The sequence below is a fragment of the Leptidea sinapis genome, chromosome 14, assembly GCF_905404315.1.
Source record: "Leptidea sinapis chromosome 14, ilLepSina1.1, whole genome shotgun sequence".
NCBI classification, from domain to species: domain Eukaryota; kingdom Metazoa; phylum Arthropoda; class Insecta; order Lepidoptera; family Pieridae; genus Leptidea; species Leptidea sinapis.
In genome coordinates, this window is record NC_066278.1 from 5270873 (window position 1) to 5395075 (window position 124203).

Below are 124203 nucleotides of genomic sequence, written 5' to 3' on the forward strand. Positions count from 1 at the left end.
ACTAGCTGACCCGACAAACGTTGTTCTGTACATAATAAATAAAATACTGTTTTTTATGAATTTGTCAATAATATTTCATAACGTTAAGAATTATTTCGTAAAATGTGCTCCCTGTTGTTGTAATGAAATTGTTTCACAGCAGAACTGTCTAACCGCGCTTCATTAAATTCTCACATAGAAGATATGTCCATACAAAACAAATATTGGAAATAAAAATAATCATGTGTCTCAAATCGAAATAAAAACTATTCCATCTCTCAAGTTGGACTAAACTGCACCCCATGAATCCCCATTAAAATCCATTCAATAGCTTAGGAGTTCACTGGAACCAAACATCAGGACACTGGATTTATATAGTTATACTAGCTGGCTTGACAGACGTTGTTCTGTACATAATAAATAAAATACTGTTTTTTTTAAAAACTATCCTATCTCTCACGTTGGACTGAACTGCACGCCATGAAGTAATCCCCATTAAAATCCGTTCATTCGTTTAGGAGTCCATCGCGGACAAACAAAGTGTCACGTAATTTATATATATTAAGATAGTAAGCTTGGCGATTTATAGGTATCTCGAATACATCTCGAATAAAATGTGTTACTACATATAACTTGTGACAAAAAATCATAAGAAAAACAAAGTAGTTTATTAAAGCACACTCTATATTCATAACGCCTCAACGACACTATCGCAATATCTCCCCTGTAGATGCATCCGAAAAGAAATGTATCAGAAAATATATAAAAGATACTTTGATTAAGGCGTGTTAAAATTATTGCTACTGGATGTGACATCTTTTTATTTTTCATTTGACACTGCACACGTGACTCCAGATGTGACATTTAATGTGACAACCACGGACGAGTAAAAAAAAAGAACTCCGTGTCACCTTACATATCAGTGAGGCACCAAAACAAGCCGGTAAACGTGTAAATACATAGCCCCACGCATACACTTACACTAATACAAGCCGATCGGCCGCCATTATGAGATTTGCCATCGTCTGTGACAGATCAGTTTGCGTCGCAATAAAATATTTTAAAAAATGCCGTCGTGCGTTGTGAATAAGTCTAAAAACAATACGATAAAAGTATTTGTGGATATATTATAAGGGAGAAAAAATTATGTAACTGGTGTATTCCGTAACCGCACACACACTAGCATAACGGTGCTTTACTCGCTAATATCACGGCGTGGAGTCGTCCGTATTTTTTTATTCGTCCGTGCTCAAAACATTAATTATAGATTAAAGGATTGCCTATTAAAAAAACTATAGCAGCTTTGGTAATATGAATCTGCAAAGTTATATTTATTCGTTTTAAGTCGTACAACATTTTACTGTTGTTAATAAAATTTATATCTATATTTAATTTATAAGTATTGACGTATTAATAACTAATTATTAGTATTAATTGTAACCTATTTGGTTTTTTAGATGCTAAGTTGACCTAGTTTGTACATCAGTCATATGTGATATGATACATAAACAAAAAAAAATTAACTGTGTATAATGTTCGTCTGCAGTAGTAATATTTTTCTACCTTAAAGCTGAAGTGCCTTTATACCGGTGTGTAGTCATATCTCTTCACACGCCTGTTTTACGGCCGTTCCCAATATACTTTCTACAAATAGAGATAAATTACTACCTTCTACTGTCAGTAATTAGCTGTCAATAATCTGAAGCTGTCCCAATATACCCGATAAGTCATTCTTATCGCCAGTTCAAAGTTGCAATTACCACACAAACTTCTATCCCTGGTAAGATATACGTCGTCCCATTGACAGACAGCATGTACGGATAAGATGGGTTACCGTTGATAAGTTTATCTCAAGTATGCCATAACCGGAATATTAGGAATGGCCGTTAGTAAAGCAAAACTCTGATAAAAGAGACTTTTTAGACATTTAAACGAAACATTTTAAGCTAATTATAAAAGAGGAGGACAAATGGGTTACCAGATATTAAGTGACACCATATTCTCCGGCAGCACCAAAGGAATCTTATGAGCTCGAACGTTGCCCGACTGTTCAGAAAGACTACGAGTTTTTTTTTCCGAGTTTTTTTTTCTATCATACATTTAAGTGGTTTATATTAAGGATTAGTATTGTATACAACGATAGCTTCCTATTTTATAAATAAGATAATTAAAAGAAAATTGTATCCTTCTCACATCTGCAATATTTTTCTTCGGAATATTTAAATTCTGGCTCTCAATGAGTGGTTCTAAATCTAATCCTGAATAATAATTTGTATTTTTATAAATGATTATTTGTAGCATTTTGTATTGCTAAATGGGGCTAAATGAAATTAATGGTTCTATCGAATGCAGCATACTTATTGACAATAACTACATTGGTATTGTCATATCCAGTAAACATAGCTCACTGGCAACAGTATGTGCGGGCGAGCGTGTGATCTTTGTAAGGGATATGGGATTTTTCAAAGATATAAGTCGGTCTGACTTGTCCAGAAGGGTCGCAGGGAGTTACTCTATAAGGAAAACATCAATATTTTATTATGTTTATAATGATACGAGTAAAAATACAACGCAAACAGAAGATCTTCTAGCAACTATTTTACCATGAACTGTATTTTTGATATACTTTCAAAGAATTGTAGTTTTATACGTTATGTAGCTCTCGATGAAACGTTTATCAGTAAAATATGGATATTGCTAAAATGGTTCTTAATCTTAAAACATATTAAGTAATATTTAATAATACTATTTCTTTCATCGATATTCATACGTAACTATCTGCGTGTGGAGTAACGGGTTGTCGGTTCGATCTCCGGTGGGGATATTCCACGTCTTGCTATAATTTAATTTAGAATATTACAGGTGATCTGAGTGTTTATTAAATAAACTCAAACGTGCGTGACACGGAACAACCATCAGGAGAGGGATATATCCTGCTAAGTGAATATATTTCATTAGATACATTTTTGTTAGCTGAAAGCTGTCTGTTAAGTGCTCTTGTATTTACAATCTTGTGATAATAATAGACCAAAATCTCGTACATTTCACTGATATATGATATATTTTATGTATATTTATTCTTATTCTGTTGTATTGTCTAGCAAAGGCAAGACTAAAAACTAAAAGTTATAATATATTAATATTATAACGCTGGACTTGAAAATTGGTTCGATTTGGTCTATTGTCAATTGGTTTTATCTTGGAAATCTATCATTTATGTACCAATTAAGAAACTATTGTTTTATTATGAGGATATTCCAGATTCATTCTGTTTTTTATGAATCCAGTTCTACATCTCATATACCTAATAAGTAATCCATTTTTAACAGAAGTATCTACTGAATGCTATACGAGTAACTTTATGTTTACGTTTTATGCGAAAGTTTCAATTGATAACTGTTCTCTACCATGAAAGGATTGTTGCTAGGCACAATTATTATTTTTAAAGTAAGGCATAGCTTTGCAAAGTTGCAATAACAGAGCATACGACATAACAATAACACTCCGACTATAACATCGCGAATAGTAATCATTTACACACCGAGCACGTATATCGTATACCACTAAACGATATTTTTTACGACACTGTTGTCGTTTGCACTCATCGCGCACGATATTGGCTTCGTACTTCAAATGTTACGTGACAATTGTACTAAGGTGCTAATGGCTAAAGGCTAAGAGGAAACTGGAGCTGAACTTTACACTAAGATATAGAAGGGTTTTGCATATTAATCAGTTAAATGTTCGAATAGGTGCGAGACAGATGGCGCCACTTTCAATGTTTAGCTTGGTTGACCACAGAAGATTTTTGTAACTTACACCAAAGAGGATATAGGTACTTCGTAATAAGAGGCGGGATTGCCAAAGTAAAAATTGAAATTGAGTTTAGTATGATTGATATAAGTTTGAAATAATAGTAATTACAGTATGCCGATTAGCGACGAAGCACTAATCGGCATACTGTAAACCGGGTGAGTTTGTAAGCGAACAATTGCTTCTAACGTAGTGGATTTCGGCTATCTCCGTTTTTACCAACATTATAGCTATCATCTGTCAATCTATCAATGGCTGCACGTTTCATACAATCGAGTGAATCGCTTTTTTCTTAGAGAGTTTCGCTAGCTAACCAACCTGGTGAGAAAAGAGGATTAATATGGCAAAAAAAAATGCAATTTCTTTTCACCAATCCTTCTTCTCGGGAGGCTCCTTTGCACAGGATGCCGATTAGATTATGCGGACCACAACGGCGCCTATTTCGGCCGTGAAGCAGTAATGTGTAGGCATTATTGTGTTTCGGTCAGAAGGGCACCGTAGCTAATCAAACTATTGGGCTAATGAATGAACTTTGTACTTTTGGTTTGTTTAAAAGTAATTTGAATTTGTTTCATAATGAAAACAATTCCTTATACAATAACGTAATTTTTTTTCCAATATAATTATTGAGTATGGAGCTGGACCGACTTAAGGACTTTAAATTTAAAAATATTGCGTCAATGCTTAGTTATAAATATAATCAAGTATTCAAAACTGATTTTTTTTTTCATTTAACTTACTTAGACTTCATAAACCTAAGTTTTTATTTGAAGTTTTAAAAATATATCAATTTTTGTTTAATGTCCTATGGATGCTTCTTAAGTTGATACATGATCCAACTAAGTAGCATTTTCGGGTTTGATAACTTAGTTGATCCGTTGACAGAACGGTCAGTCGCTGGATTTCCAGAAGATTTTATGGGACGCGTATATAACTAGATCATACTTTGAACATATCGGCGTCTCTGCTCCTCACGGCTCAGTAGTCTGATTAAGAGCATCAAATGTCCATGCGTTGATAGTTGGTACAGAAGGCATCACAACTACCACAATACAGTAATTGAACAGGACTTTGACATCATACTAGAGCGCACGAATCGGCGCACGCACACATACACATGATTTACACGACCGCTAAGCAATCTTGGTTATACAAAACTATTCAGTACCACGCCCTACGCCGCTGAGACGTGTCGCTGTCCGAGTTAAATAAGCCGCGATTAATTTGATAACCAATCAGATTGTGTTACTTCCACATCACCTCTCCACTTAGCTTCGCTGGAAATGGATCCAGCGGAGAGGAAAGGGGAAGTCTCATTTGTCTATAAAATTTTGAGGACTGGGCTCGCGCGCCCTTTTCCCCGCTGCCTTCCCCCAGAGCATTGCTATAAGCACAGCTCACATCTCCTCTCCGGTCTGATGGAAATAACCTGACAGCATCGCAGCTTAGCTCCTCTCGTCTCCTCTCCGCTTGGTGTAAACTGGGCCTAACATTCCACCCAGGTGTAAGGTATAAACATGGAGCCCACTGAGTTACGCTACTGTACTATTACTGTATTGTGCCTCTACATGCCGTGTCCCTTTAGTTAAATGTTGTAGTACATATATTTGATACAAATACAGTCCTCCTTTAGTTTCCCTTGGAATACATAAAGTATCACCTTAAAACAAAAGTAAGCCCAGTAAGGCATAACGTAAAGCTTCTGCCAATAATCCGACGTCAGGGGAAAAAATAGCCATAGTAAAAACTCCTATCCGTACCTAATAACCCGAGAATATTATCAGAGTCGTTGGGTCATAACCCGAAATTGGTTTCGGGGTCCGTAAGTCCCCAGTTTTATATGTCGCATTATGAAGGCCGTCAAACGAATTCACGTAGAAAATCGAATCTATATACGTTGATGTTACTCCGTCCTGGCTGACTTCAGATAATAAAATAATATACTTCTTTTTACGGCGATGCCTTTTTTGCTAACGCTACTTTCCTGTTTATATGACACAAGTTATAATAACATCCGAATATTTAATTAAATTGATATAAAAACTTGTATCAATTATTGTTCATTTATATTAATTTCTTATATGCTAGTATAGTAGTAACATGCTCAGAAGAGTAAGATTTTTTGGTTGGTAGCCTATTAAAACTTTACTATGATATTTTCATCTACTTAAGACATTTAAGGCTGGCAACAAGAGAGTGGGAGTGGTGGCTGTCTGTTGATTTAAGTAAATGCCAGCGCTTGGTTTTCCAGTGGCTCCATTGAGACACGTTGCCTAGTTGTACTTCGTACAATCATAGCTCCTCTGATCCCCACGGGCAAATTATGTCGACACCAAACGGCACAAAGATTTAAGACTCACTACAACCATAATATATTTCTGCTGTTTGATGTTTGTCGGCGCTAGATTAAGCGTTCTCTATTTAAATTAAACGCAGCTGTTATTGCATGTATACATGGGGCTAATTGAAAAAACCCCGCGGATTACCTATGAGAAAATTCGAGGACTGTTGGGGATTAGTATGAGCCAAATTCAGAAAATTTTACACGCAGAATTGAAATTTCGGAAACTTTGTTGTCGTTGGATCCCTCATGAACTGACAGCGCAGCAGAAGCGGGCTCGCATGGAATGGTGCTCACAGTTGCTAATGAAGTACAACCACGGACATTCTAATGCTGTTTATGTCATTGTCACAGGAGACGAAACGTGGATTTATTGTTTTCAACCCAAAAAAAACAGCAATCTTGTGAATGGGTGTTTGAAAATGAGAACAGACTAACAAAAGTGAGGCAGGCGAGAGACGTTGGTAAAAAAATGATCGCATTGTTTTCTCAGCTACGGGTCCCATCTGCACAATTCCACTTAAAGATGAAAAGAGTGTTAATGTCGAGTGGTATTCTACCATTTGTTTACCCAGGGTATTAAAAAAAGTTCGCGAAAGTCGACCAAAAAGCCGCGTTCTCCTACATCATGACAAAGTCATTTTAATTCATTTTCAGCTTCCGAAATAGTACAACTCGTCACCCATCCTGCACATAACCCCGACCTAGCACCCTGTGATTTCTGTATTTTCCCTATAATCAAAAATTGATTATAGGGAAAGATAATAAGAATTATAAGATTTGTTTTGTTTGAATAATTAAATATCAAAAATTTGATGAGAGGTTTCACATTCACCAATTCCGAAGAGTGTTAGCGTGTACGTAGAAAACATGCCTTCAGATCCATGAGAAAAAGTTTCAAATGTAAAGGAGTAGGTATATTTTGAAAAGCAATAAACATAATATGTAGTTTTTTAAGTTACGTAAAACTTTTAGTCTGACCTACGTACAACCGAATAAAAGCTCCCAAAAGTTGACACAAAGTAAATGTTACGAGACCAGAAACGTAACACTTAATTTCGAGAAACTTCGTCATTTAGAGGCGGCACGCACGGAATAAAGCAGAAATCTAAAAACAAAACGTATAAAGTGCCATAAAAGGTTCTTTGTGCCGCCGCAAAAATCTCAGGGATGGAAATAATCGGGTATTTTACATAAGAAAATGATATATTATTCAAAATGTACACTCGAGTACCTCGCTGCTAGTACCTACTTATCGACAATAATGCTGGCTCTACGCTCTGCTTGTAGAAATAGGTAAATGAAATTTCTCTTTTAGTATTTTTTAAATATTTAAGCTTAATCTCAAAACTGTTATCTACATTGATTGGAATCTAATAAGCTAACTTAATCTAGAGACAAAAGTATTTCCGAATTTCTATTTGTTTTTGGTATTACAAATAGTTGTTTAATTAATAAAGCAGAAAAATTTAAGAGGATTTTTTCAGAAATGATTTAAGAAAATATAAAACTACGCTTAGTACTTTTTACTTCTTCCTAATTTCAAAATAGTTTAGAAGTTATAGTTAAATTAAAACTTTCAATTTATAGTGTAATTTTTCTTATAGAAACATAGGTATACTTTAAAAGGAAAACGATTTAATTCGTGAAAAGAGTTTGCTGTAATGAAAATGAAATAATATGCATCTCCTCCCACTTCTTTCTTCACGCGAAAAATACTTTTAATTATGTTTAAAATATATTTATTTGTTCCAACAAAAAAAACCTTATTATTATATTTACAATACTACCTATGAATTCATTAAATTTTAATTTGTCCGGTCCAGTGCAGTGAAGATTGTACAAAATTTTATCAAGAAGAAATAAACTGGTAATTCTTACCACTTTATTGGTGAATGATGAATGAATTATCATGGAAGTTCAAGATTTTATTTTTAGTAATTAAAGTATTGTCAATAATACGAAATATTCCTTTCAAACATTCTAATAAGTCAATAAAATTATTTTGGAAAAAAATTAGGCATCAAAATATCTCTTTCTTTCGAGAAAACTATTTTAAGTATTTTTTTTTAGTTATTTTTTAATTTTTAATATTTAAATGATATAAAATACAATATTTGAATGACTTATCTTGTAATAGTGATAATTGATATATATATTAGTAACAGTCTTAAATAGGTGTCTCAATAATAATATTATTGGATCGTAATATCCTTTGTGTGTAGAAAAAGTAAGTACTTTTCATTTCTTTTGTCGTGTATGTAGATTATGGAAGATTTCACCTCACAGCTCTTCGCAAATAAAAATAGAGGCAGTAAGGCGAGCCCGGCAAATCCTTCGCTCACCAGCGCCCTATTATGATATTTTCCTGAATCACTCTTTATACAGTAGGCGCGGCGCTCACCGAACAAACGCTCCGTATCCAGTATCCAGAATATTAATATTTATACTTAGATAATTTATACGTGTGGATAGAGCTTCTTGCTTCTAGACAATCGACGATTTACGACTTTAGTGTGCGTGGCAACGAACGTCTTATACTAGCAACTTGTATGTCTCTTTAGGTTAGTGGGCGTGCATAATAGAGGTTCATTCTTCGGTGCATTCACAGCTGTCACAGTCTATACGTATAAATGTTGTAAGTATTTATGTAAATAACCTGGCCGGATACCTACTTGAAACGCTTTGCATATAGATTTCATTTAGTTTTTTTCTTATTTTTATTATAAAATAGAAACAGTTTGAAAGTACTTATCTTTAGTATGTAGGGTTATTTTAATGAGGTATTGTGGTGGTGTGATTTTTTCGTTCTTATTTTCACTTTTATGTTCACATATTTGTAATCTGTGGTACGTTGTTAAAATTATTAAGTATTCTACCCAAAATAGTTTCAATACAACAAAAAATAAATCAAACACAATAAACCAATAAGTGATAATATTTCCAGCAATGATTAAATTCACAACACGTTGGTTGAAAGGAAAGACACTATACCTACCTATGCCTTACCTTTAAATAAAACCATGCTAAGAATAAATCAATTTGGATTTATCTAGACCCTTCTAGCAAGGGATTTAAATAAAATTGATTGAAACTGCGTTCAAATTTATTTTTAATGGAAGAGGACGACAAACTAGCGTCCGTCTCACCTGGTGATCACCCACCACAGTCAACATTCTCTTGCAACACCAGAGGAATCACAGGAGCGTTGCTGGCCTTCTATGTGTACGCGCTTTTTTTGAAGGTACTCTATATCAAAAGAGCTGTCTGGCTAACGGGCTCATATTTTTTGTTTCTCTTGGAATCCTCAGTATCTTCTGCGAGTTTAAAACATGTCATGGATAGATATATAATTATTACTAAATAATAATAGGGTAAAACTCTAATATAATATGGTTCTATCAAATTACCTACTTTATAATATAATATCATACATACCTAAGTTAATTAAAAATAATAACATAATATCACATCAAGAAAAGAATTTACTCAATATGCGACCACCCTTATTCAGGTGGATTCACCGTGGTTTCGAATCAGTACGTCCCCCCTTTAAGCCTGGAAGTAGATTTGGACATTATATGTGAATTCGGATTGATAACGTTGATAAATCTTTTAAATATAAAATATTATAATATAATTTCTTACATATTATATTAACTTTCTTTACTTGCTTAAAAATTTATTTCCCTCTATCACTCTAAGTGATCACTGCCGATTGTAATTCATAGGAATGACAGGACAGAAGCGTTGCTTATCTTTTAGAAAGGTGTACGCGTTTTTTGAAGCTCCCCATGTTGTATATTTTTTTTTTATGAAAATAAGGGACGAGACCATCAGGACGTTCAGCTGATGGTAAGTGATACGCCTTGCTCATTACAATGCAGTGCCACTCAGGATTCTTGAAAACCCCTAAAATTCTGTGCGGCATTACAATTGCGCTCGTCACCTTGAGACATCAGATGTTAAGTCTCATTTGCCCAGTAATTTCACTAGCTACGGCACCCTTCATACAGAAGCACAATAACTGGAAGATCTCGCTAAAAAATATCCTGGAAACACAATGAAAGGTTTTCCTTTCCTGTGCAAAGGAGCTTCCCACTGGTTTAAGAATGAAAAGTCATCAAAAACCAGTGGGAAGGTCCTTTGCGCAGGATGACGATTAGATTATGGGTTCCCAACGGCGCCTGTTTCTGCCGTGAACCAGTAATGTGTAAGTATTATTGTGTTTCGGTCTGAAGGGTGCCGTAGCTAGTGAAATTACTGGGCAAATGAGACTTAACATCTTATGTCTGTAATAGCTAATAAAATGCTCGCATAATGCCTTAATTTTATTTACAGTATGTGTGGATTGATTGTACTTTAAGTATGTACTCAATAACTACAACTATATTTTTACTTATTAATTTACATTTCTTTTGACTTACTCGTGTAACTCATTTAGTAATTGACGTGCGTTTATTTTGTTGCATCACTTTGCATATATTGTAATTGAAATGATTTGTAAGTTTAATTGAAAATAAGAACCTGTAATACCATTCTGTTTTGAAAAGAGCAACCTTAGAGTTTCTTGCTCGTTCTTCTCTAAGGAATCTGCCCGCCGAACGCGCTGTATGAAAAAATTACATATTTCAAGTGTAATGCAATTTACCTACAAATTTGATTTGATTAATGTGATTTATAAATGAAACCCCAGAACCATACAAGGACGTAGCTATAACGTCATGTAATAAAAGTTTATATTGAACACTTACAAGAGTAATGTGGGCTGTATGAAATATTTATAAGTATTTTCATAATTCAACAGACAGGGTCAAACGACACATTTTATTTGCTCATCTCGTTTATCATTCACGGTGACATTTGGTCGAGCGATACACTCAGTTAGGTGATACACCTGCGACATGTATGTAACTTTTACAGTGTAACTTACACTGTAAACATATACATGAGAATTCATTGTTAAAATTAGTTAATTTTACAAGTTTGTAATAAATTTTCGTTAAATGACTCACCAAATGAAAGCTTTTGTATTTCTGTCTGCATATTCTTCTATAAATCAAGGAGGTATTTGCTTTCTTTTATGAAAATAAGTGACGAGACGAGCAGGACGTTCAGCTGACGATAATTGGTACGCCCTGCCCATTACAACGCAGTGCCGCTCAGGATTCTTGAAAAACCCAAAAATTCTGAGTGTACTACATTTGCTCTGATCAGCTTAAGACAGAAGATGTTAAGTCTCATTTTCCCAGTAATTTCACTAGCTACAGCCCATTCAGACCGAAACACAATAATGCTTACACATTACTGCTTCACCGCAGAAATAGACGGCGTTGTGGTACCCATAATTTAGCCGGCATCCTGTGCAAAGGAGCCTCCCACTGGTATGGAAGAGTAGCACAAACGGGTCACCTGATGTTAAGTGATCACTGTCGCTCACATGCTCTTGTTTTGCAACAATTGTATATCCCACTCAAAATACACTCAACTAAACCACCACCGCCCACGTTTTCTTGCAACACCAGAGGAATCACCGGAGCGTTGCCGGCACTTTATAAAAGTGTACGCGCTGTTTTTGAAGATACCCATCTCGTATCCCTGACCTCTTCAGACCCAACCACATTCTAGCGCTTTACAAAGCGCAGGTCCGGCCACATATGGAGTATTGTTGTTATCTCAGGTCTGGCGCATCTCAGTATCAGCTCGAACCATTTGACCACGTGCAATGCAGAGCTGCTCGAAATGTCGAGGATCCAATACTGTGTGAACCACCACTTGACGTTGCGTAGGGACGTCGCTTCTTTGTGTGGAACACTTCCCATGATAAATGTAGCAGACATTTATCATGGGAAGTGTTCCGAATAGCTGTTTGATCTGGTTCCTTTCGATCGATTAGAATCAGGCAATTATTTGAATTACTTCTCCTACTACGATATTTAAAGTACTTCTCCTCCATGTGGCATGTAATGTAGCTGTAGTACAAATAATGCCTACTTTCGAGCTAAATATGTTGTCGGAAAGCGTATCATTTTAACTGCATAGTTAACACGCGACAAATGTTAAATATTTATTATAGTGTACGAATATTATTAACATTACAATGTCACTTAAATTGTACACGCTTGTCCTAATTCTGAGGGACAAATGACCAAATTTCCGGTAAATCTTTAGACCTGCTAGTTTACATCGGGTGGGAAATTGCCATATTGTAGACGTTATCTTCCTTATATCTGGCGTTACAAATGTGTGACGTCACGGAACTAACCGTTACTTATCTTGTACGAAAACTGTTAGGGCTGGCAGTTTCGAGTTAATTAATTACAACAATGTAATATAACATATAAAAAGACTACCCACCAAAGCGAAATGAAATTTTATTTGCAAGAAACATTGTACATAAGATGTTAACATAATATTATTGATAATCCAATATGTTTCGTCAATTGACATGCAAAATATGTTATACTGAAACATGTCGGATGTCACAATGCTATCATTTATACATATTTATAAAATTAAAATTTAAGTATATTACTGAGCTGTTTCACTTGACTTACACTGCGAAAACCACAGTAGCCACACACGCCACTAAGTAAAGATATCATCATCACATTCTGGATGTGTGGCAGTTTTCAAGGCACTTCTTCGATGCGCAACCAAACTTTGAAAGGAAAATTTGCAGGACGATTTTGCACAATGGCTAATTTTCTATACCGCTGCTAAGTGATTCCTCGGCTGATGAAAAGAGTGTAGGCGGCGGTGATCTGTAAGATCGTTTGTTGTCTTTATCCATAAAAAGTTATACAACAAAATCCATCGCTCCCGTGTTTAACTTTATAATGACCATAATTCCAATGCATTAAATGTATTGAAAAAAAATGCTCAGTGAGAACAGCCCACAGCAGTTTTGTATTTATATATAAATAAATTTATTTATACACCGGACCACCACAAAGTCATTTTAAAGTAATATCCCTCAAATAACTAAACAGAATAACCCAACAATGATTATTTTCCCTCGGCTCGTGTATATCAAACTATATGAAAACCTGATTTATCAAATCCTTATTCAGCTCCACCTTAAAATATTCAGTAAGCATCATTCTATAGACCCAAATTGATCTCTTAAATCTCACCTATTTCATCTGCACAGATCAATCCATATTCAGTTTAACCCTAAAATATTCATTCAAAATCATCATGTTGACCCGACTTGATCTCTTTATTCTCACCTTTTTTATCTCCGCACGTACCATCATTTGACCGAACATGATCCATATTTAATCTTACCCTAACTGTTTCAGGTTAGGGCAAATTAACAAAACAAATTTCGACATTTCTACCCCGGATGACCCCGCAGCATCCCATTACGTTTTCATTCATACCGGAATCAACTTGACCAAACTGGCTTGTGTTGATACAGATTTGATCTTACCCTATTTGTATTTTCTATTCATCTTTGACATCAGATCATTTAAATATCAAAAGAATCGAAATTGGTTGCCTGAATGGGTGGTTGACTCAATTGGTTAATAATGATCTCTGTTTTGTGACGTTATATCAATCACCATCCGAAGAATACAAGAAAAAATTAATATATAATATTGTTTTATTGTTTCATCATAAATCGATAATTATACATCATAAAAATGATTAATAAATATATTTAAGCTTGTACCAATGAAGTTGTTTCGTATGGTACCCCCCACGCAATGACAATTTTATTACTACAAATTTTCAGACTTTTATTATAGCCGGGAACGACAAACTTTAGAATTTTTACTCGCGAATTTTTCCGAACCAGGGTTGGCGTTTTTACTAATGATTGTCTCGTCCGCGTTAGCTCGACGTTATGTTGTTTTAGAAGTCTCGAGTCTAAAAAAGCCCTCAGCTAGTGTTTCCTCGGGACGTAACCTTTAATCTATATCAGTGTTTTTGAATCTTATTTATTTCGCGACCCCAATACAGGTTAAAAATTCTGGAGACCCCCTTGTCAGTCAGATAAACAATTTATAATTTTATTTAGAAAACAAAAATATCAAGAGCTGGCAAAGGAAGCTCTAAAATTATTAGTACCTTTCGCCACTTCATACCTCTGTGAATTGACATTATTTTCAATTGTGGGCATTGAATTTAAATAGAGAAATAGACTTCAATTACAAAATGATTTGTTGCATTTCATAAACAGAACCACGATTTGAGAAAATTTTTGAAAATTTAACAAGCTCATCCTTCTTACACGAATGGGTGGTAGATTTTGACGTTCAATAAGTGCCGGATGCCGGCTAGATTATGGGTACCACAACGGCGCCTATTTCTGCCGTGAAGCAGTAATGTGTAAGCATTACTGTGTTTCGGTCTGAAGGGCGCCGTAGCTAGTGAAATTACTGGGTAAATGAGACTTAACATCTTAGTCCCAAGGTGACGAGCGCAATTGTGGTGCCGCTCAGAATTTTTGAGTTTTTCAAGAATCCTGAGCGGCACTGCATTGTAATGGGCAGGGCGTATCAATTACCATCAGCTGAACGTCCTGCTCGTCTCGTCCCTTATTATCATAAAAAAAAAAAAAAGTGATTATAAATCCTATTTTGAATAAAAATATTTGAATTTGAATTTGTGTTTTTACTGTAGTCTATCTTGCCTTTTTACTTCTGCCAGCAACGCCCCGAGTATGGCTTCGAAAGCCTTTATTTAACTATTAGTTTAAAATTTAAATAATACATTATTGAAAATTTATTTAAACTGACAGCCCTAATATATGAAAGCATGTTACAGTTAAACGCGCCATATGTACATTTCAGGCAGTGACCAAACACCGCCGCTTCAGTGTTGGAAACCCGGACGATGGATATAGTGCACAAGAAATGGCATAGAGGTGACGTATTTCATATATTTAATCTGTTTATCCGAACGGATTTTAGTAAAGTTTAAGTTTCTCTTATCTTTTCTTCTCTTATAGACCCCATTTTTTTTCAAACTAGTGATTTGATAGATAAGAAAATAATAAAAGCAAACAAGAAATATTTTATAAGGAATCAAAAAAAAACTTTTTTTGATTTATTTTTTGTTTGAGCTTTTAACTACTTAAAAAAGCTATTTAATATTGTTCAATCCATAATTTTATTCACTTGTGTCAGAAGCATACTGAAGAAAAATTATTTTCAGAACCACGCATTTCATCATTTAATGCCACCCCCTTTTTTTCAAACTAGTGATTTGATAGATAAGAAAATAATAAAAGCAAACAAAAAATATTTTATAAGGAATCAATAAAAAAATACTTAAATGATTTATTTTTTATTTGAGCTTTCAACTACTTAAAAAAGCATTTAATATTGTTCAAACCATAATTTTATTCACTTGTGTCAGAAGCATACTGAAGAAAAATTATTTTCAGAACCACGCATTTAATCATTAAATGCCACCCCCTTTTTTTCACGACGTATTGTCGTATACTTTATTGCATACTATTGCCTTTGTTTTAATATGTAAAATATAATACCTAAAAGTACTTATGAATTTTAAATATAATTTTGTCTACGAGTCCGACTCCAAGAGTTTTCTGTTCGCTGTATCTAAAGTACGTTGTCCGCACATTAAGCAAGCTGATCCTGTACCCGGGACCGGACTAATGTGTCCGACATTTAATTATTCACACATATCTAAGTGTTTTAATATTATTATTTACTTGTGGTGACACAGCTGGTATTAACTAAAATATGGTTTAGCATCTAATGGAATCTTGTATATATCTGGTTATAGATTTACTTATGCTAACATAACAATATGTTATGTTTTTAAAATGATAACCTTCACTTCTGGGATTAATTACACAAATCAAACTGAAATCATATTTTATGAACTATGCGAGACTCGAACACGCGACCTCTCGCGTTCCGTGCGAGCGCTCTTTCCAACTGAGCCAACCGTTCGAGTGACGTATCGTTTATAAATTCTTGTATGCATTGTTCAATGATGAAACCACAACCTGAGAGTTTATTTGCTGACATAATCAAGGAAAACCACTCGAAATCGTTCATTTTAAATAAGTACTTTTGTAAACATTTTCTAAATTTCCCATATATGAGATAATAACTTTGTTTTATGAAAGAGGAGGACAAACGAGCATACATATGGATCACTTTATAGTATATGACGTCATCACCGCGGCCCAGCGTCAGTTGAAGACAAGTCATAAAAGTAGAAAGTACGGTTAACCCTTCTCAGGACTTCATAATAAATTGTCTTAAAAATTTATGCAGTAAATTGACCTTCATCCATTTTCGCTGCATTACTTAACTACTGAGGTACCTTGATCAAACCTTTTTGTAAAAATAATAATACTAATATTACTTTATATTAAGGCATGTTTACTTTTATACTTGTCTTAACTTATAACACAGTTGTTTGCTTAGTATTAAATATACGACAAGTTAGTGAAACTAACTTTATGTACCTTTACTTACTACTTATGATTATAAGTTATAACAGTCCTTACTGAGGAAAGGACAAAGGGTTGAAATCTGTTGGGTATCAGTTGAAACAGCCGTCCCTTAAAGTTTGAAGCCGTGACGAGAGATATTCTATAGCTTATGAGACCCTAGTACCTTCCCTGAAGACTTAGAAATGCTGAGCGTTACTTATGTTTCCACAAGATTGATTTCAAATAAAACAGGCTTAGTTGGAGTCACAAAATAATTCGCAATGACATACCATAAAATTAAATTCTTTATTTTTTATTATTGAAGTGAAAACTCTTTTAGCATCTTTGTGATTTGAACGTCGATGAAACAAAAAGCGAGACAAATGAGACAGACACTTATATAAATTCATAAGATTTGACGTGGGAAAGAGATAGGAAGCATTATACAGAGTTTTGGTACCAGGCGATCAAAGTTGAAGAAGAGTTTGTCTTATGTATGACGCGAGTGTACCTTAATAATTATTAAATTCTAATTCTAATGCGCACGACGTATTAACATAGACACCAGCAGAACCTAAATATGGTAGCGGTGATAGTAATGTCTTTCCGTAATGATTATATGATATTGTAATTGGAACCGTAATGGATTCGTCATGTCTGTCTGTCTCTCCGTTCGTATGTCACAGCCACTTTTTTCCGTAACTATAACAACTATACTGTTGAAACTTGGTAAGTAGATGTATTCCGTGAACCGCATTAACATTTTCAAACAAAAATTGAACAAAAAAAAATTTTTTTGGGGATAAAAATACTTAGAACTGAAACTCAAAATTTTTTTTACATCAACCCCATACGTGTGGGGAATCTATGAATAGATCTTCAAGTAAAAATGATAATAAGGTTTCTGATATCATTTTTTTCTAAACTGAATTGTTTACGCGAGAGACACTTCCAAAGTGGTAAAATGTGTGTGACTTATAAATAAGAGAACGATAAAATTAATAAAAATATATGATGTACATGCAAACTTCCAACAAAAATTGGTTGGAACGAGATCTAAGTAAGTAAGTAACGTAAGTAGATTTTTTTAATACGTCATAAATCGTAATAGTTATTTATGCAACTGTTGTGTATTAAGGGGTATTAAAACACGAATGTGGATTTATATAATATATATATGGATATATATAATAGTAACACATGAGTGTTTTAATACCTAATTGTCAACAGTTGCATATAAGACTTTATCTACACCCATAATATGAATCCTCTAAAAGATTCTGAAACAGTTAGCCTACTGCTAACACTAAAATACCAGTAGTACCTAGTAGTAACCTAATATCATTCATTACTGATTATATACATATAAACTAAGTATTGAAACAATTATTGTTTATTTTAGTAGTAATTTACATTAATTACAATTACATTACAATAATTAAAATTCACTCGAATATTATGTTCTTTTGCAACGTTTAAAATAAATCACTCATTTTTTGTAAACAAAACAATAAAAATATCGAAAAAAAAATGGCGGGGATTCGAATAACCTACTTTTTTTTACGGCGCGTGACGTTCTGGTAGTGTGGAACGCGTGTAAACGAAAATATTCTTTTTTTGAAATTCATACAGATACCACGCATCGAGCAATAAGAATGTGGCTGTCTGTTGAAACTCTTTGCGCATGAAGGGATCGAAAAAAAAACATAGGAGTGCTGTTATGAAATTCAGTACAACATTACAACACTCGTTTGGATGATGTAATGGTTATTAGAACATTGGGTGTTTTAATGTTGGCAATAAGCTAACTGTTTCAGAATCTTTAATAGAGGATTTAAAGTATGGGTGTAGATAAAGCAATTTACCTTTCATTCAATCAACTCTTACATGAAAAAGAACATATTATTATGAATTGTTGCTACCGAAACCCTTAATGGGCGAGTCCGACTCGCACTTGGCCGCTTTTTAAAACTGTTATTAGTAATTAATTTTTTCAACAATTTAAATAATGTTTTTCTTTTTCTAGTACTGTATCAGGATGTAGAACTATGTATAACTTGGGTAAGAGCGATTTTACTACTCATGTGTAGCTATTAGGCCCTCAGCTTCGTCTCGTGCATCAAATGCCTCTTGGTCGTTTGACAAACAAAAACATTTGCTACGCCTATATGTAGTGTTGCATTTATTAATGTTTTATGAAGAATAAACAATATAATTATACTTGTTATACAAAAACAAATCTTGTGCATAATAATATCAAAGTTTTGAAATAAATTATGACCACAATTTGCCAATTCTAGTCAAATTCTTTTTCAATGACACGAGAAGCGAGAATACACCCTAATAAGTTCATAAGGGTGCATACAGCTAAACATATCACACACACAAACACGTATTCATACAATAGAATAAGCCAATGGTCAAGCGGTCAGTGAATCGTGTTGAGAAGCAAATACGATCTACAATCGGTAAGAGAGAGAGAAAACTACTGACCAATGACAAAATAGCATTGATACGTTGGACACTATTGATGGAATAAACCAAAATAGAATTACAATTGAGTGTGTTTTGGTGCTGAGATGGGGCGGTTCTGGTGATTTGAATAGTTATTTAATCTTCATAATATTTTCTTATAATAAAACAGCTATAAATTAGCTATAAAACCTTATTAAATATCCTACTAGCTGACGCAGCAAACGTTGTATTGCCGATATTAAAATCGCGATACAAAAGTAACTGTTGATCGTAGATGGGTGAAAATTTGAAGTTGTATTTTTTAATGCTGACTCATAATCAAACAAAATTAAAAAAAAATTGCGCGTGGACCACCCTTTAACATTTAGGGGGATGAAAAATAGATGTTGCCCGATTCTCAGACCTACCCAATATGCACTCAGAATTTCATGAGAATCGGTCTAGCCGCTTCGAAGGAGTTTAACTACAAACACCGCGACATGAGAATTTTATGTATTAGATTAATACTACATTTACAATAAATCAAATAGGTCGTTTGCTTTCTTTTTATTACGTGGAATTTCGCCTCCAATTGTTGACTTCAACTTCAAGACATGTCTTAATTATATAAATAATTGTGTGTATGTATAATTTCCAGACACTCACAGAGTAGTTAGTACATACAATATTAATTGGTGTATGTAACTATGAAATAAAAAAAATACGTTTAAAAAAACCGACTTCAAAAACTAAAAACTATAAAATAACTTAATAAAAATTAATTTAATACACATCTTATGCAGAACTTTACCTTTAATATTAATAAAATACTATTATTCGTATGTGTTACATATGAATAGGTTTTCAGTCGGTGCCAAGCCAAATGTATCTAACAGTAGTACTGTTATAATATCTATTCCGCATCGAATTAAAGAAGAATTACTTAAATCGGATAATAAATCTCAGGGTTATCGGTGTACATGACTAAAAAAATACCGATCGAATTAAGAACCTCCTCCTTTTGAAGTCGGTTAGATACAATTATTTTATATGTCTGGATTCGTTAATTAGGTACAAAGAAAAGGACTTCTTAATGTTCCAATCTTTATTTATAGTATAGAAAAGTGATCATTACGTACAACTTCTAAGTATTAGTTAGTTACAAGTAGATTTATTGTTGTTATAAAAATGAATAACAGGGAATCAATATTTTATTTTAATTTAACTTTTTTTATTTGTTTAGCTGAATATGCATACTTAGACTTGAAAGTAAAAGGAAATTAAAACTTAATTATGAGCAGCTCTATATATATCCCTTTAGAAGTTTGAAAACCCAACCTGAATTTATTAAGCCGGACCCTAGAAAGGTTTGCCGTATGCAGATAAGGGATTTATTTAGCGGAAAGGTCCGCTGCGTATTAGCGCTAAAGCGGGTTCGGGTGACGATGACCAGGATTGGGGCACAATTTATCGGCGGATTTGCCTTTCGCCTTGATTTATTCGCCCTCACTGAATGAATCTGGGTCTACGTGATAATGTAGCTTTTTCGGGATACCTCCGGAGGAGTTTGTGGTGAATAGGTGAATCTTAAATCTTAATCATGACAACTATATTACTCTTAGAGCTTAGGAAGTAAACGAAAAAGTACTTTATACTGGGCATGTATCAATACATATAAATGAAAAGCTTAAAAACGCTAAATTAATTGCTTTTATTATATGTATATTATTTTTACACGGTTTGTCAATATCTGTGCTTCTTGTATCCAAGAATTACGATAGTACCTACATGTGGAATGTTTAGGACCTGAAAACCGCTTTAGTACACAAGTCCAATTCACATTTGGCCAGTTTGAATATTATCAATTTAGCACAAAACACGATTACGAAAAAAATCTCGATAGATTTATTTTTTGAAAAATAGTCTTTTTTATTTGAATTGTTTATATTATAATAAAACTATGATAGCTATAAACCCAAAACTTATTTTATTCGATAGGTTATTAGTATTTATAAGTTTTCACTGTGGGATTTATCAATACGCTTTATGAATTATTTTATATTATTTTTTTTCGTAATAAACCAAACGCGAGGCCTTAGTTGCATGCACGCTCAAGCCAGCAGTACGCCCGTGACCACTGTCAAGGAAGGTACTTTGTTCGTGTCTCTCGGGCTCACATTACGTAAGATTTTAGCAAACAAGTACAAAGCGGGAATCATAGTAAATAAATAATGATGATGCGACAACGTATTTGTTGAAATATATAGGTAAATGTAAGTCGGAAAGTACTACAATAAAATTAACGTAATATTATTTTGAATATTATGCCACGCGGGATTTTTGTATATATGTACTTTAGGGATGTTAGATAAATCCAAGATGACCGCCGCCCAAAATTATGATTTCAGCAATATGTATATCGTGTCCGAGGTTCTCGAGGGTGCAGATAACGATTTTGTGATCATTTTTGAAATCCAAGATGGCCGCCGCACAAAATTATGATTTCAGTAATATGGATATCGTGTTCGAGGTTCTCGAGGGTGCAGAGAACGATTTTGGGATCATTTTTGAAATCCAAGATGGCCGCCGCACAAAATTATGATTTCAGCAATATGGATATCGTGTCCGAGGTTCTCGAGGTTGCAGATAACGATTTTGTGATCATTTTTGAAATCCAAGATGGCCGCCGCACAAAATTATGATTTCAGCAATGTGGATATCGTGTCCTAGGTTCTCGAGGGTGCAGAGAACGATTTTGTGATCATTTTTGAAATCCAAGATGGCCGTCGCACAAAATTATGATTTCAGCAATATGGATATCGTGTCCGAGGTTCTCGAGGGTGCAGAGAACGATTCTGTGATCATTTTGAATTCAAAGATGGCCTCCGCACAAAATTATGATTTGAGCAATATGGATACCGTATCCGAGGTTCTCGAGGGTGTCGAGGACGAATTTTGAGCGGTGGCCATCTTGGATTCCAAAAATGATCCCAAAATCGTTCTCTGCACCTTCGAGAACCGCGGCACGATACCCATATTGTTGAAATCATATTTTTGCGCAGCGGCCAACTTGGATTTCAAAAATGATTTCAAATTCGTTCTCTGCACCCTCGAGAATCTTGGACACGATACCCATATTGTTGAAATCATATTTTTGCGCAGCGGCCAACTTGGATTTCACAAATGATACTAAATTCGTTCTCTGCACCCTCGAGAACCTCGGATACGATACCCATATTGTTGAAATCATAATTTTGCGCGGCGGCCATCTTAGATTACAAAAATGATCCCAAATTAGTTCTCTGCACCTTCGAGAATCTCGGATACGATATCCATAATGTTGAAATCATAATTTTGCGCGTAATATAACATTTCCTGCTCATGTGTATGTTAGTGAACTCCTCCTAACACTCCTCGAAGACACAGAAAGTTTCATTAGAATCGGTTCAGCTGTCTAGGAGGAGTTTAGTGACATACACACGCACACAAGAAATATATGTAAAGATATGTATATAAAAATGATTAAAAAATCTGTTAAATAATACAAGAAACTAATGAACCTACTTAGACCAAGCTTAAAACAAAAATATTAGGTATATCTAATATATAAAATTCTCATGTCGCGGTGTTTGTAGTTAAACTCCTTCGAAACGGCTTGACCGATTCTCATGAAATTTTGAGTGCATATGGGGTAGGTCTGAGAATCGGAGAACATCTATTTTTGATCCCCCTAAATGTTAAGGGTGGTCCACGCCATTTTTTTTAAATTTATTTGATTATGAGTCAGCGTTAAAAAATACATACTACTTCAAATATTCACACATCTACGATCAACAGTTACTTTTGTATCGCGATTTTAATATCGGCAATACAAAGTTTGCTGGGTCAGCAGTTAAATGTAAATAAGAAGTTCATGTTATATTTTTTATGTTCCTATATGTAGGTGCATCGCAGTGTTTTTCAACTACAACAACTAGTAAAGAAATTCAAGTTAAGGCGAGGTTTTCCCAACACTTTAGGTAAAAATTGCGCGAACGTTAGATTCGATAGGTACGCATGGACACGGGCGTCGGGCATGGCTGAGAACGAACCGAGCGATGCGGGTCAACGACCGCCGACCCAGAATGAACCGCGTAATATTTTTTTAAACTTACAGTTGTGCTAGAGTACGGAATTACTGAGATAATATTTTTTATGCATTTTTGAAGTAAATCTTTTTTATCGACGTATGAGAGAAATATTATATTACGCGAAAAATTATGATTTCAACATTATGGATATCGTATCCGAGATTCTCGAAGGTGCAGAGAACTAATTTGGGATCATTTTTGAAATCCAAGATGGCCGCCGCGCAAAATTATGATTTCAACAATATGGGTATCGTGTCCAAGATTCTCGAGGGTGCAGAGAACGATTCTGTGATCATTTTTGAATTCAAAGATGGCCTCCGCACAAAATTATGATTTGAGCAATATGGATACCGTATCCGAGGTTCTAGAGGGTTTCGAGGACGAATTTTGAGCGGTGGCCACCTTGGATTCCAAAAATGATCCCACCGATTTTGATGATTTTTATTTTTGATTGATTATTTCCAGTGAATTTGAGATTGGCTTAGCCTCTCAATTCCGTCCATATAATATAATTCTCCTGCTCATGTTAACTATAAAATAATGAATAAAAACCTCTTCCCTGTTTTCTGCAGCAAGTCTGTTTTTTTTATTTATTAATTAAATGGATCATCAACATAAGAAACAGTAGTTACAGTGCATTGCATAAATTATAAAATCTAAATTTTCCAACAATTAAAGGTAATCATGATTACAGCATGATTTGTGTTACAAAACTTATGAGTAAGGAGAAATCTATTCTGTGAATGCTATATTCCGATCAATTTATTACTTAAGATTACCTAAGTATTATATTCTGAGGCTGTAGATATGTCACCTTTTATGAGCTTTATTTTAATGTTGTTAATACTATCAAAATTAATGTCAATATTTGGACTATTCTTTGTATAGTCATGTTTCGCTTGTAGTCTTCAGATGGTGATTGATATAAATTCACAAAAGAGAGATCATTTAAAAAATGATTTTTAACCGACTTCAACACTTTAACCGACTTTAATACTTTATGATTTAAAAATTTTAACAAAAAAACAACCGACTTCAAAAACACTATTTCAGAACAATAGATAATAGATAAGATAATATGCAGTAAAAAGTATAAGAATAATTGCATACTTTTATACAATCTAATTATTGAACCTAATTCTAGTTACGATTAATGTAATTTTTGGAGTCGTAATAAAGTATTTAATTATTGCAAACTGATATAATATGGGTAATATAATATACTTTAGGTACTCTCTAAAACACAATCTATTGTAGCTAACCCTTGCGAAACCTAAATTGGTGCCGAGATATTGGTTTTCAGCGGACGTAGGCCAAAAACGAGTAACGAAGCATCGGCCAGGGACGGTAAATGGCGCCAATTACGCGTCGGCCCCTACGTGATGCGATTTGAAATAGCTGAAACTGGGACTAGAGAAATTTTGTATGGATTCAAATGAAATAAATTTGTCATTTTACTGAAAAACTAACTTTGTACATACTTATAGTAAAATTACGTATAAATAAATTAAATACTGCACGAGCTTATTGCACTTATATCATTAATACGCAACTATAGAAATCAATAAGAAATAGTAGATCATATATTATCTCAATAATATAATCGTTGTTACTGTGTTCGTCTATGTTCGTGTGTTACTTAAAATCAGCAGCATTTTAGTGGATCACACATTTTTTCATTTACAGCGCCATCTGTTATGCGTCATGCTTACTCAAAAGCAACATCGACCAATTCAACATGATGTTGCTACTTGACACTAGATGACATTAACGGAACTTACGAATGGAATGGAATTGGAGCAATAGTTTAATTGCAGTTTTTCAAACTAAGCTAAAATACTATTAAAACTACGGTAATAATTATAACATTTGAGAAATTGCTGCAAACATTCACTATTTATCGTGTATTTCTGTATATTTAACTACTACTTTTAAGCTATAAGCTATAATAATTTATACGTCTAGATAGAGTATCTTGCTGTTAACAACCGATAAAAACAGGCTATATTAATTTTGTGTGCGTGACAAGCTTCGTCTTACAACCGCAATTTGTATGACACCGTGTTAGTGTGCGTGAATTGCACAATATAGAGGTTAGTTCTAAATTTATTTTTTTCGACGTTTTCACAGCTGTCATAGGCTATCTAGACGTATAAATGATCTAACATGCGATGTATGATGTATTTCCATAGAATAATGCATAAAATATTCGAATACAAGGACTTCTGAAGTATACATTAGAGTACACCACTACAATTTTTTTCTAAAAACTATTAATTGTTTGCTCGTTTAACAGAATAAAGCGTATTAAATCAGAAGTCGTATCCACAAGTTGCTCTACACACAAAACTCGGACGATACTATCCGAGTTCCGACCCAAAAGTTGGTTATCAAAGTGTATACACATGTAGATGGACGAGACACGTGCGTTTTACGGCTAACACACTATCGTGTGCGGGTAATCTCCCCGCCTTTTTATACTCTATTGAGATTTCTGTTTTACATGACATTGTTTCTAATAAATAGATTGAGGTAGTATTTTCTTTGATTAATCCGAGTGTTACACATTTAAATAAAACAGTAAAAGATCTGTCTACAGCAAATAGCACCTCCGAGGCAACAAATACCAGTGGGAGGCCTCTTTGCACAGGATGCCGGCTAGATTATGGGTACCACAACGGCGCCTATTTCTACCGTGAAGTAGTAATGTGTAAACATTACTGTATTTCGGTCAGAAGGGCGCCGTAGCTAGTGAAATTACTGGGCAAATGAGACATAACATATTATGTCTCAAGGTGACGAGCGCAATTGTAGTGCCGCTTTTCGAGGTTTTTGAAAAATCCTGAGCAGTTTTGCATTGTTATGAGCAGGGCATATCAATTACCATCAACCCATCTGTACAGCACGAAGATGTAATTAATATCGGCTGGATAAATAATATAAAGTTAATTCCAAAACCAATATGACATTATTACGTGCATCTGGTATACCTATTGCAGATGTGGATAAGACCATATAAGAGAAGTAAAAAACTTCATTAAGGCGAGCTTAATATTCCAAAATACAACACTTTGCTCAATTGGTGAGTCCCCTTACTCGAGTCGAGCCTAAATAAGTGTTTAGTCTAGCAGGACGTTCACACCGAAACACAATAATGCCTACACATTACTGCCTCAGGGCGCGTACACATAGAACATCCGTTTTACAGGATCCTTTTTAACTGATCCGTCGTTACTGGAGGTAATATTCACACAGCATTTACAGGACCGATTTTAACAGATCCGACGCTACTGGACTTTCGTTCTTCAGTGTATCGCCTACTTTCTACGAGAATGGACGTTGTCGTGTTGTATTGGTACTATCGTCGTCTGCGGCGGAGGAAGCCCCGGCGTTATTGGATACATCCACTATTAAGGCAAAGATTTTGTCGTGGTGCTGTTGTGCGTCAGCTGAAAGAAGACGAATCTAAATTTTTTACTTATTTCCGAATGACGACGTCTACTTTTGATGACCTTCTTAAACGATTAGAAAAGGATTTAAAAAAGAAAGACACAAACTGGAGGAAAAGCTTGTGCCCTGAAGTAAAACTAGCGATATTTTTAAGGTAAGAACTTTAATTTTTGTTATTATCAATTAAAATTTAAAATGACAAAAAGGTTTACAAAAATGAAGATTTATTTCAAAACATAGACAGATCTGGCAAGTCTGACTCCTGGCTGAATGTAGATTCTACTGATGGCGAACCTTCTACTGATGGTGTAGAGTCAAGATGATGTGGCCTACTAAAATAACCTTGGGTGTGGTAGTGAGGAGTGCTAGAACTTTGTGAATATGGAGGCCACTCGTAGTTTGACTGACCATATCTTCTACTTTTAATATTTTGTAAAAGGTTTATCACTCCAGACTGAAATTCTAAAATTTGATCGCCATTAAGTGAAGCCAGTTGCGGCAAAATACCTTTGAAGAACGATAAATTGGGATCTTCAAACTCATTTTTACTTTTTTTTAACTGATCATTCATGTATTCAATCATTTTGGCGTCTACTTCATTCACATTTCTTTTGATTGCCTTGCGTTGCGGCGGGGCTAAATTTTGTCTTTCCTTTTGTCTGTCACTACCACTTTGTTCCGTAATCTGATCAGGTTCATCTTCGTTGTCTTTATTACTTTCTACTGTTTCCGTGATGTTGTCATTAGCAGGGACGTTCTCGTGTGTATCACCTGGGGTGACAACTTTTTTCAAAAATAACATTTGATTGTGATATTTGTAAGGCTTGGTATTTGAGGCAGCAGCTCCAGATTTCTTCAATTTCTTTTTCTCACTCAATGTTCGTATCCAGGCATCTCTAGTCGAATTCCATTTTTTTATAACATATTTTCCTGAAGCAAGTAAATAATAATATAAGATGGTTGTCAATAGCTTAGTAAGTGAAAGGCGAATAAGAAGGTAGAATAGACTTGTCAGTAATTAATTACCATATTGGTCAGTGGATAAGTCAAATTGACAGTGCAAGAACTAATCGGTCAGTAAATAATGGGAAGCAAAAAAGTATTACTAATGTTTAAATCAATTTATTTTAATTAGGTAATTTTATAATTTAGTTCAGTTCAGTTTAATTTGATTGATTGATTAATTTATTTTTTTTAGGTATGCAGCGTCTGGGTGTACATTTCAAGAACTTCATTACGTCTTTCGTGTCGGTGTGTCAACTATAAGCAACATTATTAAGGAAGTTACACGATGCATATGGAACAACTTGAATGACGAGTTTATGCGACTTCCTACAACAGTGAGTGAATGGGAGCATATATCAAATGGATTCGACACAAAAGCAAATTTTCCCCACTGTTTAGGAGCAGTGGACGGTAAACACATCAGACTTCGAAAACCAGCAAAAAGTGGCTCAATGTACCTAAATTACAAAGACTTTTTTTCCATCATATTATTAGCGATCGTAGACTCTGACTATCGTTTTCTATATGTTAGTATTGGGTCGTATGGAAAAGAATGCGATTCATCAATATTCAAGGAGTCGACATTTTGGAAAATGATGCTAGATGGCAGTTTACAAATACCAGAACCTTGCCCATTAATAACAGGCTCAGAAACGAGAGTTCCCTACGTCATAATCGGCGATGAAGGTTTCGGTTTACACGAAAATTTAATGAGGCCATTTAGCGGGACGCATTTAGACGTAAATAAGCGAATATATAACTATCGTTTGACCAGAGCTAGACGATACGTTGAATGTGCATTTGGTATTCTTGCTAATAAGTGGAGAGTATTCCACCGGCCTCTAGACGTCAACAAAACAACAGCTATATGGATAGTTAAGGCATGTACCGTTCTACACAACTTTATAAGGGAAAAAGAGGGCTTAAAGGATGGCAACACATCCGAATCTGAAGCATTTCATTTCAATGATACCTACCTGATGATGAAACGCTACGAGGTGGTCGAACTGCAAATTCAGTTCGAACGGAATTCGAAAACTATTTCGTGTCCGAATCTGGGTCAGTTTCTTGGCAGAATGAAGCTATTTAAAATAAAAAACAATGTCTCCATTACAATATAAAATAAATACTTACCAAATTCTTGTCTTTCTTTTTGTTCCATAGCTTCAAAATCCTCCTTTAGAATACCGCATATTTCGCGCCAAGCTGCGGTTTTTGCAATTTTATCTTTATAAATCTCCAGTGTTTTGTCCCAAAGAACTGGTCTACTTTCAACACAATTTATCAAAACTTCTTGCTCAACATATTTTTCAAACGCCTTGCTTGCCATGATTATGATAGCACTGGACACGTGCACTACTCTAGGAATGAAACCGGCAAATGGCGGCTGTGTGTAGCACATCGCACCCCGCGCACCCCCGTGCAAAGCCTCGTGCGGTTTCAATCCGATAAAACGGATTAGTATAGTATTACTGGATCCGGAATATTGTGTGAACTGGCTCATACAACTACATACGCTAATAACATATACGTTTAAACGGACCTGTAAAACGGATTGCTGCTTATTTTGTCGGATCAGTATTTTTTACTGGATCCGGAATACTGTATTCTGTATGAACTCGCTCATACAACTACATACGCTAATAACATATACGTTTAAACGGACCTGTAAAACGGATGTTCTATGTGTACGCGCCGTAACGGCACGGTTACGGTACCCATAATCTGGCCGGCATCCTGTGCAATAGAGCCTCCCACTGTTTAAATATTAGTCAGTGTCATTCTAAGACTTGTTACATTTTTCTACTTAATTTTACTGTTAATTATTTATATGTTAGCTTGTTTATCAAGTTTTAAATAGGTGGTATTAAAATTTGTTATAAAAATGTAGTTTTTGCTCTTATTTCCTAAAATATATATTCTTATTACAAAACACACGTTTAAATGATTGTACCTCGGTATTGAATCGGACACCCCATTTTTCCATTTTCAGGTTGATGTATTACCATTGAGCTCGGTCGCGTTTAGTTCTGTGCGCGGATCGTTTTGTCCACGGCAAGTGATTGATGACGAACATATATTAAATTGCGACCAGATCTGTTTACCGCAGCTTTTATTTTTATATTTAGCAAGCTATGCTGCCTTAGGGTGGATATTTTATGTACCTACTTAGCTATATTATTATACACAAATAAAATTTGATGAACGATGCGGGACTCGAACCCACGACTTCTCGCGTGTGCTGCAAGTGCTCTTCCAACTGAAAGTTGAACGAAGCATTCAAGATTTTATGACGATACGTCACTGGAACGGTTAGCTCAGTTGGAAGAACACTCGCACGGATCGCGAGAGGTCGTGGTTTTGAGTTCAGCAGCGTTCATAAAAAAATCCAATTTTATTTGTGTATTAATCCTAATAGTGAGGGTTATCACTTTAAAAACATAACAGATTGTTTATGTAAAGAACGTCATTGATTTTTATATTAATTAAATAATAGTTTCTGCCTTCAAATTTCAATGCGTTATCATACCTTCCCTATTACTGATAACACGTTATCTTAAAATTTTACAAACATTTACAATTTTAGTTTAAATTTCATCCTGCTAAATGTTATCTTTTTGATAGAACATAGATTTTTGAAATGTATTCCCTATTCACGCAGCTAGTTTGTCAATTTGAAATTGAATTGACATAGCTTAGGCAGCAGAAAATTTTAGTTCATAATATAAACTTACTTTTTACCAGTTGGAGGCTTTTTTGCAAAGTATGTCGGCTAGATTATGGATACAAGAACGGCGCCTTTTTCTGCCGTGAATTTTATTTTAATTTAATAGGTCTGCCAACAGATTTAAAATGATTTGATTATGATCTTAAGCTATTACATGTTATAATAATAATAATAATATTGACACACTTTTTACACAAATTATCTTGCCCCAAGTTAAAATATATAGCCTGTGTTATGGGTTACAAGACAATGATATATTTAATACGATATACTTACGATATGATTATGAATTTGAATACTTGACTAGAGTGTAAACCCAATCATCGGCAAACTGAACTCAGTTTGTATGAAGAAATATAAATAAAACACTCACTTTCTTCATAGAAAGTGAGTTTTTATTTAAACAATTAAATAGTACTACAGCATTTAATCCCAACATTTGAACCTAAATAAAAAAATACCAATTATAGTAGGTAAAGTTTAACTCCTGAAGAAGAAATCATAATAGATTTTTCAATATTTTGAAGATATGATTTTTTGATCAATATTTGCGTTTGCAATGCTTTTTCTTGACCCGAAAAAATATAAGTATATCCTATAATGAAATTTCTTTCGACTTTTTCTTAATAATTAACGGGGCAACTCATGTTATATATTATATTATATATTATATAATAAAATTATTCACTCACAAAAAGTTATTATACTGCTGATATAACTGAGGCCAAAAAGTTGTAGTTTTTTTGAATTTTCGTCTATTTATTTGTGCATTTTAATCTCCGAAATGGTTGATCCGATTTGAAAACACTTTTCACTGAAGCATTAAAATAGCTTAACATTTATTGTCCACAGCTGCATATATCTAAGAGATTGGACAGCCTGGGACTAGATTATGATCATTTTATAGTAATAGCAATGACAGTACAATATTGTATCTTTCATTAAAAAGAGCGCAAGAATAAATGCTGGGAGAGTTTCTTGCGCCTCTTCTTCTCTCTCAGTGCGCCATTTGTTTCCGACGCGGTAGTAGTATCTAGTAAATTAGAATTTGTAGAAAAATAAACTAAGGAAAGAAACTTAGATAATCAATAAGTCTAGATAGAGTCTCTTGCTGTTAGACAACCGATTAAAACAGGCCAGGAATATTAGTTTAGTGTGCGTGATTTGTATGACACTTTGAGTTAGTGTGCGTGAATTTCTCAAAATAGAAGTTAGTTCTTAGCTATTTTTTTCATTTTATTGTCTATCTAGACTTATAAATGATATAGGAAATAAACAAAAGAATATGGGCTGCAATAGATATTGGTCATTGTAGGAGGTAATGAAATCTAAAAATAAATTAGTTTAACAATATTTCGATTCTGCCATGAATCAATCGCTCAAGAAGTGACAACTGATAACTTGCAATACATCATCGAGAAAAGTTGAAACTAAAAGAATATTGTCAAAGAGCAACTAAAATGAGCTTGATACGCTTTCGCAGGATAGAAAACAGAATAGCCAAAAAAGACAAAAATCGACCAGCTCAAGTGGAGAAATTGGTGACATACCCCAGAGACAGTAAAAGAAGTAGAGCACAAAGGGTGGAATAATGAGCTCAAGCTCACTGCAGTTGCTTGTAATTGGAGACAAATTGCTATGGACAGTGTTAATTGGAAACTGTTATCTAGAAGAGGTCTTTGCCAAGAGGCACATTGAACTTAGAGATATCCTGTAGTCAAGAGTTGAGGATAAATGCCTTATTTATTTATGTTTTCTACTCCTGTACTTTTATTTGTCATTCATACAGCCACGATCACGAATATATGTACATACTTTATTGAGTCGTTGAAAGTCTATACTCTATCGCCTAAACAAGCATTGTTGTACTTTAATATCGCCAAAAAACACAGTTTTTTGTGGTGCCACACACAACGAAACCAAGTTTAGGTATGGTAGGTTATATTACATACATAATATTTCCATAGTTAAATCATAAATCTAGGGATAACATTTTAAGGTCAACCTAAGTAAACTTGTTATTATAATTATCGAAAATGCTGTTAGACATATTCTGTAATTTTCAAATTTCCCGCGAGGGCTGTATGGGTGTACCTTGCCATTCCTTGAAGTAAAAATAAAACTACTCACCAGGGATGACTTTATATGTATACAATGCATTTGCCGCCCATTAATTAAGCGGCGACTGCGTCAACCCACACGTTACATCACGTGGGTGGCCACGTTTTTTGACCCTTCTTATTCAACTGCCGCATATAATACTATAATGATCTTGGCATTCACTTAATTTATTATAGTAGTGACAGAACAAGCACATACGCAATCCTTAAATAAGAATATAGCGGCATTCTTTATCATTTGCTTTATACTCAGCGTAGGTTGACGATCATAGCTACATAACAGAGCTCAAATCAAACCGCTATCTCATGTTTTCTGTCATGATGCTTCCCTTTCCTACCTGTTCTCCATTTTCATTAGAACTTTCCCTGCATGATTATTTGTAGCAGCTGTTATTTATCTTGGCGCATGATACGTCCAAAGTTTTTCGACAAGCAGCATCATCTGCCCATCAGTGATATGAATTTTTTCGTATTTCACAACTACCTAAAGCATATCGTAATGATACCTATTAGACCCATGTAGCACCAGTCACCACCCTACCCCGATACACTGAAATATTAGCTTATTACCGTTTCAAAACCCTTCTTAATGCTGGTAACCCCAAAGGCTTTTACAGAGACAGTACGTGGGCAGTGGAGGCCGCAACTACTACGCAACAACAGCTACAGCGCGTCTCTTAAGAAGACTCAAAACTTGGGCCGGCTGTGTGCTTCTGGGAAGAAGAGAATGGGCAGTAAATACTATGTATAGTGTACACAGCTTCCACCCTGACCACAGCCAAAAGCGGATTGCGGTGCGGCGTGAGGCGCGGCAGAAATAAATGGTAGACAACATAAGTATGCCCATAGATAGTACACTATAATAATTGAGTATGCCACGTGTGCGACTTAACAGAATTACTAGTATCGAGGCGGCCCTGAGCGGTAAGCGCGGCGGCATCTGAGGACGCATTAGGAATCGCGGGACCGAAACTAAATAATTTTGTTTTTTGCGCGACGACCTTTATAATTTTAGTTAGTATTGCAGTAGGTGAACATTATCTTTTCTTATTTGGTAGAGTTCTCGTGACAGGCATCGTCATTCGTCATGCTCGCTTAATTCCACTGCTTGTGGCGGCGACGTGGGCGGGTCGTTCCCTTCCCTAAAATATGCCTATCCCAATGAATAATTTAGGATTGAAATTGAATCCCTAAAATATGGTCGAGGGAGGCGACGGCTGGTCCATGCTCTCATGCTCTTGAACGGGCGGTACTTTTGGTTCTGTGTGCTGGATGATCCAGATGATGATGTAATTGTAATGATTTTAAAATTTAATTGAAAATAAGGAAAACAAAGAGCAACCTTAGAGTTTCTTGCTCGTTCTTCTCTAAGAAAATCTGCCTTCCGAACGAGCTCTATGAAAAAGTGACATATTTCAAGTGTAATGCATTTTATCTACGAAATTAAAAAAATAATATTTTTATTTGATTTGGTATCTACTGTCTTAGCAGTAGCTCGCACTGAGATACTGGTCATAATGATTTGGTTGAGTATTTCTACGCGGGGGTCCTTTGGGAAACCACATTTTTTTTGAGTATTCACACCGAGCATAGTTCGATCGTACCCATGTCATTAATATATACTATATAATATATATTCTGTTAACAATTACTATGTGACTATATTAAGGTGTTTTTGGCCCGGAGTGGTGTGATTAAATCTGCAGAATTAAATAATGTCTCATATAGCAATTTTGCGCAATGCAACTTGAAATAAAATGCTCATTTAAACAAATATATATTTCTTGGAACAACGCAATGCATAGGTACTACAGATTTATTAAATTAATTTACCTTATTGTCTGTAGTGAATTTAAATAAAATTACTAAATTTAAGCGTACATTTAAATTATATCATAAAATTAAGACAGCACAGAAAGCACCTCATACACAATAAAAACAAAAAATATCTATCATTAAAAGTATCATAAAATTACAAATACATTTCAATACGACTTTCATAACATTATATAATATGTTGAAGATCTGAGGGTACAGAACTAACATTTACTCAAATAATGTAATTAATTAATAATTTAGGATTGAAATTGAATTAGGGAGCTAAAAAGCAAGCTAACCAGAGAAACGAATTATAATTTTAGAAGCTTAAACTAATAGTATTGAACAGCAAGTTTAACAAAATAATCACAGTTAATAATATGTTAATAAATTAATTACATTTTTCAGTTAAAAACCGATATAACTTCTACTTTGAATGTTTTCTCTCCAAAAGACCCTATCTTTTCACTTCTATACTTTGACGTTTTCTATGGAGGCCGATTAGTTCTCTGTGGTAGTTTCCTATATCGCTAGATGGCATTAGCGACAAATTTGCGAGACGTTTGATGCAATTCCTTATTTCAAAACTTACAAATAATAGATAAACTGAATTTACAGAACACATTGTATCGCATATTTAATTAATTTTGGTGAGAAAATGGGAGGAACGGACGGCCGCTATGTCAACATACGTTAACATAGCGGTAGCATCATGGCTAACTGTCAATTCCGTTTACGTTACGTGACGCGAATGTGGTATTTTGCTTTTTCTTGTGGATTTTTCTATTTAACGACCCTGCTTTTTCACCTGGAGGCCGATTTATCTATACCCTCGCTGACCTGTGCATTGAATTTAGGGCTCAGATCTCCGCCGCCGACACTCTGACCCAACGCCTCGTTTTCCGGACACCGATTTCTTTGCCTTGTGTTTTGAACTAAGATTCTTTGTCTTTGCAAATCTTGAGGTTTGGACCTTATCACAGACGCTGTGTTATCATAAATATGCCGTTCGAGAAAAGCTGCTGTGTTCCTAACTGAAATGTAAAGCGTAAGTATTCTAGACTTCTATCTGTTCTTAGAGTAGGATAGCAATTTTAAAAAAAACAAAGTCAATATTTAAGTACACCGGAAAATCGGTCGTTCTGGAAATAAATTATACATTTTTAAATTTTTAGGTGGTGGCCAAATTACATTACATAGTTTCCCTAACCCTGATAAAGAACCAGACAGGTTTCGATCTTGGATTTATGCTGTGAAAGGAGACATAATATTGGCTTTGGATAACAAAGTCATACCTATATGAGAAAAGAAGAAGCTGTCATAACCATTTCGAAACTAAATATCGCACTTGGACAAAAACACTTACTCCAAATGCAATCCCAACTTTACAATTACCAGGTGAGTAGTGAAGATGGTGGGATGAATGAGAGTACCGACCTGTGTATTTACTTTGTGTTTTAATCTGTGGTGAGTGAATAAGCCTCTCAAATACGATACTTTAAGACTATGGTAAGTAATTGTAATAGGCTTATCTTTAAATATCAGGTATCCGAGCAAAAGTTTAGAGAAAAAGTTTATTGAAAAAATGCAAGCGGAATTGTCGATTAAATTATGAATTGTGTATCATCCTGGCGCAACTCTCTAATAAACTCGAATATGTATGGCATGTATCGCTAAAGATAATGGCGGCAAACGCTGTCTTGCTCTAACATATTATATTCGACTCTTGTTTGTTTTGGTTTGAGTGTCATGTCATTCATTCAAAATAAAAGTGACTGTTAACAATTTTTGTTGTTACGAATTTTCGTTTTCGTTTACTTTACTCGTGTATTATTCAGCGTAATGTGCTTAATTATTTATATCATAAATGCGTAAGACTTTCTTAGCTATACCTTGTAAGAGATTTTATCTCAGGAGTATTCTGTATTCTAGGGAGGGCATGGAACCGCGCATGTCCGAGGACAAACTAGGCAGTAGCCCTACGGCACCCCGCTCCACGCTTAATGTGGACTTTTGCAACATTCAGAGAATCCACTCCAATTAAGACAAATCCGCGGTCATCTGGAGGGCAAAGCCAAATTGGCTTCGAAGAAGCTGGGTGTCATAAATAAAGCATGGCATACTTCAAGCCGGCAATCTAGCGCTCTACAAAGCACAGGTCCGTTGTAATTATTCTTGAGATAAATAAAGTTTCTGAAACCTCAAACCTAATGAGCCTTTATAGCTCAGGCGGGCTGTACCTTTGTACTGAATGTCAGATAGGTTTGCAAGGCGATGCCTCTTCCTACCACCAAGCAGTAGCGAGAGTCTCCCTTTCGATTTGAAAGACTTGTCTCTCAGGCGAAGAACGAGAATCAAAGATAATCATAGTAAGATGATAAGGCCCCGACCACATCAGACAATGCCTTCACCCTGAGATTTAAGAAGTCGTGCACGAGTTATGAGTACCATAGAATTGTTCTCTATAAAAAAAAATGAATAGGTAAATGTTGGACACGAGGTATACCTATAGCTATATAAACTATAGTTTCCGAAATATTCTAATAAATATAATTGAACAGTAGCGTAGGGTTGCTACATAAAGATTTGCTACACAAATTCTCATAGGCACATAAGTGAATTTGCTAGAAACTGTCATAACCATAATGTTAATACCAGGAATAGACATAAGCTTATAATCTCTACTACTCGGCTAAGTCGAGTTAGTAAGTCTTTTGTGCGGCGATGTATATGCTTTTACAGCAAGATCCCAGAAAATGTTCAAAACAAAAGTATTAAGTTATTCAAAAGAATTGTTAAAAAACTTTTATGTGGTAAAGGTTACCATAACATAAATGACTTTCTTAATGGTACCACAGATTGGGAATAGAGCGACACCACGCTCAGGCTATTAAATAATAAGTTTAATTGTACAACATTACTTTGTAAACATATTTTTTGATGAATATATTTCGCCCATTCTTCTCGGGCCTGAGGCATTCATTTTGGAAGGGGTGGTAGTTTTTTTGACTTTCTATAAGTGATGTCACATCCTATTTTGAATAAAAATATTTGAATTTGAATTGAAGACGCGGTCGGCGTGGCGGAGCTAATATAACACGGACAACGACCAGTCTCGACGGCAAACGGCGCGGCAATCAATAGTTTTGTCTTCCCAAGATTGCTTAGCCGCCGTGTAAATCGTGTGTATGTGTGCGTGCGTCAATTCAGGCGCTCTAGTATGAAGTTAAAGTACTCTTAAATTGCTGTATAGTGTCACAGCGGCGTGCAGTGCTATGAAGACACGCAGACCATCCACGCCATATAAATTATCGTAACTTCCAAACTACTCAACTGATTTTATTGAAATAAAAACTAGTGTATTTTTAAGAAGTATAAGCTATACGCTCATACAGTAACAAGTAGTTTGACGGACTTAGAATATCTCATACCAAAGTAAATATTTAGTCGCAACGTTAACATCTTCTATTTCGCAGTGTATTTATCTAGTTTTTAGTCATAATTAGAACAATTGTTTTAATAATCCTGTTCCCTTTCTCGTAATGCAGCAAATTCTGCAGCAGGAGGTGTCGTTGATTTTCTCTTGCAATAAGTTCACCAGCTCTTGTCCGATAGGTTTAAGCATTTCTGCCACCTGTACATTGAGAAAATCTTATGAATTCCTAGTACTTTTTAATGGAATGAAAACTTGCAACACCAGAAAAATCACAGGAGTTTTATCAAATTCTCAAAAACTGTCAAGGGTAAATAGATATATATTTTTAACCTTATGGTAGACAGTATAACTGTTTATTTTCCTAATAAAATGAAATTATTTGACCTAAATGAATAAAGCAAAGTTTCAAACTTTAATTTACGTCTAAGAACGATTGAAATGAATAGAATTTGTCGCTTAACGTAACGACTTACTTCATGGCTTTCCGGTTGAAACATGATCCCTCCATCTGATAATGACATTGTAAACGTCCCGTTATGCAGTTCTACCACTAGATTATAACCTGCAAAACAAACATTAGAAGTAAGTAAGAAATAAATAGAATATTGGAAAAATATTTAATTATACTCCTATTTATGCTACATAAGAAATGTTTTCCTTACGAAATCGGTCTAAAAAGATATAAGCACCTTATAATAACGCTATCAGAATCCACAGTATGCTAGCTTTTTTTGTGCGTCTAACTAGATTTTGACAAGGCGCCGAGCCATCCCAACATCCTGGTTAGGAAGGCATGTGGATACACCCCGCTTCACCATAGTCTTAATTTTCCCATTGAGACACCCCCGGCACGTCACGGTAGATCCGGATGATGATACGTGGGTAACACTGAAAATGTTTAAAACTGGCCAGTTATTGTTATGTTATTAGACATTGCAAATGAAAACTTTTTTTGAATTTAAATTTAAGAACTCTTTGGTAACCTAATGTATAATATTGCATTCATTTGTGAATTGGCGGCAAATCTAAAACTCTTGTTACACGTGAAAATGAACCTAACGCGAAAAAATTTTCAGTCAATGATTTATTATGTCTTTCGTTGTGGGCTTACTCAACAACAAAGCTATGATAGGCTGCGATTAGCATTTCTTAATGAAGCCCCATCTCGTGCCACTATTTACAATTTTGGTTTAACGTTGGACGTAGCAATCTCAAAACGCAAAAACGATAGAGGAAGATAAGAGAGTGACCAGGCAGGTAGGTAGGCATTGGTATGAGTAAAGTTCCAAAAATATTACACGAACATTTAGGCGTCAGGAAGCTTTGTACCAGATGGATTCTCAATACTCTGACCGACGACCAGAAATACCTTCGCATGGACTGGTGTCGCCAAATGTTAGATAAGTTCAACGGCGGTGACTCAGATGCTGCATTTGACATCGTCACAGGTGATGAAAGCTGGATATTATGCTATAAACCCGAAACCAAAAGACAATCAGCTCAGTGGGCGTTTCTTTTCGAAGAAGGGCCAACTAAGGTAAAGAAAGGAAGAAGTCAAGGAAAAAAGATGATTGCCTCATTCTTTGGTCGGAAAGGTCATTTCGCGACAGTTGTGCTAGAAGATGGAAGGACAGTTACTGCAGACTGGTATGTCAATCGCTGTTTGCCTGTTGTCTTGGAAAAAATTCGACAGCAGCGCCCTCGAAGCAGGATCCTCTTTCACCACGACAATGCTTCAGCGCACTCCTCAAAATTGACTGTTGAATATTTGACTATGGCAGGTGTCGAGATCATGAGTCATCCGCCATACAGTCCTGACCTGGCGCCCTGCGACTTTTATTTATTCCCAAGAACTAAAGATAAAATACTCGACGCTTTACGAGCCCTGACGATGCGGTGAAAGCGTACGAAAATGCCATAGAAGAGACCCCTGAGAAGGATGGCCCCACTGCTTTTCTAAGTGGTTCCATCGAATGCGACGATGTGTAGAGAGGAACGGAGATTACTTCGAAAAACAATAAAGGTATTGGCAACTTTCTACATTAAGCCGTTTTTCATTTTCTAAACATTTTCAGTGTTACCTAGGTATCACTATCGCGAACGCGACACCAACACAAACACCGACACAGACACACACACACCACCTTCGCAGGCGCAGGCGCGGTCAACCACAGCAAACCGTTGGCACTCTTCTCTTTGACGATGGCCAGTTGCCCGCAAATAAGAAACAACCAAGCACACACATTGTTTTGATACCCGACGAGACGTTAGTCCTCGTCCTGTAATTGTTTCATTCCACTCACACTCGCACACGGACTGACACACTCCACAAACACGTACATACACGCACACAAACATATACACTACCTACATACACACAAACAAACACATAGATAAATACATTACACAATACATCACCGCATTCACCGGCAAGTGTGTTGTTCTCATCATTACATCTTCATCCTCTCTCATTCCCACAACCACACAGCTGGTCTAAAGTTCGAGTTTCCATAAGAGACGCCCAGCGACTGTTGCGTAGTCTTTGCGGCCTCCACGGCCCACGCCCCTTGTCGCTGTAAAAGCCTCCAGGGCTGACAGCATAGAGGAGGTTTTTAGTCGGTAAAGGGTGTCCCGGGGACATCCGAGTCCGACATATGGGCCCCTTTTCAGGGTCTTCAATTCTTAAATGTATTTTCCTGCCCTCAAAAAAAAAGTCTAACTGGATAATAACAAATGACGTCGATTTTCGAAAGAGTACCTACGTAGTCTACGGAAGTAATAATAGTTTTTGGTAGGAAACACGCTTTGATGGGCTTTTTCTGTATTGTTCTATATAATAATAACTAATGATGTAATGTGTGATAACATTTTGAAGGAGTGGTAATTCATGGTAGTAATGATACTTTGTGGTGGGAATTCACACTTTAATGTGGAATTTTCTATATAACAATAGCTAATGATGACCCATTTCGGAGGAGTGACATTTTTTTTTTTTTGGAGAGGAGGAAAATACATTTACGTATTGAAGACCCCGAAACGGGCCCATATGTCGGGCTCGGGTGTAAGCACCCCCTATCGACAAAAACCTCCTCCGTGCTGATAGCCCTAAAGGCTTTTACAGCGACGCCGTGCGGGGGCCTTGGAGGCCGAAAATGTAGCTTACAGGCGCGGGGCGTCTCGGAAGGAGGCTCGAACCTCGTACCGCCTGCTCACTAGGCTGGATGGAGAGAAGATCACTAACAGATATATTATATTGTACTCTACATTTGAAGAGACTTCGCACTCGCCGTCGAGTGCGGTGATATAATATGTATGTGTGTTGTAAAAAGGTGGGAATGTATGTGTATAAATGTGTAACTATTTGAATGTACTTAAATTGTAGGTGTGTGATTTGCGATGTGAGTGTGAGTGGTGTTAAACGATTATAGGACGAGGACTATCTCCTCGGCCATCTAACAAAGTGTGTGAGTAACAGTAGACTGTATGTCTCACCAGACAGTTACAAATTATGTTACCGTTATATGAGGATTAGTAGTTCATGGAAGTAATTTTGGCGTCTTACCCGATCATAACAGCAAAGGCACCTGGAAGTGGGAGAGTGAATAAAAACCCTTAGATTTTCATGTTCTCCTGGTACACGAGGCAGGGGCTGGCGTACCCTTATCGCAAAATCTGCATGAAACTGCTGACTGAAATAAATCGTTAAGCACAGTTTATAGGAGTATATTGCAGTAGCCACATATAACTTTTATATTACCATGAATCATCTTATACATTCGTACCTATAAATCCTTACAAACTATAGCGTTTATAATACCTATCAGTGAGATACTCATAAAAATACTTAGTTCAAATTTAAATATTATATTACACAATACCATAGTTGTTCAAACACTTATATCTTGAGAATGGCTAAACCGATTTTCATGAATTTTAATTTGTTGCATCTGTATCCGTCCCGATTAGCTGAATAATATAAAAACAATGAAAAATTCATGAAATAATTAAATACTTTTTTTTTTCATCTAAAATCATTTCAATTTTCAAGATGCTAATCATTCTTTTTTATGGAAAAGGAGAACTAATAAGTTGGTGTTGAGTGATCACCTCCATCAACTTTCTTTTGCAAAACCAGAGAAATGACAGGAATGAGCCTTTATCTCTGGACCTACTGAACCGATTTTGAAAATTCTGTTACAAATAGAAAGCCACATTTGTTGTGAGTGTCATATATATGCTATATATTAACCCAAATAACTGTTTTACAGGAAAATAATATAAATTTCTTACCTTTTTTGCTCTTATGACTTAGAAAGGCCGCCATACTAAGTGTAGAATCAACACAACAGAATATAGCACCAAACAGCATCATCTTCCCATTTCTCATGTCAACGGGCAACAAGGCCAGATGTTTACTTAGTGCAGTGAGTTCCAGGTGCTTGTCTAGAGCTCCGATGTCTTGGAGACGGGCTTAAGCGGCTGTAAGTTATAGCATGTCATGTCATAGCTGTATCTATTATTTTACTTGTATCTTCACATAATACATTTATAAGACTTACAATGCAGGATAACAATCAGAAAGTTGTACATAATTTTTGAGAAGGTATGGAGTGAGGACTGCACATATCACATTCAGTTTGTCCATTATATAAAAACTCGCAAAATTTGAAAAAAAATTAATTTTATAAATTGTATATGATGTGTTGTGTTGCTAGTGTTTTATTCTTAGAACAGCCTATGTAGTGGTGATTTGAATCCAAGATACGAGTACTACACTCAGTATGAGATATTTGGTTTATAATTAACAAAATGAGAGTTTCGAATTGACTTATGAAAATCTATCATACTTGAAAGTTGCCGGCAACGCAAACAAGATGTTACTATAATATAAAACCACAATGCAGCATCGACTTAAAAGCTAAGATGAATAGAGCCTACTTTGACTTAACTTTAGTAAAACATAGCCAAGTGTGATAGAACGTGAAATTGACTTTTGCATTGGAGTGTCTTAGCTTAAGCTCAGCAAATTTCAGTTGTCAAATGACTTTATAAACGAAATCAAAGATTATGCTAAGTTTACATTAAGCAAAGTTGTACATGGGTAAAGTCTGAGTATGTTCTATAGATCTCAGGCGATCTCTCAGTAGCTGCTCAGTAACATACCAAGCCTGGTTTCTGTGTAAATCCGCTATCAATTGTAAACTACTACTACTTACGCAGGTTTAAGTCGAATATAGTAATAACTCACCCAGAACCTTATGCACATATCCACAAAGAGAGGCAGTATCTTAAACTTCAACAGCAGCTGTTCCAGGGGCGTGGGGTGTGTATCTGCGGGACCAGCTGCTTGCCGATGTGGTACATGTATCTATGAGATGTGTACAGATGGATGCAAACACCTGGCATCACTCTACCAGCTTGACTGCGACATTGCTTCATGTTATAGAAATAGAACCTGCAATGTTAAACGGAATATTAAAATAATAAGCTTAACAAAAACAATTTTTTATTTTTTCGAATCAAATTTCGACTCGAATCTGAGACCTATCCATTAAATCCGAGCACTCTTCCAACTGAGCCAATCATTCAAGTGATGTATGGTTTGTAAAGCTTGGTATGTCTTGTTCAACTCTCAGGTTGTGGGTCCAATTACAGCAGGATCTACTTTACAGTTGATAACCTGTTCAACCCCAGGTTATTACTTGGACAGATCATAAGCACCGATTCCTCAACCTGACTTGAATATCAGAATAAACAGACAATTACTTGGCTTTAACATTTATTTACAGACTTTTAGACTTTACCTGCACTAATTTAATTTTGAATTCATTATTACCAACAAAAAAAAATCAAATACCACATAACAACCACAATCGAAATCAGTTTCTTCTTTTATAAGAACACTTTACATTTCTTTTACCAGCTCTGAACCATTTACATGAAAATCACCGGCAGGCAAACATTAAAAAAGTGACACTCCATTTGTAAAATTAATTTATTATGAAATTATATTTGTATTTTAGAGTTTATTAAATAACAGGCCAAAAACCGCAAAGGTGTGTTTGGGAAGAAATCATAATATCTAGTGTATGTATGTAATATATAGTCTATGTATGTGTGATTTGCCATTGCATTTTAGATTGTTCTAGCCTTGACCTTAATCAATTTTTAATAATTTATCTAATCATCATTTTTGGATAAATATAAAATTAGTTAAGTACTTTATATATTATTATAAAGTTTTGATAAAGATGGCTATTGGATATGGATTGGTAATAGGAGATACTTTAAGCTCTTGTAAAACCAAATTTGTACCATCCTGCAAATAAATAAATATAATAAGGAAGCTTTACACTGGTTTTGTGAGATTTACAAGAATTTTATAATTTCTAAATATACTTAATTGTTGTATTACTTTACTCACCTTATACAAACTGGCACTCTTCAATTTAAATTCTGGCCCATGGTATCTTAATGTTTCAAAAACAAATTTCTGAGAATGTGGATAAAGCCTAATAGTTTGCATTTCCACTTAAGGTCCACGTCAGGTGAGGGTCTTCATCTTCATGAGGGCCTGCTCTTTTTTTCTGTACTCAAACAAAAAAATATCATTTAACATAAGTAAATATTACATTATTATTAAAATTTATCCCAACTCAAATAAAATTTTACCTTATTCGATCATCTGCGGGTTCGCAAAGGAAAATATCTTGAGCCAATTGCTTACTGTAATTATTCATTTTTTCGCAACAACACACAAAAATTAGAGTAACACTAACAGACAGACATAAACAGTATTTTAAATTTTTGGAGATCAGATCATTGCATTGAGGATATAATTTATTATTTTATCCAAGTGGCAGTTAAAGTGACAACTGACAACGTTTGAACGTTCGGATGTCATTGAACAGTCAACTTTCAAGCTTCAAGAATAAGTGTGATTTGATGAACCATAGAGTTTTTTTTTGGTTCTGTTCGTCGATCTGGACAGGCAAAGGGGTCAAAAGCCCATTGAGCCAAGTCTTCATTTTTATTTTTCTATTCTTCACGTTACACAGCTTGTTCAAAGTCATGCTAAGTATTTATATAATCTTCATCTTCAAACATAAATAGTACAATTTCCCATAAAAGTAGTATTTCGTGTTCTTCATGTTTCATTTTCTTCATATACATATAGGTTCGTATGTATATGAGGAATATATATACTTTTATGATATAATACTAAAATTTAAATCTCATATACGTTATAAGAAATATATTATACGTGAATTATAAGTAATAATGATAAATATTAGTTGAATATATATAATAAGATAATATGAAACTAATTTAAAGTATAACTACAAATATAATAATCACATTTATACATTAAAATTTACATTATAAACACAAGTCCAATAATAATTTATGGACGAATATGTTTTAAGTCTGTGTAAGGGATTGTGTCAAAAGCCAAGCCGTATATCAGGGGTGGGACAGTCTCCTTAAAGAGACGTTTTCAGAAAACTGTAGTGCCATCTGATAGTTGGCCCCAAAATTAAAGCTTTGTCAGCTGTCACTCGCTTTGAAACCTGCCCACTGGTCATAAAATGACGGCTACTTCTAGCGTTTGCACTTTGCGCATGTATGTAACTCTCGTGTTCTATTTTGCATATTTTTGGTATTGAAATCGAAGTGTAAGTGCGTCGAGTCGAGCCTTGTGTTCCTCCGCCTTGCTGTTGCGAATTCACTCCAAAAATCTCCTTATTCTGTGTATTACTACTTTTTGTGATAGAGACACTTTTGTTTGTGGAATTTATGAACTTTGGTGTAATGCCGAGACGTTGTGCTTTCGGTTGTGCGCTCCGTGGTAAGTAAATTATTCTCTTAAATCTTAATAGTGTAGTTTATTGACTAATCTTGTGATAAATAAAGTATCATATAAGGTTTGTTCTACTCTCAGGTTCTACTACCGGTCCGTAGATTGAATTTGCAATGATGGTTAAAACTATTATAAACATACCGGTTTTCTGTATCTTGCCCCAAAGATTAAATTCCAATCCCTCAAATCACCTTATGTCAGACTTCAGACTCCCCCTGACTTATATGATTTAATAATAATTGACAGCTGTGCTGGCTTCTGACACCATTTTTATCAAGAGAAAAGTCAATATATGAGTCCAAAATCTAATACGAGCCCAATGGTCATAACACTAGGTTATCACAATTTGTCTGATGGCTTTAATAGTCACTCAATTTATTTAATAATGTTATTTATTATTTTCAGAGATTCCAATGCATAGTTTCCCAGATGCTGTCAAATTCCTGAGCAGTTTAAAACTTGGGTCAGTCTTGTTGGTAGAAACCCTCAAACATCTGATCTTGAATGTTATAAGAAGAAGAGAATTTGTGATATACACTTTTCTGACAGACACAGAAATCATAATCAATGGCTAAGCACATTGGCAGTTCCGATGCTTTATCTGCTTGGTAAGTCCCCTAATTTAACACATATTGAGTTAATATTCGATTCTATTCCTTACTCTGTCAGATTTAGTCATACCACTAAGAATCTTTGTTGAGTTGATGGTTTTTTTGAAGGTATATTGTATCATTCTGGAAACACCTGATTTTCTTACACAGTTGTGATTACAAAATTCAATGGTTGCAGTTCTAGCTGAAACTGGTTCAATATCTATGATAATCATTAAATAATGAAACATAATCTTTACATATTCACATTAATTTTCAGGACAACTACAGAGTCAAGTAATCTTAGGACAAGCTTCATCCACACAACATTTACTGCCTACAATAATACAGCAAGACTGTTTAGGTAAATAATTTTTAAAACTTATTTACAATGTCATAAAGGTTACTATGACATAAGTGACATGATACCACAGAAATGGCATGGAGCGGCCACCCTCAGGGTATTAAATAATATTTTTTTTTGTATGATTTAACATTGTCACCATATTTTTATGTAAAAAAAGAAGCCCGCTGAGTATCTTATGCCCTTACTTCTCAGGTCTGAGGTATACTTTTTCCAATAGGTAGTATTGACTTTCTGTAAGTGATATTATATTCTATTTCAAATAAAATATTCAGAAAGAATATACAGTCAAACTCAGTCAAAGGGCATTGACAATTTGATTTTGTTCTGCTTTTAATCCCATGTCTTTTATGTATCTTCTTAAAATTATTGATATTTATGGGCATACACATACAAAATTTTGATGTATTTCTTGGTTCTAATTTTAAAATGTTGGGCCCATAAAATGTTATTGATTGAAAATCCCACATTTGATCTTGATCTTTATGTCATGTTTCCATATAATATAGTCTTCATGATTTCATTTCAGTTACATAAGATTTTACAAATCACAATAAAAGTTCTCCGGTTCTCTGTGGCAAACAAATAATAAATAATCATTAATCTATTATTATAATTATTACTTACAGAGCCATATGTGAGCAACTTTATTTTAGAAAAAGCATCAACTTCAACAACATTCCAACCTGTAGCTGCAGGTAAAATTCACAATTATTTTTTCAATTTGTTGGCTATTATCAAAAATAATAAATATATAAATTAATGATTATATTTTGTTTTGAACAAAATATTATATAATATAATATATTTCTATCTATTATACACAACTAAACCATACATAAAAACAAAATTTTATAATTTTAAATTTTGTGAGTAGGGTCGGTATGTCTTTTTTTCTATAATGGTTTTGTTTGACAGCTTATTTCAACTTGTGATTTAATTTGAGCTCTAGACTCTTAAGAAACGCTGTCCTGGTTCTACATTTTCTGAGTGCTACTTCATTATGATTTGATTTTTGGTTTTATTTTTATTTTTCTCCATTATCGTCTGATTGAAATTGACAATTGAAATGATTTGAAAAGTATAGTTAAAATTCACTCTAACAAAATGAGCAACAAACTACATAAGTATTATTTCCAATTTCAGATGCATCTCAAGGTGCTTGATGCTGGAACATAATTATAGTTTTATTAGCAAGCCTAAAAGAACAGCTGGAAAAGGTATTAATATTATTATACTAATATCACAAATGGGAAAGATTCAGATTTCTTTTGAAAATATTGTTTTTATACTTTTTTATCCAAAAAGTGCTGAATAAATTTATATGAAATTTGACATAATTTATGATCTTTTGTCTAGGTGGGCAAAGTAGTTCCCTCATAGTCCCGGAGCTGGGGACAAAAATCAGCAAGATTCTTGTAATGGCCCATCATTTATTTTGTAGTATATGAGTCAGCAAAGTTAGGGAGTAGCACACTTGACAATGGCGGGCTTTGATGTAATATTACAACACTCATAAGAAATTAAACATAATAAGAAATTCGAAAGGTCTTTATTTAACAAACATTAACCATAAATGTGACAGTAATTTTATAACAGCAGATTAATGCATGACATGACATAAGACTATTGAGCCAAATGTCTTTTTTGATGAAGGCTGCATTGGCACCTGATAGGATTGAGAACAGCTAATGTCCGTGTGGGAATTAAATTTTGAATATATTTTTATTCATTACTAGCTGACCCGACAGACGTCGTGCTGTACATATTAAATTCTTCTTCTTATCAAAACCTTTACTGGACTTCCACAAAAAATTCAAGACCGAAATTAGCCAAATCGATCCAGCCATTCTCAAGTTTTAGCAAGACTAACGAACAGCAATTCATTTTTATATATATAGACTTTAAGACTGAATCCCTTTTCATATTGTCCATTTATTTAATACCATATAATACATATATTATACTATACAATTTGTAAATTAAACATTCTTTCACAGATCTAATGGCTCCACAGCGCACAAAGATCAAGCATCTTCAAGCAGAAATATCGCGCTTGCGAAAAAAAGGACAATCTTTCAAAGCAAGGTTAAAAGGTGGTGCAGATCGATCAAACGAATTTTGTCAGGAAAATATGTGGGTGAAGACGAAACAAAAACAGCTGCCCAACAATATTATGATAAACATAAACATTATAAAAATAAAAAATAATATGCAAACATTGCTTTTTATTTCTCCCACCCAATTACTCATACCAACATTACTAAATCCTATCCTTTATGTTCTATGTTGTGGCAAAATTAAATAACTAACTCTACGCGCAATTTCAACATGGTAAAAAATTGCAATAGGTTAAAAAGTAGAGTTGGTTATTTAATTACGTCACAACATTAAAAATGAATTTCATAATTTCGAGCTAATAAGTAGTTATTTTCGGGGCCAATATTCAGATGGCGCTAGTTTTCAAATAGACAGCTCATAATGCGTAGAGGGGGCTCTCTTTTCCCTATATATTATTATACTCTTTACCGTATATTCAAATTTCGCCTACCGTTGAAACTATAAATTTGTAAAGCGGCACGAAGCAGTCATAAGTTTTCAATAACTGCTGAAGTGAGCGCGGGATGTTTTCAGCATTCTTATAAATATTCAAGAGGCAGTCTATCAATGTAAATCTTTGAAGATTATATTGGGGACAGTCAAAGAAAATGTGAACAAGAGTTTGGATGGATAAATTACAGAATTGACAAGTTGGAGAACCTAAAACACCGATCCTAAATAAATGAGCACCACTACGAGAATGTCCCAGACGTAACCGACAAATTGTGGTGTAAAATTTTGCTGTGTAAGTATTTTTTCTTTTTAACAAACCAGGGAGGAGAGATTTCGTTTTTAATGTCGGCTAACCATTTGCCCTTTGTTTGAACTACTTGTTGCCAATAATTCTGAAAGTCTTGCAAGAATGTACCTTTAAAATGAGACTATGCATCTGTGTGTGGTATGGGAATGTACTATTCACAATAGATTTAGCAAGATAATTAGGTTGTTCATTTCCTTCCACGCCTATGTGTGAAGGAGTCCAGAATAAAACAATATCTTTTGTTAGGGATAAGCATTGATATTTGTCTCTAATATTGTAAATGATGAAATTAGTTGTAACATTACATTTAGGATATTGTAAAGCTTTTAAAACACTCATGCTATCTGTTATAACGATCCAATTATTATATGACTGTTCTCCAATATATTCTAGAGTAGCATATATGGCAGCACATCTGCTGTGTATATACTAGCCAAGGTATTAAACCTATGACCAAACCCACTCCGCAGTTGTATGTCATAAACTGCCATAGAGACAGCAGTATTACTTTTAGATCCATCAGTATAAAGTTGGTTATAATTTTGCCACTCTGACAGCATACTATATACATCTTCCTTATATTTTAATGATTCATTAATAATTATTTTAATAGGTGTATAATTTGAATTATAAGAATTTAAATAACATCACAAGAAAATTGTAACAAATCAGAAATGCTTTCTACTTGATAGTTGGAATTATTGTCAGTTTGGTTAATATAGTCCTGTATCTTTAATAGGAGTGGATGATTATTAATAGAAGTTAATTTGAGAAAGAATTTTGTTTGTAGATATTTGAATCTAAGAGCTAGTGGGGGAATATTACATTCTACTTGTAATGATATAATAGGAGTAGATCTAAAAGCGCCTGTTATGATCCTTAAGCATTTATTTTGTATTTTTTCTAATTTATTCACTAATGTAATTACTCCACCATAACAAAAGAAGGCATACTCAAAATGGCTACGGAATTATGACTTATATAGTGTTAGCAAGATGCGTGGGTCTACACCCCAATATGTACCACCTAATGATTTCAGAATATTGCAGGCCTTTAATGCTCGATTTTCTAATATTTCAACATATTTGTGCCATCTAAAATTACTTAAAAACGTAACTCCTAAAAACTTTATTGAATTATCTATTGAAATTTCCTGAGTACCATAATATATTTTTGCATCTCTTATTCTTATAGAATGCTTTGAAAATATTACTACTTTGCTTTTGTCAATACTGACCTCAAGACTAAGATATTGAAAATAAAGCTCAAATTTTTTGAGTGCTACATTAAGATCTAACACAACATTTGATAAATTAAGTCCTGAACTATACACTACTAGATCATCAGCAAATTGGAAGTTAGAAACTCTATTACCCAAAACAATATTTATTTGATTTATGTAGATTATAAAGAGCAATGGACTCAAAATTGCCCTGTGATACGCCTCTATATGAATATCGAGGACCTATTAATTGGTTATTGACTCTAACATAAAGTTTACGACCATGCAAGAAATTGAATATCCGACTAACTATTTTTTCAGGGACATTTAAGGATAGAAGAATGGATGATAATTGTTCTAAATCAATATTATTAAATGCTCCTACAACATCCAAAAAAACACCAGCCAATATCTTACTGTCAATCTGGGCACTATGGATGTCAAGACATAAATGCCGTATACTCTCACAAGCAGAACGACCACATCGAAATCCAAATTGATTATTAGGTAAGAGGTTGTTACTTTCAATATAAAATATTAATCTCTGTTTTATTAATTGTTCAAAAATTTTACCAACATACGAGCTTAGTGTGATAGGACGATATGAATCAGTTGAACTAGAATCTTTCCCATGCTTTAAAATTGGAATTAGACAGTCTGTTTTCCATTCTTCTGGAATAGTGAAGTTCTTCCATAGGAGATTTTATATTTTTAGAAACTTATTTAAGTTAGAAGAGTTTAGGTTTAGTTTAAACATTTTATAGGAGAGCCAATCCAAACCGCATGCAGAGTCCTTTCTTGATGATAGACCAGCTTTTATTTCTTCAATAGTAAAAGGGGCAATCATAAAAGAGTTGGTGCTATTTAAAGAATGATTATTGTGAATAATTGTCAAATTTGGTACTGTATCTGGAGTATATTTGTGTAAAAAGTTGGATATCCAATTATTGCTAGAGAAACAATTATTATTAGAATATAAGTTCTTAAATTTCCTCATTTTTGTCCAAATCTGTTTCATTGGCGTTAACCTATTTATGGTGGAGCAAAAATCTGTCCAGGATTTACGACGTACAAGTCTTAATATACATTTTTTCTTTGCTTGAGCTTGCTTAAAATGAATGTAGTTTTGGATATTGCAATTTGATTTGAATAACAGATAAGCCTGTTTGCAATCTTCTACCACTTTAGTACATTGCCCATTCCACCAGGGAAGTTGTCGCTTTCTTTTAGGTAGATTAGTAATATTGTTACAGTGGTAGTTGGTTTTGGGTACTGAATTTTGTACCACTCTAATAATTATGGAACAGAAGTTATTGTAAGACTTCTGTAGATTACAATTATTTATATCAAATTGTTTTAACAAGTCATTTACTAAGTTCTCATATTGGTCCCAATTTACTATTTTCAGAATACTGTGTGGAGGAATGTTGGATGGAATTGAAGAAGATTCAGTTTCCGACACTACCATGGAAAATTTTGTGATTGTAGGCAAGTGATAGCTGCCCAAAGAGTCCTGATGAACTTGCCATTCACAGCACAAGAATAATGAAGATGATACTATTGTTAGATCTAGTCCATTTGGTCTCCAAGAATTAGTACCCACTGTAGTTGGTTGATCATTATTTAAGAGCATTAAGTCATTATCGTCCATTACATCCATGATGTTTCTACCTCTAGAATTGGTTCTATTACAACCCCAAATGGTATGGTGAGCATTAAAATTACCAGCAATTATTAGTGGTTTTGGAATACTATGCAATAGTCTATTAAATTTAGATTTGTCAAAGTTAGGTACACTGTTGCCAGGACTATAAAAGCTAACAATTGAGATGTCTTTTTGTTTCTTACATTTTGCAAGGAGTTATCAGAAAATGTTTCTAACTTTTGAAAATAAATGCCATTTCTAACAAAAATTGCTACACCATTGTGATCATTACCACAACCATTTCTTAGTATTGTATAACATCTGATAGAAAACTGTATATTTGGTTTAAGCCAAGCTTCTGATATAGGTGCTATGTGTATGTCCTGCTCATAAAGTAGGTTTTGAAGCTCAAGTCTGTTACTCAACAGACTTTGAGCATTCCACTGTACTATGTTAAGTTTGTGACAGTTGAATGTGACGTTTTATTTTTAATTTGTATGGTATCTTTAATAGCTGAACTAATTGCGTGTGAGCTAATAAGCTTTGATTCTGTGTTTTATTTAGTGTAATGACTTTGATTATTGATTCTGTGATTAGGTTCATTGCTGCTGGATTGGATAAAATTAAATTAATGATGTCTTGTGTGTTCTCTGTCTTATTGAGTGATGGAAAGTTTGTTGGATGTTTAAATAAATCTGATAATGGTGTTTTACTTTTATTTTTCTATCCATTATCTTTTTTTGTTTTATAGGGCATTGACCAGATACTGCAAGATGGTTTACATTGCCTTTACAGTGCATACATACTACTTTGTCAATAGGTATAGTATATTCTTTATATAAATGATTTTCAGTGCAGATTGAGCAACGCTGAGCATTCTTACAGAATTTAGCCAAGTGGTCAAACCTAAGGCATCGGAAACACTGCTTAACTGGCGGCACATAAGGTCGCACTGGTAGACGCCACATCTTTAAGTGAACGTAATCTGGGAGTGAAGTAGATGACGCAAAGGTAATAATGACTGCCTGTGTAGGTTGTAATATAAAACCACTATCGGATTTGTTTTTTTTCATTATACGCCGAACAGAAATATTTTTTTTTGTACTTTACAAAGATTTGAAATTTTTTTTGTTGGACATATCAATGGGTACGGAGGAAATCACTGTACAATTGAGTGGCACCAGCTGGGATGGACGCCTTAATATTTTGTTCCCTTAAAAATGTCGTGTTGTCTAGGAATGTATTACCCAAATTGGGTCGTTCAAACACTACTCCTATCTTATATTTATTGAGTTTCTTAAGATATTTAATGCCTTTAATGAAGCGCGATAAGTAGCTTCTAAGAGTTAGCATGTCACGACCAAGTGGCTGTTCAGTGACACTCTCTATGAAGACTATAAATTCATGATCGGCACCTGCGTCTTCCGGATATCGGTGACAATAGTCGGCCACCCTATATGGCAAATAAAAGTCCTCGTGGTCTTCCAAAACTGTACGCGAATCTGAGTATTCGCTACTTTCAGAGGTGGAATCTAGAATAGACTCATCTTTATCTCGTTCCGGCTTGGTTTTTTTCCGCCTTTTCGACATCTCTTAGCACAAACCTAAATCTCTAAATATATAGACTTTTACTTACACTAAACAAATTAAATGATAAACATATACAAATACTTATATACTTTTCAAAAATATGAGGATTATATACAATATAATAGAAATATTTAATTTTATAGTTAAAAAGACCGCCCTAAGCAATCAAGAGTTCCCGCGCTTTTTTTCTGAACCATAGAGTTCGGGACTCTTTATCTTTGTCAATCCAAAGAGGACATAAATACTACGTAGTAACAGGTGGGACTGCCAAAGTAATTTTTTTTAATATGAAACTAAAGAGTAGAATCTTTATTTTATATATATATATATAAAAATGAATTGCTTTTTTGTCTCGCTAAAACTCGAGAACGACTGGACCGATTTGGCTAATTTTGTTCTTGAATTATTTGTGGAAGTTATTATTATTATTATTTGAAGAGGGTGGCTATTTCCTGGTCCTAAAAGGTTCCTAGTAACACCGCGTCCAAAATTGGACTATTGTGTTCGCCACTCATACTAAAGCTCATCGTCAAGCCCTACCGCCTTTACGAACCGCAGTAGTTCCTTGACGCGAGTGTTGCAAACACTATCTGGTGGTACGAAGTAGTTACCAAAGATTGTGTTACGCTTATGCATTAGTGGGCCGCAGTCGCAGAGTAGATGAATAGGTGTTTCATCATCCTCAAGGCAGAACCTGCAAGCTTTGTCGCTTCTGATGCCGACCACACTGAGGTGCTTGTTTAGGCGACAGTGCCCGGTTAGCATCCTAGTGAGTATGCATAGGTTTTTCCTGTTCAATGATAGGGCTTCATTCGCATAGCTACTGTTGAATGCCCTTATCAGTGCTTTAGAGTGGTTTAAACCTGAAGAGTTGTTCCAGCGTTTAAGTGCTTCTTGTTTACATTGGTTACTCAGGGTGTGTCGGATGGCGCTCTTGGGCAGTCCACAAATGGGTTCCGGACCATATCGGACTGCTTTAGCCCCAGCTCTTGCGAGCTCGTCGGCCATTTCATTGCCTATGATTCCGGCATGCCCTGGGACCCATCTGAGAATCACTCTATTTTTCATGCCTAATGAATTCAGGCATTCAACGCAATTATTGACTAACTTAGACGACGTCAAGTCAGCGTCTAAAGCCAACAATGCTGCCTGACTATCAGAGTGAATGTATATGTTATGATTGAAGTAGCCTTTTTGGATATTGGTTTCCGCGCATTCCAGGATGGCGTACACCTCTGCTTGAAATATGGAGGTAAAGCTTCCCAGGTTTGTGCTGGATTTAAACCTGGGGCGTTCTCCATAGACCCCACAGCTGACTTCATTTTCCATTTTGGACCCATCGGTGAACCACATGAGGCTCCCGTCCTTCCACGTGACTTTGTTGTTGATCCAGTCGTCCCTGGAAGGTAGTTCCAAGATATAGTGTTTAACAGAGATTAATTGTGGAATCATCTGATCAGGTAACATGCCTAATATGTGGTCTCGCAGAACTGAGTCCTCTAAGGTCCTAAGCGTTTGCGACATCCAGTTACATGAACCCCCTGGGCGATTGCCCTCAGCATGCTTGCCTTCGCCTCTTGCTGTATGAACAGTGGAAGAGGCGGTAGGTTTAGCATTGCTTCAATGGCCGCACCAGGAGAAGACGTCATGGCTCCGGTTACCAATATACAGGCAAGTCTCTGCAGGCTATTTAGTCTGTCTGCAGTTGTTTTCTGGTTGGCTTTGTTCCACCACACAATGGAGGCGTATGTGATTGTTGGTCTCACAATTGCTTTGAATAGCCATAGGAGGATCTTGGGGCGCATTCCCCAATGTCTACCTACCAGACGTCGACATACACCCAAGGTTGTTTTAGCCTTTTTCACGGCTTTGTCGATGTGAGAATTCCATGTGAGTTTCTGGTCGAATGTGACTCCCAGATACTTAACCTCAGCTGAGAATTCCAAAGTAGAGCCGTTCAAGGTGGGAGACTTCAGTTTGTTAAGTGTCCGTTTCCTCGTGAATGGCACAATAACAGTCTTTCCTGCGTTGACTGACAGTTTGTTGGCTGTACACCACTGTGAGATGGTGTTTAGCGCCTTTTGCAATATAGAGCTTAGTAAGCTTTGGCAGAAACCTCTGACGATAATAACTAGGTCGTCTGCGTACCCTTGTGCATCAATTCTGAGTTCTGCCAGCTTACTAAGTAGTTCGTCTACTGCTAGTGTCCATAGAAGTGGCGAAAGAACGCCACCTTGTGGGCAACCTCGCGTAGTGTATAGCTCCAGTGATGTCCCATGGAGGGAGATTAGAGCTTTGCGATTTGAGAGCATTGACCTTACCCATTTGACAGTGGTGGTGGAAGTTAAGTCCAGGGAAGGCTTAAAAGGTGAATAAATATGAAAATGCTCGAAATTAAATAAAAACAACAATTTTGTTTTTCCTATGTCCCCCGTCGTTTAGAAATCAAATTGAAAGAATAGTTTAAAATGAATAACTAATTAGAATCTTTAAAACAAACTTAATTTTAGTTAACTATAGTTGGTAGATTAACTACAGTTCTTTGCTATCTATCAGATTATTATTATGTAGATTGATAAATCTTAAGTTTTTTCACAAATTACATTTCTGAACACAACCATTCAATTTAATTAAATTTTTGTGATATGATATATGATTCAGCATTAAAAAATACATACAACTTCAAATTTTCATCTGTCTACAGTCAACACCTATTTTTGTATCTCGATTTTTATATTATTCTGTTCCATCCACAGAAATAGGGTTGCAAGTAAAAGTTGTTAATTTGTAGTACGATATATTAATTTATGTACGATTTAATATTTCGTAGGTCTAAGAATCGTTCGTCATCTATTTTTATACCCCAAAAATTTTAATTATTGATTCTCTTCTTATTACTTTATACGGCAATACAACGTTTGCTGGATCAGCTAGTAAAGTATAATTTTTCTGCTTGATATGATTTCCAAGCACAAAGTAATCACGCAAAGTCATCGAATGCGACTAACCCCTCGTTTACACCAAGGTATTATACACGTATTTGACAGGATTCATGCAAATTACAAATACAAGTTGTATGCAATGTTTTCAAAATACAAAAACATAATACTTGTCGTAGACAATATTTGTATGAAACTTGTCTGATCAATTGTTGTTGTCTACATGTATATGCTCTATGTTTAATACTTGTTGTAGCCTTGTACCTAAACTCGTTTAAGACATGTTAGTGCAGAAGTTAAAGAACTTGGCAACACAATTATTGACTACTGGTACAGACAATAGAAAGTGAAGGTACTGTGGAACATTGCTTCATGAGTGCGGTATACTTGTAGATCATACAGAATGAAGGAAATTCAAGAAAACCACGCAAGTACTGGTCGCGATCATTTTTGAGGAGACATCAGCAACAAGGGCCTATCGTTCCTTATTGAATGATTCGATTCAGAAATTTTGTAGAAAAAAATTTGGAGTATTAGCTTCAAAAAGTTACACCATAATTGTCTTAGCAGAATTCACAGTATCGAGATGCCATCACTCCAGCAGAGCAATTATTTTTTTTATAGAAAAGGAGGACAAACGAGCGTACGCACGGGTCACCTGGTGATACGTGATCACCCGCCGCACACTTTCTCTTGCAACACCAGAGGAAACACAGGAGCGTTGCCGGCCTTGAAGGAAGGTGTACGCGCTTTTTTTGTTACTTAGCTGTTTATTTGAGATTTCTAGCTACTGGTGACTCATATTCTTCTTTGTATTTGCATCGGATATCAAAGGTAAAATGTAGTTAATGCATTACTCATGCTTGCGAGACGATTATAAAAGTATCGAATATCTTAATATATGCCGAGATAAATATTGCTAATAAAGATTATGTCTTTGGCCACTCCATTTATCATCTTCTTTTCCACTAAAAAAGCGGTCTGTCCGGAAAATGTTTAAAACTTTATCCACCAAGCATGGATAGAGTATAAAACTTGTTTTAAGTATTATACATAAACTACAATAAAATTAACAATACTTGTTAAAAACATTTATATTTTATGTTGGTGTGAACACTGTCAATGTATCAGACTGTATCAAACGTGTCTCAGATCTATATGTGAACGCAAAAGTGGTTTATACTTGTATAAAAACTCGTTGGCAACACAGTTTGAACACAACTATGTTTCAGACAATTGCAATACAATATGTTAAAAACAAATAACTATGTCTTGACAAGTATTCTACAAGTTTAGTAAAAAACAAGTTTTTGACTTGTTTCTTGGTGTAATCGAGGGGTAATAATAAATTAAAAGACATGGTATCGAATATACCGGCCTCATACCATTAATTATTACTATCATCACACTAAACAAATCCTTTATATATTTAATAAAATTCGAAGTTTTCTTAGAAATAGAGAAGATAATCGCCCGAATTCGAGAGATAGTACATTTTGGATAGTACGTTTCGACGGACAGTAATAAAAACAAATTAAAGTTAACTGTCAAAATGTTATTGAAACGGTCTCCGTCTTTTTTCTATAGTTCTACTTATCAATGGTAAGCGGTAAGCCCTCCCAAAGGTAGATCAAAGTTGAAAGTATAAATTACTATCTATCTTAGTTTATTGAAATGCAAAGATGCGGCTACAGCTATCTATGGTAGCTAATTTAATAAACTATTAAAGATAAGTAGGTTATTGAGACCGGCCGTTAGAGTTGCGCTAGGCTGTTGTCAATTTACCAAAACCCAACATTTTTTATCCGGAAAATATTTTTGTATTGAGTAATAATTGAAACTTAAGCGCAATGAGAACTTATTCACTTCGCTTAGGCGGCCCCTCTGCAATAAAAATAATCCGATTTCTATACTTATGTGCTGAAATCGATATTCTCTCGTGTTGATTCCAACTAATCTGATTTGAAGCTACAGAGCTAAATTTCAATTAAATATCAAACAAATAGAACTATCGATCTGTTCCCGACGTTTATGCCCAGCTTGGTGGGATCTAGAGTTAAGGTGTTGGTATGCCTGAAAACTAGGAATTATTAAACTAGGTTAATGAATGAATACTATAATTATATATTCATACATTTTCTCAGTTGATTTGAATAAACACAATGTTTTAGGGTCATTTAGGTTAAGATAAATCTGTCTATCTACATTCATGTTTACATCTTAAATTAATGTTAGATTTCACTATATTTTTAACTAATAAGTTTATTTTGTTTCCGTCATGTAGGTTTCAATCTTAGATAATATATACGTGTAGATAAAGCCTCTTGCTGCTAGACAACCGATGAAATCAGGCCAGGTTTATTACTTCAGTGTGCGTGACAAGCTATGTCTTACACTCGCGATTTATATGTCACTTTGTATTAGTGTGCAAGCATTTTTGGTTAACCTCCATTTTTTTCAAAGTTATTACATCTGTCATAGTATATCTAAAGGAATAAATGATCTAAATTCTAAGGTTTCTAATAAAAACACGGGTTGCATTCCGGGAGCGCCGGCAGAAGTGAAGTTTTGAACTTTATGGTTGTGCATTTTTGAATATTCTGGAATACCTTGTTTAAGCTATTTATAAATTATACATGTTTGAAGCCGACTGCAAAAAATACCGATATTTTTTATATTTTTTCCTTTTCACTTCCTATTTAAGATTGAGGCGTGTACGACGTTAATGTCAATTGAAACTAACGTTTAAGGTTGTGCTTGGTAAAGCGGCTTTAGGTAAGCCCTGTTTCACTATGTCCAATGTGATAGCCACTCTAAATTATTATAGCTCACTGCTAAGATTGATTTTTTCCATGAATCTTACTATGTGTTTTGCAGACCATAACCAACGCAGACAGGCAGCGTTGGTTACTGCATGAGCATTCACCACCTGACTCCCGTCGTTATCCCGAAGGGTAGCCGTTTCAACCTTTTGTTATGCCAACAGGAATAACAAAAGTTTAGTGACGCAGCAAAAATATCTCAAAATGGGGGTGCGTAAATTTACCCTCACTGGATGCCAATATTCCAGTCCTTAGCGTAATTATTTATTTTTTTAGCTTTCCTATGGTAGAAAATCCTTGGATGTAGATTATAGATTTATCACGCCTCTGAATCGCCTCCCACGAGTGAAATTTGAGGACATATTCACATCAAAAACTGAGTTTCCTAAATGGGCGGCGGCTGATCCCTAAGATCCTTTTATTCTCTTGTCCTCTTTCATAAAAAAATCATAGCAGGACCATTACAATGACAAAACAAAAAATCCTCAAACTACTTTATTCACCGATAAATAAAATTTAAATACATTAACAATACATATCCATATCAAACTAGTTGTAAAATAGTCTTTAACTGATGTAAAAAAAACTCGTAAAACCTCAAAAAATACATTCGCTAAGGCCTCACTACCGTGATATGGCAATGGTTATATGGCTTTAATTAAAGCAGTCCTTATAATAAACATCTATTTAATATAGGCATAGCTGTCAGCCCCCTGTGCAGGGCTTCCATGGTGGCAGAAGAATTGGCTGTGCATGTACTTTTGCATTGTCCACTTGTAGCGACTTACGGGGATCAACATCTTGGTACCCCCAAACAAACTCCCGGAAAGGAAGGCGAGGAGGTTGCTAAGGTTTCTGGAATAACAAATATATTCCCACACACGCAAAATATTTTTCATTGTGCGGAAATTTGCCCGATAAACCAAACCATAACATCCCTTTCCATCCCATACCATATCACGGGCTACCTAGGTGCATGTATGCTTAATGGCATTATTGAGCAATGCCATCCAATATGGAGTAATTCTGCCTTCTTTCGCAAATTGAACCCCAGTGTAACCACGTTACTTTATTTTTAATTTAAGCGGTAATTAATGCGGTAGCAGGGTTACACGGTGAGGTAGTGAAGCCGTAGTATTTACATTACAATAATTTACACATCATGCTTAGAATACCCGACACGTCAAATGACGACAATCAAAGTGTTACGCGCAGCATTGTGCCGTCGGGAAGTTGCATGCGCATGGATCTGTTGCTATACATTCAGCTGGGCATATGCAGGAACAAGCTGAAAAAAATTAGTTTTACTAATTTATTTATTCATTAATTGCGAATTACTTCTACAAATCGTGATATCACATATTTTATGCCAACGTTCAATGAAAAAATGTAAAGGTGCTTCCACACAGGAAGTAAACATATCTTTTTAGTGAACAATAGATCACAAAACAAATTATTCTATAAAAGTTATTAAATATTTTCTAAAATTTGCTTACACAACAATTTGTACTAACATACAAAAATCTTTAACTTATTTTAGAAAACATATTCAAATTCAAAATTTTATTCAAAATAGGATTTAAAATCACTTATTGAACGTCAAAAACTACCACCCATTCGAAAAAGTATGCTTCAGAACTGAGAAGAACGGGCGCAAGAAACACAGCGGGCTTCTTTTTTTCATAAAAATATCGTTACATTGTAACATCGTATAATAAAATAAAATTATTATTAAATAATTATTTGGTCAAGAACGGAGCACACCGGAATATATAGCTATCTATATATAACCTAACACTAGCCTTATCAAAATATAGAAACCAACTATGAAACTAATGTGAAATTGTTATAATAAATTTGCTCTGTGCTTCCCCAGAGTCCCAGGCTCAGGGGTATTGTTAGAGGCGACTTATGGGCATTTACCAGTGGGAGGCTTCTTTGCTGTGGCACCCATAATCTAGCCGGCACGATGCCGGGTAGAAAGAGAAGGTAAATGAAAGTACTCACGTTTGCAGTCACCGTACTGGCAAGGATCCATGTATTCGGTACAGTCTTCACCAGGCGGCAGGAACGAAGAGCGATACACCGTAGTGCCTTCCAACTGTAAGCGATGAGTGCATTGCAATTACGTTGAAAGATACGACTTATTATAATATTTTATAGAGATTAATTAACTTCATGTTTTAAATAATATCATTTTTCATCAGTGATAAACGGGCTCTAGAGCCGTGCCTAGTTCCTAACTTCCTAAGAAAATGGGGCGAGAGATTAAAAGGTTAATCACAATTTTATCTTTTAACGTCTGTTTTGTCTCTCACATTGATCGTAGCCCTCAATTAAATTGAAGTTGTTCCCATAAATATGGTTTTTGCCCAAAATCATACTTAAATTTAAAATTTGTCCACGAGTTTACGGACGGAGTCACACAGGTGCCATAGCAGCAGCTATGATGCTGCTAAATATGAAGTAAGTCTTATACTGCTCCAGTTACTTGTAATATTAACATCACTTTACCTTTTGACACGGCTTCTGGTACTGTCCTTTGCAGGCCCAAGGTGGTCTTTGCGGCGCCGGCGCGCATACAGGCTGGTAAGACATCTTCTGTGTTGTCTCGCTCTCCATTTTGGCTATCCAACAAACAAAACGAAAATAAATAACGATTTTCAACTGCCTTTCATTTGTGATTTGATAATGCTTCTCAAATTATATTGACTGTAAATGGGATGTAAAATACATAATAGCTTTAAGCCACAGTCACTGTTCAGGCACTATCTATAAATAAATTTCAATGTTTAATTAAAAAATGGCTGTCGTAAATACTTCTCCACAGCTGAATATCTAAGGGATCCGACAGCCTGGGGTTCGATTATGATTATTTTATAGTAATAGCAATGACAGTACAATATGGTATATTTCATTAAAAAGAGCGCAAAAGAATAATGCGGGGAGAGTTCTTCTTCTCTGAGAGAAGAGAAGCGCTTTTCTCTCAGAGCGCTATTTGTTTCCGAAGCAGTAGTAGTATAGTTGTATCTAGTATATTAGAAATGACATCAAAAAGAATTGTAAAGGAATCAATTTTAAGAAAATAAATGCGTTTTTAAGCCTTAAGGTTTTAATTTACTTTGCGATTTAACAAAATATTAGGCTGATTGAGTAAGTTTTGATAGTTATTTTGATGCTGTTAAATGTTTCGAGCCGATACTTAGGTCCACCAACCAGACTGAGGATGCTAATGGAATTATTTGTGCTTCTGCCATCATATGCGTATTATATTACATTGCACTAGAATCTCCCATGTCAAAGCCCCTTTACGAACTGATGCAGTTTCATGACGTTTACCAAGACTTGTTATTGTAGCATGCTATGTTATTGTCACTCCCTGTGTGTATAAATAAATATATCTATATTCTAATGTGTTCTGATTTGAAGTGTTGCTCCAATAATTAACCTAGTTACCAAAGAGGATGTAAATACTACGTAATAAGAGGCGGGACTGCCTAAGTATAACTTGAAATTTAATTTAGTATGAAACGTGCAGAGATTTGACATAAGTTTGAAATAGTAATAACAATATTGCGACGAAGTATAATCCGGCTAAGTTTAAAAGCAAACAGTTGCTTATAATGTAGTGGATTTCGGCTATCTCCGTTTATTAACAAGATTATAGCAGTCATCTGTCAATCTATCAATGACTGCACGTTTCATACAATTGCATACAATCGCTTTTTCTGAGAGAGTTTCGCTAGGCTGCTAGTTACTTGGAAACCAATATATATTCCCCTTTCAGATGGTCGCGGAATTAGCAATCATTGGAAGTGTTGAGACACAGAGGCGAGGAGTGTTGTCAAATAACCGTGACATACACTATGGTGTATTTTTGTAGGTACCGTCTCCGATTCAATGCCCATAACGTGACATTTTTTTTTTAAATTAGGAGCACAGTATCACGCACGTCTCTGGCTGAATAAAGCTAAATGTCTTCTCACCGTTGGGTTTCTCATAGCATCTGCTTGGTGCGAAGGAGTTAGGCGGCGCTATGCGACCAGGGTCCAGGAACGACATTCGGTTAACCGTTCGATCTGAAATTATACATCAGTAGGTAATTATTATCTTTAAAAAATCCGTCCTGATAGCCTCCGTTAAATGAGTTTGTAAATCATCGAAATTGGTACTCGAATGTCTATTTAAGTCCCCGCTGAATACGTACCTATAGAGCCATGTTTAATATTACGCGCATTTAAACGCTACGATTTTATACTCTTGTGTTAATCAGGACTAATTTGGTGCCAAGACATTCATATGAGTTAAATGTTAAAATTAAAACTTTACATTCCACTTGCACCTAAGTATTTTTCTCATATGCAGGCACCAAGCTGTATCCCACACTACACTATATCAACTTAAAACCTATACCAAAGTAAAAAATAAATAAGTAGAACATCGTCACGACAAATAAATGACACAAGAGGTAAGAGGACAAGAGTGGTAAGAGGCGGGTGGTTGAGGCAGAGCACTCACGTAGTGACCGCCGGCAGAGCTGTCGGGGCAGGGCCGAAGCTACTGTCGTATCAGCAGTATCAATTATACAGGGACCCCGGGGCTACGGGGGCCCCCGACGTGGGTAAGCAAAAATTAAAAACTTTTGCTGGTTGCCGAAAAAAAGGTTTGAATTGTTTGTAAAAGTTTTGGGAAAAGTGGCAGATAGATAATTATAATGAAAAAATATTTCTTCAAATTTTATGCAAACATTTTTATTCTCTTGTGAGAAATCTTTACCCTTCATAATTTTAATGGGGGCCCCCCAAGCAAATTTTTATACGGGGCCCCGCCAAGGCACTCTACGCCACTGAGTCAGGGTTAGCACTTCTGAGTTATTAAATCATAATAATTTAACCATTAAATAATTATGTCTCAATGGGCCAATTGATTAATTATAACTTTCAAAGAGGTTAGTCAAATATCCAATTTAATTGATTTCTATTATGTCGATCAAAGGTATTAAAAAGTCTGAATTGTGTCATAAATTTGATGTTAGTGAAGTTACGAACAAAATATATCTATCGGTTTGAGATATTTTTTCCGAATAGATGAGATGTCAACACGCGTGTCGCACTTAATCTGTGTGAATCTGCGCTAATAGGGAGAGTAGGTATTCTACTTACTTTCAAATGGCTGTTCGACAGCGTGGAATTTGTGCGGCGGCTTGCACGACTCTCGCACCGCCGCCGGCTTCGGCACGTAGTCGTGTCGTTGGGTCGTGAGGTTCTGCATCGGTCCCTGGCCCCACATGTCGTGGTGGCAGGGTCGTATCGGCTGCGTCACGCACACTGGGTTCGGTAGGAACGACAACTAAAAACAAATGCATATTATAATATCATCATGCAAATCAAATCACAATCTCTTTATTTATGTAGGTCAAGGAAATGACACTTAATGTCAAAAAAAAAGTATTTTTCTAATTGAATTTACTGCCACTTCGTAAAGGGTTGAGCCAATGAGAAGAAGTGGCAAGAAACACAATGCTACTCTTTTATTATTTTATTATACATATAATATTATAAAATATTAATCCCCATCAGTAACAATGTGCCCCTAATCAAGTTTGTAACATTTTATTCGAGACCTACTGAGATCTTTTTTTATGAAAATAAGGGAGGAGACAAGCAGGACGTTCAGCTGATGGTGATTGATACGCCCTGCCCATTACAATGCAACGCCGCCCAAGATTATTGAAAAACCCAAAAATTCTTCGCTCGCTTTTTGTGCTCGTCATCTTGAGACATAAGATGTCAAGTCTCATTTGCCCAGTAATTTGACTAGCTTCGACGCGCTTCAGACCGAAACACAGTATTGCTTCAGGGCAGAAATAGGCGCCGTTGTGGTCCCCTAATCTAGCTGGCATCCGATACAAAGGAGCTTCACCAGCTTTACCAGTGGGAACTGGTAAAAGACATTCATGTTGACCTAAAACTAGAGAACCGTCAGCAATCTGATAATGGTGTTTTACTTTTATTTTTCTATCCATTATCTTTTTTTGTTTTATAGGGCATTGACCAGATACTGCAAGATGGTTTACATTGCCTTTACAGTGCATACATACTACTTTGTCAATAGGTATAGTATATTCTTTATATAAATGATTTTCAGTGCAGATTGAGCAACGCTGAGCATTCTTACAGAATTTAGCCAAGTGGTCAAACCTAAGGCATCGGAAACACTGCTTAACTGGCGGCACATAAGGTCGCACTGGTAGACGCCACATCTTTAAGTGAACGTAATCTGGGAGTGAAGTAGATGACGCAAAGGTAATAATGACTGCCTGTGTAGGTTGTAATATAAAACCACTATCGGATTTGTTTTTTTTCATTATACGCCGAACAGAAATATTTTTTTTTGTACTTTACAAAGATTTGAAATTTTTTTTGTTGGACATATCAATGGGTACGGAGGAAATCACTGTACAATTGAGTGGCACCAGCTGGGATGGACGCCTTAATATTTTGTTCCCTTAAAAATGTCGTGTTGTCTAGGAATGTATTACCCAAATTGGGTCGTTCAAACACTACTCCTATCTTATATTTATTGAGTTTCTTAAGATATTTAATGCCTTTAATGAAGCGCGATAAGTAGCTTCTAAGAGTTAGCATGTCACGACCAAGTGGCTGTTCAGTGACACTCTCTATGAAGACTATAAATTCATGATCGGCACCTGCGTCTTCCGGATATCGGTGAGAATAGTCGGCCACCCTATATGGCAAATAAAAGTCCTCGTGGTCTTCCAAAACTGTACGCGAATCTGAGTATTCGCTACTTTCAGAGGTGGAATCTAGAATAGACTCATCTTTATCTCGTTCCGGCTTGGTTTTTTTCCGCCTTTTCGACATCTCTTAGCACAAACCTAAATCTCTAAATATATAGACTTTTACTTACACTAAACAAATTAAATGATAAACATATACAAATACTTATATACTTTTCAAAAATATGAGGATTATATACAATATAATAGAAATATTTAATTTTATAGTTAAAAAGACCGCCCTAAGCAATCAAGAGTTCCCGCGCTTTTTTTCTGAACCATAGAGTTCGGGACTCTTTATCTTTGTCAATCCAAAGAGGACATAAATACTACGTAGTAGCAGGTGGGACTGCCAAAGTAATTTTTTTAAATATGAAACTAAAGAGTAGAATCTTTATTTTCTTTATATATATATATATATATATATATAAATGAATTGCTTTTTTGTCTCGCTAAAACTCGAGAACGACTGGACCGATTTGGCTAATTTTGTTCTTGAATTATTTGTGGAAGTTATTATTATTATTATTTGAAGAGGGTGGCTATTTCCTGGTCCTAAAAGGTTCCTAGTAACACCGCGTCCAAAATTGGACTATTGTGTTCGCCACTCATACTAAAGCTCATCGTCAAGCCCTACCGCCTTTACGAACCGCAGTAGTTCCTTGACGCGAGTGTTGCAAACACTATCTGGTGGTACGAAGTAGTTACCAAAGATTGTGTTACGCTTATGCATTAGTGGGCCGCAGTCGCAGAGTAGATGAATAGGTGTTTCATCATCCTCAAGGCAGAACCTGCAAGCTTTGTCGCTTCTGATGCCGACCACACTGAGGTGCTTGTTTAGGCGACAGTGCCCGGTTAGCATCCTAGTGAGTATGCATAGATTTTTCCTGTTCAATGATAGGGCTTCATTCGCATAGCTACTGTTGAATGCCCTTATCAGTGCTTTAGAGTGGTTTAAACCTGAAGAGTTGTTCCAGCGTTTAAGTGCTTCTTGTTTACATTGGTTACTCAGGGTGTGTCGGATGGCGCTCTTGGGCAGTCCACAAATGGGTTCCGGACCATATCGGACTGCTTTAGCCCCAGCTCTTGCGAGCTCGTCGGCCATTTCATTGCCTATGATTCCGGCATGCCCTGGGACCCATCTGAGAATCACTCTATTTTTCATGCCTAATGAATTCAGGCATTCAACGCAATTATTGACTAACTTAGACGACGTCAAGTCAGCGTCTAAAGCCAACAATGCTGCCTGACTATCAGAGTGAATGTATATGTTATGATTGAAGTAGCCTTTTTGGATATTGGTTTCCGCGCATTCCAGGATGGCGTACACCTCTGCTTGAAATATGGAGGTAAAGCTTCCCAGGTTTGTGCTGGATTTAAACCTGGGGCGTTCTCCATAGACCCCACAGCTGACTTCATTTTCCATTTTGGACCCATCGGTGAACCACATGAGGCTCCCGTCCTTCCACGTGACTTTGTTGTTGATCCAGTCGTCCCTGGAAGGTAGTTCCACGATATAGTGTTTAACAGAGATTAATTGTGGAATCATCTGATCAGGTAACATGCCTAATATGTGGTCTCGCAGAACTGAGTCCTCTAAGGTCCTAAGCGTTTGCGACATCCAGTTACATGAACCCCCCTGGGCGATTGCCCTCAGCATGCTTGCCTTCGCCTCTTGCTGTATGAACAGTGGAAGAGGCGGTAGGTTTAGCATTGCTTCAATGGCCGCACCAGGAGAAGACGTCATGGCTCCGGTTACCAATATACAGGCAAGTCTCTGCAGGCTATTTAGTCTGTCTGCAGTTGTTTTCTGGTTGGCTTTGTTCCACCACACAATGGAGGCGTATGTGATTGTTGGTCTCACGATTGCTTTGAATAGCCATAGGAGGATCTTGGGGCGCATTCCCCAATGTCTACCTACCAGACGTCGACATACACCCAAGGTTGTTTTAGCCTTTTTCACGGCTTTGTCGATGTGAAAATTCCATGTGAGTGTCTGGTCGAATGTGACTCCCAGATACTTAACCTCAGCTGAGAATTCCAAAGTAGAGCCGTTCAAGGTGGGAGACTTCAGTTTGTTAAGTGTCCGTTTCCTCGTGAATGGCACAATAACAGTCTTTCCTGCGTTGACTGACAGTTTGTTGGCTGTACACCACTGTGAGATGGTGTTTAGCGCCTTTTGCAATATAGAGCTTAGTAAGCTTTGGCAGAAACCTCTGACGATAATAACTAGGTCGTCTGCGTACCCTTGTGCATCAATTCTGAGTTCTGCCAGCTTACTAAGTAGTTCGTCTACTGCTAGTGTCCATAGAAGTGGCGAAAGAACGCCACCTTGTGGGCAACCTCGCGTAGTGTATAGCTCCAGTGATGTCCCTCGGAGGGAGATTAGAGCTTTGCGATTTGAGAGCATTGACCTTACCCATTTGACAGTGGTGGTGGAAGTTAAGTCCAGGGAAGGCTTAAAAGGTGAATAAATATGAAAATGCTCGAAATTAAATAAAAACAACAATTTTGTTTTTCCTATGTCCCCCGTCGTTTAGAAATCAAATTGAAAGAATAGTTTAAAATGAATAACTAATTAGAATCTTTAAAACAAACTTAATTTTAGTTAACTATAGTTGGTAGATTAACTACAGTTCTTTGCTATCTATCAGATTATTATTATGTAGATTGATAAATCTTAAGTTTTTTCACAAATTACATTTCTGAACACAACCATTCAATTTAATTAAATTTTTGTGATATGATATATGATTCAGCATTAAAAAATACATACAACTTCAAATTTTCATCTGTCTACAGTCAACACCTATTCTTGTATCTCGATTTTTATATTATTCTGTTCCATCCACAGAAATAGGGTTGCAAGTAAAAGTTGTTAATTTGTAGTACGATATATTAATTTATGTACGATTTAATATTTCGTAGGTCTAAGAATCGTTCGTCATCTATTTTTATACCCCAAAAATTTTAATTATTGATTCTCTTCTTATTACTTTATACGGCAATACAACGTTTGCTGGATCAGCTAGTAAAGTATAATTTTTCTGCTTGATATGATTTCCAAGCACAAAGTAATCACGCAAAGTCATCGAATGCGACTAACCCCTCGTTTACACCAAGGTATTATACACGTATTTGACAGGATTCATGCAAATTACAAATACAAGTTGTATGCAATGTTTTCAAAATACAAAAACATAATACTTGTCGTAGACAATATTTGTATGAAACTTGTCTGATCAATTGTTGTTGTCTACATGTATATGCTCTATGTTTAATACTTGTTGTAGCCTTGTACCTAAACTCGTTTAAGACATGTTAGTGCAGAAGTTAAAGAACTTGGCAACACAATTATTGACTACTGGTACAGACAATAGAAAGTGAAGGTACTGTGGAACATTGCTTCATGAGTGCAGTATACTTGTAGATCATACAGAATGAAGGAAATTCAAGAAAACCACGCAAGTACTGGTCGCGATCATTTTTGAGGAGACGTCAGCAACAAGGGCCTATCGTTCCTTATTGAATGATTCGATTCAGAAATTTTGTAGAAAAAAATTTGGAGTATTAGCTTCAAAAAGTTACACCATAATTGTCTTAGCAGAATTCACAGTATCGAGATGCCATCACTCCAGCAGAGCAATTATTTTTTTTATAGAAAAGGAGGACAAACGAGCGTACGCACGGGTCACCTGGTGATACGTGATCACCCGCCGCACACTTTCTCTTGCAACACCAGAGGAAACACAGGAGCGTTGCCGGCCTTGAAGGAAGGTGTACGCGCTTTTTTTGTTACTTAGCTGTTTATTTGAGATTTCTAGCTACTGGTGACTCATATTCTTCTTTGTATTTGCATCGGATATCAAAGGTAAAATGTAGTTAATGCATTACTCATGCTTGCGAGACGATTATAAAAGTATCGAATATCTTAATATATGCCGAGATAAATATTGCTAATAAAGATTATGTCTTTGGCCACTCCATTTATCATCTTCTTTTCCACTAAAAAAGCGGTCTGTCCGGAAAATGTTTAAAACTTTATCCACCAAGCATGGATAGAGTATAAAACTTGTTTTAAGTATTATACATAAACTACAATAAAATTAACAATACTTGTTAAAAACATTTATGTTTTATGTTGGTGTGAACACTGTCAATGTATCAGACTGTATCAAACGTGTCTCAGATCTATATGTGAACGCAAAAGTGGTTTATACTTGTATAAAAACTCGTTGGCAACACAGTTTGAACACAACTATGTTTCAGACAATTGCAATACAATATGTTAAAAACAAATAACTATGTCTTGACAAGTATTCTACAAGTTTAGTAAAAAACAAGTTTTTGACTTGTTTCTTGGTGTAATCGAGGGGTAATAATAAATTAAAAGACACGGTATCGAATATACCGGCCTCATACCATTAATTATTACTATCATCACACTAAACAAATCCTTTATATATTTAATAAAATTCGAAGTTTTCTTAGAAATAGAGAAGATAATCGCCCGAATTCGAGAGATAGTACATTTTGGATAGTACGTTTCGACGGACAGTAATAAAAACAAATTAAAGTTAACTGTCAAAATGTTATTGAAACGGTCTCCGTCTTTTTTCTATAGCTCTACTTATCAATGGTAAGCGGTAAGCCCTCCCATAGGTAGATCAAAGTTGAAAGTATAAATTACTATCTATCTTAGTTTATTGAAATGCAAAGATGCGGCTACAGCTATCTATGGTAGCTAATTTAATAAACTATTAAAGATAAGTAGGTTATTGAGACCGGCCGTTAGAGTTGCGCTAGGCTGTTGTCAATTTACCAAAACCCAACATTTTTTATCCGGAAAATATTTTTGTATTGAGTAATAATTGAAACTTAAGCGCAATGAGAACTTATTCACTTCGCTTAGGCGGCCCCTCTGCAATAAAAATAATCCGATTTCTATACTTATGTGCTGAAATCGATATTCTCTCGTGTTGATTCTAACTAATCTGATTTGAAGCTACAGAGCTAAATTTCAATTAAATATCAAACAAATAGAACTATCGATCTGTTCCCGACGTTTATGCCCAGCTTGGTGGGATCTAGAGTTAAGGTGTTGGTATGCCTGAAAACTAGGAATTATTAAACTAGGTTAATGAATGAATACTATAATTATATATTCATACATTTTCTCAGTTGATTTGAATAAACACAATGTTTTAGGGTCATTTAGGTTAAGATAAATCTGTCTATCTACATTCATGTTTACATCTTAAATTAATGTTAGATTTCACTATATTTTTAACTAATAAGTTTATTTTGTTTCCGTCATGTAGGTTTCAATCTTAGATAATATATACGTGTAGATAAAGCCTCTTGCTGCTAGACAACCGATGAAATCAGGCCAGGTTTATTACTTCAGTGTGCGTGACAAGCTATGTCTTACACTCGCGATTTATATGTCACTTTGTATTAGTGTGCAAGCATTTTTGGTTAACCTCCATTTTTTTCAAAGTTATTACATCTGTCATAGTATATCTAAAGGAATAAATGATCTAAATTCTAAGGTTTCTAATAAAAACACGGGTTGCACTCCGGGAGCGCCGGCAGAAGTGAAGTTTTGAACTTTATGGTTGTGCATTTTTGAATATTCTGGAATACCTTGTTTAAGCTATTTATAAATTATACATGTTTGAAGCCGACTGCAAAAAATACCGATATTTTTTATATTTTTTCCTTTTCACTTCCTATTTAAGATTGAGGCGTGTACGACGTTAATGTCAATTGAAACTAACGTTTAAGGTTGTGCTTGGTAAAGCGGCTTTAGGTAAGCCCTGTTTCACTATGTCCAATGTGATAGCCACTCTAAATTATTATAGCTCACTGCTAAGATTGATTTTTTCCATGAATCTTACTATGTGTTTTGCAGACCATAACCAACGCAGACAGGCAGCGTTGGTTACTGCATGAGCATTCACCACCTGACTCCCGTCGTTATCCCGAAGGGTAGCCGTTTCAACCTTTTGTTATGCCAACAGGAATAACAAAAGTTTAGTGACGCAGCAAAAATATCTCAAAATGGGGGTGCGTAAATTTACCCTCACTGGATGCCAATATTCCAGTCCTTAGCGTAATTATTTATTTTTTTAGCTTTCCTATGGTAGAAAATCCTTGGATGTAGATTATAGATTTATCACGCCTCTGAATCGCCTCCCACGAGTGAAATTTGAGGACATATTCACATCAAAAACTGAGTTTCCTAAATGGGCGGCGGCTGATCCCTAAGATCCTTTTATTCTCTTGTCCTCTTTCATAAAAAAATCATAGCAGGACCATTACAATGACAAAACAAAAAATCCTCAAACTACTTTATTCACCGATAAATAAAATTTAAATACATTAACAATACATATCCATATCAAACTAGTTGTAAAATAGTCTTTAACTGATGTAAAAAAAACTCGTAAAACCTCAAAAAATACATTCGCTAAGGCCTCACTACCGTGATATGGCAATGGTTATATGGCTTTAATTAAAGCAGTCCTTATAATAAACATCTATTTAATATAGGCATAGCTGTCAGCCCCCTGTGCAGGGCTTCCATGGTGGCAGAAGAATTGGCTGTGCATGTACTTTTGCATTGTCCACTTGTAGCGACTTACGGGGATCAACATCTTGGTACCCCCAAACAAACTCCCGGAAAGGAAGGCGAGGAGGTTGCTAAGGTTTCTGGAATAACAAATATATTCCCACACATGCAAAATATTTTTCATTGTGCGGAAATTTGCCCGATAAACCAAACCATAACATCCCTTTCCATCCCATACCATATCACGGGCTACCTAGGTGCATGTATGCTTAATGGCATTATTGAGCAATGCCATCCAATATGGAGTAATTCTGCCTTCTTTCGCAAATTGAACCCCAGTGTAACCACGTTACTTTATTTTTAATTTAAGCGGTAATTAATGCGGTAGCAGGGTTACACGGTGAGGTAGTGAAGCCGTAGTATTTACATTACAATAATTTACACATCATGCTTAGAATACCCGACACGTCAAATGACGACAATCAAAGTGTTACGCGCAGCATTGTGCCGTCGGGAAGTTGCATGCGCATGGATCTGTTGCTATACATTCAGCTGGGCATATGCAGGAACAAGCTGAAAAAAATTAGTTTTACTAATTTATTTATTCATTAATTGCGAATTACTTCTACAAATCGTGATATCACATATTTTATGCCAACGTTCAATGAAAAAATGTAAAGGTGCTTCCACACAGGAAGTAAACATATCTTTTTAGTGAACAATAGATCACAAAACAAATTATTCTATAAAAGTTATTAAATATTTTCTAAAATTTGCTTACACAACAATTTGTACTAACATACAAAAATCTTTAACTTATTTTAGAAAACATATTCAAATTCAAAATTTTATTCAAAATAGGATTTAAAATCACTTATTGAACGTCAAAAACTACCACCCATTCGAAAAAGTATGCTTCAGAACTGAGAAGAACGGGCGCAAGAAACACAGCGGGCTTCTTTTTTTCATAAAAATATCGTTACATTGTAACATCGTATAATAAAATAAAATTATTATTAAATAATTATTTGGTCAAGAACGGAGCACACCGGAATATATAGCTATCTATATATAACCTAACACTAGCCTTATCAAAATATAGAAACCAACTATGAAACTAATGTGAAATTGTTATAATAAATTTGCTCTGTGCTTCCCCAGAGTCCCAGGCTCAGGGGTATTGTTAGAGGCGACTTATGGGCATTTACCAGTGGGAGGCTTCTTTGCTGTGGCACCCATAATCTAGCCGGCACGATGCCGGGTAGAAAGAGAAGGTAAATGAAAGTACTCACGTTTGCAGTCACCGTACTGGCAAGGATCCATGTATTCGGTACAGTCTTCACCAGGCGGCAGGAACGAAGAGCGATACACCGTAGTGCCTTCCAACTGTAAGCGATGAGTGCATTGCAATTACGTTGAAAGATACGACTTATTATAATATTTTATAGAGATTAATTAACTTCATGTTTTAAATAATATCATTTTTCATCAGTGATAAACGGGCTCTAGAGCCGTGCATAGTTCCTAACTTCCTAAGAAAATGGGGCGAGAGATTAAAAGGTTAATCACAATTTTATCTTTTAACGTCTGTTTTGTCTCTCACATTGATCGTAGCCCTCAATTAAATTGAAGTTGTTCCCATAAATATGGTTTTTGCCCAAAATCATACTTAAATTTAAAATTTGTCCACGAGTTTACGGACGGAGTTACACAGGTGCCATAGCAGCAGCTATGATGCTGCTAAATATGAAGTAAGTCTTATACTGCTCCAGTTACTTGTAATATTAACATCACTTTACCTTTTGACACGGCTTCTGGTACTGTCCTTTGCAGGCCCAAGGTGGTCTTTGCGGCGCCGGCGCGCATACAGGCTGGTAAGACATCTTCTGTGTTGTCTCGCTCTCCATTTTGGCTATCCAACAAACAAAACGAAAATAAATAACCATTTTAATCTGCCTTTCATTTGTGATTTGATAATGCTTCTCAAATTATATTGACTGTAAATGGGATGTAAGATACATAATAGCTTTAAGCCACAGTCACTGTTCAGGCACTATCTATAAATAAATTTCAATGTTTAATTAAAAAATGGCTGTCGTAAATACTTCTCCACAGCTGAATATCTAAGGGATCCGACAGCCTGGGGTTCGATTATGATTATTTTATAGTAATAGCAATGACAGTAGAATATTGTATATTTCATTAAAAAGAGCGCAAAAGAATAATGCGGGGAGAGTTCTTCTTCTCTGAGAGAAGAGAAGCGCTTTTCTCTCAGAGCGCTATTTGTTTCCGAAGCAGTAGTAGTATAGTTGTATCTAGTATATTAGAAATGACATCAAAAAGAATTGTAAAGGAATCAATTTTAAGAAAATAAATGCGTTTTTAAGCCTTAAAGTTTTAATTTACTTTGCGATTTATCAAAATATTAGGCTCATTGAGTAAGTTTTGATAGTTATTTTGATGCTGTTAAATGTTTCGAGCCGATACTTAGGTCCACCAACCAGACTGAGGATGCTAATGGAATTATTTGTGCTTCTGCCATCATATGCGTATTATATTACATTGCACTAGAATCTCCCATGTCAAAGCCCCTTTACGAACTGATGCAGTTTCATGACATTTACCAAGACTTGTTATTGTAGCATGCTATGTTATTGTCACTCCCTGTGTGTGTAAATAAATATATATCTATATTCTAATGTGTTCTGATTTGAAGTGTTGCTCCAATAATTAACCTAGTTACCAAAGAGGATGTAAATACTACGTAATAAGAGGCGGGACTGCCTAAGTATAACTTGAAATTTAATTTAGTATGAAACGTGCAGAGATTTGACATAAGTTTGAAATAGTAATAACAATATTGCGACGAAGTATAATCCGGCTAAGTTTAAAAGCAAACAGTTGCTTATAATGTAGTGGATTTCGGCTATCTCCGTTTATTAACAAGATTATAGCAGTCATCTGTCAATCTATCAATGACTGCACGTTTCATACAATTGCATACAATCGCTTTTTCTGAGAGAGTTTCGCTAGGCTGCTAGTTACTTGGAAACCAATATAGCGCGTTCCCCTTTCAGATGGTCGCGGAATTAGCAATCATTGGAAGTGTTGAGACACAGAGGCGAGGAGTGTTGTCAAATAACCGTGACATACACTATGGTGTATTTTTGTAGGTACCGTCTCCGATTCAATGCCCATAACGTGACATTTTTTTTTTTAATTAGGAGCACAGTATCACGCACGTCTCTGGCTGAATAAAGCTAAATGTCTTCTCACCGTTGGGTTTCTCATAGCATCTGCTTGGTGCGAAGGAGTTAGGCGGCGCTATGCGACCAGGGTCCAGGAACGACATTCGGTTAACCGTTCGATCTGAAATTATACATCAGTAGGTAATTATTATCTTTAAAAAATCCGTCCTGATAGCCTCCGTTAAATGAGTTTGTAAATCATCGAAATTGGTACTCGAATGTCTATTTAAGTCCCCGCTGAATACGTACCTATAGAGCCATGTTTAATATTACGCGCATTTAAACGCTACGATTTTATACTCTTGTGTTAATCAGGCCTAATTTGGTGCCAAGACATTCATATGAGTTAAATGTTAAAATTAAAACTTTACATTCCACTTGCACCTAAGTATTTTTCTCATATGCAGGCACCAAGCTGTATCCCACACTACACTATATCAACTTAAAACCTATACCAAAGTAAAAAATAAATAAGTAGAACATCGTCACGACAAATAAATGACACAAGAGGTAAGAGGACAAGAGTGGTAAGAGGCGGGTGGTTGAGGCAGAGCACTCACGTAGTGATCGCCGGCAGAGCTGTCGGGGCAGGGCCGAAGCTACTGTCGTATCAATTATACAGGGACCCCGGGGCTACGGGGGCCCCCGACGTGGGTAAGCAAAAATTAAAAACTTTTGCTGGTTGCCGAAAAAAAGGTTTGAATTGTTTGTAAAAGTTTTGGGAAAAGTGGCATATAGATAATTATAATGAAAAAATATTTCTTCAAATTTTATGCAAACATTTTTATTCTCTTGTGAGAAATCTTTACCCTTCATAATTTTAATGGGGCCCCCCAAGCAAATTTTTATACGGGGCCCCGCCAAGGCACTCTACGCCACTGAGTCAGGGTTAGCACTTCTGAGTTATTAAATCATAATAATTTAACCATTAAATAATTATGTCTCAATGGGCCAATTGATTAATTATAACTTTCAAAGAGGTTAGTCAAATATCCAATTTAATTGATTTCTATTATGTCGATCAAAGGTATTAAAAAGTCTGAATTGTGTCATAAATTTGATGTTAGTGAAGTTACGAACAAAATATATCTATCGGTTGGAGATATTTTTTCCGAATAGATGAGATGTCAACACGCGTTTCGCACTTAATCTGTGTGAATCTGCGCTAATAGGGAGAGTATTCTACTTACTTTCAAATGGCTGTTCGACAGCGTGGAATTTGTGCGGCGGCTTGCACGACTCTCGCACCGCCGCCGGCTTCGGCACGTAGTCGTGTCGTTGGGTCGTGAGGTTCTGCATCGGTCCCTGGCCCCACATGTCGTGGTGGCAGGGTCGTATCGGCTGCGTCACGCACACTGGGTTCGGTAGGAACGACAACTAAAAACAAATGCATATTATAATATCATCATGAAAATCAAATCACAATCTCTTTATTTATGTAGGTCAAGGAAATGACACTTAATGTCAAAAAAAAAGTATTTTTCTAATTGAATTTACTGCCACTTCGTAAAGGGTTGAGCCAATGAGAAGAAGTGGCAAGAAACACAATGCTACTCTTTTATTATTTTATTATACATATAATATTATAAAATATTAATCCCCATCAGTAACAATGTGCCCCTAATCAAGTTTGTAACATTTTATTCGAGACCTACTGAGATCTTTTTTTATGAAAATAAGGGAGGAGACAAGCAGGACGTTCAGCTGATGGTGATTGATACGCCCTGCCCATTACAATGCAACGCCGCCCAAGATTATTGAAAAACCCAAAAATTCTTCGCTCGCTTTTTGTGCTCGTCATCTTGAGACATAAGATGTCAAGTCTCATTTGCCCAGTAATTTGACTAGCTTCGACGCGCTTCAGACCGAAACACAGTAATGCTTCAGGGCAGAAATAGGCGCCGTTGTGGTCCCCTAATCTAGCTGGCATCCGATACAAAGGAGCTTCACCAGCTTTACCAGTGGGAACTGGTAAAAGACATTCATGTTGACCTAAAACTAGAGAACCGTCAGCAATCTGATAATGGTGTTTTACTTTTATTTTTCTATCCATTATCTTTTTTTGTTTTATAGGGCATTGACCAGATACTGCAAGATGGTTTACATTGCCTTTACAGTGCATACATACTACTTTGTCAATAGGTATAGTATATTCTTTATATAAATGATTTTCAGTGCAGATTGAGCAACGCTGAGCATTCTTACAGAATTTAGCCAAGTGGTCAAACCTAAGGCATCGGAAACACTGCTTAACTGGCGGCACATAAGGTCGCACTGGTAGACGCCACATCTTTAAGTGAACGTAATCTGGGAGTGAAGTAGATGACGCAAAGGTAATAATGACTGCCTGTGTAGGTTGTAATATAAAACCACTATCGGATTTGTTTTTTTTTCATTATACGCCGAACAGAAATATTTTTTTTTGTACTTTACAAAGATTTGAAATTTTTTTTGTTGGACATATCAATGGGTACGGAGGAAATCACTGTACAATTGAGTGGCACCAGCTGGGATGGACGCCTTAATATTTTGTTCCCTTAAAAATGTCGTGTTGTCTAGGAATGTATTACCCAAATTGGGTCGTTCAAACACTACTCCTATCTTATATTTATTGAGTTTCTTAAGATATTTAATGCCTTTAATGAAGCGCGATAAGTAGCTTCTAAGAGTTAGCATGTCACGACCAAGTGGCTGTTCAGTGACACTCTCTATGAAGACTATAAATTCATGATCGGCACCTGCGTCTTCCGGATATCGGTGACAATAGTCGGCCACCCTATATGGCAAATAAAAGTCCTCGTGGTCTTCCAAAACTGTACGCGAATCTGAGTATTCGCTACTTTCAGAGGTGGAATCTAGAATAGACTCATCTTTATCTCGTTCCGGCTTGGTTTTTTTCCGCCTTTTCGACATCTCTTAGCACAAACCTAAATCTCTAAATATATAGACTTTTACTTACACTAAACAAATTAAATGATAAACATATACAAATACTTATATACTTTTCAAAAATATGAGGATTATATACAATATAATAGAAATATTTAATTTTATAGTTAAAAAGACCGCCCTAAGCAATCAAGAGTTCCCGCGCTTTTTTTCTGAACCATAGAGTTCGGGACTCTTTATCTTTGTCAATCCAAAGAGGACATAAATACTACGTAGTAACAGGTGGGACTGCCAAAGTAATTTTTTTAAATATGAAACTAAAGAGTAGAATCTTTATTTTCTTTATATATATATATTTATATATATATATACAGGGTGTCCCGTAATCAGTGGACCAACGGGATACCCGTGATAGGGGTGGTCATCATCTCTCGAAAACACCAAATTTTACTGTTCTAGGGCCAGTAGTTCAAAAGATATGATTTTTTAAGCATTATTTTGAAAATTCTACCCTTATCAACACAAAAGTTGAAAAAAAATATTTTTTATTTTTATTTTGCCCTGTTTCTTAACTTAAGGTGGCTGAGGAAACATGTGTCTTCACAATTAAATCCATTTTTGTGAATAAATATTGCCAAATTAAAAATTAAAAACCAAAACATGCGCAAATATCAAATAACTAAATTTGCAACGTGATGTTTGAAGCAAGCTAGTGCAAAAAAAATGTATGACAGCCTTGCGGACCATTATTTAAAAAACATCTGCAGTTCATACTGATTCCAAAAAGGTATAACAATATTACATTTTACAAAAAAAATAACTTAATAACCAATTTTAGACTCCAATTGCGAGAAACATTTAAGCGCTATCTATTCTGAGAATTATTTTGTTATCGAGAGAGAGATAACACAATATGCTATCTCTTTCTCGCTCAGGTACCTTTTTCGTTTACGGGGTCCTATTGGCCGACGCCTATGATCCCCACACCCTAATTTTTCAAATTATTCTTAGTTTCATCAGAGACTTGCTCATAGCTCGTAGCTGCACACGTGTTTTTTACTTCGCTACCATTACGACTCTTTTTTTTGGTGACTGACGCTTGAATTGGACCTTGTTTGTCTTTGTGATTTGGATACTGTTTGCCCGGATTTTATAAAATGCCTAATACCTATACTCCTCGTGAATATGCTGAGATGTATTTTATTTACGGTCTGTGTAATGCAAACGCTCGGCAAGCAGCCCGTACGTATCGTGAGCGCTATCCTAATCGCGACCGCTATCCGGATCATCGAATTTTTCTCCGTGTAAATAACGCGTATTTAGAAGGCAGAATTCCCGGAGCTGCAAACAACGTGGGAAGACCTAGAAGAGTCGATGAACTTCAAATACTGGCCGAAGTGACAGAAGAACCTTCTACGAGTGTTCGTCGTATTTCAAGACGTACTGGTATAGCAAAAACAACAGTACATCGCATTTTAAAAAGAAACAGTTTATACCCTTATCATATTCAACGAGTGCAGGCACTATTACCTGCTGATTATCAACGGAGGATAGATTTTTGTGCAGAGATGCTTCGCCGATGCCGACAAGATCCACTATTTTTCAATTCAATATTATGGAGCGATGAATCGTGTTTTAAAAGAGTTGGAGTGTTTAACATTCATAATTTACATGAATGGGCTGTTGTGAATCCACGTATTGTACGAGAAGATAGATTCCAGCACCAGTTTGGAGTCAATTTGTGGGCTGGAATCTTAGATGGTAAACTTATTGGTCCATTTGAGCTCCCACCGAGGCTTAATGGTGCTCGGTACTTGCAATTTTTAAGAAATGACTTAAGTAATTTATTAGCAAATGTACCACAGGAGGTATGTGAGAGGATGTGGTTACAGCATGATGGCGCACCCGCTCATTATTGCAGACAAGTGAGGGAATATTTAAACGAGTCTTACCCAAGTAGGTGGATTGGACGAGGAGGTACAATCCCATGGCCAGCTCGATCACCTGATCTTAATCCATTGGATTATTTTTTATGGGGATATTTTAAAGAATCCGTATATGAAACCGTTAACGATAACGAAAGACAGCTAAGACAAAAACTGAATGTGGTGAGTGAAAAAGTCAAAAATAATGAAAGGGCGTTAAAAAGTTTAAAAAGAAATTTTATAAGAAGATGCCGGCTATGCCTTAGAGTAAGAGGAAGACATTTCGAACATTTATTATAAGAAATAAATAAAAAAATTCTAACTATTTACTTTTGTTTTATTGTAAATTCCGCCAAGAAATTGCTATCTAATGTTGATTTAAAATAATTATTGTCTTTTATTGTTTCACAATAATGATTAATTATACCTTTTTGGAATCAGTATGAACTGCAGATGTTTTTTAAATAATGGTCCGCAAGGCTGTCATACATTTTTTTTGCACTAGCTTGCTTCAAACATCACGTTGCAAATTTAGTTATTTGATATTTGCGCATGTTTTGGTTTTTAATTTTTAATTTGGCAATATTTATTCACAAAAATGGATTTAATTGTGAAGACACATGTTTCCTCAGCCACCTTAAGTTAAGAAACAGGGCAAAATAAAAATAAAAAATATTTTTTTTCAACTTTTGTGTTGATAAGGGTAGAATTTTCAAAATAATGCTTAAAAAATCATATCTTTTGAACTACTGGCCCTAGAACAGTAAAATTTGGTGTTTTCGATAGATGATGACCACCCCTATCACGGGTATCCCGTTGGTCCACTGATTACGGGACACCCTGTATATATATAAATGAATTGCTTTTTTGTCTCGCTAAAACTCGAGAACGACTGGACCGATTTGGCTAATTTTGTTCTTGAATTATTTGTGGAAGTTATTATTATTATTATTTGAAGAGGGTGGCTATTTCCTGGTCCTAAAAGGTTCCTAGTAACACCGCGTCCAAAATTGGACTATTGTGTTCGCCACTCATACTAAAGCTCATCGTCAAGCCCTACCGCCTTTACGAACCGCAGTAGTTCCTTGACGCGAGTGTTGCAAACACTATCTGGTGGTACGAAGTAGTTACCAAAGATTGTGTTACGCTTATGCATTAGTGGGCCGCAGTCGCAGAGTAGATGAATAGGTGTTTCATCATCCTCAAGGCAGAACCTGCAAGCTTTGTCGCTTCTGATGCCGACCACACTGAGGTGCTTGTTTAGGCGACAGTGCCCGGTTAGCATCCTAGTGAGTATGCATAGATTTTTCCTGTTCAATGATAGGGCTTCATTCGCATAGCTACTGTTGAATGCCCTTATCAGTGCTTTAGAGTGGTTTAAACCTGAAGAGTTGTTCCAGCGTTTAAGTGCTTCTTGTTTACATTGGTTACTCAGGGTGTGTCGGATGGCGCTCTTGGGCAGTCCACAAATGGGTTCCGGACCATATCGGACTGCTTTAGCCCCAGCTCTTGCGAGCTCGTCGGCCATTTCATTGCCTATGATTCCGGCATGCCCTGGGACCCATCTGAGAATCACTCTATTTTTCATGCCTAATGAATTCAGGCATTCAACGCAATTATTGACTAACTTAGACGACGTCAAGTCAGCGTCTAAAGCCAACAATGCTGCCTGACTATCAGAGTGAATGTATATGTTATGATTGAAGTAGCCTTTTTGGATATTGGTTTCCGCGCATTCCAGGATGGCGTACACCTCTGCTTGAAATATGGAGGTAAAGCTTCCCAGGTTTGTGCTGGATTTAAACCTGGGGCGTTCTCCATAGACCCCACAGCTGACTTCATTTTCCATTTTGGACCCATCGGTGAACCACATGAGGCTCCCGTCCTTCCACGTGACTTTGTTGTTCATCCAGTCGTCCCTGGAAGGTAGTTCCACGATATAGTGTTTAACAGAGATTAATTGTGGAATCATCTGATCAGGTAACATGCCTAATATGTGGTCTCGCAGAACTGAGTCCTCTAAGGTCCTAAGCGTTTGCGACATCCAGTTACATGAACCCCCCTGGGCGATTGCCCTCAGCATGCTTGCCTTCGCCTCTTGCTGTATGAACAGTGGAAGAGGCGGTAGGTTTAGCATTGCTTCAATGGCCGCACCAGGAGAAGACGTCATGGCTCCGGTTACCAATATACAGGCAAGTCTCTGCAGGCTATTTAGTCTGTCTGCAGTTGTTTTCTGGTTGGCTTTGTTCCACCACACAATGGAGGCGTATGTGATTGTTGGTCTCACAATTGCTTTGAATAGCCATAGGAGGATCTTGGGGCGCATTCCCCAATGTCTACCTACCAGACGTCGACATACACCCAAGGTTGTTTTAGCCTTTTTCACGGCTTTGTCGATGTGAAAATTCCATGTGAGTTTCTGGTCGAATGTGACTCCCAGATACTTAACCTCAGCTGAGAATTCCAAAGTAGAGCCGTTCAAGGTGGGAGACTTCAGTTTGTTAAGTGTCCGTTTCCTCGTGAATGGCACAATAACAGTCTTTCCTGCGTTGACTGACAGTTTGTTGGCTGTACACCACTGTGAGATGGTGTTTAGCGCCTTTTGCAATATAGAGCTTAGTAAGCTTTGGCAGAAACCTCTGACGATAATAACTAGGTCGTCTGCGTACCCTTGTGCATCAATTCTGAGTTCTGCCAGCTTACTAAGTAGTTCGTCTACTGCTAGTGTCCATAGAAGTGGCGAAAGAACGCCACCTTGTGGGCAACCTCGCGTAGTGTATAGCTCCAGTGATGTCCCATGGAGGGAGATTAGAGCTTTGCGATTTGAGAGCATTGACCTTACCCATTTGACAGTGGTGGTGGAAGTTAAGTCCAGGGAAGGCTTAAAAGGTGAATAAATATGAAAATGCTCGAAATTAAATAAAAACAACAATTTTGTTTTTCCTATGTCCCCCGTCGTTTAGAAATCAAATTGAAAGAATAGTTTAAAATGAATAACTAATTAGAATCTTTAAAACAAACTTAATTTTAGTTAACTATAGTTGGTAGATTAACTACAGTTCTTTGCTATCTATCAGATTATTATTATGTAGATTGATAAATCTTAAGTTTTTTCACAAATTACATTTCTGAACACAACCATTCAATTTAATTAAATTTTTGTGATATGATATATGATTCAGCATTAAAAAATACATACAACTTCAAATTTTCATCTGTCTACAGTCAACACCTATTTTTGTATCTCGATTTTTATATTATTCTGTTCCATCCACAGAAATAGGGTTGCAAGTAAAAGTTGTTAATTTGTAGTACGATATATTAATTTATGTACGATTTAATATTTCGTAGGTCTAAGAATCGTTCGTCATCTATTTTTATACCCCAAAAATTTTAATTATTGATTCTCTTCTTATTACTTTATACGGCAATACAACGTTTGCTGGATCAGCTAGTAAAGTATAATTTTTCTGCTTGATATGATTTCCAAGCACAAAGTAATCACGCAAAGTCATCGAATGCGACTAACCCCTCGTTTACACCAAGGTATTATACACGTATTTGACAGGATTCATGCAAATTACAAATACAAGTTGTATGCAATGTTTTCAAAATACAAAAACATAATACTTGTCGTAGACAATATTTGTATGAAACTTGTCTGATCAATTGTTGTTGTCTACATGTATATGCTCTATGTTTAATACTTGTTGTAGCCTTGTACCTAAACTCGTTTAAGACATGTTAGTGCAGAAGTTAAAGAACTTGGCAACACAATTATTGACTACTGGTACAGACAATAGAAAGTGAAGGTACTGTGGAACATTGCTTCATGAGTGCAGTATACTTGTAGATCATACAGAATGAAGGAAATTCAAGAAAACCACGCAAGTACTGGTCGCGATCATTTTTGAGGAGACGTCAGCAACAAGGGCCTATCGTTCCTTATTGAATGATTCGATTCAGAAATTTTGTAGAAAAAAATTTGGAGTATTAGCTTCAAAAAGTTACACCATAATTGTCTTAGCAGAATTCACAGTATCGAGATGCCATCACTCCAGCAGAGCAATTATTTTTTTTATAGAAAAGGAGGACAAACGAGCGTACGCACGGGTCACCTGGTGATACGTGATCACCCGCCGCACACTTTCTCTTGCAACACCAGAGGAAACACAGGAGCGTTGCCGGCCTTGAAGGAAGGTGTACGCGCTTTTTTTGTTACTTAGCTGTTTATTTGAGATTTCTAGCTACTGGTGACTCATATTCTTCTTTGTATTTGCATCGGATATCAAAGGTAAAATGTAGTTAATGCATTACTCATGCTTGCGAGACGATTATAAAAGTATCGAATATCTTAATATATGCCGAGATAAATATTGCTAATAAAGATTATGTCTTTGGCCACTCCATTTATCATCTTCTTTTCCACTAAAAAAGCGGTCTGTCCGGAAAATGTTTAAAACTTTATCCACCAAGCATGGATAGAGTATAAAACTTGTTTTAAGTATTATACATAAACTACAATAAAATTAACAATACTTGTTAAAAACATTTATGTTTTATGTTGGTGTGAACACTGTCAATGTATCAGACTGTATCAAACGTGTCTCAGATCTATATGTGAACGCAAAAGTGGTTTATACTTGTATAAAAACTCGTTGGCAACACAGTTTGAACACAACTATGTTTCAGACAATTGCAATACAATATGTTAAAAACAAATAACTATGTCTTGACAAGTATTCTACAAGTTTAGTAAAAAACAAGTTTTTGACTTGTTTCTTGGTGTAATCGAGGGGTAATAATAAATTAAAAGACACGGTATCGAATATACCGGCCTCATACCATTAATTATTACTATCATCACACTAAACAAATCCTTTATATATTTAATAAAATTCGAAGTTTTCTTAGAAATAGAGAAGATAATCGCCCGAATTCGAGAGATAGTACATTTTGGATAGTACGTTTTGACGGACAGTAATAAAAACAAATTAAAGTTAACTGTCAAAATGTTATTGAAACGGTCTCCGTCTTTTTTCTATAGTTCTACTTATCAATGGTAAGCGGTAAGCCCTCCCAAAGGTAGATCAAAGTTGAAAGTATAAATTACTATCTATCTTAGTTTATTGAAATGCAAAGATGCGGCTACAGCTATCTATGGTAGCTAATTTAATAAACTATTAAAGATAAGTAGGTTATTGAGACCGGCCGTTAGAGTTGCGCTAGGCTGTTGTCAATTTACCAAAACCCAACATTTTTTATCCGGAAAATATTTTTGTATTGAGTAATAATTGAAACTTAAGCGCAATGAGAACTTATTCACTTCGCTTAGGCGGCCCCTCTGCAATAAAAATAATCCGATTTCTATACTTATGTGCTGAAATCGATATTCTCTCGTGTTGATTCTAACTAATCTGATTTGAAGCTACAGAGCTAAATTTCAATTAAATATCAAACAAATAGAACTATCGATCTGTTCCCGACGTTTATGCCCAGCTTGGTGGGATCTAGAGTTAAGGTGTTGGTATGCCTGAAAACTAGGAATTATTAAACTAGGTTAATGAATGAATACTATAATTATATATTCATACATTTTCTCAGTTGATTTGAATAAACACAATGTTTTAGGGTCATTTAGGTTAAGATAAATCTGTCTATCTACATTCATGTTTACATCTTAAATTAATGTTAGATTTCACTATATTTTTAACTAATAAGTTTATTTTGTTTCCGTCATGTAGGTTTCAATCTTAGATAATATATACGTGTAGATAAAGCCTCTTGCTGCTAGACAACCGATGAAATCAGGCCAGGTTTATTACTTCAGTGTGCGTGACAAGCTATGTCTTACACTCGCGATTTATATGTCACTTTGTATTAGTGTGCAAGCATTTTTGGTTAACCTCCATTTTTTTCAAAGTTATTACATCTGTCATAGTATATCTAAAGGAATAAATGATCTAAATTCTAAGGTTTCTAATAAAAACACGGGTTGCACTCCGGGAGCGCCGGCAGAAGTGAAGTTTTGAACTTTATGGTTGTGCATTTTTGAATATTCTGGAATACCTTGTTTAAGCTATTTATAAATTATACATGTTTGAAGCCGACTGCAAAAAATACCGATATTTTTTATATTTTTTCCTTTTCACTTCCTATTTAAGATTGAGGCGTGTACGACGTTAATGTCAATTGAAACTAACGTTTAAGGTTGTGCTTGGTAAAGCGGCTTTAGGTAAGCCCTGTTTCACTATGTCCAATGTGATAGCCACTCTAAATTATTATAGCTCACTGCTAAGATTGATTTTTTCCATGAATCTTACTATGTGTTTTGCAGACCATAACCAACGCAGACAGGCAGCGTTGGTTACTGCATGAGCATTCACCACCTGACTCCCGTCGTTATCCCGAAGGGTAGCCGTTTCAACCTTTTGTTATGCCAACAGGAATAACAAAAGTTTAGTGACGCAGCAAAAATATCTCAAAATGGGGGTGCGTAAATTTACCCTCACTGGATGCCAATATTCCAGTCCTTAGCGTAATTATTTATTTTTTTAGCTTTCCTATGGTAGAAAATCCTTGGATGTAGATTATAGATTTATCACGCCTCTGAATCGCCTCCCACGAGTGAAATTTGAGGACATATTCACATCAAAAACTGAGTTTCCTAAATGGGCGGCGGCTGATCCCTAAGATCCTTTTATTCTCTTGTCCTCTTTCATAAAAAAATCATAGCAGGACCATTACAATGACAAAACAAAAAATCCTCAAACTACTTTATTCACCGATAAATAAAATTTAAATACATTAACAATACATATCCATATCAAACTAGTTGTAAAATAGTCTTTAACTGATGTAAAAAAAACTCGTAAAACCTCAAAAAATACATTCGCTAAGGCCTCACTACCGTGATATGGCAATGGTTATATGGCTTTAATTAAAGCAGTCCTTATAATAAACATCTATTTAATATAGGCATAGCTGTCAGCCCCCTGTGCAGGGCTTCCATGGTGGCAGAAGAATTGGCTGTGCATGTACTTTTGCATTGTCCACTTGTAGCGACTTACGGGGATCAACATCTTGGTACCCCCAAACAAACTCCCGGAAAGGAAGGCGAGGAGGTTGCTAAGGTTTCTGGAATAACAAATATATTCCCACACACGCAAAATATTTTTCATTGTGCGGAAATTTGCCCGATAAACCAAACCATAACATCCCTTTCCATCCCATACCATATCACGGGCTACCTAGGTGCATGTATGCTTAATGGCATTATTGAGCAATGCCATCCAATATGGAGTAATTCTGCCTTCTTTCGCAAATTGAACCCCAGTGTAACCACGTTACTTTATTTTTAATTTAAGCGGTAATTAATGCGGTAGCAGGGTTACACGGTGAGGTAGTGAAGCCGTAGTATTTACATTACAATAATTTACACATCATGCTTAGAATACCCGACACGTCAAATGACGACAATCAAAGTGTTACGCGCAGCATTGTGCCGTCGGGAAGTTGCATGCGCATGGATCTGTTGCTATACATTCAGCTGGGCATATGCAGGAACAAGCTGAAAAAAATTAGTTTTACTAATTTATTTATTCATTAATTGCGAATTACTTCTACAAATCGTGATATCACATATTTTATGCCAACGTTCAATGAAAAAATGTAAAGGTGCTTCCACACAGGAAGTAAACATATCTTTTTAGTGAACAATAGATCACAAAACAAATTATTCTATAAAAGTTATTAAATATTTTCTAAAATTTGCTTACACAACAATTTGTACTAACATACAAAAATCTTTAACTTATTTTAGAAAACATATTCAAATTCAAAATTTTATTCAAAATAGGATTTAAAATCACTTATTGAACGTCAAAAACTACCACCCATTCGAAAAAGTATGCTTCAGAACTGAGAAGAACGGGCGCAAGAAACACAGCGGGCTTCTTTTTTTCTTAAAATATCGTTACATTGTAACATCGTATAATAAAATAAAATTATTATTAAATAATTATTTGGTCAAGAACGGAGCACACCGGAATATATAGCTATCTATATATAACCTAACACTAGCCTTATCAAAATATAGAAACCAACTATGAAACTAATGTGAAATTGTTATAATAAATTTGCTCTGTGCTTCCCCAGAGTCCCAGGCTCAGGGGTATTGTTAGAGGCGACTTATGGGCATTTACCAGTGGGAGGCTTCTTTGCTGTGGCACCCATAATCTAGCCGGCACGATGCCGGGTAGAAAGAGAAGGTAAATGAAAGTACTCACGTTTGCAGTCACCGTACTGGCAAGGATCCATGTATTCGGTACAGTCTTCACCAGGCGGCAGGAACGAAGAGCGATACACCGTAGTGCCTTCCAACTGTAAGCGATGAGTGCATTGCAATTACGTTGAAAGATACGACTTATTATAATATTTTATAGAGATTAATTAACTTCATGTTTTAAATAATATCATTTTTCATCAGTGATAAACGGGCTCTAGAGCCGTGCATAGTTCCTAACTTCCTAAGAAAATGGGGCGAGAGATTAAAAGGTTAATCACAATTTTATCTTTTAACGTCTGTTTTGTCTCTCACATTGATCGTAGCCCTCAATTAAATTGAAGTTGTTCCCATAAATATGGTTTTTGCCCAAAATCATACTTAAATTTAAAATTTGTCCACGAGTTTACGGACGGAGTTACACAGGTGCCATAGCAGCAGCTATGATGCTGCTAAATATGAAGTAAGTCTTATACTGCTCCAGTTACTTGTAATATTAACATCACTTTACCTTTTGACACGGCTTCTGGTACTGTCCTTTGCAGGCCCAAGGTGGTCTTTGCGGCGCCGGCGCGCATACAGGCTGGTAAGACATCTTCTGTGTTGTCTCGCTCTCCATTTTGGCTATCCAACAAACAAAACGAAAATAAATAACCATTTTAAACTGCCTTTCATTTGTGATTTGATAATTCTTCTCAAATTATATTGACTGTAAATGGGATGTAAGATACATAATAGCTTTAAGCCACAGTCACTGTTCAGGCACTATCTATAAATAAATTTCAATGTTTAATTAAAAAATGGCTGTCGTAAATACTTCTCCACAGCTGAATATCTAAGGGATCCGACAGCCTGGGGTTCGATTATGATTATTTTATAGTAATAGCAATGACAGTACAATATTGTATATTTCATTAAAAAGAGCGCAAAAGAATAATGCGGGGAGAGTTCTTCTTCTCTGAGAGAAGAGAAGCGCTTTTCTCTCAGAGCGCTATTTGTTTCCGAAGCAGTAGTAGTATAGTTGTATCTAGTATATTAGAAATGACATCAAAAAGAATTGTAAAGGAATCAATTTTAAGAAAATAAATGCGTTTTTAAGCCTTAAGGTTTTAATTTACTTTGCGATTTAACAAAATATTAGGCTGATTGAGTAAGTTTTGATAGTTATTTTGATGCTGTTAAATGTTTCGAGCCGATACTTAGGTCCACCAACCAGACTGAGGATGCTAATGGAATTATTTGTGCTTCTGCCATCATATGCGTATTATATTACATTGCACTAGAATCTCCCATGTCAAAGCCCCTTTACGAACTGATGCAGTTTCATGACGTTTACCATGACTTGTTATTGTAGCATGCTATGTTATTGTCACTCCCTGTGTGTGTAAATAAATATATCTATATTCTAATGTGTTCTGATTTGAAGTGTTGCTCCAATAATTAACCTAGTTACCAAAGAGGATGTAAATACTACGTAATAAGAGGCGGGACTGCCTAAGTATAACTTGAAATTTAATTTAGTATGAAACGTGCAGAGATTTGACATAAGTTTGAAATAGTAATAACAATATTGCGACGAAGTATAATCCGGCTAAGTTTAAAAGCAAACAGTTGCTTATAATGTAGTGGATTTCGGCTATCTCCGTTTTTTAACAAGATTATAGCAGTCATCTGTCAGTCTATCAATGACTGCACGTTTCATACAATTGCATACAATCGCTTTTTCTGAGAGAGTTTCGCTAGGCTGCTAGTTACTTGGAAACCAATATGCGCGTTCCCCTTTCAGATGGTCGCGGAATTAGCAATCATTGGAAGTGTTGAGACACAGAGGCGAGGAGTGTTGTCAAATAACCGTGACATACACTATGGTGTATTTTTGTAGGTACTGTCTCAATGATTGATTGATTTTCTGATTCAATGCTAATAACGTGACATTTTTTTTTCTAAAAATTAGGAGCACAGTATCACGCACGTCTCTGGCTGAATAAAGCTAAATGTCTTCTCACCGTTGGGTTTCTCATAGCATCTGCTTGGTGCGAAGGAGTTAGGCGGCGCTATGCGACCAGGGTCCAGGAACGACATTCGGTTAACCGTTCGATCTGAAATTATACACCAGTAGGTAATTATTATCTTTAAAAAATCCGTCCTGATAGCCGCCGTTAAATGAGTTTATAAATCATAGAAATCGGTACTCGATAGTCTATTTAAGTCCCCGCTTAATACGTACCTAGCCATGTTTAATATTACGCGCATTTGAACGCTACTATTTTATACTCTTGTGTTAATCAGGCCTAATTTGGTGCCAAGACATTCATATGAGTTAAATGTTAAAATTAAAACTTTACATTCCACTTGCACCTAAGTATTTTTCTCATATGCAGGCACCAAGCTGTATCCCACACTACACTATATCAACTTAAAACCTATACCAAAGTAAAAAATAAATAAGTAGAACATCGTCACGACAAATAAATGACACAAGAGGTAAGAGGACAAGAGTGGTAAGAGGCGGGTGGTTGAGGCAGAGCACTCACGTAGTGATCGCCGGCAGAGCTGTCGGGGCAGGGCCGAAGCTACTGTCGTATCAATTATACAGGGACCCCGGGGCTACGGGGGCCCCCGACGTGGGTAAGCAAAAATTAAAAACTTTTGCTGGTTGCCGAAAAAAAGGTTTGAATTGTTTGTAAAAGTTTTGGGAAAAGTGGCAGATAGATAATTATAATGAAAAAATATTTCTTCAAATTTTATGCAAACATTTTTATTCTCTTGTGAGAAATCTTTACCCTTCATAATTTTAATGGGGGCCCCCCAAGCAAATTTTTATACGGGGCCCCGCCAAGGCACTCTACGCCACTGAGTCAGGGTTAGCACTTCTGAGTTATTAAATCATAATATACTTTCCCCGCACCCTAGATACACCACACATTGTTTTGATACCCGACGAGACGTTAGTCCTCGTCCTGTAATCGCTTCACTACACTCACTCACACACGGACTGACTGACGGACTGACATACACGACTTACACAATCACAAACACACTCCACAAACAGACACAAACACAAACATACATGCACACAAACATTAACACTACTTACACACATACAAACATACATACATGCAATCATAAACACATACATACACACTTACATACATTACACAAAACATCACCACACTCGCCGGCGAGTGTGCTCTTATCACCTTTTCATCTTTCATCTTCATTTCATCTTCATTTTCATTCTCTCTCCTTCCCACAAGCACACAGCCGGTCTGAGGTTCGAGTCTCCTTAGGAGACGCCCCGCGACTGTTGTTGCATAGTCTTTGCGGCCTCCACGGCCCACGTCCTACTTCGCTGTGAAAGCCAGGGCTGCTAACAGCACAGAGGAGGTTTTAGTCGGTATGGGGTGTCCGCTTACGCGGACACTCGAGTCCGACATATTACGCACCGTTCCGGGGCGTAAATACGTAACAGTATTTCCTCCTCTCAAAAAAAAAAAAAAAAAAAAAAATCATAATAATTTAACCATTAAATAATTATGTCTCAATGGGCCAATTGATTAATTATAACTTTCAAAGAGGTTAGTCAAATATCCAATTTAATTGATTTCTATTATGTCGATCAAAGGTATTAAAAAGTCTGAATTGTGTCATAAATTTGATGTTAGTGAAGTTACGAACAAAATATATCTATCGGTTGGAGATATTTTTTCCGAATAGATGAGATGTCAACACGCGTGTCGCACTTAATCTGTGTGAATCTGCGCTAATAGGGAGAGTAGGTATTCTACTTACTTTCAAATGGCTGTTCGACAGCGTGGAATTTGTGCGGCGGCTTGCACGACTCTCGCACCGCCGCCGGCTTCGGCACGTAGTCGTGTCGTTGGGTCGTGAGGTTCTGCATCGGTCCCTGGCCCCACATGTCGTGGTGGCAGGGTCGTATCGGCTGCGTCACGCACACTGGGTTCGGTAGGAACGACAACTAAAAACAAATGCATATTATAATATCATCATGCAAATCAAATCACAATCTCTTTATTTATGTAGGTCAAGGAAATGACACTTAATGTCAAAAAAAAAGTATTTTTCTAATTGAATTTACTACCACTTCGTAAAGGGTTGAGCCAATGAGAAGAAGTGGCAAGAAACACAATGCTACTCTTTTATTATTTTATTATACATATAATATTATAAAATATTAATCCCCATCAGTAACAATGTGCCCCTAATCAAGTTTGTAACATTTTATTCGAGACCTACTGAGATCTTTTTTTATGAAAATAAGGGAGGAGACAAGCAGGACGTTCAGCTGATGGTGATTGATACGCCCTGCCCATTACAATGCAACGCCGCCCAAGATTATTGAAAAACCCAAAAATTCTTCGCTCGCTTTTTGTGCTCGTCATCTTGAGACATAAGATGTCAAGTCTCATTTGCCCAGTAATTTGACTAGCTTCGACGCGCTTCAGACCGAAACACAGTAATGCTTCAGGGCAGAAATAGGCGCCGTTGTGGTCCCCTAATCTAGCTGGCATCCGATACAAAGGAGCTTCACCAGCTTTACCAGTGGGAACTGGTAAAAGACATTCATGTTGACCTAAAACTAGAGAACCGTCAGCAATCTGATAATGGTGTTTTACTTTTATTTTTCTATCCATTATCTTTTTTTGTTTTATAGGGCATTGACCAGATACTGCAAGATGGTTTACATTGCCTTTACAGTGCATACATACTACTTTGTCAATAGGTATAGTATATTCTTTATATAAATGATTTTCAGTGCAGATTGAGCAACGCTGAGCATTCTTACAGAATTTAGCCAAGTGGTCAAACCTAAGGCATCGGAAACACTGCTTAACTGGCGGCACATAAGGTCGCACTGGTAGACGCCACATCTTTAAGTGAACGTAATCTGGGAGTGAAGTAGATGACGCAAAGGTAATAATGACTGCCTGTGTAGGTTGTAATATAAAACCACTATCGGATTTGTTTTTTTTCATTATACGCCGAACAGAAATATTTTTTTTTGTACTTTACAAAGATTTGAAATTTTTTTTGTTGGACATATCAATGGGTACGGAGGAAATCACTGTACAATTGAGTGGCACCAGCTGGGATGGACGCCTTAATATTTTGTTCCCTTAAAAATGTCGTGTTGTCTAGGAATGTATTACCCAAATTGGGTCGTTCAAACACTACTCCTATCTTATATTTATTGAGTTTCTTAAGATATTTAATGCCTTTAATGAAGCGCGATAAGTAGCTTCTAAGAGTTAGCATGTCACGACCAAGTGGCTGTTCAGTGACACTCTCTATGAAGACTATAAATTCATGATCGGCACCTGCGTCTTCCGGATATCGGTGACAATAGTCGGCCACCCTATATGGCAAATAAAAGTCCTCGTGGTCTTCCAAAACTGTACGCGAATCTGAGTATTCGCTACTTTCAGAGGTGGAATCTAGAATAGACTCATCTTTATCTCGTTCCGGCTTGGTTTTTTTCCGCCTTTTCGACATCTCTTAGCACAAACCTAAATCTCTAAATATATAGACTTTTACTTACACTAAACAAATTAAATGATAAACATATACAAATACTTATATACTTTTCAAAAATATGAGGATTATATACAATATAATAGAAATATTTAATTTTATAGTTAAAAAGACCGCCCTAAGCAATCAAGAGTTCCCGCGCTTTTTTTCTGAACCATAGAGTTCGGGACTCTTTATCTTTGTCAATCCAAAGAGGACATAAATACTACGTAGTAACAGGTGGGACTGCCAAAGTAATTTTTTTAAATATGAAACTAAAGAGTAGAATCTTTATTTTCTTTATATATATATATATTTATATATATATATATATATATATATATATATAAATGAATTGCTTTTTTGTCTCGCTAAAACTCGAGAACGACTGGACCGATTTGGCTAATTTTGTTCTTGAATTATTTGTGGAAGTTATTATTATTATTATTTGAAGAGGGTGGCTATTTCCTGGTCCTAAAAGGTTCCTAGTAACACCGCGTCCAAAATTGGACTATTGTGTTCGCCACTCATACTAAAGCTCATCGTCAAGCCCTACCGCCTTTACGAACCGCAGTAGTTCCTTGACGCGAGTGTTGCAAACACTATCTGGTGGTACGAAGTAGTTACCAAAGATTGTGTTACGCTTATGCATTAGTGGGCCGCAGTCGCAGAGTAGATGAATAGGTGTTTCATCATCCTCAAGGCAGAACCTGCAAGCTTTGTCGCTTCTGATGCCGACCACACTGAGGTGCTTGTTTAGGCGACAGTGCCCGGTTAGCATCCTAGTGAGTATGCATAGATTTTTCCTGTTCAATGATAGGGCTTCATTCGCATAGCTACTGTTGAATGCCCTTATCAGTGCTTTAGAGTGGTTTAAACCTGAAGAGTTGTTCCAGCGTTTAAGTGCTTCTTGTTTACATTGGTTACTCAGGGTGTGTCGGATGGCGCTCTTGGGCAGTCCACAAATGGGTTCCGGACCATATCGGACTGCTTTAGCCCCAGCTCTTGCGAGCTCGTCGGCCATTTCATTGCCTATGATTCCGGCATGCCCTGGGACCCATCTGAGAATCACTCTATTTTTCATGCCTAATGAATTCAGGCATTCAACGCAATTATTGACTAACTTAGACGACGTCAAGTCAGCGTCTAAAGCCAACAATGCTGCCTGACTATCAGAGTGAATGTATATGTTATGATTGAAGTAGCCTTTTTGGATATTGGTTTCCGCGCATTCCAGGATGGCGTACACCTCTGCTTGAAATATGGAGGTAAAGCTTCCCAGGTTTGTGCTGGATTTAAACCTGGGGCGTTCTCCATAGACCCCACAGCTGACTTCATTTTCCATTTTGGACCCATCGGTGAACCACATGAGGCTCCCGTCCTTCCACGTGACTTTGTTGTTCATCCAGTCGTCCCTGGAAGGTAGTTCCACGATATAGTGTTTAACAGAGATTAATTGTGGAATCATCTGATCAGGTAACATGCCTAATATGTGGTCTCGCAGAACTGAGTCCTCTAAGGTCCTAAGCGTTTGCGACATCCAGTTACATGAACCCCCCTGGGCGATTGCCCTCAGCATGCTTGCCTTCGCCTCTTGCTGTATGAACAGTGGAAGAGGCGGTAGGTTTAGCATTGCTTCAATGGCCGCACCAGGAGAAGACGTCATGGCTCCGGTTACCAATATACAGGCAAGTCTCTGCAGGCTATTTAGTCTGTCTGCAGTTGTTTTCTGGTTGGCTTTGTTCCACCACACAATGGAGGCGTATGTGATTGTTGGTCTCACAATTGCTTTGAATAGCCATAGGAGGATCTTGGGGCGCATTCCCCAATGTCTACCTACCAGACGTCGACATACACCCAAGGTTGTTTTAGCCTTTTTCACGGCTTTGTCGATGTGAAAATTCCATGTGAGTTTCTGGTCGAATGTGACTCCCAGATACTTAACCTCAGCTGAGAATTCCAAAGTAGAGCCGTTCAAGGTGGGAGACTTCAGTTTGTTAAGTGTCCGTTTCCTCGTGAATGGCACAATAACAGTCTTTCCTGCGTTGACTGACAGTTTGTTGGCTGTACACCACTGTGAGATGGTGTTTAGCGCCTTTTGCAATATAGAGCTTAGTAAGCTTTGGCAGAAACCTCTGACGATAATAACTAGGTCGTCTGCGTACCCTTGTGCATCAATTCTGAGTTCTGCCAGCTTACTAAGTAGTTCGTCTACTGCTAGTGTCCATAGAAGTGGCGAAAGAACGCCACCTTGTGGGCAACCTCGCGTAGTGTATAGCTCCAGTGATGTCCCATGGAGGGAGATTAGAGCTTTGCGATTTGAGAGCATTGACCTTACCCATTTGACAGTGGTGGTGGAAGTTAAGTCCAGGGAAGGCTTAAAAGGTGAATAAATATGAAAATGCTCGAAATTAAATAAAAACAACAATTTTGTTTTTCCTATGTCCCCCGTCGTTTAGAAATCAAATTGAAAGAATAGTTTAAAATGAATAACTAATTAGAATCTTTAAAACAAACTTAATTTTAGTTAACTATAGTTGGTAGATTAACTACAGTTCTTTGCTATCTATCAGATTATTATTATGTAGATTGATAAATCTTAAGTTTTTTCACAAATTACATTTCTGAACACAACCATTCAATTTAATTAAATTTTTGTGATATGATATATGATTCAGCATTAAAAAATACATACAACTTCAAATTTTCATCTGTCTACAGTCAACACCTATTTTTGTATCTCGATTTTTATATTATTCTGTTCCATCCACAGAAATAGGGTTGCAAGTAAAAGTTGTTAATTTGTAGTACGATATATTAATTTATGTACGATTTAATATTTCGTAGGTCTAAGAATCGTTCGTCATCTATTTTTATACCCCAAAAATTTTAATTATTGATTCTCTTCTTATTACTTTATACGGCAATACAACGTTTGCTGGATCAGCTAGTAAAGTATAATTTTTCTGCTTGATATGATTTCCAAGCACAAAGTAATCACGCAAAGTCATCGAATGCGACTAACCCCTCGTTTACACCAAGGTATTATACACGTATTTGACAGGATTCATGCAAATTACAAATACAAGTTGTATGCAATGTTTTCAAAATACAAAAACATAATACTTGTCGTAGACAATATTTGTATGAAACTTGTCTGATCAATTGTTGTTGTCTACATGTATATGCTCTATGTTTAATACTTGTTGTAGCCTTGTACCTAAACTCGTTTAAGACATGTTAGTGCAGAAGTTAAAGAACTTGGCAACACAATTATTGACTACTGGTACAGACAATAGAAAGTGAAGGTACTGTGGAACATTGCTTCATGAGTGCAGTATACTTGTAGATCATACAGAATGAAGGAAATTCAAGAAAACCACGCAAGTACTGGTCGCGATCATTTTTGAGGAGACGTCAGCAACAAGGGCCTATCGTTCCTTATTGAATGATTCGATTCAGAAATTTTGTAGAAAAAAATTTGGAGTATTAGCTTCAAAAAGTTACACCATAATTGTCTTAGCAGAATTCACAGTATCGAGATGCCATCACTCCAGCAGAGCAATTATTTTTTTTATAGAAAAGGAGGACAAACGAGCGTACGCACGGGTCACCTGGTGATACGTGATCACCCGCCGCACACTTTCTCTTGCAACACCAGAGGAAACACAGGAGCGTTGCCGGCCTTGAAGGAAGGTGTACGCGCTTTTTTTGTTACTTAGCTGTTTATTTGAGATTTCTAGCTACTGGTGACTCATATTCTTCTTTGTATTTGCATCGGATATCAAAGGTAAAATGTAGTTAATGCATTACTCATGCTTGCGAGACGATTATAAAAGTATCGAATATCTTAATATATGCCGAGATAAATATTGCTAATAAAGATTATGTCTTTGGCCACTCCATTTATCATCTTCTTTTCCACTAAAAAAGCGGTCTGTCCGGAAAATGTTTAAAACTTTATCCACCAAGCATGGATAGAGTATAAAACTTGTTTTAAGTATTATACATAAACTACAATAAAATTAACAATACTTGTTAAAAACATTTATGTTTTATGTTGGTGTGAACACTGTCAATGTATCAGACTGTATCAAACGTGTCTCAGATCTATATGTGAACGCAAAAGTGGTTTATACTTGTATAAAAACTCGTTGGCAACACAGTTTGAACACAACTATGTTTCAGACAATTGCAATACAATATGTTAAAAACAAATAACTATGTCTTGACAAGTATTCTACAAGTTTAGTAAAAAACAAGTTTTTGACTTGTTTCTTGGTGTAATCGAGGGGTAATAATAAATTAAAAGACACGGTATCGAATATACCGGCCTCATACCATTAATTATTACTATCATCACACTAAACAAATCCTTTATATATTTAATAAAATTCGAAGTTTTCTTAGAAATAGAGAAGATAATCGCCCGAATTCGAGAGATAGTACATTTTGGATAGTACGTTTTGACGGACAGTAATAAAAACAAATTAAAGTTAACTGTCAAAATGTTATTGAAACGGTCTCCGTCTTTTTTCTATAGTTCTACTTATCAATGGTAAGCGGTAAGCCCTCCCAAAGGTAGATCAAAGTTGAAAGTATAAATTACTATCTATCTTAGTTTATTGAAATGCAAAGATGCGGCTACAGCTATCTATGGTAGCTAATTTAATAAACTATTAAAGATAAGTAGGTTATTGAGACCGGCCGTTAGAGTTGCGCTAGGCTGTTGTCAATTTACCAAAACCCAACATTTTTTATCCGGAAAATATTTTTGTATTGAGTAATAATTGAAACTTAAGCGCAATGAGAACTTATTCACTTCGCTTAGGCGGCCCCTCTGCAATAAAAATAATCCGATTTCTATACTTATGTGCTGAAATCGATATTCTCTCGTGTTGATTCTAACTAATCTGATTTGAAGCTACAGAGCTAAATTTCAATTAAATATCAAACAAATAGAACTATCGATCTGTTCCCGACGTTTATGCCCAGCTTGGTGGGATCTAGAGTTAAGGTGTTGGTATGCCTGAAAACTAGGAATTATTAAACTAGGTTAATGAATGAATACTATAATTATATATTCATACATTTTCTCAGTTGATTTGAATAAACACAATGTTTTAGGGTCATTTAGGTTAAGATAAATCTGTCTATCTACATTCATGTTTACATCTTAAATTAATGTTAGATTTCACTATATTTTTAACTAATAAGTTTATTTTGTTTCCGTCATGTAGGTTTCAATCTTAGATAATATATACGTGTAGATAAAGCCTCTTGCTGCTAGACAACCGATGAAATCAGGCCAGGTTTATTACTTCAGTGTGCGTGACAAGCTATGTCTTACACTCGCGATTTATATGTCACTTTGTATTAGTGTGCAAGCATTTTTGGTTAACCTCCATTTTTTTCAAAGTTATTACATCTGTCATAGTATATCTAAAGGAATAAATGATCTAAATTCTAAGGTTTCTAATAAAAACACGGGTTGCACTCCGGGAGCGCCGGCAGAAGTGAAGTTTTGAACTTTATGGTTGTGCATTTTTGAATATTCTGGAATACCTTGTTTAAGCTATTTATAAATTATACATGTTTGAAGCCGACTGCAAAAAATACCGATATTTTTTATATTTTTTCCTTTTCACTTCCTATTTAAGATTGAGGCGTGTACGACGTTAATGTCAATTGAAACTAACGTTTAAGGTTGTGCTTGGTAAAGCGGCTTTAGGTAAGCCCTGTTTCACTATGTCCAATGTGATAGCCACTCTAAATTATTATAGCTCACTGCTAAGATTGATTTTTTCCATGAATCTTACTATGTGTTTTGCAGACCATAACCAACGCAGACAGGCAGCGTTGGTTACTGCATGAGCATTCACCACCTGACTCCCGTCGTTATCCCGAAGGGTAGCCGTTTCAACCTTTTGTTATGCCAACAGGAATAACAAAAGTTTAGTGACGCAGCAAAAATATCTCAAAATGGGGGTGCGTAAATTTACCCTCACTGGATGCCAATATTCCAGTCCTTAGCGTAATTATTTATTTTTTTAGCTTTCCTATGGTAGAAAATCCTTGGATGTAGATTATAGATTTATCACGCCTCTGAATCGCCTCCCACGAGTGAAATTTGAGGACATATTCACATCAAAAACTGAGTTTCCTAAATGGGCGGCGGCTGATCCCTAAGATCCTTTTATTCTCTTGTCCTCTTTCATAAAAAAATCATAGCAGGACCATTACAATGACAAAACAAAAAATCCTCAAACTACTTTATTCACCGATAAATAAAATTTAAATACATTAACAATACATATCCATATCAAACTAGTTGTAAAATAGTCTTTAACTGATGTAAAAAAAACTCGTAAAACCTCAAAAAATACATTCGCTAAGGCCTCACTACCGTGATATGGCAATGGTTATATGGCTTTAATTAAAGCAGTCCTTATAATAAACATCTATTTAATATAGGCATAGCTGTCAGCCCCCTGTGCAGGGCTTCCATGGTGGCAGAAGAATTGGCTGTGCATGTACTTTTGCATTGTCCACTTGTAGCGACTTACGGGGATCAACATCTTGGTACCCCCAAACAAACTCCCGGAAAGGAAGGCGAGGAGGTTGCTAAGGTTTCTGGAATAACAAATATATTCCCACACATGCAAAATATTTTTCATTGTGCGGAAATTTGCCCGATAAACCAAACCATAACATCCCTTTCCATCCCATACCATATCACGGGCTACCTAGGTGCATGTATGCTTAATGGCATTATTGAGCAATGCCATCCAATATGGAGTAATTCTGCCTTCTTTCGCAAATTGAACCCCAGTGTAACCACGTTACTTTATTTTTAATTTAAGCGGTAATTAATGCGGTAGCAGGGTTACACGGTGAGGTAGTGAAGCCGTAGTATTTACATTACAATAATTTACACATCATGCTTAGAATACCCGACACGTCAAATGACGACAATCAAAGTGTTACGCGCAGCATTGTGCCGTCGGGAAGTTGCATGCGCATGGATCTGTTGCTATACATTCAGCTGGGCATATGCAGGAACAAGCTGAAAAAAATTAGTTTTACTAATTTATTTATTCATTAATTGCGAATTACTTCTACAAATCGTGATATCACATATTTTATGCCAACGTTCAATGAAAAAATGTAAAGGTGCTTCCACACAGGAAGTAAACATATCTTTTTAGTGAACAATAGATCACAAAACAAATTATTCTATAAAAGTTATTAAATATTTTCTAAAATTTGCTTACACAACAATTTGTACTAACATACAAAAATCTTTAACTTATTTTAGAAAACATATTCAAATTCAAAATTTTATTCAAAATAGGATTTAAAATCACTTATTGAACGTCAAAAACTACCACCCATTCGAAAAAGTATGCTTCAGAACTGAGAAGAACGGGCGCAAGAAACACAGCGGGCTTCTTTTTTTCATAAAAATATCGTTACATTGTAACATCGTATAATAAAATAAAATTATTATTAAATAATTATTTGGTCAAGAACGGAGCACACCGGAATATATAGCTATCTATATATAACCTAACACTAGCCTTATCAAAATATAGAAACCAACTATGAAACTAATGTGAAATTGTTATAATAAATTTGCTCTGTGCTTCCCCAGAGTCCCAGGCTCAGGGGTATTGTTAGAGGCGACTTATGGGCATTTACCAGTGGGAGGCTTCTTTGCTGTGGCACCCATAATCTAGCCGGCACGATGCCGGGTAGAAAGAGAAGGTAAATGAAAGTACTCACGTTTGCAGTCACCGTACTGGCAAGGATCCATGTATTCGGTACAGTCTTCACCAGGCGGCAGGAACGAAGAGCGATACACCGTAGTGCCTTCCAACTGTAAGCGATGAGTGCATTGCAATTACGTTGAAAGATACGACTTATTATAATATTTTATAGAGATTAATTAACTTCATGTTTTAAATAATATCATTTTTCATCAGTGATAAACGGGCTCTAGAGCCGTGCATAGTTCCTAACTTCCTAAGAAAATGGGGCGAGAGATTAAAAGGTTAATCACAATTTTATCTTTTAACGTCTGTTTTGTCTCTCACATTGATCGTAGCCCTCAATTAAATTGAAGTTGTTCCCATAAATATGGTTTTTGCCCAAAATCATACTTAAATTTAAAATTTGTCCACGAGTTTACGGACGGAGTTACACAGGTGCCATAGCAGCAGCTATGATGCTGCTAAATATGAAGTAAGTCTTATACTGCTCCAGTTACTTGTAATATTAACATCACTTTACCTTTTGACACGGCTTCTGGTACTGTCCTTTGCAGGCCCAAGGTGGTCTTTGCGGCGCCGGCGCGCATACAGGCTGGTAAGACATCTTCTGTGTTGTCTCGCTCTCCATTTTGGCTATCCAACAAACAAAACGAAAATAAATAACCATTTTAAACTGCCTTTCATTTGTGATTTGATAATGCTTCTCAAGTTATATTGACTGTAAATGGGATGTAAGATACATAATAGCTTTAAGCCACAGTCACTGTTCAGGCACTATCTATAAATAAATTTCAATGTTTAATTAAAAAATGGCTGTCGTAAATACTTCTCCACAGCTGAATATCTAAGGGATCCGACAGCCTGGGGTTCGATTATGATTATTTTATAGTAATAGCAATGACAGTACAATATTGTATATTTCATTAAAAAGAGCGCAAAAGAATAATGCGGGGAGAGTTCTTCTTCTCTGAGAGAAGAGAAGCGCTTTTCTCTCAGAGCGCTATTTGTTTCCGAAGCAGTAGTAGTATAGTTGTATCTAGTATATTAGAAATGACATCAAAAAGAATTGTAAAGGAATCAATTTTAAGAAAATAAATGCGTTTTTAAGCCTTAAGGTTTTAATTTACTTTGCGATTTAACAAAATATTAGGCTGATTGAGTAAGTTTTGATAGTTATTTTGATGCTGTTAAATGTTTCGAGCCGATACTTAGGTCCACCAACCAGACTGAGGATGCTAATGGAATTATTTGTGCTTCTGCCATCATATGCGTATTATATTACATTGCACTAGAATCTCCCATGTCAAAGCCCCTTTACGAACTGATGCAGTTTCATGACGTTTACCAAGACTTGTTATTGTAGCATGCTATGTTATTGTCACTCCCTGTGTGTGTAAATAAATATATCTATATTCTAATGTGTTCTGATTTGAAGTGTTGCTCCAATAATTAACCTAGTTACCAAAGAGGATGTAAATACTACGTAATAAGAGGCGGGACTGCCTAAGTATAACTTGAAATTTAATTTAGTATGAAACGTGCAGAGATTTGACATAAGTTTGAAATAGTAATAACAATATTGCGACGAAGTATAATCCGGCTAAGTTTAAAAGCAAACAGTTGCTTATAATGTAGTGGATTTTGGCTATCTCCGTTTATTAACAAGATTATAGCAGTCATCTGTCAATCTATCAATGACTGCACGTTTCATACAATTGCATACAATCGCTTTTTCTGAGAGAGTTTCGCTAGGCTGCTAGTTACTTGGAAACCAATATAGCGCGTTCCCCTTTCAGATGGTCGCGGAATTAGCAATCATTGGAAGTGTTGAGACACAGAGGCGAGGAGTGTTGTCAAATAACCGTGACATACACTATGGTGTATTTTTGTAGGTACCGTCTCCGATTCAATGCCCATAACGTGACATTTTTTTTTTAATTAGGAGCACAGTATCACGCACGTCTCTGGCTGAATAAAGCTAAATGTCTTCTCACCGTTGGGTTTCTCATAGCATCTGCTTGGTGCGAAGGAGTTAGGCGGCGCTATGCGACCAGGGTCCAAGAACGACATTCGGTTAACCGTTCGATCTGAAATTATACATCAGTAGGTAATTATTATCTTTAAAAAATCCGTCCTGATAGCCTCCGTTAAATGAGTTTGTAAATCATCGAAATTGGTACTCGAATGTCTATTTAAGTCCCCGCTGAATACGTACCTATAGAGCCATGTTTAATATTACGCGCATTTAAACGCTACGATTTTATACTCTTGTGTTAATCAGGCCTAATTTGGTGCCAAGACATTCATATGAGTTAAATGTTAAAATTATAACTTTACATTCCACTTGCACTTAAGTATTTTTCTCATATGCAGGCACCAAGCTGTATCCCACACTACACTATATCAACTTAAAACCTATACCAAAGTAAAAAATAAATAAGTAGAACATCGTCACGACAAATAAATGACACAAGAGGTAAGAGGACAAGAGTGGTAAGAGGCGGGTGGTTGAGGCAGAGCACTCACGTAGTGATCGCCGGCAGAGCTGTCGGGGCAGGGCCGAAGCTACTGTCGTATCAATTATACAGGGATCCCGGGGCTACGGGGGCCCCCGACGTGGGTAAGCAAAAATTAAAAACTTTTGCTGGTTGCCGAAAAAAAGGTTTGAATTGTTTGTAAAAGTTTTGGGAAAAGTGGCAGATAGATAATTATAATGAAAAAATATTTCTTCAAATTTTATGCAAACATTTTTATTCTCTTGTGAGAAATCTTTACCCTTCATAATTTTAATGGGTCCCCCCAAGCAAATTTTTATACGGGGCCCCGCCAAGGCACTCTACGCCACTGAGTCAGGGTTAGCACTTCTGAGTTATTAAATCATAATAATTTAACCATTAAATAGTTATGTTTCAATGGGCCAATTGATTAATTATAAGTAACTTTCAAAGAGGTTAGTCAAATATCCAATTTAATTGATTTCTATTATGTCGATCAAAGGTATTAAAAAGTCTGAATTGTGTCATAAATTTGATGTTAGTGAAGTTACGAACAAAATATATCTATCGGTTGGAGATATTTTTTCCGAATAGATGAGATGTCAACACGCGTTTCGCACTTAATCTGTGTGAATCTGCGCTAATAGGGAGAGTATTCTACTTACTTTCAAATGGCTGTTCGACAGCGTGGAATTTGTGCGGCGGCTTGCACGACTCTCGCACCGCCGCCGGCTTCGGCACGTAGTCGTGTCGTTGGGTCGTGAGGTTCTGCATCGGTCCCTGGCCCCACATGTCGTGGTGGCAGGGTCGTATCGGCTGCGTCACGCACACTGGGTTCGGCAGGAACGACAACTAAAAACAAATGCATATTATAATATCATCATGAAAATCAAATCACAATCTCTTTATTTATGTAGGTCAAGGAAATGACACTTAATGTCAAAAAAAAAAGTATTTTTCTAATTGAATTTACTTCCCACTTCGTAAAGGGTCGAGCCAATGAGAAGAAGTGGCAAGAAACACATTGCTACTCTTTTATTATGTAAAGTGAAGCAACAAAAATACTCAAATGTCCAATAGTCAAGGCCATACACGAACTTTGTTTTTATGAAAACTATTATATATATATATATATTATTATTATATTATTATTATTATTATTATATATATATATATATATATATATATATAATAATAATATTATATGTATATGTATATATATATATATATATACATATACATATAATATTATAAAATATTAGTCCCCCATCAGTAACAATGTGCCCCTAATCAAGTTTGTAACATTTTATTCGAGACCTACTGAGATCTTTCTTTATGAAAATAAGGGAGGAGACAAGCAGGACGTTCAGCTGATGGTGATTGATACGCCCTGCCCATTACAATGCAGCGCCGCCCAAGATTATTGAAAAACCCAAAAATTCTTCGCTCGCTACTTGCTTTTTAAGCTCGTCATCTTGAGACATAAGATGTCAAGTCTCATTTGCCTTTTTAGACCGAAGCACAGTAATGCTTAAACAACTGCTTCACGGCACACCCATAATCTAGTCGGCATCCGGCAAAGGATCCTCCCACTGGTAAGTTGTGTGATAATATATACCTATTATATTAGGTCATTGAAACACCATTGTTATGAAGTTACCTTGTGGACCGTGTCACCATCCATCAGTGCTGTAGAAGGCACCAGGTTCGGCAATGGCTTGACTGGCTGAGGAATTATTGCCGTAGCCGGGAGATAGCTGAAAAATTCATAAGCATATTGTTTGGGGAATGAAAATATGAGCCTATCTGAACGTGTGACGTTCCTATAAAATGTGGCCATCGTGAAACATTCTTCCACGTACAACCAAGAAACAGAAATAAATTAAGTTGCGGCGTTTCCAGGGCGATAGTTACTTCCTGCAGTGCCGGAGTCAGAGGAACCACACGAGCGTGTGCTTTGTATAATTCATCTGGTGTGGAGAGTATATAGGCGGTAATTATCACTTATCACCAAACTAAACGTACCCTTGATTGTCCTCTTCCATGAATAAAAACGGAAGGATAAGGCGATGTAAAGAATCCTTAGAAAATAATAGTCCACGGCGGAACTAGTGCGAAAATTTAATAGTTCTGATAAATTACTACAGGACTATCATACAACATTTTTTGCAAGTTTAAAGAAAGTGTACCTACGGAGTAGCTGTAACTTTATAATCCCGTTTTTGCCACTATTAGAATTCTTTTTTGATAGGCAAATTATAATATTTAGAAACTATAATTAATATAGATTTTTAGGATCGTTTCCTTCTCCTTACTATGTACCCGTTCAATACAAGATACAATACAATTTTCTCTATAGAAAAAAATACCGAAGTCACATCGATTTGTAGTTTTTTTTACAAGCCAAATTTGATTTTAAACATGTTATAATATTCTTCTCCAATTGATATAAATTTATCGATTTTGGAATCGCATCTACCCCATCGTTTCTTTTTCAGTACATTATACATTTTTTATCGTTTATTAAAGCCTCTTTATTGTACTTATATAATATGAATTATGATCCGTTTGACGCTTGCCAAATGCCAGTGTGAGACCTGTGCCAAATTGTTGCGCGCACGCTTCTTTTTTGCTCCGTAAATAATATACGAAATAAAATAGATTGTATTTTAGTTTTATAGTTAGTATAATTTTTTGTGTTACATATATAAGTATTGTAGAATAACCCATGTATATATAATATATTCCCTATGGACTTCAAAATGGACCGATTTCGATCAAATCTTCACATTAGCCCAGCGAGTAATCTGGTGTTGTTTGGTAGTGATTGGTTCAACATTTTATTTGCTATTCAGAGTAACTTAGTTTGTTACGCTTTCACCACGTAGAACTCATAAAATTTCACGATTATATCCTGAAAGAAAAGAGTTCCTTTACGACCCTACCATACCTAGTTGGCCACCCCAAGTGGATGGCTGTTAATAAAATCATTGATATAAACGAAACTAAAAGATATTTGTCCATGATCTTATCGTTCTACTCTCTGCCAATATTTCGGCGCAATTCCACCTGCCATGTTCGCGGCTGCATTATTACAAGCAAACTTATGCCTTTTCGTGCACTCCTTCACGTGGTTCTAGGCTGCCTTATACTTGCAACCCAGTAATAGTAACGCAAATAAAATAATTGAAAAAAACCGGGAAAAATTAAATCAGCTTTCAATGACATGTCATTCAAATTACTAACCTGTTCTTATAGACGGTTTGAGTCTCAAAACGTTTCGAAGCTGTTACTGGATTGGTGCAACTATTGGGGATGATAGCACGGCGGCGGCAGTCACCATCCGGATTTAAGAAGCTGAAAGTTCATGGAAAAATAAGAAGCCTGGCAAATCAACATGACCAAGTTATGCCAAAATCAAATGAAAAAAGGTCCTTTGCGAGTTGGGACTCATACAGAAAACGGTGCAAAGAAAGAAACAATTTACCTCATGGTATAAGTCGTGTTGTCTTCGAGCTTCTGACATGGCTTCTGGTACTGCCCCTTACATGCCCAGGGTAAGGGCTCCTTGGCCAAAACCTTCAAACAAAACCTATTTCAAAAACATTTATATATTTTATGTAGGGGTAATAAGTCTTTATTTTATGTAGAGGTAATAAGTCTTTATTTTATGGACAAGGAGGACAAACGAGCATACGGGTCGCCTGTGAATACCATCGTCCACATTATCTTGCAAAACCAGAGGAATCACAGGAACGTTGCCGTCATTTAAAGAAAGTGTATGCGCTTTTTTAAGGTACGCATGTAGTTTCGTTCCGGTAACAGCGCACAAGGCAGCTCCTTCCACAGCTTTGTCATTTGTGGTAGGAGTAGGTAAATAAAATAAAATAAAACAGGTCTAGCAGAAGATAGTAATAGCACAATAGATACAGAAGGAATGAGAGCATAATATTACCTATGTAGGCACATTAGAGAATTTTCTAGAACCTTTGATAATCACACTATTAACACCAGGAACAAACTTGTTATGTCTACTACTCGGTTAAATCAAGCTAGTCTTTGTTGTGCGATGTATATGCCTTAACTTGATGATCCCAAAAAAAATTACAAAATAAATGAGTTACAAGATAAATGACTTTCTAAATGATAATACCACAGATTGAGAATAGAGCGGCCGCCGTGAGTAATTCATATAGGAACGATATTTTATTAAATAGAGCTCGCAGAGTTTCTTGCCCATTCGTCTCAGGTCTGAAGCATACATTTTGGAATGCGAGGTATCATTACGTAATCCTATTTTGAATAAAAATATTCGAATTTGGAATGTCAGTATGTGAGAATGTCCCTCGTCGCATTCGCTCACTGGAGGACCAATGGAGTAATCCATTGGACGACAACAAAGTAGTACTTATAAAAATACTTATAAATAATAATACTTATAAAGGAAAACGGTTGACCCTAAAGGCCATCCCTGCAACTTCCCGCTAATTACATACCTAAACGCTTCAAATTGTGCTAATGACGATTTTGAGTTCTTCGAGTTTAAAAATATGACAAAACATTTTCAGCTCTTCGAGCCCAAAGAGCTAGCTGGTCTATGTTTTTCAGTTCTTCGGGCTCAAGTCTGCACACACACATACATACATACATGCACACAGACGTACGGACACCATCACGGGAGTACACAGAAAAGCTTCCTAGGATCTTAAAACATCGAGATCTGATGAATACTCTATTTTCAAAAAATGATATTTGAAATGATTTCGGAGTTATTTGAAAAATCATTTTGAAAATTATGTCATCTTCGATGCGAATTTGGTGAGCCTCCAGATTACTGCGAAATTGACACGCTCGAGACTTCGAGACCTAGTATTCCGATACTAGGCGAGTCTTTAAGGGAAAGGTTGTCGAAGAGCGGTGACAAATGGTTTTTTTTTATAGGTAAACGCGCAAACTTGAGTCTTCTGGGGGTTAAATTGGACAAGGACTACTTTATTGCCCAGATAGGTTACGTATACGTTATGAAGTTCAATAGGCTTTAGTTGTAATGGATAAAGGATAAGTTATGTGCATACATGGAATGGACATAATACAAAGAATTATATATTAAAATTAGAAACGAATGGGAATTAATGCAGAGGCTTTTACCGGTTAGGGCTGAACTTTATTGATAGTAAAGACTAACCCCCTTATTCATAATGGTCCGCTAACTTAAAACAGCCGCTAAGGAGTGTTTTTTCTCATTCTGACTTAGGTCAATAGAAGAAGACAGAGTGAGAATTAGCAATGCTTTAAGTTAGCAGACTATTATGAATAAGGGGGTGACAATACAAACACATATTAATAAATATACACTCATCGAAAAATGCTAAGCAAAATGTACTAATTTAAATTTTAGGATGGTTTTTCACATTATAACGTATTTTGTTTTTAAAATAATATTTTTAAGGTCCTATGATGTAAAAATAACAGCCGTTGTCTTTATAAGTTCTTTTAATAACAGAAATTAACAATATTAAAATATACTGCAGAAACTAAGGTACATAAGCAACTAAACATTTAAAAAAATGAAATTTCTAAAGAAATTTATTGTGAAAGAATAGGATAATTAAATACAAAGTATGGCCTCCTCTGTTATTCAGAACTTGTTGGCAACGATTATTCATTGAATTAATGAGACTGTTTATGTCATATTGCGGTATTCGCTCCCAATGAAATTGTAGCAAATCCTTCAGCTGTTGGGTTGTTGTCACTCCGTCCAAATCCTTCAAAACACGACTCTGGAGCATGTCCCATGCGTGCTCCATGGGGTTGAGGTCTGGCGATTGTGCAGGCCAGGACAATACCCGGACGTTCTCCGATGCCAAGTATTGACTGGTTCGCCGAGCTGTATGTGAACGCGCATTGTCATGCATTAACGTAAAATCGGAGCCAAAGGTTTGTGCAAATGGATGGACATAAGGTCTGAGAATATCCTCAACGTAATTTTCAGCATTCATGTTTCCATTTACAAAAACGAGCTCAGTTCGCCTGTCCTTCATAATACCCGCCCATACCATAACTGTTGAGCCGCTGTATGGATGAACTTCCTGAATGCACCTGAGCCTTTCAGAATTTCCGGGCCGACGGTACACTCGCACACTTCTTGTATCAGAGGGCCTACCATCAACTTTTAATAAGCGATGCGAATCCGATGCAGTTCAGTTTAGGAACCTAAACTGAATCACTAAAATTCTCACCATGAAGTGCCTTTTACTGAATGGCGTTTGGATCGCTTATAAAGAATGAACGAAATAAAATTGCGTTTCGAAACCTAAAATGATATGATTTTAGCGGGTTTTTTTGCGTAGAAAATACTAAAAATACAATATTTTCAAATTGCGCAATTGCGTCAAATTAGAAATCATTAAGCCGTTTTTTATACTTATTAAAAGATAGTAATATAAATATAGTTCTTTGAATTACAAATTAAATGTTTGCTTATGTGTTTTCGTAAAAATAACGAGTAACGAACGCACCTCCATTGATGTTTGATTTGACAGGACCACAGAGTACATTTTTTTTAATTCGTTCTTGCGAACAGGCTATAGCCCGGGCCCTTACTGCCTCGTCTAGTATTTTCATTTTTGGTATTTATTTTCAGTATTTTGTTTTACAAAAAGGACCAATAAAGTATTCTCATCTCATCTTTAATCAATAAAAATTTTCTTTTCTATGTTTTCACTATTTTTTAAAAGTTTTTAACAACACAATTCACTTTCCTCTAAGAAAGTAGCAACTTTTTTCGAATCGGTCACTTTGACAAATAAGCTATCCAGTTTAGGTTGAAATAACACATGGTACGAATGAATGAAGGAACTAAATCAGTTTGTCATTTAGTTGATATCTTTTAAGACATTCAATTGACATCATTGCGATTTAATCAGTTGCTTTGACGTCAACCTAAATTAGATAGCTCTAATCACGTCGTGGTACGAAATAGCAATGCAGTTCATTTTAGGTTGTCAATTGAATCGCAATAAGAGTTCATGGTAGGCCCGCAGGCCTAAAGCCGAATCGCGACTCATCGGAAAACATAATTTTATACCATTGTTCCTTGGTCCATGTTCTGCGTTCTCTTCACCATTCATTTCGACGAGCGCGATTCCCGTGACGTATCGGTGGGCACCTAATTGGGCGTCAAGCTCGTAGGCCGTACTCATGCAGTCGATTTCGCACAGTTTGGGGACTTACATCAACACCACTTGAATTTTGTAGCCTCAAACTTATCTCTCGAGCGGTTAACATCGGCTGGCGTCTTGCAGTCAGTTGTATGTACCCGTCTTGCCGTGTGGTTGTACTCCTTTTACGGCCTGAATGCTGTTCAGCGGGTTACCTTGTACCGCTGCCAAAGACGACAAATAACACTTCTATAAATGCCAAAATGCCGAGATACCTGAGACTGATTACTTCCCGCTTGCAACATCCCTACATATCTTTGCATTTCATTTGCCGTCAAATGACGTCGCTCCATGACGTAAAGAATATCTAACAACTCAATTTTGTCGCTAACTTTATTTAAATGGTTGGTAAAATTATAAAATCAAGACTTAACGTTGCAATAAAAACGCACTTAAATTAAAAACAAATTCCCTTTCATTTAATTTTATGAAAAAAACAAAACAATCGTTTTTTTTTTACAACCAGCCAGTCTGTCATCAATAACAAAAAAGTTTACATACCTATGCACTTTGAGTGAATAAAGACTTATAAATTCATTAATTTAAATGGTAAATTTGTAGAATCATGCATGTAGCGACATTTTTGATGTGTGTAGTTTATATGGGAATAACTAGATGTACTAGATGTAAGGAAATAAAGCTCTAGATAATTAAGAGAGCAAAAAATAAGTGTAACAATAATTCAAGCTGAAAAATTTGAAAGCACTGCTCCAGTTGCTAGAGTGTGAGAAGAATTTACACAAATTGAATGTGTACTAAAATTTATGGACGATGCGAGGCTTGAACCCGGCCTCTCAGGTTCTGTCCTAGCATTCGTACCAACAAGATAAAATACCTTGTATGAAAATAATTCGAGTCGAGGAGGCCATCGAAATATGTCAAGATAATGTCATATACAGATTTGTCAGTTGTGTTGTATTTGGTATGATGTCGCACGTACTTGGTTAGGCATAAAGCTCATCTTATGGGTAGTTGCACAGTCCATCTTGGCAGCTGGTTTCTCGTAGCATCGCTGCGGCGCAAAAGATTTCGCCAATTCAATTTTATCAGGCGGGAGGTAGGACAGCTTGTTCACTGTTCGATCTGAAATCAGGTTGCACTTAAGAGGAAACATTATCTAAGGCAAAGATTGGATATAAGAATTTCTCAAACTACATATTGCACATAAAGACAACTGTAGCTCCGACTAAAAATTGTGTGTAAAAATTTCAAAATCCTGGTTTCACTCACGGCAATTTTTTCCTCAAAAAATTTTTAACAAAATTAGGAAAACTGAATTAAAACGAAATATACAGAATATTTCCTCGAAATGCTTAAAATTTTTCGCTTATTGCTGCCCCATTTTTGTGCTGTGCTCCTAAAAAATTTCCTTAAAAAAAGCAAAAAAGGGACACACAGATAATGATGAAATTGATCTAATTTCAAAATAATTATTTTGATCTAAACTAAGGAAGAAAGTGCCACTAATGTGTCCTCATAGAATCTAACGTGGTAGTTTCACAGCTTGTCAGGGAAAAAATCGTTGATAACCGCACTTTGAAAACAAAACAACATTCCTACAAAATTTATTTTGAGCTGCTATTCTAATTAAATAAATTTGTATTAACTTATATTATTTATTTTAAATTATTTTCTCAATAGGTGGTTTCTATTGTTTCAGCCATAAATAAGTTTCAAGTATTTTTTTATTACAACAACTAAAAACAATTATATCAATGAAATATTCGTCTTAATTGACTTATTAATAACCTATTAGAACATTGTAACACACTTTCAAACGGGGTCTCCACACAATGCAGTTTCGGCGCCGGCTTGAAACTCTCGCGGAGAACGCACGGCTTCGGCACGTAGTCGTGTCGTTGGGTAGTGAGGTTCTGCATCGGTCCCTGACCCCACATGTCGTGGTGGCAGGGTCGTATAGGCTGCGTCACGCACACTGGGTTCGGCAGGAACGACAACTAAAAACATAATACAATGACCCAAGTTTTCATCCAAACCTCCTGGTATACAGTCCTTAACGACCAATAATTATACTGATTCTGAATCATCATCACCATCATCATTTAAGCCGGAAGACGTCCACTGCTGGGCAAAGGTCTCCCCTAAAGATCGCCATGACGATCGATCCTGCGCTACCCTCATCCAAGCTATTCCGGCGATCTTGACCAGATCGTTGGTCCATATCATCCGGCCTACCAACACTACGTTCTTCCGGTACATGGTCACCATTCGATGACTTTGCTGCCCCAACGGCCTTCTGTCCGTCGAGCAATGTGCACTGCCTTCAGTTTCGCAACGTGGGCTACGTCGGTGGCTTTGAAGTTATAAAGTCTCATAAATAACTACAAAAACTACTACATCCTGCTATAGATATAAAACAGATTTTAATACCTTTTGGACTGTTCCTGATTCCATCGGCTCACAGCTCGGCACCAAGTTGGGCGCTGGTTTCCTGGCCTCACCCCGAAGGTTCTTGCACCCATCAACAGGCAAGTACGACATCTTGTACGTGGTGCAACACTCTACCGGAGCGCTAGGTTTCATGTAGCATCGCCTTGGTGCATACGAGTCCGGGATCTTTGGTTGTTTATAGCACTGTGAACAAAAATAATCGTATCTAGGTATATATATATATATTTATTTTTCTTTTTGAAGTTATATGTAGGTACTTCTCTTTGTGCGTTAGGGAAAATTTATCAGAGTGAATTTTAACGATGCGCTCGTACACCGTCACGCAAATTCGACACCTTGACGTGAGCTGGTCAACTAGACTATTTGTATCATAAATCAGCTACTAAGCCTCTTGTAACTCATATGACGTCTCAGACCACGACTATTGGACGAGATTTAAATAAATTCAATATATAATTTCAATTTACATACACATTTTAAAATAAAAAAAAATATTTGTCTTCAATTTTATAAAAATAATTTAATGATATAATATTGTTACAAAATTATGCGGCATAATAATATTTTCATTGATTGTATGTAATACTTTCTTTATGACAATATTCATTTTTCTGCAAACGTAAAACAGCACGAGGAATATTTTTTAAGGATTTATTACGCCTAAGAAGAATAACTTTTTGGGTTCTTACAAAAGTGTAGATAAGACACACTTTTTATTTTGTTGATTAGAGTGATTAAAATAATTAAAAAAAAACCAGTAAAGTGCGAGTTTCAACTCGCACACACACACACACACACTCACACACTTCACACATTAAGGGTCTAAAATTATAACATATATTCTTATTCATCTAAGTATATCAGGAACGCCTATTGTAATTTTTATCATATTATAATTTTTACAGGGTTTGACTTTGTATATTTATCTAAACTTCAATATCTTCAAAGTTCAAAGTCGTACAAAAAATTCTCACATAAAAATCATGTCGTAACGCCATCTAGTAAAATATTAAACAACTTTCATTGTTACTTTAAAACTCATTCTGTACTATGTAAGAAGTACGTAATAAATCTAACAGATGGCACTATTCACATTATATGACTATTCACATTAAATATGAACGACGCCTTACAGATGCCTATAAAAATATTCAAAATATCGTGATTTCTCTAAAAGTAGAGACCTACGTTTCTGAATCTCAAAGATAAATTATTAAAGTATCATCAAATGAGTCACACACTCGTATTATGATAAATTACATAAATGCTTCTTAGCTAGTGTAGCTACAGACGAAATACAACTACAAGGTAGTCCGGCCGCAGATTATGACATTATAAAATATAAAGACGGGGATACTCCAACACCAGCCGGTGCTTTTGCGTATTTACATTAATCCTCATTATACTTATGCAGTATGCTCTAATCTTAAAGGCTCTTAAGCCGTAAGGTGTTATCGGTTCGGGAAAACTGAAGTCGATAATTGATTCCACGAAGTGTCTGTCTGAGGCAAGAACCAATTTCCTAGCAAGACGCTCGGTTGTAGGATGCCAGACGTCAACATGATGCGGATGGGATTTGGCATTTTGACGTAGGTACCTCATGTAGGTAACCTTAAAAGGTCGGTCATCAACTGGTGTTGCAATAAAGTAGAGGCGGCGGATCACTTAGCTTCAGTCACCAATTTTATAAAAAAGGAGGTGAAATACAAATACAAACCGGTTTGATAATAGGCGGTTTTCCACAGCAGCAGGACCTGCAAGGACAGGACTGCTCCTGCCTGCCATCTATTGCTTTTCCGTCTCGTGGACCAGATTTGATTCCAGCAGTTGGGGCGCAAGGCGCTGCAGCAGGACAGGGCTCGCATCTGGTATAAAGTACTATTATTAAAATAGCAAGAACACAGATGTGGTCGCTAACTAAAGGCCTTATGAGAAAGCTCATGCGTTTGCTCAGAGGGCAATGGTAGGTCCCAAGATGGACCGATCATCTGGTCAAGATCTACGGATTACGTGGGATGAGGGGAGCGAAGGGCCGAAATTCGTGTAGACCTTTGTCCAGCAGTTGACGTTTTTCGGCTGAAGTGATGATAAAATAGCGCAAAATGCCAGAAAATTTACAAAATACATGTATTGCAAAATTTAAAAGAATTAGCTTTGGTATTCGATTGTTTATATTTTTTCATCGTCTCAAGTCAATTTCCTAATACAATTTATTGGGGTAGGTAACCAATCGTTATTTTGATCCTGTAGAGGGCGCCAAATCTTGAGAGTTGAACAAACATAGCATTTATTGATCATGCGTCATTCGGAAATTCAGCCATATTTAGTTTAGCGATGAAAGCATTGCGGGAGTAATCTCCAAAGCGCGACTTGCGAGTCGGTTGCCGGTGGCGAAGTGTAGGGCCAAGTACGATTGCTTTGGGTGCTCGCCCGAACCACCACTACGCGGTGGCAGGACATCGGTTAGCCTGCGGCCGGACCCGGACCCACAGTGGTGTATGTAAAAAGATTTTACCGGTGCGGCGGTAGGTCGCCCAGTTTTGTCTTACAACCTTGTCTCGTCGCAATTTATGCTAATATTGGAAAATGGAGATGTATCTAAACGTATGTAGAAACGTTGTAAGTCGTTTTTCAAACTGATGTAATTGATTAAAAGAGGATATTGATATCCTAAAGAACGTGAAAAACCTGTTTTCATCATTTAGTAGGTCTGGAAATAAGGTGTAGAATGCTCCACAGTGTTCTCTTTTCATGTTAATCGGATGAACCCAATAATATCTTGACTTACTTTTTCGAGAACATTGAAAATTTTATTATGAATGCGTAGTCACTACGCGACTGTACTCGTCGATGGTAAGAAGTAAGAACGCTACTGGGTACAAAATTGGGTCGTGTGGAAGTTGAATGTTACCGTCGGACTACCCGGCAATGTATGTATGAAAAGGGCCATACAATTCCATGATCCATCGATGTATTATTAATACTAATATAGTCTCAATTCAATTTATTTCATTTTCTATATAACTACCACGGACTAGTAAAAAACAAGGACTCCGCGCCGTGATATTAGCAAGTGAAACCTTTACGTACGGTACGGTTACGGTTACGGGGTATACCAGTTACACAAACAAATACTTTTATATTATTGCTTTTACACTTTTTCACAACGCACGAGGGCATTTTTAAAATATTTTATTGCGACGCAAACTGATCTGTCACCGACGATGGCAAATCTCATAATGGTGGCCGATCGGCTTGTAGTAGTGTAATTGTATGCGTGGGGCTATGTATTTACATGTTTACCTGATTGTTTTTGTACCCCACTGTAATGTAAAGTGACAACGGAGTCCTTATTTTTTATACTCGTCCGTGATAACTACCTACTATTTTCTTCCGCTTGTCTCTCTAAACTGTGTAAATTCTTCAAGTGCCATAACAAACGCTGTCATTGTTCCCGTTGTCATAAAGCAATAAAGTCAAAAGAAGTAACTATGACATCTCTGCTAGTTAAATCTCATTTTATTTGTCAAGCTTGTTGATTTAAATAAAAGAGGCCTACTCTATTTTTAGAGCCCATTGTTTTCAAAGTCATCTTTTAAAATGGTTGTTAAATTTTTATAGATCATCCATTTTTATAATATGTACCATCATCAATATCTGATGATCAGAACCATCAAAGCATCAGAAGGCCATACATACTTGATTATGACGAGACCCTTTGTGTTCGCAAAGGCTTATGCTTTCAATATTTTCTACGCTTGCTATTTTTATTTAGGTGCTGATTATAAAACCAATTAAAATACTTACTCTGGCATAATTTATTGTATAATCTAAAACTATTTAATAACACTGTAATAAAATTAATCTAAAAACTAAAATTATTTAGAAAACGGAAAAGATTTAAAAAACCATACTTAAAAATTGATACTAAAGTGACGGGTGTGTAGAAATATATCCAATTCTTATAAATTTTATTGATGACATTCTTTTTTTGAAAATATTACAATTGAGGTTCTATATATAATTAACTTAAAATTAGGTACCTACTAGATAGTGGCATATAAAAAGAATGAAATAGTAAAGTATTATTCATAACATTAATAATATGTAAGTATCCATCCCTAGTCTGTGATTTGAAAGTTATTTTGGGTTTGGGTAAAAGCTATTTCGAACACTCAAAGGATGTGGAAAATTCTGGGACCAAAATGTAACTACATAAGTTAAGATGTTTTTTAAGAACATTCTCATTCTTTTATTTAAGAATTTTAAAAATCAGCTTATTTTAATCTGGAACCGGAGAAGTATGAGAAAACTAGTTTTGTAATACCATCGATCAATTGAGTATTCAGTTACAAAAGTGATTAGCTAGAAGTATAAGGTGCAATGCTTATGCAATTACTGCAATTAAAGTGGAGTAACAATGTACTGGACTATATTATTATGGTATATTATTATAATATATAATACGAAACATGAATTGGACCGTACATTAATATTACATTTTTGTTTATAGGGCACGTTGTAGACTGGATTAATAATCACTCACGTAACTACAGAGAAGGAGTACCCAAAGGCAAAATATACACGTGCCTAGAAGCTGAAGGTCGCGAAGCTGCAAAGGGGTGTGGAATTTTACAAACAAAGAAAAAAGTAATAAATAAAAAAATGTATAAATAAGTATCATCATCATCATATCAGTCGGAAGACCGATATGATGATGCTGCTGGACAAACACCCCCCTAAAGATCTCTACGATGATCGGTCCTGCGCGCTGCCCTCATCCGGTATTCGAGTATTCCGGCGATCTTATCCAGATCACCTTGTAGGGGGCCTACCATTTACAAACACTGCGTCTTCCGGTACATGGTCGCCATTCGAGGACTTTACTATGCAAACGACTATCTGTCCGTCGAGCACATAGCCCCGCCCACTGCCACTTCAATTTCGTAATCATCTGGGCTATGTTGGTTGCTTTGGTTCTGCTACGGATCTCCTCATTTGTGATTCGATCCCGCAGGGAAACTCCGAAAAGGAACATAACAAAACTTATTTAAACTCAATCTTAAATAAGCATGCAATAAAAAACTTTTGGCGTGACTCTTAACATCTAGTGCCGCCCTGCCTGCGTAAAGGCGCAAGCAATGAATTAATGAATGAAAACATTATTAATAACATAAACAAACCAAACAAAATTATTAAAAGTAAAAAAGAAAAACCAAAAAATACATATATAAATGCATAATATTATAGTAATGTTCTTAATTTAAAAGTAGTGTTTCAAAATCAAAGTCAAATAAACTTTATACAATTAGGCTTAAACTAAGCGCTTTTGAATCGGCACTACAAATATTTAAATTACTGAATTTACCATAATATGTTCGCAAAGAGTTGAGCTTGTGAGAAGAACATACAAGAAACTCAACGGCCACTCTTTTCAATCAAATATAGTATTTTACAATGACTATAATATATATAAAAAAATAGTTTGTAAGGTGCTGCATCCAATATATGAGTCGTCTTAAAATAATATAAAGTATTTCATCAAAAGTAAGATAGAATTAACTGTATAAATATAAATTGGATGAGGTGGATCAACCTTTAGAGCTTGAATTCATTGTTTGTGTAAGGATGCTTCGTGAACATGATGGTCGTGATTACTGTCACAATTAGGAATTGCATCCAACAAATACAATAATTTATTAACTATAACAGGTCGACCTGGCATTATGGTGCGAGGTCGACCTGTTATATCAGCACCCTTTCACGAGTTGACGCATGGACCAGACATCGTTCCCTTCGCACATATTTTAGGCAAGGAGCGCATGATAACTAAAAATTATACAATGAATTTGAATGTATTCATTCATTCTATTTTATACTATACATAATTATATATTATTATAAATGAATTGGGAAGCTATTGCTAGAATTCCGATGTTTTTAAAGTGATTTCTAAGGGATTCTCTATAATTCAGATTATAGATGGCCCTCATCGTCCTTTTCTATAAAACAAATATTGTTACGATATCAGCTGCTTTCCCCTATATATTTATTCCATATGACATAATGCTATGAAAATAACTGAAATAAATCAATCTCGCTGTGACAGTAAGATTTTTAATTCTTCAGATAGAAAAAGTGGCAGACCTGAATTTATTTGAGATTGCCTCAATATGAGCGCCCCATTATAGTTTTTCATCTAAAACTATTCCAAGAAACGGTGTAGAATGTACAAGTTTTAAAGGTTCCCCAATTAAGATTATACTTCTTACTTTTTACATTTGGTAGGGAGAATTCAATACATTTTGTTTTGCTCGCGTTAAGTGACGTATTATTCACCCTGAATCATTTAGATATGATTTCCAAGAACAGGTTTTCCAAGTCCTAGGATTGAACCCTGAGGCACGTCCATCCGCATTACAGCTCCTGATGTCATCAAGTGATTTGCTTTTTATTCCATAATAATTGAGCTTAAGGGTAGCATGGTCTACAGTTAAAAGTTTGCCGGATACGCCCTGAATATTCTGATCAATAATGTTAAAATACAGGTTATCCGTATCTTATCCTTTGTCTTACAATCTAGTTTAAATTTAGCAGTAAATAGCAGTTGCTATGGGGCTGATATGCTTATGTACCTACAGCTCTATATTGTCCAAATACACTTCTCCATACCTATATCAAAATAGAATTTTAATTTCCAGGAATGTGCGCAAAGAAGATAATATTTGCGCAATAACTCACACCCAAATCTACGCCAGCAATAGAAAAAGTTTGTTCCTGTGTTAATGGCTTCTGTGGTTTCAAAGTCAAATTCCATTGTACCCAATGGAATTATTATTATTATAAAGAATCAGATAAATTGGAGTAATTTTTTTCGTACATCCGACCGGCTATTAAGAATCATAGGATACACCACACGGGCAAAAGTTTAAAAAGCTCTCTTTGATTTTAAAACGTCATTCCAATAACGACTTTGGGTTAGTATTAATTTTAATCAAATACCAGTTTCTATTGACCCCCCTTACTTTACATTTTAATATTTTTTTTGTTATCCTTGCGTCTCTCCGTATTCTAATAGTAAGTTTTTATTACGCTAGTATTTATATTTAGCTCCATGTTTGTCAGTAAATTACGTATCTAAAATTATAATTAATGCTTAAAAGATATTAATTTAACTTATCATCTCAATACACAAAATATATTCAAATAATTCTATTGAGTATTGATAACGAATGGTATTTTTCATAGACTTAGATAATTGTATAGACGTTGCAAGAAGCGCGATTTTCATTTGAATGATTGATCACATCACACATATTAATTAAATATTTATAAACTTAAAAAGGATAAGTACTTAGTTTAAATATGCAAATATTTATTCTTAAAGCTTTTAAAATTTGAAATACCTAATGAACTATTAACGCTTGCTCATTTACATAAAGTCTTTGATTTGGTTGATCTCTAGAGGGCACAAATAATTATACTTCAATTGTTATCTTACTCTAAAGGCCGGAACGCATTAGCGCGGCGCTGCGCAGCGCTGTACTGCGCGGCACTAAGCGTCATAATATTATTTCAACCATTTTGTATGGAGCATGTCGCACCAGAGCGTCGCTGCACTGCGCGTCGCTACACTGCGCGTCGCGGCAGAGTTGCCTCCGAGAGAATATATTGACGCGCAGTGCAGCGACGCTCAGTGCGACATAGCAAGCGGCGCGTCGCTTCAGTATGCGTACAGTTAATTGTTAAGTCTATAGAATTTTGTCTTATAATTTAATTAATTTTAATCGCGTCGCTACGCGTCAAAATATTCTCTTGTAGGCAACTCTGCCACAACGCGTAGCGACGCGCAGTCCAGCACCGCTCTGGTGCGATATGCTCCATTCAAAATGGTTGAAATAATATTATGACGCCGCGCTAATGCGTTCTCGCCTTAAGAAAGTAACAGAGACTTGATAAGCATACTAATATGGAATATAACAAGTCATTGCACACCAAACAAATCTCTACATAGATTCTATCGTAAAATGGATCAAACAACGTGTATGAGCGGAACTTCGCCGTTTGAGGATATTGTTACGGCGCCATACCGCAATAACAATACATCACCTGATCATCACATGGGATTACTTTGTCCCGTCAGGAAGCCATCCTTGCATGAAGCCACGCTTACGCCACAAAGCTGCTTTTTGTCACCGAGGGACGCGACGAGCTCTCCCTCTCTACCAGTCTATCGAAATAACCATTTAGCATCCCGTACAACGAAACGCGCGCGCGTCCTTCGGACCAGCCAGACAAACGGCGCCCTACACCGTCCAGACAATAGCACAGTCCATAACAGAATTAGAGATGTTGTAGAGATATTAAGCTTCTTCTAAATAAAACACTTTTTTTTAGGACTAAAACGCGTGTAATTGTAACAGTGTTTCTACGTTAGTCTTTGTGGAAAAGTGACATTTTAATTATTGTTTTAGCTAACCCGACGTTTCGTGACCTTTTCAGAGAACAGTTTCAGGGGACTTCGGTTGACAGGAGTCGCGATTTGTCATAGTTGTCATTATGAAGTTTAGCGCCATTCGTTGCCTGCGAAAATAAAAAGTGTAATTTATACGCAAAAATATAGAAATACAGTATCAATTACACGCGTTTTAATCCTCTAAAAAGTGTTTTATTTAAATGTGTCACATTCGCGTTAATCAAAGAAAATACTATAGCTTCTTCTATGTCAGACGCTTCCTTAACAGAGGATGGTGATGGCTATATTCACATTGGATTGGCACGAACTTATCTTTTCGATATTTCAGCCACAAAGTCCACCTTTTGCTTAGACTCAACTTTTCTTTGGTATTTCCCTGTTGCGTGTAATAATCATGACGCATGATATGGCAATGGCTAAGTATTGCGTAAGCCACAACCTGAGAGTTGAACGAGACATACAAGATTTATCAACAATACGTGACTCAAACGGTTGGCTCAGTACAAAGAGCGGTCGTACGAAACGGGAGAGGTCGCGGGTTCGAGTCCCGCATCGTTCATAAATTTTGTTTTCAAATTTAATTTGTGTAATTAATCCCAGAAGTGAGGGTTATCACTTTAAAGAAATAACAAATTGTAAGTATTGCTTGCAGCTACTAAGCTTCATGAAAGCGGATAATCTAGAGGACGCACAAGAGATCCGAGAAGGGAACTTTAATTTAATTTTTATCTTTAATAATAACGCACCCTTCATGTACTAATAAAATAACAAATGATGAACATCAAAGTTATTCTATCAGAGTTTGTTTCTAGTATATTTTTAATGGAATAGGAGGACAAACAAGCGTCATCACCTGGTGTTAAGTGATCGGTCAAATTCTCTTGCAACACCAGAGAAATCACAGGAGCGTTGTCGGCCTTTAAGGAAGGTGCAGGCGCTTTTTTTGAAGGTACCCATGTCATATCGTCCCGGAAACACCGCACAAGG

General features: G+C 36.1%; 3 protein-coding genes and 3 long non-coding RNA genes across 57 annotated transcripts; 3 read left to right on the plus strand and 3 right to left on the minus strand.

The window, feature by feature from the left end:
• Positions 1-26358: 26358 nt before the first annotated feature.
• Positions 26359-28735, plus strand: LOC126967886 (uncharacterized). The gene is made up of 2 exons (XM_050812580.1): positions 26359-26744; positions 27789-28735. The coding sequence occupies exons 1-2, from the start codon at positions 26473-26475 to the stop codon at positions 28714-28716; spliced, it is 1200 nt and encodes a 399-aa protein (XP_050668537.1). The 5' UTR covers positions 26359-26472; the 3' UTR covers positions 28717-28735.
• Positions 26735-29062, minus strand: LOC126967889 (uncharacterized). Its single transcript, XM_050812584.1, has 2 exons — positions 28730-29062; positions 26735-27520 (listed from the first exon to the last, which is right to left on the minus strand). The coding sequence occupies exons 1-2, from the start codon at positions 28995-28997 to the stop codon at positions 26820-26822; spliced, it is 969 nt and encodes a 322-aa protein (XP_050668541.1). The 5' UTR covers positions 28998-29062; the 3' UTR covers positions 26735-26819.
• A 5488-nt stretch (positions 29063-34550) lies between these two features.
• On the minus strand, positions 34551-44514 carry LOC126967899 (uncharacterized). The gene is made up of 9 exons (XR_007730091.1): positions 44370-44514; positions 44122-44284; positions 42946-43152; positions 41988-42176; positions 41260-41386; positions 38387-38585; positions 38171-38259; positions 37693-37895; positions 34551-35295 (listed from the first exon to the last, which is right to left on the minus strand). It is a non-coding gene; the product is annotated as an uncharacterized LOC126967899 (long non-coding RNA).
• A 792-nt stretch (positions 44515-45306) lies between these two features.
• LOC126968126 (uncharacterized) lies at positions 45307-48650 on the plus strand. Its single transcript, XR_007730151.1, has 6 exons — positions 45307-45546; positions 45964-46166; positions 46429-46512; positions 47142-47210; positions 47659-47732; positions 48513-48650. It is a non-coding gene; the product is annotated as an uncharacterized LOC126968126 (long non-coding RNA).
• A 424-nt stretch (positions 48651-49074) lies between these two features.
• On the plus strand, positions 49075-65978 carry LOC126968125 (uncharacterized). 3 transcript variants are annotated; one of them, XR_007730149.1, is made up of 3 exons: positions 49075-49357; positions 50916-51101; positions 65743-65978. It is a non-coding gene; the product is annotated as an uncharacterized LOC126968125 (long non-coding RNA). The 3 variants fall into 3 exon arrangements; XR_007730150.1 differs by lacking the exon at positions 65743-65978 and adding an exon at positions 53098-53333; XR_007730148.1 differs by lacking the exon at positions 65743-65978 and adding an exon at positions 52003-52951.
• LOC126968123 (stabilizer of axonemal microtubules 1) lies at positions 60071-118683 on the minus strand. 50 transcript variants are annotated; one of them, XM_050812988.1, is made up of 14 exons: positions 118548-118683; positions 116458-116605; positions 114720-114923; positions 114100-114286; positions 113269-113411; positions 108596-108687; positions 108355-108465; positions 106769-106865; positions 77402-77588; positions 76240-76332; positions 74849-74875; positions 62105-62187; positions 61598-61691; positions 60071-60878 (listed from the first exon to the last, which is right to left on the minus strand). In XM_050812988.1, exons 1-14 carry the CDS (start codon positions 118553-118555, stop codon positions 60796-60798), a joined length of 1557 nt encoding a protein of 518 aa, XP_050668945.1. In that variant the 5' UTR covers positions 118556-118683; the 3' UTR covers positions 60071-60795. The 50 variants fall into 50 exon arrangements, with proteins under 50 accessions (XP_050668945.1, XP_050668944.1, XP_050668943.1 ...); XM_050812987.1 differs by lacking the exon at positions 77402-77588 and adding an exon at positions 93102-93288; XM_050812986.1 differs by lacking the exons at positions 76240-76332; positions 77402-77588 and adding exons at positions 91316-91408; positions 93102-93288.
• Positions 118684-124203: the final 5520 nt, after the last annotated feature.

Coding starts and splice junctions, on each gene's coding strand:
- LOC126967886 (XM_050812580.1), top strand. CDS start 26,473: ATGGACGTTGTCGTGTTGTATTGGTACTATCGTCGTCTGCGGCGGAGG. Junction 26,745..27,788: donor AAACTAGCGATATTTTTAAG/GTAAGAACTTTA, acceptor TATTTTTTTTAG/GTATGCAGCGTCTGGGTGTA.
- LOC126967889 (XM_050812584.1), bottom strand. CDS start 28,997: ATGTGCTACACACAGCCGCCATTTGCCGGTTTCATTCCTAGAGTAGTG. Junction 27,521..28,729: donor AAAAGAAAGACAAGAATTTG/GTAAGTATTTAT, acceptor TACTTGCTTCAG/GAAAATATGTTATAAAAAAA.
- LOC126968123 (XM_050812938.1), bottom strand. Junction 64,940..106,768: donor ATGGTGACACGGTCCACAAG/GTAACTTCATAA, acceptor ATTTGTTTTTAG/TTGTCGTTCCTACCGAACCC. Junction 63,670..64,752: donor TGTCGAACAGCCATTTGAAA/GTAAGTAGAATA, acceptor GTATAATTTCAG/ATCGAACGGTTAACCGAATG.